The following is a 125134-nucleotide window of genomic DNA, read 5'->3' on the forward strand; positions in this document are numbered from 1 at the left end:
CCCATGGTCCAACAGAGAACGTACCCCAAGTAGGTTTCTTTGAGTGTCAGTGGCTGTGAGAATGAAATGTGGGTGGCTAGTCATCCTACTGTTTCTGATCGTTTGTTGGGGTCTGGTTAAAGAGTTAGATGAGATCTCAGAAGTGTGAGGAAAGAAATGGGGTTGGGGGGGGGGGGGGGGGGGGGGGGCAGTGATACCCATTCAAATCTAAGCAGCAGCATACAAACTCCTAAATCTTCTCCCAGTATTAAATATAATGCACCACAGTGGCCTTTCAGGAAGAGCTGAATGAAGAGATTAACTCATTAACTTTAATGTTTCTGTATTTCACTGCACTAAAATAAAAAAAAATAAGTGTTTTGCTTTGTGTGTTGAAAGTTTATATGTATATACAGTAGAAGTGTGTGTGTGGGGGGAGGGGGGTAGAAGAGCAACGAAAAGTGCAACCTATCCTGTTGCTATAGTTGATCACATAAGGCAAAAATCAGCAAAATGTTATGTTTTGTTTTGAAATATAATTTGTGTCAGCATGGAATGATCCATTATTTGTTCCTCAGCCAGTCCAGTCATGACACTTATTGGTATGAACAGCAAATTGACAGACAAATAGAGACACATAATGGCACACAATGAGATGATTGTATAAATGATTTAATTGTACGCTAGTGGTGTTCGTTGGTTAAGTTAGGATAGTATGTGCAAGATGTGCAGAGGTTGTAGTCCTTGTCTTTGGTTTGAGGTGTAGGCAATTTGCTGGCCTGCCCACTCTGTTTGTATTATGTATTTCTATAAATAAGAGCAATCAACATTGATTACATTGAGTAGTTGCTGCAGTTCTCATTTTAAGCACACAAGACACAACACACTGTCTCTATGAGGTACAAGTGTTAAAAACATTTATGAAAATATAGCAGAAGTCCAAAGAAACACTTTAAAGATTCTTTAAACATGACACCTTTCAACGATTATGAGAAAGTCTGGCTTCTTAGAAGGTAAATAAAAAAGATGTTAAAACATTTCCTTTGCCATATATTAGTGAATATTCTCGGCTGACTTTGTTTGTATTTCTGTCCATGTTTATGATTAGGCTTTACATTGACGGCCCATTTGGAAGTCCATCTGAGGAGGTCTTCAACTACGATGTCAGCCTTTGTGTTGCTGGTGGAATTGGTGTCACACCATTTGCATGTGTACTGCATGCTCTGCTGTGAGTTGTTGGGATAAATAAAATCTTATGCAAACATCAAATGTTCACAAGTGTTAATGTGTCCATCTTTCTTGCTCTGGTGGTCCACCCAGTGATGGCTGGAGGGACTTCAGGTTACAGAGGCTGTACTTTGTGTGGGTCTGCAGGGAGCTTCAGTCGTTCTACTGGTTTGCAGAGCTGCTATGTGCCCTTCATCAAAAGGTCAGGGCCATCTCTCTTTTCCTGTTTTTTTTAAATGCAGCTGGATCATAATTTAATTAATTTAACTTCAAGGGTTGTAGAAAGCAGAGGACGATCGGGATTAATATGATTAATAATAATAAAATGTTGTGGTGAGTGTGAATCCCAAGATCTTGTCACAATAAAACCACAATTAATACAACAATATTAAAGCACTGACTAATATTTCTCACACAGCATGTAATAATGAAAATGTACTAGTGAGTATTATATTTTATTCAGTGTTGTCCGTGTTTGTTTGTTAACCAGCTTTGGGAGGAGAACAGACCAGACTACTTTAATCTGAAACTGTATGTCAGTCAGGTGGACAACCTTCAGGTAAGCATGACACACTGTTGCACACTTTACTTTTAAGATAATAACATAATTTAAGAGTTGTTTTGTTGGACACTTTTATTTATTTTTCTTCTTAAAATTTGCATTTTTGAAATTTCCCACCAGAGGGCAGTGGAGCACAGAGAAACAAGTTGCAGCAAAACTCCAAACTTCTTTCACTCAAACTATGAGTTTAACTTATTTTCTCTTAATGAAATATAAATGAATTAGTCAGTTTTTTATGACTGATAAATAATCAATTTTACTCTTGCTGTTAATGTTTCGGTTTTAAAAGATCACATGTTGTGTTAAATATCCCTGTCAATGAAATTACAAATTGTTAACTAAAGCTAAATTAGCTTTTTCATCAGCTAACTTGAACAGAGTCAACATCCTTCACACGAGTAAAGTTAATGAGTCAAACTGAGGAGACTTAAAATGAATACAAAATATTCAATATAATAATAATAATAAATTACTAAAATTATTTTCAAAAATTAAACTTATATTTATATTTTCGAAGTTTTACAGTTTTGGTGGAGCTGTAAAAGAATATTGATTGTGTCCACCAGTGCTTCTCATCACGTCTCTTTTTTTCTTCCTGCCACTCGAAATTCTCCGTATATAGAAGCGGGAGAAACAGCGCCCCCGAATTGCTGCTGGTGGCCAAACAGTGCATTACATCCTGTAGGATCGGGGTTCGATTCCCCGATGGGAACACTTCAATCATTTTCTTCTTTTTCCCCACAATGGCCTGTTTCAATGGTCGAGTGAGCTTAAAAGAAACCCTAACAGTACTTATCAGATACAAATAGTTACTAAATGAAAGGTTAAGTACTGCTTAGTTTTACTGAATTATTTTCAACAAAAGCATTATTCTAGTCCTCCTGGCTTATATGTGTTGAAGCTTTGAGAAGCAACTTTATGTTTATTTTATTTTATTTTTTTCTAAGAGATGCCCGTATGAAGACAGAAAATCAGATAATACTTTTGTTTGCAACATTACACCGTGTTGACACAGAGCTCTTGACCTGTAACAGGGGGTATATGTGACCCTTCTCGAGGTCGGGTTGCAAAGGGAAGAAAAAAGGCACTGCAGTGCTGAGGACAAAGACATGTGGTCCAAAGCTTTACCTTGTGCAAATGAATTCAAGCCGAGTTACACAGCGGTGGGTTTCAGCTCCTCTAATTGGCCACAGACAATGTACATAACATACAAAGATTTAAGACATACATTGGCAAAGGTTAGGATTCATTCGTTAGTGTAATAGAAACCATCATTTTGACAGATTGGTCTTTTTAGAGCTTAACTTCAAAATGAAACTTTAAAGAATAATTTTTCAAAAAATGGTCCAGGTGTTTGTGCTTTTTAAGACTGTTTGTTCACTATAAATTATAGATTCACCAAATGTTAAAGGTTGAACGAAAATATAGATGTAACACACTTTTTGTTAGTGACCACAAGAGGGTGCTGTGACCTTTGGATAACAGTTATAAAAACTGTAATACAGTGGTGTCCAAACCAATTATGGATGCAATATTTTTTCCAAACAAAGTAGAAAAGAATAATAGGAAGTGTCACAAACGACAAAAACGGTCATATTACAGTTTTTGAACTGCAATTTGATCCTATACAAAATTGTTGGGGTTGCAAATTGGACACCCTTCTGTGATATCTTTACAATATCTTTAAAAGAATGGTACGCAAACAAAACATTTGTCGATACAATCAGGTCACAAAATGAGTTAGACCAGTTGGGGTGAAGTATATAAATCTGTAATGTGTGGACTACAAACTAAGAGCCAAAGTCTCTTACCAAAGAATTTAATCCCATTAACTGACCAGTTTCAATCTCAATGATGAAGCTTCTTAAAAGCATGATGTTGCCTTCACAATGTTTTACTGTGTGGGGAATATGCTTAAGGTTAGGAAGAGGGTGTTAGTTTTAGGCCATAAAATAAATGTTTTAAATGTAGATCATTAAGTTCTGGCCTGAGCACTGTCTTCCACATGTTTGTTCTTTGTTTTCTAAATGGATCATTTTAAACTGTAAGTTTAACTACTTGTAGCTTTCTTTCAGTAATATGAACATTTGTTAAGCACCTTGACAAGAAAAATCTGTTCTACTTGTCTTGCTTGACTTTTTTTCAGAGCATTTCTGAAGAACGATTTCGCCCGCTTTCTTCGAGGATGCTGGTTGGTCGACCCAGGTGGAAGCACCTTCTTGATGAAATTGGAAAAAGCAACAGACAGTGAGTATAGAAGCAACTTTAGCAGAAGAGTTGATTTGCTGTCCTAAAAAGTAACATAATTCAACCTTCGAGCCTTTTTCTTTGGCTTCAGCAAGCGAGTTGGGGTTTTCTGTTGTGGACCAAAAGGCATCTCCAGGACTCTCCACAGGCTCTGCAACTCAGCCCGATCACGTGGGACAACATTTGAATTCAACAAGGAGTCATTCAGTTGATGGAACATCTTGACTGGTTGGAGAGAATGAATGGATTTTCATTCAATTTTGGACTTAAGCTTTTAATCTGAACTACATTTCTCAATACCTTTGGAATCTGTTCTTGTCAGGAGTCATTTGGCATTAAGGAAACATCTAAAACACTTCCAAGATAAAGATGAGCCTGACCTCCAGCTAAACACTTCATGTCTGCCTCAGCTTCAGCATGTGATCGGTCCAATATGAAGCAAAAGCCTCATTCTAAGATTGTCCGCTTTTAATCTGGTGTTTCTCTCAGCCTGTGACACAACGCTCTGTTGGAGTTCTGGTTTTAGCTGCAGCTAAAAAGTACATTTCTTTTATAATGAGAATTTCTTTTAGTCTCTCAAAACATTTGCAATTCATGAAATATATGTAAAATATAAAATTAATTTCCACACTGATATAACTTCTATTTTCAAGAGTAATACAAAGTACGGAATGAGAATTTTTTATTTATTTATTGTAGTTTTAATAAATGTATTAGATATTTTTATGTAACTTGAGACCACAGTTTGAGAAAGTTCCTTTTGCAATAACACCTACTGATGACTGTGAATCTGTCGTCTTACATGCAAAACCAAATTAAAAGGAATTGATTATGAAACACATGTGTGTTTGTGAAACTGAGTGACATCAGTTGTAAGAAACTTTAAAAACTCTTAAGGCAGATAATTCTCCTACCAGTAAAGGACATAACAGTACTTAATGACATTACAGTCAGATTCCTACTTTTAAAAAAGTGAAAATCAGACCCTTTTTACTATTTCAAATAATCAATCATCTCTAGAAACACTTTTTAAATCAACTTTGATGCATTTTCACCACATAAAATTAGAACGATCAAGTCTAATGTTACTACCACTCATTCAGACTCATATGTTTGGGTATTAATTTAACACTTTATTTGCTTTTTGCAGAATTATTAAAGCACCATTGTGAACTCACAAAACATGGGTTAATATTTATTCATGAGATGAGTGCAGAGCTGCATGATCACATGACTCGCTGTCTCTGGAAGGCAACAATTTTGACCAGGAGTAACTTGGAGACTCTGAGACTCTTCAAGTTCACGAGTTTAACAGCAGTGAAATTTTACAGTTTTTAAACTCTGCCTAATTCGGTGAACTTAAAGTTTAACACCCTACATGTTCCATGCATTTAGATTTACTCTAAAAGTGTAGTAAAAGGTGAGATAAATAACAGTTCTGCTCAAGTTACTGGAAATCAAACAGTGCTCACATACTTCAGGTGATGTGAAAATCATGTTTTGTTCTCCTTGATGAGGCTTCACTGGTTGATCTGTAACTGCATTTATTGCCTGATTCATTGTAATTATTTGCTTTGTTTTGCTTCCCATTGGCCTTTTGGAATGAAAGTATCCTCAACATAGTTTAATATTCATCTGCAGCTGTTTCTGCACTGTCTGTTTTTGTTAAAGAGTGGTTTGGTACGACGATGATCCTTCCTCTGAGCTGCTTTGCAGTAGTGGCTGCCTCTCTCCATAACTCGATGCCCTCTTCCTTCTCTGGCTTCTCTTCCACCTCCTTCTTGCGAAGACTAGTAGAATGGCAAAAATCGAAGCAATCAAAGCCCCCAGGATCCCGGCCCCAAGCAGCCACTGCCAGATTTCTCTGGCCTGCTGCAGGTAGGGGGTCACAAACTCCTGCACAAACCTCTGGCCTGTGGAGATGTAGAGAGGACAAGATGTAAATAGAGGACAAATAGCTACAGGAAAACACATTTACTGGACATGTTTGAAATTATGTACTGACCTGGATCTAACAGATAAGCATACTCATATCCTAGCACCTTGTTGGACAGGAAGTAGTCTCCATTTCTGTAGAGTGGAAGCAAAGGTATCATATAGTATTCGTCGTTGTGTCCAATGGGGGCATTTGCTCGTGGGTAGCTGCTCCTGAGAGGCTGGTGGGTCCTGAGCCAGCGCTCAAAGATGCTGTGAAGGATGAAAAGTAAGACACTAAATACATAAAAAGTGGTGGATTGTTTAATTAGGTTATTGTGAGCAATTTAACATCTGGTTTGTATGTAAACACCATGGATTACCTGTCAATGAAAGCATGGTGCAACAGGAATATGGGGTCATTGGCTGAACCCTGGACATTGGACATGGAGCCGTTCATAAAGACATGCAGGGAGTTGTGCATGGTGCTCTGGCCTGGTACTGCTTGGCCAGTCTCTGGGCTGGCAAATCCTGCAGGAGACAAACAGATTGGTGGAACACAGAGTCAAATATAGCAAAGGTAAATAATGAGAAAATACCAAGCAGTGTAGGCAAGATAGAGCATAACGGGCCACATTAATAGTATGGAGAGAAAAATTAGAAAACAAATGAGGAGAATTTAAATTATATTTGTACAATTTAGGAAAGTAGATTAATTGATTTTGCATGAGAAAGGTATGCAAAGACACACATTATAGTGACATAGAAGGTTATTCTCTACAGCAGGCAGTTAGCCTGAATACGGAGTGGGATGTCTGAGTTGCAATGGTGGGCTGGGAAAACTTTCGCTAATAGGGTCATTTTTAGCTTAGCGCTTTAGCACTTTTGCTATTTTTGATAATGTTCAGGTATTAGTTTCACCTAAATTATTGTTTCTGGTTGTTTTATAAACTTTCAGTTGAGTAAAGTTCAACATCTGCGTTGATGCTACTGGTTTGTTTTACATGAAATCGGAAGTAGCTCTTTCACTGTATGAAGATAAATATGTTGTGGTTGAATCTTAGAAATATGGCTCTACTTTTTCATAATAAGTAATGTAGCAGGCGTTTAGAGTAGGTGTTTATCTCACAGGAGTGCACACGGAAATTTTTTTGTATGTTTACCCTCCAGGACGTTTCTAAAGCTCATGTTGGCAAAACGGTCCATGTTTCCCGTCTCGTACTCAGGTAGGCCTACAGCAAAGTCCACATCAGCTGTTGTAGGAAGTCTCGGCACGCGGTTTCTATCGTGGTTGCCAGGATTACGCAACAGTGGACCCTCTCCATTAGCATTGCACAGGACTTCTCGGTTGTTGTACTCCTCTGGCTTCGAGCAGATTACCTTCACCACAAAATATACAAACACAAATGCTTCTTAAAACAATGTTGATGAGTCTTTGAATCCAAAATCAGAGTTGTCAGGTTAAGAATTGCAGGTATCTCTTAAGCAGCAAAGTGTTTATGATTTTATTAATAACAAAGCAAGCAGAAAGCAAAATTCGTCAAGACAAGAAAAGAGTAATGCTTCGATCCAATGTCAGATGCAGCAACAAATGTTTTGAATTCATCATTTCTAGGCTTCACTGATTAATTGAGCATAAAACTCCATAAACTATCATTTTAAGAAAATCTAGTTTGTAAAAAAAATATCTGTGTGATATAAAAATGAAAAAGACTTTAAATCTGTAGTTGTTTCAATAGAAATGGAGCCAGAGAAAGACAGATTTTCCTACCTTCCATGAGGAGAAGACAGAAGCAGGGCTGATGAGGTTGGGATTGAGGGAGTTGCGTCCGCCCATGAGAGCGTCGGTGCACACTTCACAAGTCTGGGCATTTCTCCAGTCCCAGTATGGGATGGTAAAGTTAAAATCCCCTGTAATTTTCCTTATCTCATTCTCCCAGTGAAGCAGGAAGACTCTGTGCCAGGGCAGAAACGCTGCAGATTCATGGGCAAAGTCAATGTCTCTCCAGACGTTCCCTGGCCCTCCCAGGAAGGTGTCTCTGGAGACATAGTAGTGTATCCAGACAAACAGATCGTAGGTGTTAATGTCAGAGAACATGGGGTTCTCACCATTTTCTCCCATCTCTGCTCTGGTTGCTGTGGAAATAACATAGTCAGGGTTGATGGTGTTTTTAGCCAGGTTGAGGTAAGAAATGAATTTCTGCTGCTCTGCATTTGACATGGTCATGATGTTCCTGCGCACTGATTCCCTGTACTGAGCACAGTTTCCACCCCAGTACCCAAACCTGCATTCTCCACAGTTAAACCCTCCGTAGTTTCCTGCACAGCGACACGTACGGTTGAAGAAAGCCAAAGGCCAGCGCTCTCTGTCATCAATCCCAGTATGTGGGTACTGTGGCCCGTTGGGCTCATCTGAGACCAGCACCTCGGTGCAGAACCCACGGCCTGACAGAGCTCCGCAAGCCGAGCCGTCTCCTTCCCAAACTGGACAGCATTCTTTAGTTCGCAGCCCCTCGGAGTTGGCACAGGGGCGAGGAAACTGGGACGAACAAACCCCCATCAGGTGAAAAAGTACAACAGACCCAAAAAGGTTCTTCATGTTGAAAAGTTACTTTGGTCTCCAAACACTGTGGTGAAATTTCACAGAAACAGAACTTGTTACGTTCCAAACCTCTGCTGACAAACACAGAAAAGGAGAACTGTGTAGAAGATTGAGTGGCAAGAAGTCTCTTCTAAATATTGCAATCTATAAGTCAATAGAATACCTCAGCATTAAGCAGCAAGTGTACAGATGCAGAATATTTTAGAATCATTATGTTAAATTTGGATCTTGTAACCTACCATCTAAGCAGCTTCTAAACCTCCGTCGACTTTCTCTTTCACACACCCAGGCAGCTCTTCCCTGGTCTCTGCGTACTCATTCAGCCGTTTTGGGGGCCGCCCTCAGAAAAAAGTGTGCAATTTCCTGCATTCACTCACACACACAGATTAATACGAGCATCACATGCTGAGGATAATACTCTTGATTCCTTTTTTCACTTTGTCTTGAGACCAGCTGACCTCACCCTTTCCTACCTCAGGCAGAAAGGGAGGTTTTGTGGTTATGTATGCGCCATTTCAGGCCCCACCCCATCAGCCACCCTCCAAACTCCAACACTCCAAGGCAGAAGTTTACGCATGACAAAATCAGTGTCTTGCTCCGAGAGTGAGAGGAAGAACTGAGTAAAGATACAAAAGTGGAAAATTGATGTTTTATACTAATCAGAATTAGAACCCGTGCTGATTTGACCCCAACATCTGCAGGGTTTTATTGGGTTTTGGCCCAAAGTCCAGACCTAAATCCAATTAAGAATGTGTGGCAAGACTCAAAAATAATTATATTTCCAAGAACTGATGCAAATTGAATAATATTTGTAAAGGGGAAACAGCATTTCCCATTTGATCCAAATATTAACATTTTTGGGTTTTTTTTAAACAGTTTTGATTGCAGGCTTTCTGGATAAAACAGTCAAAATGTCTTTTTTATTTCATGCTTTCTCTCCCAGACTCCTCAGAAAAAAAGCTCAGTTTTCATTAATCTTCATCAAAGGCAAATAAAGCAGCAAAATAAAAATGCAAGGCTAAATTTTAGTGTCATTCAAGTCAGCCTATCATCAACGATCCCTTTCTAAATCAAATCTGTTCAAGTACGACTCCATTTTCCTCTGGATGCTTCATCTTCTGTAGTGATTCGATGAACGAGCATTTCTTGCCAAATAAATGAAACAAACAGGTACCGAGGCTTGATATTCCTCTGCACTGTGACAAGTGGTCTTATTGAAAATGACAACAGTAATTCATACAGACATGTTACAGAGTATTAATGCCACTGGTATTTTACAGTGACTGCGACAGACTGGCGACCTGTCCAGGGTGAACCCCGCCTCTCGCCCGGAACGTAGCTGGAGATGGGCACCAGCAACCCTCCCGACCCCATTAGGGACAAGGGTGAACAGAAAATGGATGGATGGATGGATGGATTTTACAGTGAGGGAAATAAAAACACAGGCTTTGACTGTGGAACAGAAAATGCACTGGAAAGACAAGAACACATTAAGTTTAATACATAAATAAATACTGTGGCTCTTCAGCATTTCACTTAAGTAAAATAAACATTTCCTGATTTAGGAAAGTAAATTATTGTTTAATGCAGCCACTAATGTTATTCACAACCGTTTTGTTATTTCCATACAATAGTAAAAGCTAAACCAACACTTGCTAAATTTAGTTGTAGTTTCTGAATACATGTACTTTGTTGCACAGAAATGCAACCTTTTTGTTGTTCTGCTCTTACAACAGTAATAAGTCCTACAAGTTGATATTAGCTGGCTATCAGCCTTGTAGCCATCCTGCTGCTAGAGGCTTACAAATATTTTATCTGTGAATTTCCAACTGAACAACTACCTTAACAACATATATATATGTGTGTGTGTGTGTGTGTGGGCGGGGGGTGGGGTGGGGGGAGGGGTAATTGTAACAGGAAATAGTTCCAACTATTGGGGAATTTACTCTCTCTATAAGCAAAGGAAACATGTTATAGCCTTGTTTCAGCCATCTGGCAGGCAGTGTGCATCATGATGGTGAGGCAAGGCATGTGAACCCTGAGGAAATTCCATACACTTTTTCTGATATTTAAATTAAACAAATTTAAACCACAGCATTTGTCTGATTTTTATTTGTTCTCTACCTTCACACCTTTTTATGTTTTAAAGACTCCACAATATGCTGCCATGGTCAGGTACAAGGACTTGTAAGGAAATGTGTAGAGAAAAACTCTGAAAAATCTGGACAACTATTGATCAAATATTGCTGTATAAAGGCAATAAGTATAGTTATTGCATTTTGTTCTTATCATGTCAGGATCTTTGGTTGTTTAAGTTGTTTTAGGATTGATTTATTTCTGTGTTCCTTAGTTTCTTATTTTCATTAGATCAGCTTTGTTTCGGTTTTTACTTTAGTTCAGTCCTTTCTTAGTGATTCCAGTTTTTGTTTATTTGTTGTGTCTAGTTATTAATTGTTGCGCTAGTTTAGTTATGTTTGTTAGGTCTAGTTATTCTTTAGTGTTAGATTTATTTTCTCACCCGCTGTACCACTTTCTCTCTCTCTCTCTTCCCCCTCACACCTGCAACCTATTTCTAATCAGCCATCTGTTTCTTGTTTAGTAATCAGCCTCCCCAGTATATATACAACTCATTCTCAGTTCTTCTGGTTGTCTCCCCGTTACTTCCCTGGAGAGTCCCAGCTGTTCTTTTATGTTGGATTCCTGTTTTTGTTTGGCTCTGGCTCCCTGTGACATTTGTAAGTGTTGGTAATTTTTTTTCTTTAAAACATTCATAACCAATCACTGCTTCAGCCGCGTCTGCAATTGGGTCCAACTTTAATCAACAAATTTTGACAAATAGAGGATTTTTTTTTTAAAGTAAAAATTTTCTCTTTAACGTATGTATTAAAATATCAGGGCAATTTTCCAGCGTTACATAAGAAACAGAGTAAGTTGTGTAATTAAAAACTCAGAGACCCTCTCTGCATCTCTTCCACCATATGGTACGTGACGAATCTACACACCATAGGTAGAAAATTCTAGGAGAGAGTCTGAGATATTTCCTCCCCACATGCTCCAACTCCTCAGGTCCCACAGCCCACTACAGACCCCAGAATTATCTGTGCAAACTCCAGTATCACAAGCCGCTCACATGCTGCTGTGGTCAGGCACGGGATGCAGCTTAACTGGCTGCAGGAACGCAGTAGAGCGCACAGGAATGACCGTCACAGGATAAACACCCGCCCTCAGGGTTCCTATGAGAGAGACGAGTACAGATACGCTGTGTATTTCTTTGAACGTGCAAGGAATTTCACCTTATGTAAGCCTGTGGAGTTTTACTGCAATCTAGACCAGCGACTCCCGAATATTCCAGACGCCAGATGATGCCAGTAAAGTTAATATTTCTATTCTTCAACCAGACACAAGAGGGCAGTATGAGCTGTTAGTATGGAGGGAATCCTGCGTGAATTATTTGCACTTCTGTGCACGTTGCACTTCTGGTGTAACGTAAGAAATGACAAAACAAACTGGACCAAACTATTGATAAAAAGAACAGCACAAGATTCCTTTTGCATATCCCCTTTACCTGCATATGTAGAGTCGACACTGACCAATGTTTGGCTGCAAGAAGAAAAATGTTGACTATTTGTTCTAGCTGGAAAGCAATAAAATCTCTGAGAAAATACTTTAAAGGGGTGGGATTATGAATTTTACAGGCCATATTATAGCACAAAAATCAAGTGTTATCTTCAGTTATGAAAATGCTGTATATGGAGAAATAACTTGCATTTTTCTTTTACTTTGCTATTTAATGCCTTGAAAATGGCATCTACAACATTATATATAAAGTACTGAACTAGTTCCTTACTGTTAACATAAAACACATTCTACAGTCAATAGTGAGGGATATGTTGCTGTTTCATCCACCTTTCATGTATGTGTCGGTTTACTTTTATCAAATGCATAGTTACATTAATGACCTAAGCACTTTGACCACTGAATGGGTTGACGCAGGTTGGGTAAGCGTTTGTGTCCATACACTCTTAAAAGGGTTTAAGGGTCATAACCTGCTCACTTTTATGTGCCTCATTTGTATTTGGAAAAACATCCAGTGGTGATTTTTAATCTTTTAAGAAACAAAATTTCAAATTAACTCCACACACCACATATTTCTTGATAAGAAATAAAACGATAGCCAATCCTGACAAAAAAAATTATTTACTTTTCCCCAGGTTATCACTTTCTTCCTGCAGGGGAGAATTAATACAAAGCTGCAGCGTCCCCAGTCTGTGTGCTGAGCGTGTTATCGGAGCGTTCAGGTAGTCAGAGACACTGTGACAGCATGTCAGCCTGTGCTGACAGTTAACACCAAGGCTGCTTTTTGTTTGGATGCACCCAGACTTCACAGCAGCCTGCAGTGATTTTGAGGACAAGCTCTTTTAAACTCTTTAAAAGTTGCCAAAAATACCAATAGTAATAACAGTCTACATGCTATTCTGAATATGTAGCCTGCAGGGAAAAACCTGTCAGTAATTTTATGATAAATTAATTTCCATAAGTTATCTTATTTTTAGCTGTGGTGTGTAAGAAGGCAATCAGATTCTTGTAAAAATGTAACGTTGGATGCGTTTGTTTGACTTCTACCTTAATCTTATCCTACTGAAAACAGGAAATCAATGTGATAGTCTTTATCACAATATCACAAACTTGTCTAGTTACCATGAAACAAATGGGCATCATTAAAACCCAATCTTCACGTGGTCTGTGAGGCAGGAAGCGTTTAAACTAGAGTGAGTCTTTTATAATTGACGTCCTCATTTCTCTGCTGGCGTTAAGCTGATGTTTTTAATTCTCTATTTGTCCCACTTAGAGGGAAAATATCACAGAAAAGTGTCAAACCTGTAGATCAGCTGTGTGTCTATGGCAACCATGGGCATCCACTGTTATTCAGAAATGCCATTGAATAATTGATTTGCTGAATGACACGGAGTCTCTTGTTCTGCGATTTGTGGAGGAGAGTGGGAATAAGAATATTTTATCCGATGGATGTTACACGTCTGCTGAGTACACTCTGATGTACACACTGATTATGATTTTACAAACATAAGGAGTGCAGGTGTTGGATTATTTCTTGTAGCGTTTATTCTGTCACTGTAATCTCATTTTCCTCCAACCAGGGGGAACTGTTGCTATTTTCTACTTTCCCACATGCCCCACAAACTCTGCCCAACAGTGTCAGTGTCAGATTACACTCATATTCTGTTATAATAGGATGATTTCCATCAGCTCTATCATTAAATCCAATCCCCACATCATTTGACATGCTACACTCTATTACATGAGATTGAATTGTCTCAGTTTGATCAATTGTAATTCAATTATTGATACTAATTTGCACTACTGAAGTCTCAAGAGTCCCTTTTTGGGTACTCTGTTTACCATTTTGTTTGTGTGTGTGTGGGCGTGTGTGTGTGTGTCTGCTTATGAGCACGAGGCAACTTGATTGCTGATTATTTTGCTTTACTAAAACAACAAATGTTTACCATGAAATGTGATCCTAAGGTCATTTGCAATATCAGTGGGATGATGTAATACGGCGGGAGAGTTCTTTAAGGTTTGCATGAACTGTGATGCAAGTGAAAAATATGCGTGAGAATGTTAGTTTTTTTTATTTTTGTTTTGTGAAGGCCTGGTCTTAAAGACCGGTATTATTTTATGGTAAAAGGCATAAAAATATACAGCGGGATTAAGTTGCATCCTAAAATTAGAGGATGGAGCCTCCAGAAGCTCACATTTTAAGTCCAAATGTGTTTTAGGAGCAGCTTAGACTGCAGCTCATATCTGGTATGCAGTGATTTATGATTTGTAGTGATCCTGTAAGCCATTACTGGCAGTCAATTCCTTTTTAAATGGTGCATTCAAGTGATCACTAACCCTGTTGTGGTCTTTTGGTCATCAATTCACCTCTTAATGCATGACATAATTTGGATCAATGGATGAAGGGGGCCGCTGCAAGATGTATCTGCTTGGAGTCAGTGTTTTCCCTTACAACAGGCTTATGATGATAAAATGATAAAAACATAAAAAAGGAAAAGCCTGCAATGGACTGGCACCCTGTTCAAGGTATACCCTGCCTCTGGAGGTAGGCATCAGCCCTAAATGTGATCCTACATAGACAAGCGGCTATAGACGATGGATGGTAACATAACAAGTAGTCTTTTGTTATTACTTAGGACTAAATCATTTAAAAATAGTTATTCAACCATTTTAAAACAAATCCTGATCAAAAGGAGCAAAGCTAAATGATTCATAAACTAAATATTTGACCAGTTATGGGTCCTTTCTTGGGTTGTGAGCCAGGAAAGGACTGGCTCACAACCCATCACTGTGCAGATGATAGAAGCAGCACAAGCACTTAAACATAAAACAGTTTGAATTACAGAAACAGATAAAAATAAATCTTATGTCTGGAGAAGACCTGGAGAAGATTAATGTGTCTCCTGAGACATTTGGTGGAGGTGCTTTAGGTTGCCAGGGAAGCTTTTAAGGTTTATCCAGTCATTATTTAACCTCATCAAGAGCTGTATTGTCATTATTTTCACAATTCTGAGATTGTCTTTTTGCCATTTCCATTTGCTTTTTGAATGGACCTTGCCAAGTGAAGTAGTGACAGTCCTACATCACTGGACTCTTACAGGGGCAGGTTAGCTTCACCGATTGAAGGAGTGATGATTGGTTTGTGTGACCAGCCAGCTGCAGGGTTTAAAAGCACAAAGAAGACTTGGAAATAATTTCTAATTATGAGAATAAGTTAGGTATCGAACTTAAATGTGTTCTTGGTTAACAAGAAACCACTGCCTTGCATGTTTTAAATGTGTCTGTTCCAGAACACCCTGATTCAAAAGAAACTATGACGTCCTCGGCATGCCATCAAATGCTGCAGAAGGCCGTTAATCACCCACTTATACAAGTCAGGTGTGTGGCAGAAGGGAAGCACCTAAAACATGCAGGTCAGGGGTCCCTGAGGACCAGAAATGAGAGAATATGCATGTAAAGGACATTCACTACTCTAAATTGTCCTTAGTTCTCAGTGATATGTACCTGGTTGTATGTCTTTGTGTTTATTTTTGACAACCTGTTCAGGTTGTGCCCAAGCTTTCACCCAATGACCGCTGGAGATGAGCACCACCCCTTTATAATCCTGCAAGGATTAAACAGGTGTGGAAATTGATGGCTGATTCTGTTGAGCAAAATCCCTTAACAGTCACTCAGTATGCTTGTATATTGCTTTTCTTCATCTGATCCAAGTTCTGGTATACATTTTACTTAAATTCCAAAAATAATCCGGACAATTTTCACTGGACCTGAACGTCGTTATAGACACTGTCACTCAAAATCATTTAGATCTGTGCTTAGATCTCTGTATCTCCATTGAGATTATGTTTAAATTCATGTATCATAGAAACCTCCTTGAATCCAAAGTTAATTTTCTGATCCTGTTAATGTCAATTTCTATTGAACTATTGATAGTTTGATGACTTTCCTGTTTTAAAACGAGACCATGATTGTAAGAAAACATAGAACAGAGATCAGGTTAAGGTTACCCCTACATCCAACCTTCATGTGTTTGCACGACAAGGCAGTGTCTAAAAATGCACAGCTGTGTATGTGTACGCATATATGTCATGCTCTTTTAATGGTTCACTAATCCCAAGTGCATTTGGCAGACAAATTAATCCAAGCCTCGTCATAGCCAAGCTCTAAACCTGCCCCCCACATGCATCCCGTAGACCCATCTCCATCTCTCTTTGGATCTCTCCCCAGGCTTTACTGTACCAGTATGCATCTCCAGATGGTATCGTGGAGGTAGGTGTGATGTGAGATAGAGAAAGAGAGACAGACAGCAAACAGAGAGATGGTGGGAGACCTGTGACGGACAAACCTTCCTCATTGGAGCAGAGAGGAAGTGAGACAGAAAGGATAGAGCCTGACAGAGAGAGTTATAGAGAGAGAGAGAGAGGAGGGGTGTTCATTTGTTGCCATAGTGAAAAAGTAGATTAACCACAGTGAGCATGATGCCGTGATGTACTAGTGAGGGATGCTGTGTTTCTGTGGGAGTATTCACCCCTGCAAGCTGAGGTATGTGACTCTTAACTTCTTTTATTTGGTACGCACAGTTGAAAACAACATTTTACACGCATTTAGGTGACCTAGTCCAAGCAACCTGTCGTGCATTTCAGAGATAAGTATTTAAAGATAACTCTCTGTTTCTTGGACATCTTTGGGAATATTCCTTTGCAAAAGAAAAACAAAAATCTAAGAAAAGAAAAAAACCAACAATTTGAAAATGTTGTTTAGAACCAATACCTGATCCATAATTTTCTGAGCTACATTAAGCTGCAGTTTGTAATTGTATTTTCAGACAAAATTGTTTCTGAAATCTTATTGCCTGCTTATTTAGCCACAGTGGAGGTCAAGCCACACTTCTGGCTTTCTTTCGCACAAAAAGCAAGAAAATATTAAAAAATATTGCAGTAACAGTCATATTTTGCATTCATAGGATCTGAAAAGAATATATTTGAAATAGTAATTTTCTTAGAGTCTTAAGAAGCTTGTTGTGTCTGGCAGGCTCTGTGTTTTCATTGCATAATGGAGACCATGGTGAGATGCTTCCATTAGATTTACATTGACTTCTTATCATTAATGATTTAATCTCTGTGGCTCTGTAGCAGGATGCCAAACAAATCCGTATAGGTTAATGGCTCTTTTACTCTGATGCGACCGCATTGAAACTTCAAATGTTAATCGATCTCCTCCTCTGCGTCATCATCTCAGCCCATGGAGCCACCTCTGGTGCCTGTCTGATCTGTGAGGAGAAAGAGATACACTCAGTCAATCTAAACCAAAACATCTGATTAAACGCACATAAACGGGCAATTACAGTATAATAAGCTGACATCCACCTTTTTATAGAAGGCATTAAAAAACTGAGAAATCAAGAAATTATAAGCAAAAGAAAAAGAAACAATGAAGACTTTGATTTTTGTTCTGCTTGCTGGCATCCTAACATTGACTGATATCTTGTATAACTAAATTTGACACAGCCTATTAAAGAAATCAAATTAGCTGCTCTGATTGGCACAATTAGGCACTTAAATGTGCCATAACTGCAACCAGTTGGCAAGCCAACAGTCTAAACTCCAGATAAATACTGTGATCCAGGTACAAAGATGAGTCCCTGTGTAATCTGCCTCTGGCCCTTGACAAATCACCAACAGAGGAGGCTCAGCCTGAGAGTTTTTGAAAACGAAGAGGAAACAGCAGAACCATAAGTGGCATAGTACAGAGTAACAAGGAGCTCTGTGCATGAAATCAGTGTCTAACATCTCACCTGTATCATTATTTTTTTTTGAACAATACAAAAATTAACTTGACGTAGTGGCCTCATGTTGGAAAACCAAATCTGTTGATATGTGCAGTGGATTCTTCAAAACAACTCGTATGTCGTCACCACATCACACCATCCAGCTCTGAAGATGACTTGCCTTTTGAAACACTCACTATTGCAATGCTGTTGACTTTGCAATGTTGTAGTACAACAATGTTGTAGTGAGCATTGACTTGGTCCTTGCCTAGCACACACATACAAACCTAGTAGATATCCCAGCTCTGAGTGTTCAGTGAAAAGGTCTTACTATTTCAATATTGTTGTTGAATATTGTTGCAAACAAAATTTTCCTCACTAGTCTCTTTTCTAACATCACAGAATCCCCTCCACTTTGTCTGATCTTGACTGCTATGAAAATATATCAGTTGTGGTTATAATGGATGGTGAAAGCTTATTCATTGTGCTATATTCATTAATAGAAAGCAGATTTTTATGCCATAGCTGTTGAAATATTATAGCCTACCAAATATTCAATTGAAGTGATCCATTGGACATATTGATAATGACATGACCATTGCAAATCAATATGTACTCAGGTGTAATTGTAACACTTGAAGAACATATTCACTTTTAAATATGCAGTAGGAAGTCTGTGACTGATTTAACATAATAAAAGCAATCTGAAGTGCTAATAAGCAGTTTATTGTTTAGGCTACTGGCAGGTGTCATATTAGATTGTGTAGTTTGGTTAGATGAGAAAGCTCCAACTGCATCAGAATATTTAGGTAAGTTCAGGTTTTTCCAAATACACCATGACTATTTCCTTACCTTACAATCAGTACCAAATAAGGTACAAAGAGATCAGTACACACTCTAAAATCTGCTTAGCTAAAAAACAACACATTTAGGATTATATTGGTAACCATACATGCTAAATATATCCAGGTGTAGGCGTATTTAATGCAACAGGACTGAGACAAATGGGACAATGTAAGGCAAAAACATAGAGCCACTCTCACCTGAAGACAGTTTGGGGTAACTAAGACATGTTTTTGGGCTGTGAAGCTATAGAATACCCAGAGATAACCCACACATTCACATGGAAAACATTTATCAGCAATTGTTTAGAAACCTTGTTACCCTGTAGACTGAAAAATTGACCCAATGTTTGATTAAAAGTGCCCAGACTGTACTCCAACTAAAAGCCTCAGGTACACCTGCACACCCAACCAAAACATTGAATACTCGCACCTCGTTGGGTCTGTATGGGACAGTTAAGTGGTGCAAGCTAAAAGCTGACTGTTTGTAGCTGAGCTGTAAAAATTGGAGAAGAATGCTTCAGACAAGTAGCTCTGCTGAATGAATATGAGCAGCAGCAGAGGGGGTCGAGGAGAGGGGTAAAGAGAAGGGGGATGTGCGGAGGATAATATGAGGGGAGATGTGCTGAAAAGAGGAGGAGCAGAGGGGTGTGTTGAAGAAGAGAGGTGTTTGGAGAAGAGGCTCAGGTGTGCGTGATTGGAAAACGGAGGAAGCTTCGGAAGCTGCACAGCGATCTACTGCTGCTGCTGCTGCTGCTGCTGCTGCCGGGCTGTTTGACATTGGGGTATCGGCAGTCTCTTTCGTCTGTGGTGCCAGCATGCATCTTACTTGTGAAGCGGGACCGTGAGGGTGATTTCAGAGAGACATGAAGGACCCTATCAGGTAAAGATCTGAGTTAAAATTTGAGAGAAATATGCCTGCAATGAAAGATAAATGTAATTTATTCACTAAGGATATACTCAGTGTTCTGTTTTCTGACTGGAAAATATTTGTCGCACTTTTCTTGCATTAACTTGCGGTAACATCTGGGTTTGCCATGGCTCACTTAGAAGGTAACCTAGTTTAAGAAAAAACATCCCGTTCCTCTGGTGTTAGTGGGGGACACACACAGTCGTATCAGTAAGACTGAGGGGGGAACTGAACCCCGCTTTTCGTCTGTGCATGCTGCAGCAGTGTTCATTTCAGGCGGTGTCTCTGTCATGTTTTTGCGTCCTTCGGTCATTATAAATCACGTTTCGTTAGATTGGGTGCAAATGTTGGGTTCTTATCGCATTTTGCTGTAGGGCTGTTGCAGCGCTGCGCCAGTCCTTCTCCTTGGAGAGCCAGGCACTTTGACCAGACGCTGCTCGTCAGTGATTAATTAAGGGCTTGCAAAATGTCAGATCAGTCTGGTAATTAAACTCAGGATATATGCATGCAAAAAAAATAAATAAAATAAAAATAAAAAATTAAAACAGGTATCTGCATAGCGGCTATCACAGGAAAGTCTAAACGGATTGCAGGAGATTCGGCAAAAGGTCAATGCTTTTTCGGTGAGTTATGCATTCTGTTCTTGCACACATTTTGTGATGTTTCAGGTAGCGGTGCTACCTTGCTATTGACACATGTTACTCATATTACTGAGGTTGTGTAACAACCATTTAAGCCTGCAAAACTGAACAGCAGCCTTACAGGTGCATGCTCTCAGCCATTAATGAATGCCTGAAAATAACTAATTTGTAACAGACATTCTCTATTTAGAAGAAAGTGCACACCTGAAAACAAACACAAAAAAGAGCCTATCTTCTGTTGGCAGTACTTTTAATCTGAGCTTTGGAAATTGCTCCTAGAATGTTACAGAGGTAATCCCAGAAATTAAGTGATAATCTTTATTGATAACCCCTTAAATAAAAAAACCCCAAACTGCTAAAATATTGCTTTCCCTGGATCTCTGGAGAAGATAGCCCCCTCACTCAGGAATAAGCACACTGAGACACTGCCAAACGCCCACTCAGCAAAAGAGCAAAAGGCTTCCTTGAATGGGGGAACAACAAAAAAAAAACCGGGTTGACCTATTTATGTTTTAGAGATTAATTCCAGAAACAACATGATTCAATGTTGGTGCTGCCTATTTTTTTTTAGGGTTCCTGTGAAATGTATGCAGCCACATAGCAGTGCACACATTTGCCCTTAGAGAATGATTCTGTGCAGCAGGAGAGGGAAGTGCTCACTCCAACAGGATGATAACAGAATGGACCTCTTTTAAATTCATGTGGGTGGACATGCATCCATTTGTGAATGGTATATTGGGTGCTTTTCCATCCTGTGTTTGTTTCCCAGTGAATAATTGCATGCAACTTATTGATGTATATTTGCCTTTTGATGATCCCCTTACCTGTGATCTGCTGATAGGAAAGAGCACAATGGGATTTGCATTGAAATTCTGCATATGATGAAAAGAACTACTCCAGTTTAGTTAAATTCTCCAGACACTGTCCACTGTTGCACTTGTTTTAATTACAAACACAACTACCTTAACCATGCAGAACAGAGAGGGAAAAAACTTCATTTCTTCATATCCTGTGGAAGGTATTATCTTTTCCTTGCTACATAAAATAAAGGTTTTCCCAACACAGAGAACAGCATATCAGGACTAATAAGATGCACTGTATTAAAGTAAGGCTGCAAAATAGAGGAAGTTTTTTTTTGCATCCCTCTTTATGTTGGTGTAGAAGTTATTTCATTTTGGTTTATTGTACACTTGTGAGTAATTTAGATAGAACTAAAGGTATAACTGCTTAAAGGTGTGCAAGAAATGTTCCTTTAGGGAATGAGTCCCCCATTAAGCCTTAACAACAAGACAGCAGCATGGAAGAGAATGATACGGGAACCCAGTAAGTGACTCAGATAAAAACGGGGATTCTTGTAGGGAGAGATTGCTATAATCCACTTCATTTCACAGCAAACCTTTAACGCTGGCATGGAGGTGATGCATTTGATTTTACCCTGAAATCTCAGAGGGAAGCCCAGTGGACAGGGGGCGCAGATCATTTCAAATAATAAAAAAAAATCCTTGCCATTATGTTTCAGTCATCCTAGTTTAAACTCGGTAAAAAATTCAGAATTTTCTGTAGCTGCTGTGAACAAAAATCTGAAGTTATAGCTGAAGAAGACTGTCAGGTTGTAATCCTGACTTGTGCTGCTGTTAAGTGCTTGGAAAGATGGTAAAGCAGAGTTGGAGTCAAAGGCCAGATTATAGAGGTTTAATGGAAAGCAAGAGGAAACTTGAAACTGAAGTCAAAGAGACGATGGAGATGAAGCGTAGTAGCAGACGAAGGTTTGGGAGCTGGCCGAGCTGGAGCTGAGGACAGAGAATTCAACAATTAGAATCACCTCAACAAGCCTGAAGTTATTCAGAGGCCAGGACCAGTACTGTCACTTAATCTGAAGATCTGGTGATGAGTGGATGTAGAAAAGAATATTTAAGGAAGGTGGTGATTGGAAACAGTTTTGCCAAAGTCCTAAGAAGAAGACCTAGCCAGTTGGCCTCATCATGACTCTGTTTGTATCTCCTTTATATTTAAAACCAAGTTTAATCTAACTGGATGGAGTTTGGAGAAAATTGTAATATGTATGAGTAAACATGATGGACTACAGTTTTATTTCTATTAGATCACAAATTTTGATTTCTGAGGGAGGCCTGTATGCCATCTTCACGGTTGAAATGCAACCAACAACCAGCATTGAAATTGAAATGGAAAAGTACTTTAAGGAAAATTAAATGTTGTAACTCATATTATTCAAGGTTCTCCAAATAGTTGTTGCAGATGGTGATGGCAGTGAGTAGGAGCCGTGTGTATAACAGTGAATTTGAAGTAGCCTCTGACTGAAGACTCTGTTTTTCTGTAACAGTTTCATGAAGAGAATGCTCAGGGTTCTCCACAGTTTTCTTGATTTTCTGAAGAATCCTTCTTTACACTATCCTCTTCAGAGGTGTCACAGTAATCCCCAGAACAGAGCTAGCCTTCTTTATGAAGTGGTTTAGCCTATTGAAGTCCCTGGTTCTGATGGTTCTGCCCCCACAGATAATGGCAGAGGAGATCAAACTCTCAACAACAGACTCATAGAGATATGCAACATCTTGCTGCAAACCTGGAAGGATCTAAGCTTCCTCAAGACTGCTTTAAACTGAAAAAATTACAAATTCTTGTATACATGAAAATATTTTCTGCTTTTCTGATATAAAGATGTGATGATGGTACATCATTACTCGTGTATTCAGATTAAAACTACGGCTCTGACATCCCACACATAATCAACAATCAACATGCCGAAACTCTAGATCTGTTATGGCTCTGGGATGGCTCGAACCGCTGCTGAGACACGAGTGACACACAGCAGGCCTGTGTGGTTTAATCTGTTGATATTAGAGCCAAAATGAAAATCTGAATGTTATGAACAAGCAACATGCTGCCACTATGAAACCACACCGAGACCTGAGGCGGCTTTTTAAACCTCAGCACTGGCTTGCTCATGTGTTTCATCAGCAGATAGGGCGAATGGGAAGCAGAGGGAGCGAGAAGCAGAGACTGACCTGCAATTGCATCATAATTAACTGGGAGTACGTGCACAGCACAGCTTAGTTTGGCTTTTTTCATTCATTATTGGAGCAGCAGTGAGCCGTCCCGCCAGCTTGACACGCCCATTTTGATTCAGACTCCACATCTGGTGATATCTATTAGTTACAGCTCATGCTTTCTTATTTCTTTTGTCTCAGTCTGACTTTTATCTACAGTTATCGGCAAACATTATCTCTGTCTGCTCATTCCGACTCATACTACCTTGGTCCGTAACTCAGCGTTTCTTTCTACCTTTCTAGTTTGGTTGATTGTATTGAAGTAAAGCATTGGTGACGTAGTGATGTCAAACCGAATGCTGGAGACATGCAGGCAGATGGCTAGTTAAAAGTTCGCTGAATGAGTGTCACTTCTGTTCCCACAATTTAACAGATTGTTATTTCCCACTCAGATTTTCAGGGCAAGTTAAAAACTTTCTATTGTATGCATGTTGCAATTCATTTATCACGAATAGGTACTACTGTAGCAAAATTGATGTAACTGTTAACTGTTATAGCAATGACCTGATTAGCCGTTCTGTCTGCGTTAACATCGATTTACTCTCCTCAGGTATTTGCTTCTTCTGATTAATTCAGATCCACTTAGGTATTGTCTGTCTATCAAAACTAAAAGAGCATGATATCTCAGCTTTTTAAAAGTGGGTTACTATGTAAAATTGACTTATTTTAGCTTTACTTCATGTTATAATGTTATTCCCTCTTCAAAAACATACCTGGAGTTCTGCTTTAATTATTTCATGGATGTTTGAGAAATCCTTTAATCTCCTTTGGAAGCCATTTGGTGGCTTGCTCTTACCAAGCACCGCCTTTTCTCCACCTCAGAGCAGCAGTCTCCAGCTGAGCCCCATCAGACTAGCGGCAGCAATTAGCAGGAGCTTCTTAAAGAGACAGAAGCCCAATTTAGATGCAAAGTCAAGTTTCTTTTAAGTCATGTTTGATATGCACAGCATTTTTTAAACAACCGATTGTGCTATGAAATGACACTATATGCCTGGAAGTTACATAATAATGCTTCTTTAAATGATACAAATCGGAGGCTGTATGACCTCTAATTTACAGTCGAAGTGCACAAGTAAGAGTCTTGGCAAAGTTTTGGCCTGAGGATTTATATTAGCTCAACATTTATTTGGAGCAAGCAGGAACAATCTAAATTCATGAGTTTAAGAAATATTTTGGTTCTTAATTTTTGTGTCTAGTCACAAAGGGGCAAAGCCTAAAGAAATTAGCGAGACAAATTAGAGGTGCAGAGTGTACATGCGTCAGACCCCGTTAATGTCATTAGAATGTTGCAGAAATTTTTTCAGAAAAGCAGCAGTTCTTCACAGCTGCTTCAGGCGTGAAATGCTGTGGTGTTTGAGATATTGATATCATGTTGACACAGTGGAGACTCTGCTCATTCACAGTGATGTAGAACTATTCCCCAGGAAGCACAGTACACGAGCTGGGCCAGTGTTTGTGAGGCATCAATACCTTAGGCATGTAGAGAGCTGGTCTACAGCCAATGCTCTAGTCATCACATTAAGCTACAAAAATAAATGGCTGCACAGGGTGCCTCTGTAACTATGTGACCATGTGCAAAATCTGAAGGTTTTACTATCACAGATTTTCTCTGAGACAAGCCCCCTTGCTTTGTGTTATTTCTATATGGTTCTAACTCCTCTTCCCATGCAAATATATCTTCACGTTGTCAAAAAAGAACTCAGACACACTGATGCTAAATATTATTTTCAAATTAGATATAATTCATGAGTGTATGATTTATAGCTGACCTATCCAGGGTGTACCACAGAACATGCTCTGATATAATATTGCTATGGATATTATAAAAAAATATCTTCGAACCTTAATCAGCAACCAACCAAGATTTGGCATACTAAGGTTTCCTGACTAAATGCTATGACTTTTCCACTCGTTTAATATGCCAAACACAGCAATCCCCAAGTGTCTCAGCTGTTCAGCAAACATCTCGCCTTTTCCTGTGCCTTAAAAGCAGGAATTACAAGAAAAATGTGCATTTACAACTTTGCTTGTCAAGTCAAAAGAGTAAACATGTCAAAAATGCATTAGAACCAAAGGTTTCTGACCTATTTCCACAGATGCTGCAACTCCAGAATCAGATATTTAATATCTTTTCACTGACACTGTTTAGAAAATCTTGGAGTAAATGTTGTGATATACCGACAGGACCTGGATTCAGCACAATTTAAATATCTGATTTAAACATTCTAGCTGATTGTAAGTCACAAGTCACTTACTGTACAGCAGTCCCAGACTGAGCTAGGCAGAACAGGGTTCAAACCAGCAACCACCGGTTACAGGATAAACTTCTACCTTCACTGCCACAGTCCACCCTATGCAAAACCAAATGAGATTCTGTTTGATTATCTCAACTTCTATTAAGTGATTCAGTATGTTTTTCTTAAAATGGTAAATTAGTTGATTATGTATTTAACAAGACTTTGTGGTTACTATATTGAATTGCTTTAAGACTAATTGAGTTTTTTCTTCCCACAGCTTTCTGGGAACATGTCGTTCATTGACCTGTTCCAGTGGAAACCGTCTCAGCCTGGTAACTGGGGGATTGTGGAGTTGTTTCAACCATCAGTAAAATCTTTGTCAGACTCTCTCCTGAATCTTCCAGGTTGCATTGAAGCAACTGTCTCAGCTGTCCCACTAATGCTGCCCCCTTGACATACAAAAATACCCTGAAAAGCAAGTTGGAAATGGATAATACTGAGATGAGTTTTATTTCAAGCCTTCCACTGTGCCATCAGCTCTTGAGATGGTCACCCAAGCTGTTCAACGAACACTAGTACCTTGTGACACTTGTGGACATACAATCTGAGAGCTGCCTGTGCTTCATTACCTCGCTGGACCATGATGATGCTGTCGCTTCTGCTGTTTTTGCCAGTTTGGGTGTGGTGTGAAGGAGCTGACTCCAGTGAACGCAGAGTCGTGGCACACATGCCTGGAGACATCATCATTGGAGCTTTGTTCTCTGTCCATCACCAGCCTCCTGCTGATAAGGTGAATTGTTGTTTTTGTGTATATCTGCAACATGGTCTCAGAGCTATAAAGTTGTAGGCCTGCAGTTTTGTCCTTGCCTGAATTTTACTACAATTCCCAAAGCAATGCAAATTTGATTTTAAAGGCCTAATTCAAGATTTTTGAAAGATTTTAGAAGGAAATGAGCAGGTAATATCTGATATGAACTAAATAACTTTCTGCATCTTCAATTAGTATAAATCTAGGTCAGTTGGTTCCAGAGGCAAAAGCTGACAGTTGATTCCAGAAGAACCAAGCCTAAAGGAAACTTATACCATTTGAAAACAACTGAAATCTTAATGACATTATTTATGCAAATGCTGAACCATTGACATCTGAAATGGATGCATTAGGTGGTGTGCCACCAATCATCTTCCTATATACATCTATATATATTTAATGTGAATAACTGTCTAAAAGTAAGTCAAAGTATAGACCAATGAAAGATATTTCACTTAAACAATTAAAAGTACATTTACTGAATTTATTTATTGAAGGGAAATGCTTTAAACGTTTCATCTTTATCCTGTCAGGTTGCTTAGTGGTGGTGCAACAACTACCAACTCCATTTTCTGTGTCAATAATCATAAGTTTAATGGTAAATTATAGCCCAGTGCAAAAGTTATGATTGTTTAGCAGTTTAGAAAAGGATCTTTGGATAAACCTCAATTGTGTTTTTGTGGTTAGCGTAGTTTTAAAACAGTGTTGGCCTCTACTTTGACCTCAGATTAGCCATTAGCATTAACCTTCAGAAACAACTAATCTAGATTTACACTAAAGGAAAACATAAGAAGGTTACCCACTGGAGAGACAATAACTACTCACAATATTTTAATAAAACCTTATTTTAAAATTTCTAGACTGTCCCTTTAATAAAGAGAAAAACATTAAATTATTGTCAGTCCATTTACCAGTTTTTTTTGTGGCCAAATATTTAGATATTACTTTAGAGAGAATCCTAACATTGCTGTCCGACTTACCGAAAAAATGAAAATGGAAACCTTTTTGTCTTCTGCAGCACTATGAGCATTTCATTTCCATTAGTTGCTTCAGTAACCAATACTCACCCATTGAAATTTTGGCTTTCTTCATCCTATTATAAATAATTGGACAAAAAGAAGAAAACAAAAATAAACCTCATAAACAACAGCCCATTAAGCAACGCAGTCAAGTTAGAGTACCTGGACCTGGATTCAGCACAACTTAAATATCTGATTTAAGTATTCTAGCTTGGTGAAGCACTAATTGTTATCTTTTCTTAATCTGGTAATTTTTTCTGATAAAAATAAAGCATAGCGCTATGATTCTGAATTTGTTTTTGTATTCTGTCTGCTCAGGTTCATGAGCGCAAGTGTGGCGCGGTTCGTGAGCAGTATGGCATCCAGAGGGTGGAGGCCATGATGCATACATTGGACCGGATCAACGCCGACCAAAACATCCTTCCCAACATCACTCTGGGCTGCGAGATCCGGGACTCGTGTTGGCACTCGGCTGTGGCTCTGGAGCAGAGCATCGAGTTCATACGAGATTCTCTTGTGGCCTCCGATGAGGCAGAGGAGTGGGGCGGTGTGACCTCGTGGGGAGGAGGAGGCGGTGGAGGAGGAGCGACAATGAAGTGTGCAGACCCATCTGCTACTCCGATGCGGGGAAAGAAACCCATTGTGGGTTTAATTGGACCAGGGTCGAGCTCTGTAGCCATCCAGGTGCAGAACCTGCTGCAGCTTTTCAACATACCGCAGATCGCCTACTCTGCCACCAGTATGGACCTCAGTGACAAGGTGAGCCAGTCTGTCTCAGAAGAAATTGGTTAATAAATTGAAATGTGGATTAGTTAATAAAATTTCACCTCAGTTAATTGCTAATTTATTCACTATTCACACATTCTTTGCTTTATTTCAGAGCCTTTATAAATATTTTATGCGAGTGGTCCCTTCAGATGCTCAGCAAGCACGAGCCATGGTGGACATTGTCAAAAGATACAACTGGAGCTATGTGTCTGCTATCCACACTGAAGGTAAAACTAAACCCTTAAAAGAATCTTAAAGTATGATAATGCTACAGTTGCATGATACCAAGGTGTTTACATAAGATGTTAAATGTTCTTTATTTAAAACAGAAAAGCAAAAATTAATCCTATGGCTTCAAAAGACATTTGTTATTGAAGTTATTTTTATCATAATATTTGTTTATTATTATTACTGTATTTCTAGAACACAAAGAAAAAAATCATATATGAAACTACAGCTGTATTTAGTGATTTCTAGACTTGTGGTTTTGTAACTGGGCCTTTTTCCACTTTGATACTACAATCCTACCCATGGCTACTATTCACATTTCTTTGCTCCAGTATATGCACAATGTCCAAGGAGTAATGTGAACTATATAATATCATATTAGAAGCTTCTTACTTAACCAAAGAGAAAAGCAAAGTAAAAAAAGCTTAAAAAATAAAATAGGGTTATTTTGCCAGCTGAAAGAAAAGGGTAAGGTAAATAGTTTGCAGCACTGCCACTGCAGCAGAGTTGTTTAAGGCTGACGTTTTCACCTTACGAAGGTGAGGATGGTAGAAATTTAATTGCATTGGCTGCGTTGAAGCCTGCCAGAAAGCTGATAAAGCAGTTGTGTCCAAAACTAGGGAAGTAGATTAGTAGGTGATGCCTGCAGGACAGTCTGAACAAAAAGGTCAGGGGAAGCAGAGCAGCAGCTATGCCAGAGTAGATAGAGTGCTTGGTGATTTTGATTGAGAAAGAATCACCATGAATAAATATCCAAAACTCTAGAGAAAGGCTTTGGAGAAACATGTAGAGACCTATGGGAAGATTTTATGCTATGAATATTTTTTTTTGAAGAAAAAAAATAATCCTTCAGTTGCCCTTCTTCATTGACATGCTGGGATGTTGAGTTACTCAGTCACCCAGTTTACTGCTGGGAAATGGTGGAGATAGTGCGGCTACTAGCTGAGGTGGAGGACAAAGCAATCCAATCTCTGCAGATGTCCACAAACAGGGTTTGCTGTTCCTGAAAAGCGATAAGCACAGATATTCACAGAGAGATACACCTTTTCACTTAGAAGACTTTGTCATCAGGCTTTTCAGATATCTGTTTTGCTGGAGTTGCCATGTGTGTGTAAGGGCGGTATGTCTCTATGAAGGCACAGTGTGTCCAATCAACATATGGTGTGGCAGCTTTATGAAAGCATTCAGATAATGGGGGGGATGGAAGCAGAGTGGATCATTTATAATATAAATGAGGAAAAATAGCTGATGCTGAACTTTATTAAATTTATTTAACAAGCATGATTGGCTTTGCATGTAAAACTGCAGCTCACACATCTAAAATACTTTGATTTATGTATGATTTACGAAGACTCTTAAATTTCAAAGATTGTTCATTTCATTCTGAGCCCTCGATACATTTTTCTGTATAAAGACAAAACTGTTTTAGTTCAGTTGTCATCCAATAGAAGTTTGTAAAAGGAAAAATAGAAATAAAAGATGTCACAAAATTTGTTGAGGACTTACAATCCTGAGTAATTGCCTGCTTGGTGTTCATGAGGAGATGAGAAGAGATAAAAGTGAAACACTCCTCAAATACTCAGCAAACTAATTAAGCAGTAGGATGTTTGGAATCAGCTAATTAAACATCTAATCCATCACAACCATTTCAAAAATAATGTGTAAAAGTATTTACTCTGTTTTTTTTCCGTTTTTTTATTTTTATTTTTGTCTTACCTAAATGTTCAGATCCTGAGACTAATTTTAACATCAGACAAAGATAACCAGAATAAGTACAAAATCTAGTTTGCAAATAGTGATTTCATTCATCAAAGGAAAAACATCTTTCCAAACCAAACCTATGTAACAACTGTCATACATATTGGTGGGATTGCTTTTTTCTCTTAATATACAGTATGTCACAATCATTTCAAAACATATTGCTGTATTCACCTTGGTTAGTTTTGTCTAAATTTCAAATTTGCTTTTTGATCTGAATCGTTTAAAGTGAAACAAAAAAAAGAAGCAAAAACTGAAAAAAATCTGTAATGGTGTGAATATTTTCCCCTTGCTATAGGTCTCTGTTTTGTTCTTGACATATTATGCAAGACGTCTTAATGGGAGGATGTCTTTGAAACAGACATATATTGTGTCCATTTAAATAGACACAATAGATGTCTATCTATTGTGCAACAAAGACTGTCTTTGTTGCACTAAGACATTCTTTAGTGTGGGGATGAAAGACTAAAGAATGTCTTACTATTGTGTCTTCTGTGCTCAATTTTGTTGTTATACTAAATTTGATTGCCACAGAGACAGAGTAACTTATTTCTTTACTAATGGCTGCTATGTTCGCAAATTTGTATGTTATCCGATGTGTGGGAGAAATACCAAATGCAGGCAGACAGAAGCTGTGTCTGAGTGACTGCTCTGATCAGGGAGGATTTTAGTGAATTCAGACTCATCCTGAACGAATCGCACCATTTCCAAGTTTCAGACTGATTAGGTGGTGATTTGAGTCTCTATTGGGAAAGAGGCCCACAAGACAAATAAAACAACTTTATTGAGCCAATTGTTTCCATGGCTTCACTCAGACTTCATGTGATTTCCAGTGACCGGAGTGTTGTCAAAAAAAGAAATATTATTTCATTTCAGGACTTACGGGAAGCAAGGTTGACCTTGTTATGCACGTCTGCTGTCATGTTAACTTTGTCCACTGAGAAAATAGTGTTTTTATATTGAAATTAGTAGAGACAAGCTGTGCAGGGATTATTAGTGCTATTACAAATGGGAAGCACTATAATATTTTAAGCGCTTTTGGGCAAAACACACATCCACACTCCTAAATTAAAAAGACCCATTTCAAAGTCACCAGTCTGCACCAACCCTACCCTAACCCTAAAACAAAAAAACTTCTGATATGGAGCTGAATTAGTCACGTGTGTTTTCATCTGAATGTGACTGAGACGTCATAAATATTGAGCTAAACAACACACTATTGTCATTCAAGTTTTACCTCAGTTTCTCATATGGATTTAGTCAAAACTTTGACTGGGCCATTTGAACACATTAATAGACTTTAATCTGAGCCATTGCAAGATGGTTTTCTGTGTCTTCCAAGAATGCCCATCCATTGTGTTTTGCATGTATATCAAAAAATGTTTAATTTCTGTCTCTTCCACATGTTTATGTTTCCCCCCACTTCTAGTTGATGTCTGTACCTTTTTTTTGCTGCTTGCTTTTAACAGTAAGGTTCTTATTGCCATTCATCAACGATAAAAGCAAACAAGGGTAGCGCTATGTGAGGTCTTCAAAGTTTGAGAGGTTGTCTCATAACCCATCCCAACTCATCAATATTTATGCACGGCTGTGCATATTCTCATAAACAGTCTTACCTGAAAACCAACTTGCATTTAAAAGATGTGGTATATTTATCCCCCTGCATAAGGAGTCAGGAATAACATTTGTCTCGTGTGTGGCGTTACCACTTTTCCTTCACTGTGACTAATCTCCATACAAACGCGTTTCTGGGAGCTTGCCTTTTAATTTTAGCAACAAGACGAGATGCATGTGGTGTTGCTGTGTGGGAATTTCAGGAGTGCTTGTTGCACTGTGTACAAATGTGTATGTTTGCCAGAAAAGTGTTGGATTTTGTACTCACACAGACAAGCTGGTATAACCTTGGTGTGACATTCAATGTCAGGCATTGCCTTTGTTTAAAAAAAAAAAGGAAAAAAATACACAAGCTATCCCAGGCACCCAAAAGAGAGAAAGGATTAGGAAGGAAAGAGAGGAGGAAAGCTTAGGCTAGGAGAGCAATCAGCATTCAGAAGATACCAAATGAGAGAAAGATTGGTATTTGCGTGTGTGTGTGCGCGCGTGTGAGAGATTCATTAATTTCTATTACCATCTGGGAGCCAAAGACAGGGGACACTGATGTACCTGAAGCTGAATAATACATGTAATATCAGCACAATGATTACACTGAAGTAATGAAACACTACTGGACAAGGATGGAATATTTGAGAGAATAACTTGGTGATCCTGAAAATTTTGTGTAGTACATGCATACAAACGTGTGAGTGCATTCTGTTTGTTTCACTTTTCCATTTAATGTCTGCAAAACAAAACAGTGTTCATGGCTGTTCTAGCAATCTCCGGAGACTCAAAACCTTTTTTTTTACTTTCACACCTTTACTAAGAAAGTTGGGTTGAGTATGATTTTGGGGTGGGGGGGTGTTATTGATGCGTCATTCGTTCAATTTGTCGCCATTTAAGATGCTTTATAAAATTTTCTGCAGCTTGTAGAAGTTGTTTTCTGATTTTCTGTTTTCTCTTTTTAATGCTTTCCCACATATCAGAAAAATTTCAGAAAAATGAATTGCAAAGCACAAGTAAAATGTAATAAAAAACAATGAAGGCCTTTTAAGTTCTACTGGATATGAAATGACTTAAAACACATTACTGCATAAATAGATTTCCACTGAGCTCTGTGGAGCATCATTAGTCAGACGAGTAGAATCGGAAAATCATATTTCTTTGCTTTCTTTCTTTAGCTGTATTTAAGGACTGAAGTCTGTTAGTTCTCCATATGTGGTCACCTGAAGTAGCGCCTCCTACTGATTTAGATTCTATTTTATTTGTAACGGTATGTGCAATGAAAGAGATGCAGAGTTTTACTATTTCAAATTTCAGTGTATTAATAGTTATTGACAACAGAATGTCAGAAACATTTGAACAAATAAGTGAAACAAATTCCCTAATTATATACATGCAATTTGCAAAAGTGTCAGTTTGGTTTTGCCACCAGAGAATTCAGAAATTAGCAACAGGGAAACTTGCTCTGTTTGTTTTTACAAGTTTTTACAACTCTGATTTCTAAATTGTGAAATGCTTAAAGTGTGATGAGCTTTAGTAAAAATATGTCTGGTTCATAGTATTTACACAAACATTCAAAACAAACATCTGTCATAGATGTTTCAAAATATAGAGTAAGGCTTTTGTTTCAAACAGATTAGTAATTTTTCTTGCAGTTGTTTTGATACACAGCAGTATTTAGATATTAACTGTGGAAAACATTTAACGTTTTGCAAAGGCACCTTATCTGTTTAACAGACTTGCTGCTTGCAGAATTACCTTTATAAGAGTGGAGAGTGTTCCTTTGGTTTCCAATAAATAAATATATTTTATTGGGCGTATGAAATTACCTTAACCTGCCTCAAATAGTTGTTAGTTTAATGATAAAGCACTAATAATTACTTGCAGTATGAGTCACAATCATCCCCTCCCACAATGAGGTCAGCATGTTGTCTTTTTTCCTTGTCTTTGCAGAGATTCAACTTTCTCTGCTCGGCTCTGTTGAGTTCTGCTCAATTGAGCTCATTGACCTGAAATTTCATGTGTCACCCACCCTCACTCTAAGCACAATTGATCAATCTCTCAATTAATCAAGATGCCAGGCTTCTCTCCACCTCTGCCTCTGTTCAAGTGTGCTCTTTTAGTCTTTTTCACTTTTTCTCATTTCTGTCTCTTGTTTCTGAATCTTTTGGTTCGGGTCCTGTTGATCCCGTCTATGCCTCTGTTCTCCTGGCTTTATCTCTTTTTCTGTTTCCATAGTCCGTGAATCATTTTTGTTTTCCTGTCACTTTACCTTGCAGCACATCATGGTCTGTAAGTGAAGGTAAAGTTGGTATGGGAGGACAGTATAGAGAAGGACATAATGCATGGAGAGGAAGAAAGCTTTCTGCCAAATAATTTGTCATGCTGGTAGTAAAACATCCTGAGATGTGAAGATTCAAAGAGGCTCGTAAGAAAGATTCAGGCAGGTTCTGAGATACCTTTCATTGATCACTGGTGACTGGAATAGAGAACCACGTGAAAATCCCTTGTTTAGAAATGATCTTTTTGTAGTTTCCAACTGTCAAGTTAGCAGTATTGCCCATGATAGTGTAGGCCATTCGATGGCTATAACAAAACAATTGTCAATTAAAAATCTATTTTGTTATTGGTTTTATTTAGTATTCAAATTTCCTGCAAAACTCTGTGTTTGTATTTTCAGTATGTAAACCATAATACTGAAATAAAAGATTAAAATGTATCACTTAGTGTCTAATGAATTTATAGAATTAATTTTTTTAATTCAGATAATGAAATTAATTACCTATTTTGTTGATTTTTTTTTTTTTAAACGCACATGTATACTGCTCAAAAAAATAAAAGGAACACTTAAACAGGTGTTTAACACTTAAAGTGTTCCCTTTATTTTTTTGAGCAGTATATATAAATAGTTTTATATACGTCTGAAGAAACTTTAATGCTTTTTCAAACACCTCGACTGATGTGATGAACCATTTGAGGAAGTCTCGGAGAAGATGGGGGAAGGAGAAAGATCAAGAAGAATGTGAAAGGGCTGGGGCCTTTAATGCAGTAAAAAAAGGGAGAAAAGAATCACTACATGTTTTTCTCAGAGTCAAGCTTTGACAAGAAGGAGAGGGGAAGCAGAAAATGAGGATGGATTTCAGGGTGGGCTGCAGGCAGCGGGGGAACTGAAGGCCTAAAAGACTGATGTCTGTATATAAGTTATATTGCTTTTATTTTTGCTTCTGTGATAATAGAAAGCACTACTTGTTTGAAGGAGATAAAAATATATACTCAGTGAGATTAATAAGGTATTTTGGTAACACTTTAGTTGACAGGTTGTGAATAAGACTGTCATGACACCGTCATAAACATGATATAACACCTGTCATGAACATGAGTAAGTCTTCATGAATATTTATGACTGTTGTCATAAAGTGTCATTTGGTAAATCATGACACTTTTAATACAAAGTTGACATTATTCAAAATGTCTTTGTTATGACAACTTGTCATTAACCAAGAAATCATGATCGTACATAAATGTGTTATAAAAGTATTACTGATTAAACTTTAAAAATTATGTAGCTTTATGTTGTTAAAGCTAAAGTTTAATCAGTAATACTTTTATAACAAATTTATGTCGGATCATAATTTCTTGGACACCTGATATGGTCTCTCTGTTTCCAGAACAAGTTTTGGGAACATGTTCTGTACAGATAGGACTGTACATTCTTTGTTTGTAATAATAATAATAATAATAATAATATGCTACTGCCCCCTTTCTACTGCCCAAAGCTGGATGCAACACTTGGCATCCAATTTGGACATCCACATCATAAAAAATGTGGATTTTGTAGAAATAATCTCACAAATGGAAGACATTTTCGATGCAGTAGTCATGGGACTGCCTGGCCCACGCTGTCTTCTTTGTGGTTCTGACCGGTTTCAGATTGATGAATGGATATCCGTGTGTGTTCAGTGTATTTGTGGGTGGTGTGCTAGCAGTATTTAGTAGTACCCAGGCATATGTATCTGAAGGACAGAAACAGAAGAATGGAGAGAGTCTGAAAAGAGAAGGTCTTCCACATAAATCCTGACTCCAGAATGAAGTAGGTTACAAGCTCTATAGATTGGGATAATTGTGCCACAGTGAAGGGGTGAGCGAGAATGTGTGTGTACGTCTCAAAGTACACATGGGAAGGATGGTCTCTGCCATCTGTCTCCCACTCCTCTCACTGAGACACTAATTACAGGACTTTACACTTCACTCCACCACCCTCATCATTGGTCTAACTACACACACTGTGAGCGGTACGGTGGTTTGGGATCAGGAGCCTTTGTCTGTTTCATTTCCCACGGTTCCCTTGTCTTTTCTCTCTGTTCTCTTTTTTCACATAATGATCCAGCTCTTCCTTTTTTCATCTATATCATTTCATATTTCTCCTTTTGTTTTTTTAAATATCAATTTATGTTGAAAACAGATCAGTAATGCCCAGTTAGAAAGTAGTTGGTGTTTGAACATATTAGAGGCTTAAAAGCAGAGATGGATTGGAGAGCTTTGATATTTCCTTCAATCAAGTGGGGAGAGTTAGAATTAGAAACCAGAGAGGGGAATCCTATCACATTTGTTGCCAGTGTGCACAACCCTTCATTAGCATAAATTTCAGGTCACCCACTTTCTCTGGCAAAGAAAGGGGAGCAACGATGGGGATATGCTTTCATTGGCATGAAGTCAAACTGCTAAGGGTGGTTCAGAAGAAATCAAGTTGCTGCTGTCAGTATACACGGCATGTGCAAAAGTATTCTTACCTCTTAAATGTTTTCACATTTTTCAAATTAAAACCACAAATTCCAAGATATGTATATTTTTTTATTTTATGTAGTTGCACAACACAAAGTATTTTTCTTATATTTTTGAAAATACAATAAGACAAATGTGGCATGCATACCCCTCAATGACCTCCTTTTAAGATGCTTGATTCAGAAGTTACGTAATTCGTAACACAGAGTCATGTGTTGCTTAATCTCAGGATAAATAGAAATGTGAAGGCCTCAGAGGTTTGTTAGAGAATAAAGAGCATCATGAAGACCAAGGAATACAGTAGACAGATCGGGGAGGAAAATATGGAAATGTTTTTAGGCAGCCTTAGGTTACAATAACGCATGAAAACATTTAAACATCTCACTGAGCACTGTCCACTACATTATCTTAAAATGGAAAGACTGTGGCACACATTAGCCTGGTCTTTACTTTCCTATGCAATTCTGCTTGATTCTCCTCTCCCATCAGTGCTCGTCTGGGATTTCTCCCAGTAAGATGGATTTCTCAGGATATATTTCATCCGGGCCATTCAGCTAATTCAAGGAGTTGTGAACAATGATGTGGATTTTATGAGAAGTTTTAGAATTGCAGTCTGCCTATGATTGTAGTTACCAATGGCAGCAGGGGAAGCGAATGAAGCTGTTCAATCTGTGTTGTCCACGCTTCCAAATATTGAGGAATTAAAGTCAGAGCAAGAGGAATGTTTAGGACATTTTATTGCTGGCAAAGATGTCGTTCGGCTCGGCACTCCGAGGGTCGAAGCACTTTGCCTCTGTGTGAAGCAAAGTGTAGAACAAGGAACTGGTTTTTACCACGTTTCTATCAAAACAATAATTATAAACATCCAGAGAGAGCAACAATGATATCATTTAGATCAGAGCATATTAGAATGATCCAGTCAAAATTCAAATCTAAATCTAAGAAGAAATATTTGGTAAGACTTGGCAAAGGAGGTTCTTAGATGCTTTTTATCCAATCTGTCTGCGCTTGAACTGTTCTGCAAAAAAGATTTCAAGAAAAAGGTTTATCTCTGGATCTGTGAAGCTGTAAATTGAAACTAAAGTTGGTTCTACAAGCAATGTTTACTCAAGATAGCTCAACTTGCATTCACACCACACTTGTTATACTCTTATTTTAAAAGAATTTGAAAAAGCAGGTATCTTTTTTCTTTTTCTTCAGAATTCTGACCTGTTGTTTTGGCATATCATATAGAATAAAAAAAATGGTTGTCATTGTATCATGAAAATGTTGAAAAGTTCCAATGATGAACTATGGATACGCTTGCAAGACACTGCATACATCTGAATAGTTGGATTTTCTCTGCTGTTGTGAAAGTAATTTTATCCCAACACTAAAGCTGCTTTGGCTGTCCTTTTCTTATTTGTCCAGGGAACTATGGTGAGAGTGGCATGGAAGCATTCAAAGACATGGCGGCCAAGGAGGGCATCTGTATAGCCCACTCAGGTAAAGATGACAGAGGTCAAAATAACCACAGATTATGTAACCAGACAGAATCTATCATTGAATATATTAACTTAATGTTTGAATTGGGATTAATTTAATCATTTTAATGTTATCTTAATTTAGTGTTTGTTCAGACACAAAAATAATGAAGGAAAATACATCTACAAGAGATTGAATTCCCACTAAGTGCTGTTTATGCATGTGGAAGAGCACTTCTGTCAGTTATTGGTTTTGTTTATTTGCTACCTCTTATGGTTAATATTGACAACACTAATAAGCTAGCACATTACTTCCTAACACCCATGGTAGACATCCAATAAAAAAGGAAGGTGCTCTGTATTTGAATCATATATAGTAAAAAAAAAACCTTATTCACTAAATATTTCCACTTTTTATTTGCGAAGGAAAGACATTTTGCCACAACAAATTCCCAGGATCTTCTTTTCAGGTGAGGGAATAAAAACAAGCACATCATAAGGGTCAGAGACTTATTGCTTTTTCACGCATTTTCCTCTAGGTAAAATCTGGAGCAACGCTGGAGAGCAGAGCTTTGATCGTCTGCTGTTGAGACTGAAGGCACACCTGCCCAAGGCCAGAGTAGTGGCATGTTTTTGTGAAGGCATGACCGTTCGCAACATTCTCATGGCGATGAAACGCAAGAAAGTGGTGGGAGAGTTTCTTCTCATTGGCAGGTCAGTTTGACTTTAAAGCGACTTTCTGTTGTGTTGATTAATGTTTGATTTCTTGTAGGTCCCCTAGGAAAAAGGCTCTCCTTCTCAACCCACACTGAGTCCATTGAAAATGAATGCATAAAACCCAGGCAAAAATAATAAAATAAAACATGTCACTGAAGCAAATACAGACATAAGAAAACTGGCCAAAAATGATATGAGAGGAATTCAAGAAGCAATGCAATTTGCTTCATATTTTGCATTCACTATATCCCTTACTTCTGCATCAGATTTACAATGAAAGTTGCACTAAACTAATGAATACATGCCTATCAGGCAATCTCACTTGCAAAGAATGGCCATTTGGAGATTTTGAATCCCAGCCCAGTACTTTCATAAAAACAATGTCATTCATCTTCTTAAAAACTCAGTAGGTGTCACAGCAAAGTAACACGATTAGCTTAATCTGTTTTATATCCAGCTCAACTCACTCCCTAAAGATGTTTTAGATTGTGCAGTATCAATTTTTCTTCACAGCAACAGATATGTCACCAAATACACATTCAGCTTTCAATAAACTCACATTTTACTCCTGTCGACGTCCCTTCTTTGAATCAGATGGCAGTGCAAGAGTAAAATTGAATTTTTTTTCTCTGTTTTGAGAAGCAATTTGCTCAGTGACTCGATCTTCTTTTGCTTTTAGCATCAGAATTTAACAGATGTGTAAACGATGGTTTGTGGGACATAGACACGTAGTTTCATCAGTATACACTCATATGCCAAAGATACATTCTTGTTGATTTTGCTAATTAATCGGACATAATGCTTTTGTGTCACTCAGAAATGTTCCCTGGTCTTAGTAAAAGGAACATTGAAAAGGACATTCATTACATGGTAATCTGTGCATTTGTATTTCTGAAAGCTCCGCTATAGCAGCCTCGGCGTTAGTTGTCATGCCAACTGTTAATTAACATAGGATGAATAATTATTTCAACACCTTTTGTTACCCAATTTGTAGTCAGCAAAACAGGTCTATGATAGAATGGAAACAGTATTTTATGATTTGCATTGAAATACCAAAAACATAATTCTTTTCAATTCTACTTCTCCCCCAGATATCAGTGCTGTGTGTTTCAATCATCGTAGCCCGCATCATTTGTGTTGTCATCGCCAGCATGATGCTCATTATCATCTCACTCATCCCACACTCATCACTCTCCTCATCTCCAGCATCCTCATCATCGTCTTTCTCTGGCAGCTGAGGTAAAGCCATTGACCGCAATGAATCTGCTGTTTGTCTAGGAGATGAAAGACAGAGACTCTAAAATAGAGATAATCGTTCTGCTCTCAAAAAGTTAAAGAAGAGGTTTATGTGCAACTTTGATAAACAAAAGCTTTTAAGTTGACTGTATTTTTTAAAAAATGCAATTAGAAAAATGATCAAATGATCTGCCAAGGCACTCGTATAGAGTTGCTTCCTAAAACTTCACTTGCAAAATGATTTACTACATAGAATAAGCATTCTGTGCAGAATAGCAACCAATTTATTTATTTATTTTTTAAAATTGCCTTTTGTGGCAAAATCAGTAATTTAAGGCTACAACAATCTCAAATAAAGCATCGCAGCATCTTGGACGGACTGAACTTTGCTCAACAGACATCTAAAACTCACCCAAACTTTGTGTTTACACTTACAAGGGGATAATGTGGTGTCAGAATCAGATTAATTTGTTGAGCAACATTTTAACCACACAGATTCCCTCTCAAAGTTTTGACACACTTGCTAAACTTTAGAACTTTAATTCAGTCTCACAGAAGCTTTTCAAAATTTGACATTTCTTCTCCTGAAAGTAAACATTAATGTTTCCTTGAAATAGAGAGTTTTTACTTCATGTCTGTTAGTCCTCTCTGTCTGGCCAGTTAGAATTGATTCAGTCAAACCTACTGAATCAGTCCAGTTAATTGAATATTAGCCTCCATTAGCATCTATATCACAAACGGACTGCACTTACAAATTAGACACGGTCATGGGTGGGTACCCCACTCATAGTGGTCTGCCAAGTGAAGTTCTGATTAAGCCGTTTGAGCAGACATTCATTTAGCATCGGATAATTACATTACCAAAAGAACATACATGAGGATGATGCAGATTATTCCTTTTCCTTGGACAGTTTGAAAATACTTGATGACGTGTTTTTTGTAAGGGTTTAAAATGTCTTAAAATTGTCTGGCCAGTCAGTTCTGTGGCCTGTCTCTTTTTCTACTATTATGAACAAAAGATATTTAATTCTGCATGTCTGGATTTTCTATTGAGTTCTAAGTTTTTCTGAAATTTTGGATTTAATATTGATCCTAATAATGCAGTAATGGAGTAGGAGGTGTGTTGTTTAGTATTTGTGATGTTATATTTTAAACAATCATCAGTTCTATTCAGCATTAAAATCTGTACTGATCGAGTGATCATGTTTTTCTTGTGGCTTTAAATGCCAAAGTAACATTTAATTTCTACATTTTTTCTTGATTTGGTGAAAGTGTAAGTTTCACAGTGTTAAATTATAACATTGTGGATTTATTTCTCCCATACAGTTGGCTAAATAAATAACAAATACTGAATTAAAGAACCCAGCTAACACATCACCAACAGACTTACAGTACATGCACTCTTAGCAGTGCAGACGCACAGGCACACCTACAGTATCTGCTCCATTCTATTGATTGTTTTAGCCCTATAATTCCTTTTGGTGCCACAGGGCTGCATCCTCATTAATGAGTGGCTGGGTTGAGATATATGACTGTTGGCATACATGACTCACAGCCTGGTCTTTACACACATTAACATGCATGGCGTTTGAGAGCACAAACTGGCATTCGATCATGTCAAGTTAAGAAATGATCTGCTATTTTCCTTTATGTGAAATGTTCTCCTCTCACTGAACAGTGAAGTCTTACCAATGCTAGGCACAGATCACTCTCAGTGTCTCTTCCACCCATATCTTTTAGCTGGTTTGCAGTTTGTTATAATATCTGTGACTTATGTGGTGACATAACAGGGACATTCTTTTCTTTTATGGTCTGGACTGTTATTACAGTGTGATATATGTGTTGCTTCCAAGCCCAGCCTGCACCCCCTGACCTGTTGGTGTATGTCATCTCCATTTCTGCAATTTATGATCTGTTGTTTTTTATGATTTGCAGCAGCTCTGCATCACATGTCCTCCTGATGTAATCTATACTGTATATAATATTAGCGTTGACAAAAAAGGAGACAAATCTCAGCACTGGTTTGTCAAAAATGATTAGAGAATGACTTAAAAATCATAGCTCACATGTTTTGCAGCATGCCCTGCAGCTTTTGCTGTGTGGGTGAATTGCCATGGCATCCAGAATGTAACCAAGGCCAAGTTTTTGCATTTAGGAACTCTACTGAAAGAACGGCTGCCTTGGTGAATGAATCGAATACAACAGTAGTTTGAATCAGAAGTCAAGCAGACTCTCTCTGGAGATCATCCCACATAAGTCTGCACCCCTTCTGTCTGCTGTTGCCATGGAAATACCCTCAACCATATTTGGATGAATCCAGCATAGCAGCAGGGAGATACTACATGCGGCGCATGCGCATGTGTTTATGTGAATGGGTTTGTGCATGCGTGGGTGATCTGTGTGTATAAGTCTGCATGACTGGATCCATAAACGTGTTTTGTTTGAAACGGTTTACTTATACTAAATAGATAAGCGACTGAAAACACATTTATTAATAATATGATTATGATTAGTTTTTTGACCTTCATGAGCAGCTTTTTTTCCTGTGTTTTCTTTTTTCTCCACTTTCTCAGGGCTTTATCGTTACGTCACCATTTCTCTGTGTCCCTCATTGAATCCATCTGCCTGGTTTCTGTCAGACTGGAATCGTGTCTAGTGCAGTATGATTGTTTACTCAAGGTCACAGCCTTCCACCTTCCCAAATGACTCAGTTTTGTCATTCTTGAGGTTTTCAGTTAGGGAAAAATTAGGAGGAGAGATTAAAGTGTCTCGAATCAGAAAGTTTGTGAAACAGATTTTGGTGTTACACACATGTTGTCCAAAAGAAAGTAAACATTTAGAGCAGGCAAACCAGTGGATAAGGAACAGTTCAGAAAGAAGAGAATGATTGCCACAGAGGGATTATTGTTTTCCTAAAAATTACACGTCTAAACATGAAAAACTGGACTGTGAAATGTGATCATCAGAGTTCTACAATACACCTACTGTGTGTACCTAGAGAGTCTGTTTCTGGTTGTGAGTGGATTTGAGTCTTTGTTATTTTTACTGGTGCTATGGTAATTTGCCCGTGTCATTTAATAGGGGAAATGATGGAAGTTAATCCTGCTCCATTTTTCATATGTTTGTGAAAAAGCATCGCTAATTAAACACTGATGAATTTGCTGTAATGAATGATGGATGCTTAAGAGGGGAGGGTGTAGTTAAAGAGAATGTTCTTATATTACAGGAGTGATTCTGTAGTCTCTTCTACAAATATTTCAAGTTCGGTTTGTTTGAGTTATGTGAAAGTGCTGCATACAGTACGTGTTTTAAAATTTAGAATTTGACATGTCTGACACCTTCTGCACTATTCTGGCTTTGATTCTCGTTCCTATTTATATTGTAGAAAGCTACCATGTTTACAGCTGGACGTTTTTGTTCCACTACTCTGTCTTCCCTTATAAATGTAGGTATTTATTATGCAGATTAGCAAAATTAAGCATAATTGAGCATAATTTTGACTGCATGATGGTTGCAAAGTGCTTCCAATTCAGTCCTTTGCATTTATGGAATATGCATTAACCTGCTTTAGGGGGATAAATACAGCATCTTGACAACATTAGGACCAGATGAGGTCAGAGACTAATTCACAGCAAAATACAAAGGGACAACTCTACACTTTCCCACAATAATCACGGATGTCTGGTGAACCTTGTTGTTCCGAGGGTCAGGTTGGAACACAGAGGAGACTAAACCTTTTTTTCCCATTTTTTTCATTGTTTTTTATGAGTTGCATAGTACTTTTCTTTATTTAAATATGCATTGTAATTAATTCTGACATGACTTGAAATACAAGTCAGCTGTTGGCAATTTCAGCATTTTGCCCTTACTTTCTTGCCAATGCCAACTTATTTTAAAGCACATCTTAAAGATGCTGTACTACTTTTGTAAAAATATGTTTTTTATATGTTGGTTAAAATTATCATTGTGTTGTGATAGTATAAGACAGATAATCTGTGAACAAAATCAAGCTCCTCTGTCTTCTCTCAGTATGCCCACAAGCTGCAGAAATACACCACTCAGTCAGAAACAACCAATCAGAGCCAGGAGGATGGTCTTAGTGCTGTCAGTCATTCTCATGCTCTTCCCCTTGCTTTCTCCTGTGCTACAGCTGGTTCACCACAACATAACCTGCCAGGAGTTCTCAGACTATTTAGCATATAGGCACCAATGACTGCAGAAAAATGCTTTTCCTGGAATGAAAAGTCATTTCTCCATCATTAGCACGTTGTACACGAGCGTGATTGACAGCACTAAGAGACTCCTCCTGGCTCTCAATGGTTGATTTTGACCAAGAGTGGTGCATTTTTGCAGACGACAGTAGTAGCATTGGAAGGAGGTGGACGGTGACTCAGGAGACAGAGGTTTGTCCTGTAATCAGTGAGTTGCCGATTTTCTATCTGTATTGGTAAATTGTTCCACAAAATGACTCCAGGCACACCTGCCTTAATAATTCAAACAATGACGTTTTAATCTTGATCATATTGAATTTCAGGTTTTAGGAAAATGGATTTCTAAAATATAATAGATCCCGTAGCGCTCAGTTGGATGATTTTGCTAGACAAAGAGCCTTCAGCTTTCATTGTCTGGTACATTGCTCTGGCATTGACTGTATTGAAATTTGTTTTATTGTTTTACATGATGCCCTTTTTTCTATGAGTTTGATAAAATAAATATTTTATGAAAGTATCTGAGATCTCTTTGATCCCTTATGTCAAATGGGTCAAAAGCATATCAAAGAACTCTCACAGGAAGTGTATGTCTTCACATTTTAAACCTCAATAAAAGTCTAGGTTGACTTCAAAAAGCTGTTGAACTGAAACTCCCCTATATATCAAAGATTTCTTTTATTCGGCTCACCAGTACTTCCCTGCTATTTCCTGTCAGTACCTGTCTTTGTCTTTTGGCCTCTGTTTCGTTTCTCTTTTTGCACACTCTTGACTTTTTGACACTTCGCTTTTCTCTCTTCATGTTTTTGCTTTATTCCACTCCCTAGTTCCTTCATACAGGGACAAAAGAGTCTGTGAATAAGGTGCAATGCTTTTGCTATTAAACAAGCATGCTGTTTGCTAGTCTTTTTAAATTTCAACATTATAAAGCATTAAACAGTTTTGTACGGGAGTCCAGTGTGCCTTGATGGCATCTGTTCTGTTGCATTCAAGTTTTGGGGAAGGGGTGGTGTCATGCAGAGCAGTTGCCTTGCTGTTGCAGTGTGCTCTGTTCATCAGCATTTTGGGCAGAGCTCCCCCTGTGGGTGGTAGATTTGTGTGTTCAGATGGAATGTTGGGGCTGTTTTGTCATGAGGCTGCTCTGAGTGGCTGGTTTGTTTGAGCACATGGACTTTTTTTGGCCCCATCACTGGATGGTGTTGGGGTTCAGGGTCTGGGCTGGGGTCATTCGGATGGCGACCAGCCCTCATCTGGCATGATGAGGCCACTGCTCCACTGCTGTGGAGGTTTGTGCTGTCTGCTTTTCTTCATGCTGGAATGAAGGGAAGCACCTCTTGCGACCCGCGATGGTTTGCTCCTCTGGGGAAATGCTGCTGGGACCTGAGAGTGTAAAGTACACACTTTACACTCTCTATGGGTTGTGTGCAGGTGTGTGCATCCAATTTTGTATGTTTGTATTGGGTTAGTAGGTAGGGGTGTCTGTGTGTGAACATGAGAGTGGGAACTTGTGATTGTGACAGTGTTTGCCTGTTTCTCTGTCGATTTGGACCTTGGGCTGCATCCTTATCTACATCATCTTGGGTCCAAAAATAAATGTGGGTCCCATTTCCTCATCACACTCCCTGTAGATGGCAGGTACCTCTGCCCACCAGTGCAGGGTGTCTGCGTGCTTGGTGACTGTTTGGCTGATCTCTGCGAAGGGTGATGAGCCTTTGGCACTCAGATCAGGTTTTGCCTACAGAAACTAAAAACTTTCTATCTCATCCAGACTGAGATTTGTTTATGTCCCTTACGATCCTTTTCTTCATACATTATGGTAAGTAAAATTTGAATCTTCATCCAACCTTGTTTTACATAGTTTCAGATGCCTTAAGCTCTTACTTGCTTTGACCGCAGACTTAGACAAAGTTAGGTGAGTAGCTCTTTTCTTGCAGACATCCCTGTGTTTTGAGATCAAGGGAAAATGGGCCTAGGCGTAACCCAGAAAAGGGCACCTCTACAGAAGACAAGTAGTACTAAGTAATACTAAAAAATATTGGAGGGTGTGTCATGGGATGTACAATATTTGTACAGTCGTGTAGCATTTTGGTTTAGTCTTTGTTTAATAAAAACTGTGAGTTGTTGTAGGGTTTTTAAACCTGAGATTAGATTTAAATAGTTGTAGGTTTCAGTGGAGCTCAGATAATTTTATTGTTCACTGATAAACTTAGAATCTCTTCAAGGTGAATTTTCATTTTAGCACGACTATGTGGGATTTCATATATTCTATCTATGAAATTATGAGTCTGTATGACACTAAAGAGACTATAGAAGTATAATATTGTAGTGTACATGAGTTGATTACAGCAGGTTGTGTAAAAAGTGTGTTTTTGAGTCTCCGGAAATAAGATTAGCCTGTGACATCTAAGGCCTGAGTTGGGTTTAAGGCTGCACATTATTGGTTTCATATAACAATTTGAGTTTTTGTGACTTTTAGCTGCACAAAAATGAGGCAATATGCTGTTTGAATTGTAATTGCATATTCATTGCATAAAGAAGTTGGAAAGAAACTGTCATCAATTAAAAATTGATCAATGTACCAGCTTATTTTCCTTTCAGTTTCAAAGGAAGACAATGCTGCAGGAATATAGTATTGCAACTTTGTTTTTTTGGTCTTATTCATGCTACCCAAACGAGTTCACCAGGCTCTTCTACTTTTGTACACTTTACCTTTATTGTGTCTTTGTACATATCTCATGCTTGCAACAACAAAAAAAAAGTCACAGAAAAATTCGGGAAAAATGAAACGCAGAGCAATGAGTCTCTTGACAGGGAATTAGTTGGTTTTTTAGTATGTAGGGCAGAGCCAGAGGCAAGTGGACCTGCTAACAAACCTCCACACAACACTTAACCCAAATAACGTAGAATTGTCAATGGTCTCTAACATGCAGAGACAGAGCTACATATTTCTACTAAAAACACTGTTGCATTCAAACTGACCAACATTTGCATCACCTGGATAAGTGCAGGCATTTGTACATACAGGCAGGCTTTGATATGGGGAGACACACAAATACACACATGATTTATCCTCTTATTGCTCTCCCAGGGAATGGTCTTATCCTCTTACAGCACTCCAATGGGAAAAGTGCTTGGAATTAGAGAGTATAGGCAGGGAACGAGATACAGACAGTGATAGTAGGGATGAGGAGCAAAGAGACGGTAGTGCCAAGTAAATATATATATTTCACTTTGAGACGTTGCATTTATTTGATTGCTTTGATCAGTTGAACAGATTGTTTGCACTGTTTTTCTGTGTTAAAATTCTTCTTTTGCACGCTGTTGCTCATTTTCCAGAGGGATTAATCTGACGGTTACATCAGTGGTTCTGCGTGCTCAAACACATTAATACATTCACACACATCCTTACACACATCATAATCCTTTTAATGGTTGTTGTCACAGTAATCCACACCATAATACATTTTCCTGTCTCATGTTTGATAGTTGAATGTTCTTGTGCACGCAAACCTTATAAGTAGAAAATAACCTTTGCATTTTGTGCTCATTGCCCCTGCTTCACTCTCATTCCATGTCAACACTTGACTTTTTTGTCTTACTACTTTATTTCATAACCTTTACAGATGCTTTGTCTCCTCTGCACAATACACTTCATCCATCACACATTTGAAAGGCTATCTGTAAGCTGCTTGGCTATCTCCTGAAGTGCCTGGACAGGAAATAAATGGCTCCTTAATTTAGCTCTGCCTTGGAGTTAATTAAAAGAAATGTGAACTTTTATTCTTTTGAGGAATGACCGCAGGACTCCATAGTCCAAGGAAAACATATGAACATTGAGAAAGTGGAACAGCAGAGTTTTATGTCTGATATCATTTTACAAGACCAGTCTATTGATTCAGTGTGAGGTGCATTAAAAGTAACTGAGGAAAATCTTCACCATATATTTTTATTAGAACTGTTTGCATTTATCTAAGACATCCACATATTGGTTTATGCAATGAGTAGGTGCATTTAGGTTTACTGTAGACAAATGGAAAGTATTAATAACCTCTTGAATCATCCTTAGTCATGTTACAACCACTAATTAATTTGAACTTTATTGGTATGTCATGTGATGAATCAACTTAAAGAAGCTGGTCATTGTGTAGCTATGGGAGAACAATAAAATTATGTTATTATCTTATCTTATCTTAGAATGAAACAATACAAAGTTTGTTCGGTTTCATAAGGCACATTTTATGTTGTTGTTGAAACTTCACATGGCATGCTGCATGTAGTTTTCAAAGTTCAAGGTTCGGCTCAGGTGTTTGCTGAACCCCCTACATCCTCTGTGGTAAATTGTAAACAGGATTTATGGCTTTCTCCAAACAATGGCTTCCACCTTAACACTCTTCTAAAAGCGCCAGAACTGGAAGCTCAGAGGTAACAGTTGTTCTGCCAACAGATTATCCCGAATGAGCTGTGGTGTGTAATTCTTTACGTTCAGGGGGGAAACAATGGCCCTTTGATTTTTTGCAGTTATGCTAAACTTTCAATTTAGTTTCATTTTTTATTTATGTGAACAAACACAATTAAAAAGTAGTATATACAAATACTGACAGTGAGAAAATAAATCCATTGCAAGTTGTTCAAAGGGAATAGGATGAAGTAAAAAATGTATATATTCCTGTCCCCTCATACAATTTAAAGTTATGCACAGTACACTAAATTTCACTATACATTTTTTATTCTATTGAATTATATCGTTTTGATTGAAACGTACATAATTTTCAACTGAATATTTTTTAAATATATTGAATGTTAAGTTTATTTTAAATTGTACTGGTTTTCCTTTCTTACCAAGGTTATTCCTTAAGTCGACTCCATACCTTGTAATGCGCATTTTGTTTCATGATTGTGACAGCACCTTGTTGTTTTATATTAAATTGTCCTCTTAAAAGGTAAGGCCTTTTTTCCCTTAACAGTTTCTGAACAATTTTGGGTAAGGAGTTTTAGTAATTTTAGTATTTAAGATTTTAAAAACAATACTGTTCTTCCCAGGGTTACCTTTAGTGATTTAACACTTGCTGTTTGACTTGGAAAGAAGGACTTGTGAAGTTCACTTCTTAACAGTGTAGCTCACTTTGTTTAGGTAGATATTACATAAGAGCTGCCAGTGTGGAATTTACAAGCATTTGGTGAAATCCTGAAAGTGTCACGTCGCATTAGTAGCTTTGAAGGCGCAGACAGACTGCAGTCGGCCAGGTGCAGCATCTACCGAAAGAGGTGTAAGACTAAAATTCACTTCGCAGTTGTTAACTATTCAATGAAATAATCTAACTTTGCATTGCTACTTAAATGTGGAGAAAATTTCTTTCCACCTGGGGATCAAGTGACATTTATTCTCTTCAAAATCCATCAAATGTATGCCAGAGACCTATTATCCATTTGTCTCCCATGCTCTCCCTGTCTTGCAGGGCATTTGGAGACATGGGTATGATGTGTGCTGCATCGCAGCCCCCGCATAGCTTGTTACCATAGCAACGACTGAGACGGCGGGCGATAAAAAATGATGGAAAGACAGAGGCAGAGTGTGTAAAAGAGAGGAAGTTTTTAAAAAAAAGGGATCGAGAGGTTTACTTGTGTGCTATAAATGTTCTTCCATCTGTGTCCTTGTGCAATAATGGGAGATCCTTCAGCCGACAGCTCTCAGGCAGAATTATGCTGCTTAAGCAGATCAGCACAAGTCAATGAAGCCCTTTCAACTTTTCTGCTGTGACCCATAAAAATGTACGGTATTCAAAATCTGACATTATTTTCAGTTGTTTTCCATTTTAAATGTACTCAAACTATAGATTTTAAAATTAATGAAATAAATGAATCCTATTAATACCAGCAGTGCAGTGAAATCTGCCTTTTCACTGGTGCCAGACAGAAAGTTTGTCCTAGACAGAGTGGTGGAAGAGGTGATGTTAAAGCAAAACCCCTCTCAGTGGTGAAAAGACATTTTTTCCTGGTAGTTATTAAAGTAATTCACTCTTTTATTAAATAATTGTAATGCTTTAACTTGGGAATTTAATTTAAACTTAAACAACTGGATAACAACTGTTTCCATGAAAGCATCAAGTTTGGTCTTTATCCAAAATGTTGACATCTTTCACTTAGCTTTTCAATTTACTGACATTTATTTATAAAATAAAACATTTTCTTGCACTTGATTCATAATCATGAAAAAGCTAGAAATTTTGATTTTGATTCACTGAATGATTTCAGTACATATACTTTGTAATCAACATTGACAATAATCTCTTTGACTGGATGATCATCATTTTATATCTTTACCGTTCCATGCTTTTGAAATTAATTTCATGTCTAACTATTTGTGGATTCAAAGAAATGTCTGAGTCACAGCCATGTTAGTCTCAAAACATCTTTAACAATCAAAGCTTTGTGATAATATTAGCTTGGGCTAAAATTAATCAAGAATAATTGTGATGACTTTAATAATCTTTATACTAGAAGTAAATGAAATCCTTTAGTTATGTTAATAGTAAAAAAAACAAACAAAAAAACACTGAGGCATGATTTGCAAATCAGAAGTGGGGAATTCATTAAAGCTCCTATTGAAACAGTTAATTTACTGCAGACATGTCTTTTCCTCAATTTCTTCTTTTTTTGATAAACACACTCCCAGATGCACACATGATTCTGTGGGCGATAAGCTGGATGCTCATTATCGGGCATTAGCTGCACTGCTCACTAATCCCTGCTGTCAAACAGACTGACTAGCAGTATGTGTGTGCGTCCTTGTGTGAAGGCCCAACCAGTATAATTATTGCAAAGCAGGAAATAGTTCTGACTCCTGTTTCTAAGCCACGGGCGTATCATTATGTTACATAAAATTGTTCACTGATGGATGTGCATTTCCATATGTCAGGAAACGTGTTCCAGGATATGATGTTTTACGTGTACCTTAGTCTAGACATTTCCATCAAATACGTTGCCACTAGCATGAAGTCCAGCAGAAAATCGCTTGGCTTAGAAGAAGTTAGATCGGTGCTTTTAACAAAATATTTTCTGGGTGTTCAGGGTAAATGATGATTTAAAATTTTTTACAATGCTCTGAAAATGTATTACACATTTCTTTTGTTTTTTTTTAATTTTATTTTTACACAAATTATAAAACAAATTATAGTATCAGTGTTTTGTTTTTAACTTTCAAGGTCTGGACTTAGGCTAGGCCACTAAAAAAACTTCATTTAGTTTCTTTTGAGAAGTTTAAGAAGTAATCTTGCTGGTATGCTTTGGGTGATTGTTCTGTTGAATAAGTAGAAAATACCCAGTCCATCGCACAACCACCACCATGTTTGACTTTAGGCATGAGTGTTCTTTTACTGAAATGCTGTGTCAGCTTTACGCCAAATTTAACAGGACACTCTCTTCCAAAAGTTTGCACTTTGTCACAATGCGTGTTGGATGCTTTGTTTCTGGTCAAACTGTCTCGGCATGTCATGTATCATTTGAAATGCCACCTAAATATCACCTAAATAGTGCAAATTTGCCATCAATGTTGTCTGGCTCCAAGCTTACTAAGGTTTATGTTTGGCACAGAGATATTCAAATAGAAATCTCAGAGTGTGATGGGAAGCAGAGAGGAAAAAGAAAATGATAGCACAGGGGTTCAAAAGGCTCAGATTGAGAAAAGGATCAGGGAAGAAAAAGACCAGAAGGCCACCATGGTGATAAAGATGAGGTCGAAATAAAAAAGACTCGGGGAGGAAGAGTAATGGTACACTGGAGGTGTATTACCCCAGCAGGTGATATTACAATGTCTGCTGTGTCGAATATGAGAGGCCACACTTTTATGTGTGAAGCAATAAAAAGTAATGAGGCTGGACCTGAAGGAAAAGATGAAATATAAAGTCTGTATTTCTTTCCAACTCTTTCATTCTAACATCAGATTTTCAACATTTGTCCCACTGTGAGTTGGGGTGTGTGTGTGTGTGCTGTGCTATGGCTCAACTCAAATCTTCTCCTCAAACATATTGGTCTTTGTTCCTCAACATTGCAAACATACTCCAAACTGTGTAAAAAGCTGAGATCCCTTTTTGATCTTCTTTTCTCTCAACCCGTAATTCGATCTCTTCCCTGGAGATGTTATCTGTGTCACTTTATACCTTCTCTGCCTTGACATATCCCAGAGAATATTTGTCCTTAACCTCTTCGCCTCCCTTAGTCTTTCATTCATAAGTCTAATTGTCTCTTCTGTGACCTGATTGCTCTTTCAGCTATTTCCTTCATCCTCCACTCTCCTCAGTTTGCCTTTCTGCGTTGACCTGTATTTTATTGCTACTCTTCAATATTGCCGTCTTGTTTTCTCTTCATCATCAGCAGACAGTAAGTTTTGCCTGGTTATCCGTGGCTTAAAATTGATGAGCAAGTAAAAAATGCTTTCTGACTCATAACTGGATGACATGAAAAGGTCTTAGGGTATACTGTAGACTTATGGAGCTATCTGAGTGTTTTTTTTTTTTTTACTCAAAGTCACACTTTCATATAGCCCATTTTTTGTGAACTAGTGTCTTCAGTTTGTGTGTAAAACTTTCACACCTGACTGCATCCAGACAAAGACCCCAGCTGGAAGGGAAATAATGTCTGTTATCTGCACTCATTCATTTGCTTCTCTTCTTACATCTATTTATTTTATTGCACCTCCTGCTTCCTTCTATTTAGTTATTTTTCTTCAGCGTGTCTTTTTGGTAGAGTGAAGATGGGTAATTCTGCTGCACTTCTAATAATAAAAAAACAATGGACACCTGTTTGCTCATTCCTATACTTTCTGAATCTAATGTATATTTAAATAAAGTTTATTTTATTAATTTTATAAAGCACAGCCATTTTATGGTAAAAAGTTATTAATATTTTGTCACATTGCAACCAAACTGCAGTCTTAAATAAGATTTTATGAAGTATAATAACTGTGCAATGGAAGGAAAAAAATGCTAATATAAATCTATAAGAAAGACCGCATATTTGTCTTTAGTCCCTTTACCTATAAACCCACCAAATAAAGTGCAGTGCAGCAGAATTTGGTCAAACCTCTAATAGTTCTTATAGTCTAAGGTTGTGTAATTTGGCAAGGTGAGCATTAGCTGTAAAGTTTCTCAGGAGGAGCCACAGAAGTCACGAGCTCATGTAGGAGAATTTGATTTCACTCAATTTTGGACATAAAGCTGTTCGTACTGATATGAGTTTAGATCATTTACTCCCATATAATCTTCTTGCTTTTCTTCACATATGCAAGAAGGCTTACTAATTGAAATGGAAGAAGAAATTTATTCCATTTCTATTAGTAAACAATGGGACAGTAGTGTCATTTTTTGCTCTTCAGTAGTGTTTTAGTTGCAACACAAGTGCCTGGGCACACTGAACCCAGGACAGTAGTGGACGGTACCTCCACCACCCAAAATCACCCCACTCTGACTTTTAACAAAAATGCTAAAAACAATTTATTTAAGTTTTAGGTCAAACAAATAAATGGGTCCCTTAATTTTACTACTCCACTAAATGTTTTTCTCTAAAACTGATTCCGGTGTTATTGCTTTAGGAATTAAAACCTAAATTATGACCTAAATGAAGAGAGAAATATAGAGAATAATGCTCTTAGTCCTTTTTTGAAGAACAAGTTTTTCTTTTCTTTAGACAAGTGGCAAAGATGGAAAATATCAGCTCAAGGTTAAAGTACAGTAGACACTGTGTTTTGACAAAAGATTTTGTGAAAATATTTTCTAATCAGTCAACTTGAATAAGGTCTAACAGACGCGTCTCTGAACGAGTAGACCACTCTTATTCATCAAAAAACTCTTCATTTAATATCAGTCTTGATAAATTCGGAGAATTGGCAGAAATTGCACTTGTTAGATTTTAAAGTGATTACTTTTATTATCTGTTTACATGAAGCATTGATCTTGGCAGAGGACACATTTTCTCAGTACAGTTCTTTTTTTCCCCCTTAGATTTGGTAAATAATTTTTTCTTTCCTGATAACTCGCATCAACTATTCATTATCAAAATTATATTTCATTATTAGGGCCTGCCATAGCAGTGCACAGGAAAGCAGTGAAATGCCTTACTAATGCCTTGAGTCTGACTGACACAAAACAGTGTCAGACTCAAAATACCTTACAGATCCTGAACCGGAAGCAGTTGTTTGGACTGCTTCTTTCAGCAAAACTGACTGGCTTAAAGAGATAGATTTCTGTCTCCCCCTGCGTGTTTCACTCACATAACAGTTGGCAGAGAGCAGAGCTGCCCTTTAGAACTACAGTGATGGCAGATTGTCAGATCTACAGACATGGTGAAACACTCAGTTCCTACAGAGGAGGGCTACACAAACATAACACTTTGGCAAGGGGAAATGTCTTGATTTGTAAACAGTAAATATGTGTGGTCTTCAAGTAAACAACAAGCATAGCGATCTGCCACTTAAAAAAAACAAAAAAACAATCTGGTTGGCAGAATTGATTCCAGGTGAAGACATGTAGAAGAAGTACTGTAGGCATCAGGCAAGCAAGTAATATGTCACAATATTTTTGGAGCTTTTTCTGGGCCTCCGGCAGAAAACATGCATTGTCCCAAGGATAGCACCAGCCTGTACCTGTGCCTGTCTGATTCTGTACCAGCAAATATTGTTCCTTGTTTAACCTAAATAGACTTGGAATTGTGTTCAATTTCAATGTAATAATGTTCACTATAAACACAGACAACCTATTTGCATTTCCTCTGTGAGAAAAAGCTGTAGCAATACGTCATTCCTACCACAAAGTGGAAACATCCACCGTTTGTTTCTCCTAACGGAAAAACCTGGGTTTTTTTAAGTGTTAAGCACAAACAAATTTACTTTAATGTATGATAATAAGCAAAGAGTTAATCACATCTTATTATAAAATAGCTAAATTTTCAAGAAATTGTTGTCATAGAAACAAACGTCCTGCTGATTAAACGCCAGCAGGAAGCACTCAGCATCGCCTTGCCACCACTTTCATGATCTTTATTTAAATCTACACACACCTTTCTTCTTTAAGATTTCTTTGAATAAAAACACAATTTGCACAAAAGTAGCTACATAATGTAGTTGTTGGTGGTTTGAAAGAAAAAAGAAGGCAATCAGCATGACTGAGACAGGTGGAGGAAATGTGGAAAGAAAAAAAAAAACCAAAAAGCAGAGAGTGGATCCAGATGTGGGAAGAAAAGACAAACAGGAAACTGAGCTGGGCTGAGAGCAGCCAGAAACAGAGCCAGAGGGTAATGAGGTGTGACATTGATAGATAGGTAAAAATGAACCTGCCGCCAAGGTAAGCAGGCTCAGGCTGTTCTACTCTCTGTGTCTGTGCATTATTGAATGATAGGCGTGTAAAGTGGTCCGATCACTCACTGAATTACACCCTTGAATACACACATACACAAGTCTTGTATCTCTGCCTCCATAGCACACACACACACACACACGCACACACACACACACACCCACACACACACACACACACCCTTACTCCACAGTGTCCGTGTGTGATGCAGTTCCGACATTTGGCTAAATGAGTTTTGCTGTTGTCACAGTGACCCCTGACCCCTGTTTGGCTGGGGTCCGTGATAGATGAGCTGTCATCGCTCAGTAGTAGTCAGTTCATCGCCACGATTACTGTTTGCAGCTAGACCTCAGATCAGTCTTGCTTCAACATCTCTTCATCAATCTGCATATCAAAAGGCTTTTTATCCTTTCTTACGTAGCTGATGTTATCTGTCCAACCATCCAATAATGAAGTTGTTACTGTCAGAAGTCAGTGTTTGCTAATATAAGTGTGATTTACTTTTTTTTTTTTTTTGCTAAGGTGAAAATTGCACTTAAAAGCAAGATTTTTTTAAAGGAGTATATTCTTATGTGTTTATAATTATTCTTATATAATTATAAAAATATCTGGAAGACCACATGTCTGGAGGCTGCAACAGACTCCAGATTGTGGCAGAGGTTCACCTTCATGCAGGAAATTACCAAACATGCAGCCAAATTTTTTTTTTATTTAACAGTTTAAAGGGCATGTGTCTGTATGCTACAAGTTTCAGTTCCATTGAAGTCAGCTACTTACAAAAACTAAGAAACCACAAAAAGTCTATTCAAGTGACAGAGTCATGGTAAAGACAAAAAAACTGAGACACAATAAGACAATGTTTTGAAAAACAAACTTAATTTTCCAGCAGGTTATAATGCAGAAAATTGTCTAAAGGCAGAAGTACATCAGAGAATCCATTACTTGATAGAAAACATTTGTGATGAGTCAATTTGAATCAGACTCAACTGAAGACACATTTTTAATCTATGTTGTAGAACAACTGCTGCTATTCATTATGAAAAAAACTCATTTTAGTTCTCTTTGCATGATAGATGAACAGCAACATCTTATATTGTTATTAGTGATGTCTCTTTTTCCTCCAAGAATTAACTACTACAAAGATAGACTGGACTGGCTTTTTCTAAGATGATTACAGATTTCTAAAAACACAACTTTGTTATAAAAACCTTTTGTGGAAGCGAGAAAAGCAGAGAAATGTGAATTCTTGTGTTTTTGTCACATTTCATCCCCCTGAATTATTATCGTGATTGAGTACACTAGCCACATGAAAGTGGTGGCAACCCATTTGTGTTATTAGTTACTAACGCCCAAAAATACAGTTTGATCGATCTTTCTTCTAACTTCCTCCTCTCTGCCCATCATCACGTCTCTTTAGTTCATGCACTGATGAACTGAAAAGGATTAGACACAACGCTGCAGCATTTATTATGGAGGAAATAAAATTTAGTGATAATGTTGGCATCTTTGTTTTATAAATTCCTAGCCTAAATGCCGTCTGACATGTAAAGTTCATTTGTTGGACGACTCACACTCATGTTTACATGTTACTTTGTGCACATAGTGTTTGCGTGTCCTTTATGTCCAGCTAATCAACAGTTTAAGGTTTTTTTTTTACTGTGCTGTTTGTAATGTGTAAACTATTGTGTGTGTCTGTGTGTGTGTGTAGTGTTTTCGGTTATAAGCAGCAGATGCTGATGTGGAATCTGTGCCAGGTTACCATGGCAGCGACGGAGCGAGTGTGTTGGGATCGAGTGGCATGTTATTATTGAACATGGGCATTAATTACTAAAGTGACCTATTGGCAGCACAGCTTCAGATCCAAGTCAAATATTTTTACAGATGATGACCTCTTTTTACTCAACTGGTGAGTTTTGCTACAGTAATTAGAGAACAATGCAAACATGTGATTTAAGGGAATTGATTAGTTTCCTTTTTCTTTAAGTGAAAATTTTCTCAACATGAGCAACCTCTTCTTCACCATAGGACTTGGATATGCAACAGAAAATTTCTCTTTCTAGTTTATGCTGTTTTGCTCTTTTGTGCTTTAAGTAAAAATCAGAAAATGCCTAAAAATTTGATAATTCCTACAGCAGAAAAAGAATAACTAGAAATGGGTCAGTTGCTGGAATAAAGATAAATCGTTATTCTAAATGTTATGGTTTCAAAAGTCAGAGAAAATTTTTAAAAAAAACGTTTCCACGGATTAAATTCTTATTGAGTTGAGAAAGTGCTGTGTAGTCTTTAGCTGTAAGGAGCATAGGTTAACTCTCTCTAAACTAAAAGCTATGTGTACTTTCAGTGACTTACTGAAGGTTTGTTACAAGAGCAGACCAGCTAATAAAAGCTTGAGCTTGGTCTACCTGTGTAACTCTAAGGCACAGAAGGTTAAAGGTTAAAAAATTAAAAACTACTAAATAATTGATGAGGGCTTAATCTGGACTTTTGCTTAAAGTCTTTGTTCTCAGTCAAAATTACAATAAATGGATGATATAGTAATATTATTAGACCTACTAATCAATGTTATATCATTGTAGCAGATGTTGGAATAATTGTTACTTTTCTGTTTTAAATTAAAGAAATTAATTTAAAACAATTGCTTTAATTGTTAATTGTGGAATTTGTGACATTTATTTTGAGTTAAGGTTACTAGATTGAAAACCTCAAACTGTTTCTCGCCCATGAGTCGCATGTTTGGTCTATTTAAGGTACATAGAAATCTATGTAACCCATTTTACATGTGGATCTTCCTCTGTAAGGATCAGTGGTGCAGTTGTCTTCTCCTTGGAGTTTGCTTGTTGTCCCTGTTCTCTTGTTACGTTTCTTTCACCGCATTGTCAAAAGTATAAAGTTTAGATTAATTTGCGTCTGTCTCTACCTCTTTAGCTTTATGGTTGTTTACCTTTTGTGTCTTATGTTGTCTTGTGATAAACTGGTGGCCTGTTGAAGGTGTTAACTGATAATTGTTATCAGTTATTATTTTTTGTTATTATTTAAATTATAAATAATTTAAAATATAAATTTGTCTGGCTGTTTGATATTGAAGACATGCACAGTTCTTTTCAGGTTGCTACAACCGTGAGCAGAATAAATCATTTTAAAGTATAAGGATCAAAGGTGTTTTATTGAATTTAGAGCAATCAAAATTGCTGTAATCTACTTATTTTTTAGCATCTACATTTAGTGAGGCAAATTCTTCTATACAAAGTAACTGTATGTAATATTGTGTAATACTGACATATAAAGTAAGAAAACCAAGGCTTTATTAAGCCTTTTTCTGGAATCCAGACAGTCAGAAACTTCGGTCTTGTGATAGACTTTATAACCAAGAAACAGCCAGCTAAAAATTAATAACCATTTGCAAATGAGTTCTAGTTTCTATTTATACCCTGAATGAACAGAAAGGAAAGGCAGGTGCCTCGGGCCCAGCTTTTTAGAATTGATTTGCTTAAGTTACGCTTAAGGTATTTTGGTGGCCTACAACACTGGAATATTGTACGGTTACTCAAATAGCATTTGTGACATTGGTGCAGGGCATCAGATGTTAATTGAATAGTGAATTGAAAAGTAAGAGTGGAAGTGTGTGTGTGACAGGGGGTGGAAAGGGGGTGTGTGGGTGTATGTATGTGCATACACTTACGATCCAGTGTGCCTCTAATGAGACACAAAGTACAGACAGCAGATTGAGCGTGGGCTGGAAAACCATGACAACGGCCTTGGGTTTCCAGACATGTGGAAGGAGACTGAAAGAGAGAAATAGACAGAATGTCATTTATAACACTTATTTTGATCCAGAATAGAAAGCGATTGATCTGTCTACTCTGATGAAATAATAGGTAAACAACTGCAGTCTTTTTTTCGTTCGCACATTCAGCTTATCCTCATATACAGTACTTCTGTAAGCGCATCCCGAAGGCCTACGTTAAAACCCTCCTCTTTTTGCATCATCACCCACACAGCTGCATATCTGAAGTGTTAATCTTTAATCTGTAAGAACCCATTTGTCTGTGTGTTTGGCTTAAAATGCACCATTGTTGATTTGTCCCATAAAAACAGGTTTTAGTTTTATATATTTTCTTCCCAGTACTTGCATCCATTTGCTAACTGTTTAGCACATCTTTCCATCCCATTTTATCCCAGGATGGTTTTATTACCATGTCAAGGGATGAAATTAAATCAATTTGCAAAACCTTTGCTCAACTAACTACTTTGGGTGTGGGGAATAGCCTCAGGTGTTTAGCATTTAGTCACAACTGTTGAAATTGACACCAATACACGGGGGCCAGCTTTGGTAAGATAATCATTGTCAATAAAGTGGATGGGCTGAGTTTTTTGTCAGAAAAGCATGAGCAGACCCTTGGGAGGCACTTTATCCCTACACCTGATTCCTCCTCATACTGAAGCACAAAACTCAGCTACTATATTCAGGGTAGTTCTGATTGGCTTCTACTAACCCAGTCTTTTAGTTTTGTCATGCTCTCACTGTACAGTACTAGTAAAGTTCAAATATTGACAAAGAAATGCTGATGGGAGAACATTTGAGATGTATGAAACATGACACTAACTTCAGTTTTCTTCCTCTAGTACCTCTACATTACCAGTCCAATGTGCATATTGCATTACTTGTAAGATTCACTACGGCTGAAAGCCAGGGCCTTATGTCTTAACATTCAAAAAACCTACCGGCATTCCGCATAGAAATACAGAAAATGGTAACTTGGTAAATGGTAATTTATTTTTTCCTTTAAAAAGCCAGCATTATGTATTTTCCATGCACATAGTGCCATTTTATAGCAAAATCAAGAAAATATGTTTCCTTTAGTTGTTTTAAATATGCTGGACACATCAAACATGATGTGTCCCTTCTTAAGCTGCTACCCACGCGACCCAACCCCCGGATAAGCGGAAGAAAATGCCTGAGAGATTCAAGGATTTCTCAAACATGCATGGGAAGAGCAACACAGGTATGTTTTGGATGGGGGAATAATCAAAAAAGTCAATTCAACACAATATTGCCCCCATTAATTGGATTAAAAGAACAAATTTTCACAGAAACTTTAAAAAAGGCTAAATGAGTTTCAGTGACAAGATTGTAGTCTCTTATTATTTGCATTGACCTTTTGCACCGTACAAATAAGAGGCTAAACATTTACTCATGTTAGATAGATTTATGGTAATTGAAAAATTATTTCACTATGATTAGTCACCACAGCTCAGTGACAGAAGGTGACAGTAACTGTGACAAAAAGAAGGGACAAATCGACAGAGGTGAACTTTGTGGTAGGCAGAGTAGGGGAAGCAGTTCACTTTCACACTGGATCTCCAACTTGACTGAGGGTGCAGGGACTGCTGTAGGAGAAAATTAGTTCTGTACTCTGGAGACAGAGAGAGAAGAGAGAGAAAAGAAACCCTGGTAGAAAAGGCTAAAATAAAAAATAATGCTGAAAGAAACTAATTTTCACTGTAAGAACTGAGGATCATTGTTTTGGTTGTGACAGGCTGGCAAGAATTGTGGAAGGAGAAGATATTTGTCATTCAATTCACTTCCCTCCCTTTATCTCTGCCTTTCACATGCAGACACATCCACGTTGCCATCTGTTCGTTGTAAAGGAGTGGCAAACCTGGGTGTCTTACTAAAGATGTAAATTACAGTGTCTAAATGTGTTGTGGAGGTGAATTGTGAGGTGCTTACATGCATATAGCTGCCGTTTTATCAGCAGCATCAGACAAACTCAGTTTGACCTAGATCATCTCAAGAGTCTGGCGGTGCATGTGTGTGGGAGTGTATGTGCCTAGTGGTTTTTACCCTTTTGTAAATGATCCGTTGAATTTTGGACATGGCCCGTCATGATGTAATCTCTTCCTCCTACATGTCTTCTGACTCTAGTGATGGCTCTATTTTTGTTTCCTTTCACTCTATGTCTGGGTATGTTTCCTAGTCTTTGTGATGCTGTTTGTTCACTACTTAGCTCTAACAAACCTCTATGATGTGCACAGAACAGGTAGATTTTGTTGAGATGAATGATTAAATCATACGTAGGTGGGCTCTCTTTACTTAAATAATCTCTGAAGACAATTGGTTTCTGCAAAGGATTTTATGTGGGGGTAATAGAATAAAGGCAGATGAATACAAATACATGCCATACTTTCAAAATTTTTATTTGTGAATAATTTGGAAATAATCAATCCTATTATTCCCTGTTCCCAAGTATGTGCTACATTGTGTTGGTCTGTATCATAACATAAAACTAAAATACATTCAAATATATAGATGTAGCATTAAAAAATATGAAGTTCAAATAACTTGAATACCTTTGTAAGGCATTGTATGTTTGTATCCTCATTGGCATACTGATTGCACTCATTTGAATGCTTAAACTTGCTAAACATTGCCACTTTTCTCTCCTTTCCTTTTGTTGCAGCGATGGATGGGCAGACAGGTACGATGTGACAGAAGGCTATGCCGAGGAAGCAGCCGGGGGTATTACCATCAAGCTGCAGTCAGCGGACGTGAAATGGTTTGATGATTACTACCTTAAGCTCCGTCCTGAAAACAACCCCAGGAATCCTTGGTTTCCGGAGTTCTGGCAGCATCGGTTTCACTGCAGACTTAAAGGTCATCCACAGGAGAGCAACAAGTACAACCGCACCTGTGAGAGTAAGTGGAGACGCAAATAAAATACCAAAACAGAAGGCACTTGAGTGTTTCAGGCCAGCAAAAAAAATTCTGATATTCAGAATATTGCTCGGTGTATAGGCCAAACTAATGCTTTAAGCCATTGATGTGATACACCAGGGTAGTTTTGACATGCTGATTGCTACCTTGTCAGATGAATTAAAGTCAGAGCCACCCCTTGATCATTGTGAAGGTCATCTATTTATTCTTTACATCTCCTCAGTGTCCACCTGTATGCCAGGTGGATCATATATTCATTTATCATCTGCTCCTACACTAGGTAAACACAAAAGATTGTAATTTTGATTCTATGTTAATAAAACATTCCAAACCACATCTTTTGCTTTGTGAAACAGTAATTGGTCCCTAAACTAAAACACTGATACTATCCTTGGCATCAGCAGCTGCCATCAAGTGCTTATGATAAGTGGCTATGAGCCTTTTATATTTCTGTGGAGATTTTTGACCCACTCTTCTCTGCAGACTAGTTTTAAATTCACTGGTGTTGGAGGTTTTTTGGAACAGCTTGTTTAAGGCTGTGCCACCATGATCTAAGTGCAGTGGAGTGTAAAGTCACCCTCTGAAGGTCAGACCTTCCCCTTTTTTTGTATAGAGCAGAATTCATTCAATAATGCTAAACCATGTAAATGTCCTTAAGTGTAATAATCACGGTTGATGCCAGATATGAAATAATTTGAGGAAATGTCAAGATATGTTTTGGCAAATGTGTGAGCATCCACTTTCATCTGGTGGAGCAGGTCCACCCCTGTTCCACAGTTTCTCCAATGGTTCATATTGATTCACTGTGGAGTCTCAAAGCCTTGGATATGGTTTTGTAACTATTTCTAGTCTATTTCTAATAGATGTCTGCTTCTCTTCAGTTTTTTGGCGAATGATGTGTGTTGCTTATTAAGATCTTTTTTCCTACTTTATGTTGTCAGAAATGTTCTATTTAAGTGATTTCTTGATTCTACAGGTTGGATAGTACTCAGGAATAGATGTGGCAAGAGAAATGAAACTTTATTAAGTACTGTTAACATGAGTCAATTTCACCCAAGGGGAACAATTACTTTCATGCAGATTGGGCTGGATAACTTTTATCCATAAAAAATGAATTGATGAAAACTCAGGTTACCTTTGTCCTGCATTTAAATTAGCTGTGAGGGGCAACTTTTTGACAGGCTGAACAAACACCTACAAACAGACCACATGGACGCACACAACCTTTAGGTTCATCTTGAGAATGAACCCTCCATTGATTTTCATATTTTGATTCAATGCCATCCCTTTCTCTGTCTGTTTCATTCACTACATTCATAGGCTAGACAGTACTTGAGAGCTGCATCAAAGGGAGTCATTTCTTATTTATTCTAATGAAATGGGACGGAAATTACAAAAGAACAGGACACAGACAGACGCAGAAATGCAATGTGGAGGTGGGGAGTGACTGATGAGGAAGAGGAGAAAGGGCCCTTTGATGTTAGAAAAAAAATATCTCGTTTTTTTCCCCAACCATACTCATCAATACGATTGTCAGTCCTTCTCCGCTTTATTTATCTATTTATCTGTCCACCTTTACAGGAAAGGATTCCCTGCAGACTCATTACGCACAGGACACCAAGATGGGATTTGTCATTAATGCTATTTACTCAATGGCATTCGGCCTGCATAACATGCAACGTTCTCTATGCCCAGGCTATCAGGTAGGTCCAGTCGAAAAAAAAATACACCAGGGACTAGGGCAGCAGTACAGAAAAAGCTGAGTGGGTAGATAATTGTGTTTCATTGTCTAAGCTCTTTCTCAAATTCCAATTTGGCTGTGTGACTACATTTAGTTCATGCAGAGAGTCCAGCAGTGTCTCCTTTGCCTCTCTACCTTGCATTGTTGCGCAACGTGGACTCATCAGTCATGACTTGTACAGACCGTGCAAAAGTCTCTCTGGAGACTACTCCTATGTTTCAGCAGACTTTACTCCCATGTTTGACTTTTATGTCATGCTGCATGTATGACAAAAAGTCAGAAAGTATCCCAATGCAATGAGGAAGAGCTTTTCAGATTGTAAACCATGTCTGTGAAGAGTGAAGTGCAACCAGATTAAGCTCCATAAGTGAGTGTTCTTCCTGCCAATTTGAGTTTGGCTTTCATTCACTGTACTAATATCATCAATCTTTTTACATACACAGGCTAAAAATCCCCAATTGCATCTAATTAAACTGGATCTTTTCTGTAATCATTCTAAAAGTGGTCTTTTCTTTGTGCACCACCAGAGTTTGGTCCACTTTCCTACTTAGGAGAAGCTTAGAAGTGATGATTGACAAAGGTTGTTTCTGTTTTCTTTTTCTTGTGATTTAGGTTAGTAGAGCTGCACTTTGTGTTTCCTGTTCTTCATTTAGTAAATTGCTGTCGACATAGGTTACTTCTTCTGCTCACCTCACTACAATAATGTTTATTAAACAGCTGAAAGTGCTACTCTCCCCTTTATGGTTACGGGAGCTGTTGTCACACTTTCTTATATCGCTACTAATTGCATTTCCTAAAAATATTGATTCCTGTAGCCTCTATAACCTGCACTTCTTATGCTCAAAATTTAATGGCAGTGTTGTTATAAAATTAAACATGTTACAGTATTAGATGTATAGAATAGCTATGGTGGAATGTTGTTTACATTAACTTAATACATCATTTAAACATAAAGCAGAAAAGCAATAGGGTAGAAGGAAACATGTTTACCAGACTCATAATGTCTTTTTATAAATAATTATTTTGCTGGGAAGATGTGCAGGCGGATTTTTAACAAGTGACCACTCTCTGGCTGTTGATTTAATTTCAACAAACCTCCAGTAAGTCACAGGAAATCTGGTTGAGTGTCACAGATAAAATGTTTATTTCCCTCAACACAAAGCCATAGCAATGCATAAGGAGAGCAGTGACAGACTTGCAAAGCAGTCTGCCACTGTCCTAAGTGGACAGTTTAACAGGTCCCCTTAGTTAAACTGTTCAACTACACACAGCATTGTCGATAATTTTACAATGCTGCCTTTATAACTTTAAACAAGTTATAATATGCTTCAATTTTATGGACAAATAGGTGAAGATGCATAATCAAACCAACTACAATGAGACATCTATCTGAATGTTGTCCTTTGAATGCTTACGAAAAAGGTCATTGATCTTGGAGATCATTGACCTCTGGCAAGATCAATGATCTCATCTCTGATTTTGTTTTTAACTAATCAGTTAATAATGCTCTATTATTTGACTTAGGTTAACATAGCATTTTTCCTTGTTTTGTAGGCATTATGTTTGTGCCAGCCTCATTGTAATTTGACCTGAAAAGTCTAAATAAAAATTGTAGGAACCTATGTTGCCATGATTTCTGTATTCCTGTCAGTTGTATTTGTAATTTTTTGCATTTGTTCTTTGCTGTGTGTAAAACAAGTTGCCTCTTGGGGACAATAAAGTTGATCTTTTTCACATTTATTAAACAGTATATTAGAATATGTTTATGTTTATTTGGAAATTGTTCCATAAAGTTGAATAATTACATACTACCATGGTTATTTTGTGCAATACTTTGAATTCATTTGAATACTTAAGACTAATGGCTAACATTTCTATAGGGCCTTTGTGATGCTATGCGACCTATAGATGGTGCTACTCTGCTGGACTTCCTGATGAAAACCAACTTCACTGGTGTGTCTGGAGAGGGTATTTTATTTGATGAAAATGGAGACTCACCTGGCAGGTAGGCAAAGTTGCTGGGTGATTTATATCCAGCATAATTTCTATGACCTACAGCATGTAGGTTATAGAAACCTACATGCCGGCATTTCCCACTAAGAGATCTTTGATCTTTGATCTCTCAGTGGGAACTTTGTGTCTTATGTTCACTGCACATTTTTATTGTTATAAATAGGTATGAAATAATGAATTTCAAGAAGATGGGGAGGGACTACTATGACTACATCAATGTTGGTAGTTGGGACAACAGCGGATTGAAGATAGCTGATGATGAAATTTGGTCCAGGAAAGATGCCATCATTAAATCGGTCTGCAGTGAACCCTGTGACAAAGGGCAAATTAAGGTAAGACGGGAGATAGGCATTGAATGCTTTTTTTTAAGATTTAAATGGGACAAAAAAATTATTGTAAATGAAGTGTTCATTTTGCATGGTGTGCAGTGGTTGCTATACCCTGGCAATATTAAAAGGCAGGCGCAAGTAATTTTCAATGTGCATCACAAAATCTTACATCTTAGGTCATAAAAGTGATTTTAAAACTGTCTCATGGAATCATGTGCAAATTTCTGTATCTATGATCAACTAAGCAAATGGTTTATAATTCTCTGCAAGCCTATGGTTTAAGTCACTTTTGCCCTAAGCCTATGCTTGCATGCTCTACCTATTCCTATGTGTGATTTTTATTCCCAGATTCCCCAATTCAAAGGAATATGATATTTTCTGCTTGACTTGACACAAGCTCATTTTTACATAAATATACTGAGGCCCCTGCATACGAGCTGCAATGTCAGCAAATACAAGCAACCTTCCTGCCAACTCAATCCCTGTATTTAAACGGGGACTTGTTCAATAGTAAAAAAAAAAAAATGCTTCTGGTCTCTGTTTCAGGTGATCCGCAAGGGTGAGGTGAGCTGCTGCTGGACGTGCACCCTGTGCAAAGAAAACGAGTTTGTGTTTGATGAATACACCTGTCAAGCCTGTAATCTTGGCTCCTGGCCTAATGATGGCCTCACAGGTCAGCATCTGTATGTTTGTGCTTCTGCATTTGCTCAGTTCTTGAAGATACTAAGATGTTGTAACACATAAGTCCTTGTTCAATGGGGGTGACTGCATGTGGGGGTGCAGAAAAGATTAAGCAATTTAAATTAGAATTACGCTGAAATGAGAGTTCTCTCATCTAGTGTGTTGTTACAGTAAATTAAAAAGTCCTGCACCAACTACACAATAGACAATCCTTCTTTTTTGACTCACCTCTGCCTCTTGCATCCGCTTTCCTTGTCACAGACATTGTCATGAGTGTTTTGATTATTTTGTATTAAGAGAGGCTTTCAATTTTTAATTCAAAAACACTACAGTCCCAGTGAATTTTACTCCACCTTTATTGCATTGGAAGCACTGGGATTGTCTTGTTGTGCTCTCAGCTGCTCATTATAATGTTCCTCACTGAGCTTGATGATTAAAACATGAATCAAGCCCTGCTGAAAATTCAAATGAAGTATCACTGTCACAAAAAGAAGCATCCTAAAACTCAAATCCTGAACCAATGCTGAGCTGAAAACTGAGAGTAGGAAAGAGAAATATGGCACTTGCCAATTTATTTTATGTCACATTTCCTCCACTCTTGTGGGGGGACGTTGACAAGGTTGGTAGGAGTTCATCCTGTAGACGATGGGTAGTCTTTTATTATTGTCCTCCCTTGACCTTTAATATTCAACATGGTAGCTGAAGCCTGTAGGATCTGAAAAGAAATATTTCAGATCCTACAGGCTATTATATGTTTTACTATGTGAGTATGGTTTCTCAATATGGAATCATTTACTTTGATAGGTTGAAAGTAGCCTTATAACCCTATACAGATTGCTAGGAGGGTTTATGGAGCTATGTGCTTCATATCACCAAAAGGCCAAAATGCCTGCTTTTACAGTTAATTGCTCTTACATCCTGGAAGCAACAAGGATGGACTTTTTCAAATAAATGGCTTGACAGTGGTGGAAATGTTATTTTTCCCATGACTGTAAACAGAGGCACTTCAATCAAACCAACACACGGTTTTCTAGTTTCGACTCCTCACATTTTGATCCTTCAGACTCAGACCAATGGAAAATAAATCTAAAAGATTCAGAAATCAAAAGGCAGAGCAAAGAGACAAGGTAGAGGATGAACCGCGTGCAAGAGAGAGAGAGGTCAGATACATTTGAAACCACAGAGAGGTGGACAATAGGTTTTGATATAACAGTTGAGGGAGAGAAATAACAATTTAGAAAGATGAAGTGAGACTTGTCCTCTCCAATCAAAGCTAAGCCTTGTAGACTGCTTTTGGTAAAATACAGCAGTTCACAATTTCCTGCAACTCAGGAAATTAAATAAGAAGGTGGCCAAAGGGGGTGTGAGGGCATGTCGTAGGACTTTCAGCCTTGGATTCAGAGCTATATATTTTTTGTCACATATAAAATGTTGTCTTCTTCTTCTACAGAACTTAGATACATTAATTTTTATTTGTGTGCTTGAGCTGTATTCTCATATGTTAAAATAAAATTGAAACTTATGCTTATTTACAGCTTTGCAGAAGACTGTTACTTGATTTTTTTTTTATCACTCCCTTGCTTGCAAAACTTCTAATATTCATTACCTGGGTCCAAATTTCCTTATTGATTTTATGAACATTGTTGACCATGTTGAAAACACTGAGCCTAAAACAAAAATTATCTGCCTCTGTAGAAATTGGGTTGTATTTCTAGAAAGAAGAAGCAAGACTAGCTTGAAAGTCAAAGAAAAGAAAATTGGTTTTCTACTCGTGGCCAAGAAGTACCCAGATAAAGTCCACCAGCATAAAGATGGAATATAATTAGAGCTGTCTCTTTAATTAATGCACCTTTATCTCATCACAAATGAAGAAGACAGCGATAGAGAGGAAAAGAATTAGGTAACAAGGTGGGATGGAAGAGGAAGTGGAGAGATAAGGGAGACATTAGGGGATATTTAAAGGCCAGAATAATTTATGGAGGAATAAGGAAATAAATGGAGGAAGAAAAATGCATGATACGTTTTCAGGAGTAAGGAGGAGATTAAGGTTCTATTACTAAGATATATTTGTATGTCACAAAGAGCAGCACCATTCAGTTATGTTGTTTACCACTCTTTTTATACTAATTCAAACTTATATAAATGTCATATTTATGACACAGTTGTAGTTGTAGAAATATTTGTTAGACTTTGGCAACATCTAACATTTTTTTTCCAGCATTGCAAAATCACCATCAGTTTAATTGTGTTCAGGGTAATGTAAAGTGGTGGTTTTGCTTCATTATATTTTTTGCATGTAAGTCAAGCAATAGTTGATCTACATGACGAGAAATATTAAGCCAAATGTTAAAACAGAAAAACCTTTGAAATTCTGTCATATTCATACAACAATTTAAAGTTTGCTTTTATATTCCATCTTCACACCCTTTCTTTCCAGGCTGCGACCCGATCCCTGTGGAGTACCTGCGATGGGGGGATCCAGAACCCATAGCTGCTGTGGTATTTGCTTGCCTCGGACTAATGGCTACCTTCTTTGTCACTGCAGTTTTTATCTAGTAAGAATTTTTTTAATGAAGAAATATTTCAAACCTAAAGTTGAAAATGTGCCCGAATTTTTTTTTTCACTTTGTTATTGTCCATCTTTGTATATTTTAATTGTTTTAGGGGTTTTTTTTAATGGCTCCATCATCATATCTAATGTTTGTTTGACTGTATCTAAGTTTTCGGGACACCCCTGTTGTGAAGTCCTCCAGCCGGGAGCTGTGCTACATTATACTAGCAGGGATTTGTCTCGGATATCTGTGCACCTTCACCCTCATTGCAAAGCCCCACGTGATCCACTGCTACCTCCAGCGACTAGGAATCGGTCTGTCACCTGCCATGAGTTACTCTGCACTTGTTACCAAGGTGAGAAATAGGACAGAGCCACCACTCCTCCCATTGAAACTGAGGCAGTTGTGTAGAAATACTGAAAGCAGATAGTTTAAAAATAGCTCCAGTACAGTAAGTGATGTATGTATTAATGATGTTTGGGATCCGACTGCAGACGAACCGCATCGCTCGGATCCTGGCAGGGAGCAAAAAGAAGATCTGTACGAAGAAACCTCGCTTCATGTCAGCCTGCGCCCAGCTCATCATTGCCTTCCTCCTCATACTGCTGCAGTTGGGCATCATTGTGGCTCTTTTCCTCATGGAGCCACCGAATGTAAGTTTTCAGGTTGCAGATGTGTGAACTAAGAGCACGGCAGCATGATTAAATAAACAGACCTAGGGATCTTACGATTTAATGAACGTGTGTATGATACAACCCAGATTTAGCTTAGTCCCGTCTCTGTCCTCTCACTATCTCCAGGTGATCAACGACTACCCTAGCATCCGCCAGGTCAACCTTATTTGCAACACCACTAACCTCGGAGTGGTGGCCCCCCTGGGATATAATGGCCTGCTGATCCTCAGCTGTACCTTTTATGCCTTTAAGGTATGTCTTTGATGTTTCCTGTCTGTTTATTTTATTAACAAAAATATCATTGGTACCTATTCTGTTGTGACTATTCATTTGAAGGTATTCAGATGCTTTATTATGTTTGTTTCAAAACATAAACACAGAGGCGAATAATAAGTTGCACGTCGGCAACACTTGTACATCAGCAGACTTTGCTCTCACAGAACTATTTGTTGACCCAAAATATTGAGAATAAAAGAATATTTTGGTCTATAGATTGAATGCATTGACAAGTTACAACAGCCAACAGTCTGAACTAGTGTTGCTAGTGGATACTATCATATGATCTCATGCTCTTGTAGAAAATAGGACACTTCTTATTGAAAGTCTGTGTTATTTGCACCAAACTGTGTTGTGAAGAAACCATATAAACAATATATAAATCACAGATGGGCACATTTTTAATTATAATTGCATTCTTTCCAGATACGTTCTCTCTTTGAGACCAGTAAGCATATGCAGTAGAATATGCAGCATGGTTCTGGAATAAATTAACTCCCATTTTGAGGCGTAAGCTGACAAAACGTTTTGAATTTTTAGTGTCACCTGAAAAACAAAATCCCTTTTAAAGGATAATTTTGTAATGTTTTTTTTTTGTCTGTCTTCTGTTTGCATTTAAGTTTACTTTGATCTTTACTCATATTTCTGAAATGTAGAAAAATTATGGAATGTGTTATCTGAATATTAATCCTACCAGATGAAAAAAACCCAAACATGAAAACTAAAACATACCCAAAAAGTTGATCATAAAGACTGATAAGTTTGAAGTTCTGTGGTACGTAACTCGACCATGTTGTTTCCTTTACAGCTTCAATAGCTTTCCTCCAAACCAGAGCATGGTGCAAATGACATATTTTTCTGCATAAGTCTGCGAATTTGAATTGGCTTTACAGTAAGACTTACGTTCACACATATTAAGTTTATCCCCTTAACTGTAATGAGAACACCAGTGTCCTCATGGACCCATTGACTTGCATGTAAGTGACAGTCCAGAGCAGCATGTAAATGGTGGGTGGCTGTCAAGGAGACTCTCCACTATTTGCCAAATCTTCAGTAAAAGACTTTAATCAAAGATTCCCTTCCCAGTCGCCTGTGTTATGATGTTATGTCAGACATAAAAAGTGAACAGAAAGTGAAGCACTCTTAAAGTTTGGTGTGTAAAACTTTATCAACAGCAGTGAATACACTTATTTTTACTATGCTGTTTATGTGGGCATAGTTTGATTTTTTTCTGTAAGAAAATAGACACGGGCAGAACAACTGAATACATTACTGTGACAAGTATTTTAGGTTTATTGCCACTTGATTAACCTCTCTCCTATAAAGAGTTTTCTAGATGTTCATTAAGTCTTAAAGCCCATTGTCTTTAGTACCAAGATATTGGGCAAACAGCTTGCATCAATATTCATTCCACCTCTAAGGCTTGTTGACAAAAGCTAAAAGTGGCTATTACACTTCTGCATTAAAGAATGCAAAAAAAACCCGATCATATACAGTTACGGTACAACATTTTTACTGATTCTTGATTTTTTTTTTTTTCTCCTTTTCAAAGACCCGCAATGTCCCAGCTAATTTCAACGAGGCCAAGTACATTGCATTTACCATGTACACCACCTGCATCATCTGGTTGGCGTTTGTTCCCATCTACTTTGGCTCCAACTATAAAATCATCACCATGTGCTTCAGTGTCAGCCTCAGTGCCACTGTGGCTCTGTGCTGCATGTTTGCACCCAAGGTAAGGTTAAAATGAAAATAACGTTTTACCATTTTAATGGATACATTTTTGGTTTAATTGTGCCACCCACAGTTACTGTTGCCACAGGTAAACATGCATATAAAAGCTTTGCAGTTGCATAATAGAGAGGGAGCTCTGTTATAAATTTCCTGCTTAATCTCTCCAAGTTGTTCAGTCATGGATTCCTCGGTAAACGGTTTTTGTGTTAACTTGACCACCATCATTTTCACGTCACAAGACCCAATTATGACCCATTTCAGTTTTCTGGAACATATTAGATATTTATTAAAAACCTTCCTGGTGTTTCAGTAACTGTACTGAAATACCAGAGTATAGTGTTGGCAGAGTAAAATCCCATACTCTGCCAACAACATCACAGGTCTAACCTCAAGTTGCTTACCAATCTGCTTATTGATGTGTAAATGTGTCTGTAGTTTTGAATGGTCACTGTGACAGGAAAGACTTAACAGGTTAGCATTACTTTAGCTAAGTATTACTAACCTTAACAAAATGAAAAGAAAATTTGTTCATTTAACCTTCTAATTTGTTTTTGCTTCTGGAAAGTAAGATTTGAGACTCTTCAATATTTACGTGAAAATGACAACAAAAAAACAGCTTCAATTCAAGAAACGGCATTAAACTGACATAGAGAGTTATGAATGCATTTTTCTGTTCCATTTTAGGTGTACATCATTCTGGCCAAGCCAGAGCGTAACGTGCGCAGTGCCTTTACCACCAGCACCGTGGTCCGGATGCATGTGGGAGATGGGAAGTCATCCTCAGCTGCTAGCCGCTCTTCCAGTCTGGTTAACCTGTTTAAGCGTAGAGGCTCTACTGGAGAGACCCTCAGGTATATCTATGTGTGAGAGTCTGTTTTCCACCCAGAGCCTTTCTGCCCAGGTTAATGCCGTGGTACTCGTGAGTTACAGTCCAAGGTGCCATCTCTATAATAGACCCACTTAAGAAAGCATTCCTGCTGTGTGAGAGATTGATTACCTGTATTCACCTGAATCTGCTTGCCTTTTCTTCTGACCCCATTGTGAACTTTGGAAAATTGCCTCATGGAGGCACGACAAAGAAGGAGAGACAGCATACTGAGAGGGAGAGGAGTGAAAAGAGAATATAAACAGTGAAAAAGATGGATGGTGAAGAAAATGAAGAGCTGAGGTGATGGGAAGAAAAAGAGGACATTATTCCTCTTACTTCGCGCTCTTCAGGCCATCCACAGTGACAGGGAACCGATCAAAGGACTCAAAAAGGAGTGACGCATAACCCCCTGTCTTAGAGAAAAGACTGGAACACGTTTTCATTTGTCAGCAGGTTGCTCCAGCTCACCCTGCTTGGCAAGCAAGATCTCAATCACACCCCTGTAAAAAAATGTCTATGTTCCTCTCTTTCCTCTTCCTCTGCACGTCTCCTTTGGTCCTATCGTCCTCTGTGGGTGGTGGTAATTGGCAGGGCTGTCTGTCTCCTCAGAAAAGGGCTGGAAACTGTTGTGTTTGAGATGCTGTCGTTGTCAGAGCAGGCAGAACAGACATAGACAGAAAATATTTTAGCAGACTGGAGGAAAAAGACATGCTTGATCAATGTTTATACCAAATGTTTGAACAGCTGAAAAAAAAACTTGCTTTACCTTCACCAGACGTTAAAGTCCAACTTTGAGCTAAACACTGCAGATGCCACAGCAAATCGACTAATGTCTAGATCAGTATGCAGCCTGTGTCTCTATAAGCCCCGTCCTGAATGTTCATTCAACGGGGATTTGAGTTCTCCCATCTCTACTCCAGTCATGATGGTTTAATCAGGAGTTTCTTTTTAGATTAATCACACTAATTAACCTGACAAAAAGACAGAGGAGCATCGAAGGACAGATCTCTTGAACTCAGGTGAAACAGGGAGGACCCATAGGGTCTGGCAAATAAACGTAAAAAGAAAATTTAGAAAGGTAGGAAATTAAAATTGATATAACTATGTGTATTATGTCTATGTATAATACATAGATACGTTTTTTATTCAAAGTTGCAAAGAAAATTATTATTTCTAAAATCCAAACAAGGTGCAAGCTATCTTCTCATTCCAATTACTCAAACGTATCAGTAAAAGTCCAAAATTAACATGAAATCCATGCCAATGAGGAGTGTGTGTATACCTTTTGACCGACATGTAAATCTCTGTAAATGAGGCGAAGCAAAGACGATTTAAAAGCAAAACAAAACATGAGATCTTGTAAATAAAAAAATGAAGGCAGAGAAAAGTAATAAAATTTATCAGCATATAGAGTGAAACTGATTTATGTGGTTGGCACAAAGCTCCCGCTGAATGTTTTATTTATTATCTGCAATTACTTTGCACAATTATTAAATAGGCTTGGAAAGCTAATGAACAGAATATTGAATTTGCTCATCTAGATCCAAGCGCTAAACACTTTTTCCTCTTCCTTTTCTTGGTTTTTGCAATTTTCCGCAGCTCAAATGGTAAATCGGTGTCTTGGGCGCAGACAGAGCGCAGCGGTTCTCGAGGCAACCACCTGTGGCAGCGGCTATCCTTCCACATCAAGAAGAAAGAGAACAATCAGACAGCGGTCATTAAGCCCTTCTCCAAAACCTCTGAGGAGCGGTACTCTGGGGGATCCGACTTGCCTCCACATGTACCTCTGCCCTCCCTCTCTTCCATGTCCTCCTTGCCCACTCATCCTGACTGCGTCACAGACAAGACTCTCTATGAGCTCTCAGAAGCAGAAGAGCACTACTCAATCACCTATCGGCCGCAGACGCCGTCGCCGATCAGTACAGTCAGCCAGAGGATAGGAGCCAGTTTGGGGGAGGAGTCCCAGGTGGCCTGCATTTCTAAGTACTCTAGCAGCGTCTGCAGTGGCGGCAGCAGCAGCAGCTGCGGGCCTCCGAGCAGCGGCTCCGTTGCGGCTGGGAGCGATGGGCGTCTGGTGGCCATTGACAACCGTCCACCGCCACGCCAGAATTCGCTGATGGATCAGATCAGCTGCGTGGTGAACCGCTTCACCGCCAACATTACTGAGCTCAACAGCATGATGCTCTACCCCTCGCCGACGCACACGCACAAACACACTCCCCCCGCCACTCATCCCCCTGATCCTTACCTGCTACCCCGGGAGATCCCGATGCCCCCGACCCTCACCACCTACGCTGACGTCCAGCCCCTTCCCCACATTGAGCCCAGTCTGGGCAACCGGGGCGGCTGTCCAGTTCACTCCATCCCTCGCTCGCCTTACCCCCTTCAGCCTCCGCCTCATCCTCACACATCCCCGTCGCTCTCCCCCATAAGAGGAAGCCTAGTCGCCTGCATCCCCGACTCCCCACTCAGGAGGGTTGAGCTGGAAGAGGAGCTCATCGCTCTTACTCCTCCTTCGCCCTTCCGTGACTCTTTGGGATCCAGCAGTGGCTCCCAGATCTCAGAGACTGGTTTGTTTGTCCCTCCTGTCCCCAACCACCCACCCCCTTCTCCTCCCTCACCTAGGTACACCAGACTGACTCTCAGAAACTACAGTCAGAGTTCCTCCTCACTGTGAGGGAGAGGTGATGATCCGGAAAAAGTAGATCAAACAGGACCGTTTGATCACCGTTTGGAGTCAAAACCCGAGGAGACGTCGTCATGGAGGGCTGGTTGGTGAAAACACCAAGCTGTGTTTGTGTTTACATGTTTACAGTGAGATGCGTGTACTAGAGACCGGCAGGATGTCGTATCTTCTCGCCGTCTTTATTGGGTGAGAATTGAAAACGGCCGCTCTGACTCGGAGGTGTTTCAGTAACAGCAGAAATTCTTCCTGGAGGTTCTCTGTCATTTAGATTGGGCTAGTGGCCTTAAGGTAACTCGGCTGACAACTAATTACAGATTCTGTGTGTGCGCTTCAGTGGGCCTGAGTGTGTTTTTGCTGTATCTTAGAGAAGGAGAGGTGACAGGAATATGGCAGCAGAGTGCCTGTAAGAACTACAAAGGGACAAGCTACAAAGGGCACATACCGAAATATATTTGCTAACACAAATCACAAAAGTGTGAGCACACGATTATAAATAAAGTGTGTGAGGAATAGCAGTGGATTTATAGGACACATAAATTTTGTCTTCAGTGATAAAATCCAATTAGTGTCTAATTAAAGTGCATTGTGTGAACAGTGTTGACATTCTAAAACAGTGTTAATCTAGAACATTTTGTTCCAAAAGCTTAGTTTATTTTGTTCAGCTTTCATCACATCAGTGTGTTTTCATATTTTCTACTCTTCCAGTAAGTCTGAATGTATATTTTCTACATTATTCCTGAGGCAGTTGGGACCAAATCTTTTGTAGCTCTACGCCTATAACTTGAGACAGGGAGAACGAAGGGGGTGTGGCGAGACCAGGCCTCGTTTTTACTGTGAACATTTCCAGTATTTAGCTCTCACTCTGGTGGATCATTGGGAAGGATCTCTCCTTAAAGCTTTTCTGCTAATATGTGGCATTCAGAAATACATTCTGAAAGGCTTAGCTGGATTCCAGTCATGACATTTTCCAGATACAATATGTCAGTAGGTGGCGGTAACCTGTTTCATCTAAAACAGTGCTTTAAATGGAATTAGAATGAAAGTCATTAACATTTACAGTGGAGTACAAATTGACAGTTGAGCTGGCGGTTTCAGTCTTATAAAAGGTAATTTGTTGAACAACCTTTTTAATTTTAAAAGACAAATTAAAGTTATGCATTTTTTCCATTTATCCATTGAAATGATATCTTTTATCACAAGTTCCATAAAAAGCAGTAAGAAATGACTGACACCTAGCATAGGCAAATGTTCACAATCAAGAGTAAAAACACTGACATGAATATCGTCTAAAATCATGATATATATTTCCTTATTTGGGGGGAGAAACTGCTATCTTGCTGAGAGTGAGGGAGAGTTAAGGCTAGGTTGGCACATACTGTAGTTGCAATTTGGAAATGTTCTGGGATTTGCTCATTGGTTAGGCTCTAACTGTTATTAATTATACTAGTTGCTAGTTTATTTGTTAACATTTTATTTGCTCTAACACAAAAAGCAGTGTTCACAGATGGGTATTTGACAACACAATGTCAGATTTTTCTTCTTTGGGAAAATGCTTTTTGTTTTTTTCCAACTGGGAACTGAAAACAAACAAACAAAAACATCTGACTACAAGTAGTTAACACGTTGTGAGTTTTCAAAGCCAATATTCTGACCCCTCCAATATGGGTAACAATTGCAACACCATGCAACCCTGGGTAAATGCTTATGTAATGCATGAGTCCATCAAAAATGTCATCAGTTGTAAAAGAAATGTATTGTTCAGTAGTTTGTATTAATCAATTGCATAACAATATGTGATATTACTGTGAAATCACTTGAATAAATCAGAACTAAAAGAATAATTAGACAACCCTAACCCTAACTTTCACATTACCACTTTAAACCATAGTTTTTTTGTTCCATCTTTTCATCATACCAGCCCATTCCTTATCATATACCAATATGAAATTTGGACGTTTTGTTTTCAGTCTTGTGACGACCCCTCCAGTCATCACATCTGTGTGTATCAGCTGCTGTTCTCTCTCTTGCTTTGTCGGGTGACCTCTTCAGATGTTGAGTGGAACATAAATTAATAGGTTGTAGTTGTAATCCCTTTGACTTACAGCTTAAATTGTGTTATTGTTGGTTGTGTCTAAAGAATGTGTGGGTTTCTTTGTGGGTTAATTGAATTTACTGACAAAGATAACGTTGGAAAAAATTGACCCAGTTTGCTTATAAAGATTTTCAAAATAAAAGTTATCTTCTTTTAGCATTTTTCAGCGGACAGTAAGTACCTCTTGAATTTCTGTCTGGTAAATACATCAGGACATTTTCAGGATGCTTCTATTGAGGGAACGTAAATCAGAGTTGTGTAATTATTATCAGCTCACTCTCAGCGAAAAAGCAAATCTCTTCTCTTACATTCAGATTTTATGTCAGTTGCTTCCTACTCAGGCCTGGTCCTGTGTCATGCATCCTGAAGATTTAACTGTCTCATAATCGGACACGTTTTTGTAGATGTCTGAGCAAACTGGCTTTGTGGAGAACTGGGGATGCCTTTAAAGCGAATGTATTTACATGTGCCAACGCTTGCTTTCTGGGTTGCAGCAGGAGAGATGTGCAGATGAATGCATTCCACACAACCCCTCCGAGAGACGAGGCCTTTGCTTGTGTCAGCGTCAACAAAAACCGCCCACAGTATTGGTTCATTGGTTCAGATGCACAATACATGCATTTTTACTTTAGTTTGGTTAACTGCAGTATGTATGACTCAATTTAAAAGAAATTTCAAAAAGTGCTTTAAAGTGTTTCCTGTGACATATTGTCCACTACCGTCTCCATGTATTTTCTGCACCATGTGCATTTGTCTGCTGTGAGGGAAGAAGCTGTCTGATGTTTGCTTAACATTTGCGCTCCACTGTAGCCGGCAAGAACAAACTCAGACAAAGTGATCTTGTAAATAACAAGGGCATGCAAAGACAGACCTGTTTTGTTTAAATTAATTGAATCAAGATGAAAGACAGTTTATTTACATATCAACCAATGTTAGAAAAAGAGAAAAAATTCTGATGTTTTTAAGCTGTTATAACATACAGTACAAATATGTGTTACGACTAGAGAAACTGTGTTCCTACGCTGAATGTGTGAGTGACAAATCCTATTCAAATGTCTCGTAATTGAACAATATTATGATACTTGCTATTAATATGATTATTGTGCCAAAGGGGTAAGAGGTGTCTAGTTTACTAGATTGTGGGTTAAAATATGTGGTTTCATATAAAAAAGAAAAAAAAATAATGTAAATTGTTTCTATTGTTTTGGATACATTTTAGATAAATATTTCATATTTTTCAGTGTAGAAGCAATATTATCTATATGTATACAAGGTCCACATCTGAGGTTTTTTAAATCATCCAAAATTGCAACTCTTATTACTAGCCCTCTCTGGATAACTCTGTAAGGTTGGTGGATTGATAGCTTGAAACTTTGCTTTGCTTTGTATTTAATCTGTATTTGTTGAAATTCATTGTTATTTTCCTACTCTTGGTTTATACTTTAATCACATTTTTACTGTTTATCCCTGGCTGTAATCATATTTAATTGATTGAATAGTATGTAAAATGATGTCATACTGTTAATTAGGACAAAGTAATGAAACTAATTGGTCCAAAGAGGGGGGGAAGGCTGATTAACACAAGGTTATATGATTTTGAACACATAAAACAAGGAATTACATCTGACCTGTTGTCAAAAACCATCATGTAGGGTTCCTAAGGATTTTTGAAAAGTATGGATATTTTAGAAAAGTATTTGTTTTTCCATTAATTTTCTCTGTTTTCTAAGAAAAAACATGTTGTTTTTTTATTTTTTGTTTAAAGCAGTGAGCACATATTCAAAGTCCATTCCACCTAAAGTGGCAGGTTGCATACTGCCTTAGGTGGAATTGCCGCAAAGTCAACTGGTACTTTTAATGGCTCCGTCTGGTTGTAAAACATAAAAACCTAAAAATACTTGTCAATGAAAAACATTTTTAAAATTAAGTTTTGTAAAGTGCAATTTAATTGCTGACTATTTCTTATCGTGACATGTTTTGCATAAAGATGACAGAGGTTAGCTTAGCCCTTATTCATAAGTTGAGTTTGATTTTAACGTAATTACAAATTCACAAAATCAATTCCTTTTTTTCTTGAAGAGGACTTTAACCTTGTAATATGTTTGTTTGTTTGTTGTGTGTGTTTTTTTTTTTTACATTTTAGATTATTTTTAAAGCATGCAGGAATAATGCAAGCATATTGCTATCCAACCAACAGCTGTAAATTTGAAGTGAAGGTTTTTACTCGGATGTGAAAAATTGTTCTTAAGAAATATGAAAATACAAGTCTGGAGAAGAATTAACCTTTCAGATAGAAATTGTGTAGGAATCCTGCACCTGTATTAATGTTGAACTGATCTGGAGAAAATGGTTTGTTTGCTACTGTCACTGACGGTGCTCAGATTGGCTTCAGAGACAAACAAAAAGCTTACTGCAGCACTTCAGCTGTGTGTAGGAGCCTCCTGGGTGAAACGCTGAAGTCTCTGCAGAAAGCTAAGATTTATCTCACTCTCTGACAACTTGGTTTAATTTATTGTCTCTTTAATACAGATCGCTTAAAATGGTAATTATCGAACAAATAGCAGAACTAAGTAGAACACAATGTATAACACAGTGGTGTTAAAAGCATATAAACATAGTTAATAATGTGTTTATGATAAAATCATAAGCACAGAATTAATGTAGCATTTCAACTAAATTACTTTGTTTGGGAAAGAAAAGCATTTATTTCTTTAGCAAAATGAGATTTGGCCACAAGTCTAAACTGTTTTTTAATTTTTGTTTTTCCTTTCAAAAGGCTGTTGGCTAACTCACTTTCATAAACACACTCTAATAAATTGAACGCATAATCCCTGTGCTTTAACACTTCTTTAATCCGGACATGCTCGTCTGTTTAGTTGGTGAAAAAATATAGATTCCGATATTTTAAATCCCTTGACTGAACGTTTAAAACCATTTCAGTGCTTATCAAAACGTCCTTCCTGTCTCGCGCTAAAAAGTCAGCTGATCCTGATGTCATGCCCTTTGCCTCCCCCCAGCATTATTTCAACAAGCTTTAGGCTTTTAGGTTTATTTGATGATATGGTGATGACAGAGGCTTTTGTTTGTCACAAAGAGAGAATCTTGTTACATCAAACATAAAACGTTTTGTAAGGTCCGACACTAATGCACTTAAAGACCATGACTTCTCTACACAGGAGAAGCATATGATAGACCAAATTTCACAAAGATCAATGATGGGATTCGTAGTTTTAAAGTGTTTTTGTTTGGCAATCTGCAAGCCATCAGTTGTTCATCATGCGTATCAAGTCTGCTTTCTTTTCTCGTTATTAATCATTTTAAAACATGACCTTTGAAAAGCCAGCAAAACATTATGGAAATAGTTGCATTGGAAGTATTGAGCTTGTATTTATACATATGTTTTCAATGTAGGAATCCAAAGTTTATGTCAAGGTTAAAGTTAGATGATTGCATTTTAAATATAGTCACGATTCTTTTGAATAAAAATATTTTCTAAAGTAAATTGTTGAAAAGAAAAAGGACTTTTTTTTTGTTTGTTTCAGCTATTGCCAGTGTCAGCTCTTACTTCAGCAGAGCCCACAGTGAATGCTTTCCTTTAGAGCACCAGCAATATTCTCAAATGTCCCTAATGCCAAAAAGCACTGAAAGCATTGAATAAAAGTTTCATACATTTCAAACTGTGCTTCGGAGACTCAATGTGAAGTGTAAAATAGTCCAGATCAGGTTTGACCCCGACACGCCGGGATTTGAGGACTCCTTCTTTAGAACAAAAATGCCCTGCTTGCTTATTATTTTTCGGAATAAACAGATTTGTATTTATTGTGCAGACACCACTTAGACATCTGATTGTGCACTTTGTCAGAACACACCTGGAGAGACTCGTTTAGGATGTTCCATTAAACACTGTCATGTAATTATGATAATGAACATTCTTATGAGGGTAATTCGGTCATTATATTGTTATTGTTTGGGTTAGACTGTTATTGTTGATTAATGCAGTACAACCCAATGATATTCTCATTTTCTCAAATTTACGTGGGTTTTGTTTATGTTCTCTACACACAAAACATAAACACACAAAAAAGTCCTGTTTTTAAAGCAATATACACTACAAATTGCACAAACATTTGGAAAAAAAGTCACAGGACTACAGGTGCATCAAATAAATTGGAATGTTATTGAAACGCTATTCAAAAAATTACACTCATGCATTAGATAGATTATTCACATACACAGTTTTAACACTTAATTGTGTTCCACATATTAATCCAAAATAACCTTTCAATAATATTCAAATTTTCCAAACCTGCAAATCAACAAATCAGATTTTAATATCACCATAAGAAAAATGCTGGTTTTAAGGCACTTTGACTCTAAACTGTGCTCATTATGAGATGCACGTAAACGTCCAGAATGTTCCTTTGTTTGTAGACTGTGGATGAAATTGCTGCATTTAGTAAGAATAAAGAAACTCAAAGTCTTGAGTAAGTAAAAAAAAAAGTATTTTTATAAATGTGTCTAATGCTGCTAATTTATTTAAGTGCTGATTTTGTTACAGCAAAGCAAACGTTTATTATGATGTGTAATGGATCCCCTAGAAAATGATAATGTGCATAAAGAAAGGAACAAGCAGTTTAGCCTGTGTGGTCTATTAGGAATAAGAAAGGAAGCTGTATTTATTAATTTATCTTCAACATATGTAAGAAAGTGAAATAAGTTATTTAATGAGCTTGTGTTGAGTTATTTTGTTAGATTATATAACAGATGGTTGCAGAATTATGTCAAAATGGTGTGTGTATGGCTTATGAAATTTACTTTTTATTTTTATTTTTTCCTTTTAAATGCAAAAGTAAACCTTTCATTGAAGAAACACCAGTTTGGCTGTTGTACATTCCTCACACACAGATGCTCTGCTGTAGATTAATGCCATGGAAAAGATATGAATGAAAAATCCTCATTAATATCCCTGATCAGAGTCTTTTAAATAGCATAGTATTAGCTAAATAAATAAAATAATGTTGCCTGTAAAAGGAATGTTTATCTTCTCACTGCTGCTTGGAGATAATCAAAACTGTCCACTTTAATTACCGATTTCAGCTACAGCGAGATTGTACACACTTATGAGCAAATGTGCTTGTTTACTGCTTTTTTTTTCAGTGCAGATGACCTGAGCAGAAAAACAAATTCCAGTCACATCAGCAGCTCATCAACATATAAATTACCACTGAATGCTGTGTTCCAATCTGTTTGCAGCTTAGATTTATCTTCAAAACCCTAATTGAACCAACGCTCGTCGGAGTGGCAGTACTCAGGCTTTAATTTGATCAAAGGAAAGTGATGAGTTATCATAAACTTATTGAGAGAGAATTGGAATGAGTTAAATTCTCTCTACTGAGTGGGCTGGATTTATTAGTCTGTGTTACTAAAGATTTTATTTGGAGGTATTCACTCCAGACAGAAAATGGTTGCTGCAGAATTTTTTTTTTACAGTAAATGTCTTTCATTTAAGGCTTTCCTCTGACTCTGCTGGTGTTCCATTAATGCAGTTTTATCATCAGTGCCTCTCTTCAGTGAACGCTTTAAAGTGCTATGTTTTTATGAGGTGGATGAACAGTAAGCAGAGAATTAATTAAACTCCAAATACATCTAAAGAGGATGGTGCGAAAATAGAAAAATCTTGTGTAAATTGCATTACAATTTCAAAATCCTTAAAGTGTTACAAGTTAGCTCATATTACTATTTTTTTCTAGGGACATGAGAGATTATTTAATAATTTATATTATCTTTCATTTTATTTTATTTTCGCCTTAAGAGCTGTGCAATATAATTTGGTCTTATACAAACTTATTTGTTAAAAAAATTTACTTACCTTTGAACATTTTCAAATCTTGTAAGTTCTTATAATTAAATGACACACAGGTATTCTCTGCTTACTAATTAAGGAACTTTTTAAGGCAGTTGGGCTGGATTTTATTCAGTGATATCAGATTATGACTCTAAATACAAATGTCTGTCACACCTTTCAGGTTGTTTTTTTTATTTTGAAAATTATGTACTTTCCCTTCGACAACACAATTATGCTGTCCTTTCTGCTGTTCTATCTCATAAGATTCTAAGAACATACATAGAATGTTTAAGACATAACAAAATGTGAAAAAATAAATAAATGGGTGTGAACACTCATGCAAGACACTAAATGTTGCTTCCTCTCTGCTCTGCTTCAGCCATCATCTAATCTGCTCTTTTCTCACTAGTAACTCCTAGCTAAAAATATAGAGTTAGAATTTATGAAGTTCAGAAGCCTGTGCAAAATTAAACTTGGTGAACCAGAAGAAGCATTAAAATGTTGTAGTGGAAGGACAAGTAAATTCAGTCTTTTGTGGGGCACTTTTTGCTCACAGTGGGCTGCCTTTGTAGTGTGGCACTAACAAAAGTCTCCACAGTTTGACTCCCCACAGTCCGACACCCCCCTGCTAGGCAGTAAAAGACAGCCAACTTGAAATAGAAGAAAGCTCAAAGAAACCTCTTTATTTTTAACAAACAACTGTGGAAGCTATGGTTATTGTTTTATTTTACCTCTTCTTGGTTGTGCGACCACCATAGAGTGATGTTTGGGAAAAGAACTGGGATGTGGCTTTTTGTGGTGGGGAGACTAAAATTAATGTCCGGCCTTTTAAATTTATTTTTGTTGCCACTGATAGTCATTGTGTAAGTGAACAACAAAGTACATTTGAATTAATATTATTATTGTTATTAAAAAAATCTATGTTTGACTCACTGTTTTGTCAGATTTTTGATTGTTTATAGTGCCGAGCGAAAGCATATATAACATTCATCTTCAACACAGATAAAAGAGGATTTTAAGATGCACTTGCAAATGTGATGAACGCATTTTAAATATCTTCAAAGTCCCACATTCAGATGACATGGATCATCACTAATGCTCTGCTCATCCGTTATTTATTAATGGTTAAAAAAGACAAAAAAATTCTCCTTTTTATTGCTAACAGTACTTGGAGAGAGTTGTCTGTCAGTTTCTGGCCAATTTGCTGGACATAGTCAGTGAAGGCTGCTTGACAGCACCTCAACACCCTCTGTGATATTTACTTCACCCTCCATTTCCTTCCATGTCATATAGAAATCATTATGACATGGTAAAAGGCCTTCAATATGAGTATATCCTGAAAACAGCCACCTCTCCCTATCCCTCAAAAACCATTGCATTCATCTATCTTCAGGTGTACAGGTCAAGACAGCAAAATTATCCTGCTACAGTTTATTCACTCTCCTCATCATCTCCTGATCTAGCCACTTCACCCTCTTTTATGCCCTTCTGTCACTCAGTTCCGCACTTACCTTTTTCCATCTCTTTGTGCCTCTTGCAAAGAAATTGCTCTGAAACCACAGAATTGTTGCAAATGAGCAAATGACTCAAGTAGATGGAAAGCCTGACATGCAACTAAGCAAACAAGAACAGAAATTGAGGCTATTTTTTACTTTTGAAGTTATCTGGGCGTGATGTGCTTTACTTGTAATATGGTAACAGGCTCATTTGCAGGATCTGTGTCAATAACAGATTATTTGAGGGACTATCCATTTTTCAATATGAGCCTTATGAATCTCTGGCAAGTTCCCTCTATATATCATGGTCTATCATGGATACAGTTTTATCTTTTCAACCTGAAAACAAAACTGAACTGAACAAGTTACCATCTATGAGTAACATGTTTAACTCAAAGATGAACATTTTGACAAAATGCTATGTTAAAACTCAGAGCAAGCCTGAGGCAAACCATGACTTAGCCACTGCTTAGGTACCTATGCTGGGTGGGGCCCCTGAAGAGCCCTTAGCTTCAAATATGGAAACAGTTATGTAATTGTTATAAGCCAACTTCTACATTTGTTCCTGTTTTTCAAAAGTGCAGTTTTAGAGAAGTTCAAATTTTTTAAGTAATGTTAACACAGTATATAAAATATTGTAAACTTCTGATTTAAATTAAAAGTGTACATGTGCAAACAAATTAAATTTTGTGTGTAGTTATATTAGAAGCATACAATAGAAAATGTTACTTTTGTAGTTCATTTATTTACTTGTGTCTGAGCTGTGGTCACATTTCATGCAAGCTGCAAATGTAAAAGAAACTTTTACAACATTTTTTTTTATTTCCTTTATCTGCTCAGCACAACCAGTTAATCGTGACTCCTTCTTTACCATATGGAGTCAATATTGAAGCTCTGGAATTACTGCAAAAGCAATTGAGTAAGTCAGAGAAACAAGCCAATATTTACACAGTTTATTTACAGCGGCCACTTTCAAAAACATACTTTCAAAAGTCTTGAATGGGATATATAAACAATTCCAGATGCCTGCCTTCATCAATGGCTCAATTATTAATATTAAAATATGTTATCTTAAACGTACAGTGTGCACCAAATGAAGCGGGGGTGTCCCGGTGGGCTGCCAGAGGGGTAGCAAGTAAAATTTTGAAATGGACCCCATTTAGCTTTAGGCTGGCCCTGGTGAAACTATTTTATTGACATTGAAAACTTGAAATTATAGATTATTTTTTTTGAGTCATAAAAGAACTTCACGGTATCCGTTTATTAATTTTGGTTGCCTCAAGTCATTCATCAAACAGCCTGTAGAAAATTGGAAGAAGTTACTTGGATTTTAAATTTAATAATCCGCTCTCTTTCAGCAAAATGTTATTCAGTTATTGTTGTTGTTGTTATTGTTATTAATTTATTAGTTATTTATTCGTAAATAAGAAATCCAGTTGAAATGTAAAACATTTTGAAGAAAAATCTTCTGTATATGCCTATAACAAAAATGTAAACCTTACATTAAATGCATCCTAGAGTGAATATGTCTGGTTTTAATTACCGACTTGAAAATAAAATCAAGAGAAGTTCAGCCTGGCATTCAATACAATCTGACCGGGTCCTTGACCCAGCCTGACAATGAATCAGCACAACTAAAAAAAAGACATATTTGTGGCTTTAAAAAAGGTTGAAGAAATTGGATTTTCTTCTTCTGTAAAGATTTATGGAGGATTGAAAATAATAGAGAGCATGTCTAAATCAGCCTTTGTCCTCATGTTACGCTGTGTAGCAGGTTTGAGATGTTTCTGCATCCTGTTTCAAACGGACAAATTACCTGCAGATTGCATTCTCATTCAGCAGAGACCTGCTCAAGAGCCATCATTTATTTTTAGGATTTATACACAATAATGTAAAAGTAAAAATTATGTGTGTTCTGAGAATCAGGTCCAGGAACCACTGATGTAAACAAAATAAGTCAAGTCGCATCTTGCATTGGGAAACTTGGATTACATTTGTACAAAAAGGGTGAAAATGTTTTCTGTCATGCTATTGAATACGGGGTCTGCAAGTTATTATTACTGGGGACTATGGGAGGATTCCCAGCTTGAGCAACATCATGACACTGGAAAGTGTATCAGTTTTCAGGCCAACATTTCTTTCATTTTCTATTTTGTGTCTTCCCTGTCGAGCTGATATATCAATTTAATGGAGGTCTATGTTACTTGCAAGGGCACAGGGTGTGCAGGTGGAGGCAAACTCCTGTAGAAGTCATTTTTGCCCATCTATAACACTCCTTCCTCGGACTGTCAGACACTTAATTACCAGTCTGACCCTTTTTGTTGACCCTGCTAGTAGTTTCAGAACCTTTTAATTAACACTTCATCTCCCTTTGTTCCTTATTTTACTCTAAAAGTGCAAAAAATGAATTTCACAAAATCGGGACTCCCATTGTAAGTTTTGTGACTGACATAATAGTGCATAGGTCCAGTTAATTTTTAATGATCCCACTATGCAGATGTATGAGTCAGGGTGATGTGATGCCATCCTTCCTTTAACATTTGCCATTGTAACAACAAATTCTCTGTAATTCGCACATTAGTGTTTTTTAGATTATTAGATCTGGTAACACAATATCAGTGATACTGAAAAGTTTTTGAACTTTAATTTGCCCATGAAACAATTCTTCTACTTTGTTGTATCCCTCTTTCTGGTTGGAAAAACCCTGTGATGCAGTGAGTAATCCTCACACAGTGTCTGACAGCCTCCATTTACTGCTGCCAGTTGTATGTAAATAGAATGAGACTGGTTTAGTGCAATCGGGTGGGGTCTATATATAAAATCTGAGTGGGCAAAGGGGTGTCATGACAGTATGTGGTTAACGGTGAGTGTCAGGCTGTGTTTTTGTTTTTCTATTCCTGTGAGGATTCTTAGGTGACTGCACACCAACTGATGGAGACCTCCCATCACCATGGTGATGAACCTAAGATCAAATAAAATCACGTATTTTCCTGTTTTTAATAAATGAGGACTTGGTTTAGTGCTAAAATAAGGCTAAGGTTAAGATTTGTTTTTGGGGTTTTTTTGTATAAAGACATTTATGCAGTATTTCCAAAGTATAAGGGAAGCATCATGTTCATGGGGCAAGAACATAAATTTTATCAAGGTGAAAACCTTTTGTTGCACTTTGCTCAGGTATGGATGTACTGCATGGATAACCAGCCATGATGTTCCACCAGATGAGTCCACTTAAGTGCAAACAATGTAAGATTAAAGTGATTAACTTGAGTTTCTCACTTTGTCATGAGAGGCTCCACATAAAACACAAACTTGTTTTTGATTATCTTCATTCTGATCAATCTGTATGGACAACAAACAATAGAGGGAGGCAGTGTTGCTGCTGAGAGATAACATCAGACACGCTTCGGACAGTTAAAAACCCTTAAGTACTAAAATGATCATAAAACTCCCATTAAGGCATGCTAAAACAACACTAAAATGAGCAGAATCAGTAGGCTGATGCCTTTCAGACATCATGTAAAAGTATAGTCAGTCAAATCTCATCAAGTATGTAACAGCGCTGATGATGACTCAACCACTTTGAACTGTTGACTGCTTCATAAATTACTTATTCTTGCATAAATGCAATAATAAATTAAATTAAATGCAGACAGGGCCAGACCCCATTTCATAAAATGAACCAAGAAGGCATCATGGCAATTTCTTCCCAACTATCATCATCACTAAAACTAAATTGAATGCACTTACTGGGCATTTAATGTTATCAACCAACACAAATTAGTACATAATTGTGAAATGGAAAGGAAATTATGCAGCAGACATTTTTTGCATATAGTGTTTGTTTGTAGAGCAAACACTATATGTTCTATAGTGTTTGTTCACTATAGAACAAACACTATAGAACACATCTAATGTGTTGAGATGTGTCTCAAATACACATTAGATGTGAGGTTGAGACACTGCCTTTCCCCTCAACCTGTATTAACATCTTAACTTAATTTAGATGAAAGCATGTTCTTGTGTTTGGTCCAGTCAAATTTCAGACAAAAATTCAATTGAGAAACTGTGTCAGGACTTGAAAACAGATGTCTATAAAAACTCTCCACCCAATCTTAATAATTCTAAATTAACTTTTCAGGAAAATAAAAATAAAAAATCTTAGTTTATGTCATAAAACCGTAAATTTGTGGTTGCAATGTATCAAAAAATCAGATATGAATGCTTTTACAAATCAGTACAAATGCATAAATAATACTACTATTTAGGTGAAAATACAATTTATTTATGAAGCATATTTTAAAACAGCATGCATGTTCACCCAGTGTTGTACAACATTAAGGTAATGGGGCAAATGGTATTGAAAAAATGTGTTTTTAAGAGACTTAAAAGCAGGAAGTGAACATGCCTGTCTAATATTCAAAGACCATGTATTCCAAAGTTTGGGAGCCACAACAGAAAAAACTTAATCTTCTCTAATTTTCTGTCTAGGTTTTGGAACAATTAAAATCAGCAGGTTGGCTGATTCAAGGACCTGTGATGGAAGATGAGGCTGAAGTAAACCAGAGAGGAATGAAGAAGCAAGACCATTTCAGCATTTATAAGTCAACATTAGCATTTTGAAATTAATTGTGTGATTCACAGGGAGATAATCAAGGAAGGACGTGACTGGTAAGATGGGCTCATATCTTAGTGAACCAGTTAAAAGACGGGGGCAGCAGCAATTTTAATAAGCTGCAGATATAAAACAGTATGCTTGACTGACACCATTATTACATGCATTGTAATAGTTGAGACAAATTAAGATAAAAGCATAAATTATTCTCTTCAAGTCATACCTTAGTTATTCCCTTTACCTTAAAAGGAATAACTTTTTTGCAAAACAAAGCTGATCTGTTTATTACATTTAAAATCTGAGTCCATAGTTTGTTGCATGCTTTTTGATGAATGACTTGAGGGAACAAAAATGAATAAGCAGGGTCTCTGATAAAATAATATCTATATTTCTTTCATTGAAGCCCAAAAGATGTAGAGTTATCCAAGCTTTGACACCATCAAGGCAGTTTATTAGGGGTTGGAAACATGGATTATTAGGTGCAAGAAGTAGGTAAATCAGGAAGTTGCAGTGGAAGGAAATGCCATGTTTGTTATAAATAGACTCCAAAGGAACCAGGTACAAATAAAGAAGAAGAGGATCAAGAATTGAGCTCTGAGGAACCCTTCAAGAAAGAAGAACCGAATGGGGCAAACATTGTTTGATATTTACACGAAGCATTTGATCACTTAAATAGGAAAGTGATCAATACAGTTCAACACCTTTAATCCCAACCCAGTATTTCAAACGAGAAAAAACAATCTGGTCCTCATTAAAATGCTGCAATAAGATCTCAAAGTACAAGAATCACAGAACTCTCAGAGTTGATTACTAAAAGGATGAAAAATCCTGAACTGTGCTGTTTTAGTACAATGTTAATCTTGCACTGAAAACCAGGATAGAAAGCATCCACAATGTGATTAATGTCCATAAAAGCATTCAGTTGAGGATGGGTAGAAATAATTTATTTAATATTCAAAAAAATATTCTTTGTGTTTGTTTAAGCTGTAAATGAAGTAACTCTTACATACATGAGGAAATAACTAACAAAGAAGAAGACTTCAGTGAACGGAAATTGAGGAATAAAAAAAGGCTTCAATGAAGAAGAAAACATGTAAAAGTGGCAGAGAGGAATCAGAGCAGGCAGAGAACAAATCTCTGGCTGCCAATAAAGCTGAACCCAGAGTTGTTAGAGTTTTAATTTCCTGCCTGTGAAAGCGAGAACTATATCAAGATTGAAACACGACTTTCAATGAGTCACTCACCGAGGCTTAGTGGGTTCAGCCTGTTAACATTCGAAACATCACCCATCTAGCTTCCCACTCTTCTCTTAGCTTTATTGCACACATGTATGTGCTCGCCTGCAGGCATAAAATCCCATAAATGCAATAACCTACACATGGTCCCAAAAGCAATGCAATCACATGCATTCGCACCTCAACACAGCGTAATGGCACTAATGAGACTGCGTGACTAATTCCTCTTCAGTCCCTTCTTCAGATGAGTGCTTATTATGGTCTGTCAAGGAGATGAGTCAGTCCATGTCATGGTTACCATGGTGATAAAAGCCTCCAGCACTTCCCTTAAGTGCCCGCCAGCTAAAATAAGCTCTTTAACCCCTTTAATAACAGAGCCATCAGCAGGCATTGACACCCACACACAAACATGACAACAGGCAGGCTGACTCTCTGACCTCTTTCAGCGGACAAGTGAGGAGGAAATTCTCCCACAGAGATTGTTAGAACACACAGTTTTGGATGTGACGGACAAAGACAGCAAACATGGTCTGAACAGCATCTCAAAATCTCAGTTGACATCTGACTTTCTCTTGCTGCGAGATCTAATGTTCATTGTCATGTTGCCTTGTATTCTGATTGCATAAGGCATTATGGTCCTTTTAACATAACAGCAGCACATAAAGCGCAGACTTGAACTTAAATTCATTTTTGAAAACATACTTTTTACAGGATTAAAAATGTCTGTATAGAAAATTAAAACCTTTAGTTGTTGACACTTGTCGTTCTGCATAACTGTGAAGTTAACACATTACAGCACAGTTAAATACAATGTAATTTATTGGTGACCTATAAGCATTTTTTGTATGCAATGCATACATGTGGACATGTTGGGGTGAAGTTATACACCCCAAAAATCAGTCGTGACAGTCAACTACTTTGTTGGAGATAATATTTGATATCCTGTGACACTTCAAGGCCTGTTTCTGATAAATAATGCTAAGATGATTAGCTGTTATCTAATATTGATATAATACGCTCAATATTACATTTCACTGCTTATTATTGCATATATGTCAGCAATAACAAGAGAGGAAATACATCAGAATTAGGCTTCCTGATATTTGAAAAGATTAAATCCAGGACCTTCAAAAACACAAGGGAATAATGCTCGCAATTATGTAATTGTGCAGCTCGATTAATTTCAGTTCAATTAGATTTAACCCTCCGATGCATAAGTGGGTCCTTTTTGACCCGGTGAGGTCATCTTTTTGCAATATCTTTGTAATGAAAAGTTTTCATCACTTCTTATTCCAGGTATTCCTCAAAAAATATGTTACTGATATCATGCAATTCAAATTTTTAATTGACCTTTTATACATTTTAAAAAATAGCATGTTTTATATTACTATCCCATTCTCCTGTGAGTGAGTCCAAAATGACCCGCATTCATTTCCTATGAAATTTAATGGGAATCTTTGTTCCTTACCAACTGTCACTGTCAGGAAACCATTTTTTGTAGCCATACACACTGAGTCCTAAGTGTCAACTCTGAGTAATAATATTTTACATAGCAAGAACTCTTACATAAGTATTATCTTTATTTTTTACCTCACAAATATGTGTGTGTATGTGTCAATCATGAATATTGTGACAGTGTTATTGTCACAAATCAACATATTAGCCTTCTTCAAAGTTAGCTAACACTACTTATCTAACCAACTAGCTAACATTACTGCCTATACTTTATTGTACGTGTGTATTATTTGTGTATGCGTGCCCCTGTGTGTCTCTGTGTGTGTCTGAATAAGAAAACCAAGAGAGAGTGTGTGTTGAATGACATGCCAAACCTGTTGATCAGTGTGTTCAAGGTTCTTTCTTTTATCATCTTAATAAATAAAATAAAAATTCATAGCTATATAAATAAATGCATAAATAAATGAGCTGGAAAATAATACAGTGCCTTCTCCGGATTGGGGGGAGGGATGTCCAGCCCCAAGTGGAGGAATTCAAGTATCTCAGGATCTTGTTCACCAATGAGGGAAAAATGGAGTGGGAGATCGACAGGCGGATTGGTGCAGCGTCTGCAGTGAAGCGGGAGCTGTACTGGTCTGTCATGGTAAAGAGAGAGCTGAGTCAAAAAGCGAAGCTCTCGATTTACCGGTCGATCTACGTTCCTACCCTCATATGGTCATGAGCTTTGGGTCATGTCCTAAAGATCGAGGTCACGGATACAAGCCGCCGAAATTAGTTTTAATTAGGGTATCTGGGCTCTCCCTTAGAGATAGGATGAGAAGCTCAGATATCCAGGAGAGACTCAGAGTAGAGCTGCTGCTCCTTCACGTCGAGAGGAGCATCTGGTTAGGATGCCTCCCAGACGCCTCTCTGGTGAGGTGGTCTGGGCACGTCCCACTAGGAGGAGACCCAGAGGAAGACCCAGGACACGCTGGAGGGACTATGTTTCTTGGCTGGCCTGGGAATGCCTTGGGATTCCCCTAGAGAAGCTGGAACAAGTTCCTGGGGAGAGGGAAATCTGGGCCCCCTTACTTAGGCTGCTGACCTCGCAACCTGACCCCAGATAAACAAAAGAAAATTGATGGTTGGATGGATGGATAAATAAATGCACACACATACATACACTTACATGCATGATTCACATATCATAATAGAATTCAGACAGTAATGTTAGCTAGCTTGGTTAGCCACCTAGTCTCAAGAAACGTGCTCTTTCACACCCCTCTCCCCCATGCCCACACACACACACACATAATGGATGTTGACATCGTTCATTATTGACATTTCATCATTTTGTTTTAAAAATGTTCTACAAATTGTCACAAATATACTACAAATTGTTCTAAAAATGATTAAAAATGTGAAAAATACAAATATTTCAAACATTAAATAATTCTTGTGTGAAATAAAACACACAAAGTATTATACAAAATATTATTTTGAATCAAAATGACAAAAGTAGCAAAAAAACAAACAAACATTGATTGTACCCGGGTCAAAAAAAAACCACTCACGGAAAACTGTATAGTCAGTCACTCACGCATCAGAGGGTTAATTCAATCAACGTATACTCTGAACAACATTCATTTGGGTGTAAGACAATCAATATTAATCTATCTAGGCAGTGTCCATATTTCCTTCCTTGCATTGGAATAAAAAATAATAGACAATAGAAAATATTAAGAAAAGTCTTTTAGAAAAGAGGCTTTTCGTTAAAATGTAGACCTTGAACAATCTAAATAATAGTGTTATATAACTGAAATGATTAAGTGCATAATTTAAAGGCTGTTGCTGAATCTCTGTTATTCTTGGCGATACAGAACAAGAGTGTGTTCAGCGCTAAATCACTGCTTGTAAATGATTGATCAATTTGTGTCTGTAATTGAGGTCACACATTGATTACCTTTGATTTTACGTCACAATACCTTTTCTGTTTAACTCCTCAATCAGCATCAGTGGTCATGTGACTACATAAAACCACACTGGACAAAGCGAAACTAAAAAGGGGAAGAAGAAACAAAGAACACACTGCAACAAGAGGATTGCCGCCGTGCACGTCAATTTTTGTAGAAAATGTGATTTATTTCGTTTTATTGCTTCTTGTTTGTCATAAGTGTGTGATGTCTTGCACTCACGAGGTTATTATTGAGTTTACACAGAGTTTACTTAGGCTCTTTATCAATGAATTATCTATAAAATACTAAATAAAAGTCATCATTTTGGGTTTCACATAGCATCTGGGATACACAGGAAGCCGTTTGCCGCGCATGCGTATTGTGACGCAAGCTGTGGCGAACCATCTTGACGGAACAAGTTAAATTGAGGGTAAACTTTGAGTTTCCGCCACTTACTGCCCGTTAAAAGGGCAGAATAGCAGGACAGGTGCCTGACAGTCAGGGTGAACGCTGTTGTCTTTACACCGGGGTGGGTTCTCCAGTGTTTGTCTGTGCAGGTAAGCTAGCAGTGAGTGAATATGAGGTTCAGCGCTGTTCTCGTGTGTGTGTTCCTGCTTTGGGTTGAGGGGTCATTGGGGGACACACCAGCTAACTGCACCTATGAAGACCTGCTGGGGACATGGGTGTTCCAGGTGTCCAAAGGGGGACACGACAAGACCGTCAACTGCTCTGTTGAAGGTAAGAAGCTAAGAAGGAAATAGCAGCTAATTCATTTTGACATCATGTGACACATTGAGGCCTTTTTCAGATAAAGAAAGCTGACAGCTTACATCATTATAAGTTTCACTCAGTGTTACATTTCTTTGCTTATAATTGTTATGTCTCAGAAATAACATAGGAAATGAAATATAAAAACTACATTAGGCGTTCTGATAGTTGAGAGGTTACATAGACTGTTATGAAGTCATGTGATTTCATGTTAGTTTTCTCTTCAGCCACAGGTGGGAGCACAGTGACTGTGACCCTGGAGAAACTGTCTGTAGCCACAGATGAGCTGGGAACCACAGGCTTCTTCACCCTCATCTACAACCAGGGCTTTGAGGTGGTGCTCGGTGGCTACAAATGGTTTGCCTTTTTCAAGGTAACAGTAAAACAAATTCAGGTTTTTTTAGCTCTAATTATACTCCAAAACACATCTAATATTGCATGTGTTGCTCTGCTGATTCACTCATAGTAAAATCTGTCATTTGACTATGAGTTAAGTGGAAATGTGGTGGGTTTGCTGTTTTTTTTTTTTTTTTAAACTGTGCTTTCACCCTTTCTCATTTCCTCTGATTGTATGTAAAGATTGGTGGACGAAGTTCAAAGCAGCAAAGTTAAAGTTAAGCCCCTGGTCATGTGCTATTTTCTTGTCACTCACATGACAACGAGCTGAGGGAAGTTTCCCAGCCATTTTATTTTCCCTCCTCTGATTTAACTTCCTCATTATCTGTTAAGATGTATGACTTGCAAGGTTTTATTGTATCATACTGTCTTCTGGAACCTGTGATTCAATAAATACCTGATTTGTTTTTTTTTTATTGAAATCGCCAAAAGTGCCAGTAACAAATATACAGTACATACATGCATTCTTGTCATAGACATGATTGTGGATTTTTAATTAATTATGAGTCATTCTTTTTGGGTTAAATGCATATGCAACAAACAACTTCAATGACTATTTAAATCCATGTTTAAATGCACAAAATTTACTGTGCAATTTATCTTATCCAGATAAGGTCACACTTTTTATACATTTTCAAACATGTACATACAATACTTTCACAAATATTTGTCACCATCATCATGGTGGATTTGGAGACACAACAGAGCTCTTTTAAATTTAGTGGGTCCAGTCATGTACTTGACTTTTAGCGTAGTCCAGAAAGTTTCTGAAGACTTGAGGTTGGTAGCTACCCTAAAGGTTTAATGTTATCCTGCTTTATGAGTTCTTAACCCAGTTTGATGTGTTTTCTTCTTATTTAGTGTTCTTATAAATTTTATGGTACACTACCGTTGGCAACTAACTGTAGCCGCAGCATGATGCTGCTTCTACCATTCCAGAGAGTTTTAATGTTCTTTGCTTTCTTATCATTGCGACCAAATAGCTTAATCTTTGGCTTTTCTGACCATAAAATCGTTTTGAATGTCGTATCTAATTTCCTTTCATCTGAGGTAAATGTTTATGACAGATGAGAAAAGCATTGAAACTGTCCTAAAGGCAGGTTGATCCCAAACACATAAACTGGTTTTGAAGTAGACAAATCAAGCTAATAAAGCTGCAAGAATTACCCTAGAAAATGAAAATATATAGATCTTGTTTAAAAGTAGGGTTTGTAGCAGCAAACCATCCAATTTAAAGTCAGACAATTATGATAAGAAGGGTGGCCAAATATTGAGACATAATGTTTGGACCTTGCTGATGTTGACAAAAATACTTTTTTTGTGAACAACTTTCAAAGGAACACTTATCTAAAGATTAGTTGGGGAGTATATATATTTGTATGCTAAGATGCATGATTTAGCGATTATACAAAATCTTTAATAAAGTCAAAGTTTTGAACCACGTTATCTATAAAATTATTTTAAGAAGTTTGCTGTGTCAAACCATCTGAAGAACTCTTCAAATGCTTCACAGAAAGCCCAACTTTTGAATATATGTGAAGTTGTTACTGGCACTGAGTTTGCGTATAAAGAACACTATTTAAAAAAGTTACTGTAAATAATTTACCTTTTAAAAGTGTTATTTTTGCAGAGAAGTACAGTGTGTGTTTGTGTGTATAAGACTAGAAGCCATAATTTGTCTGCTGACTCTTGCAGTACACCCAGGAAGGCTCCAAGGTGACCAGCTACTGTGACCAAACCCTGCCAGGATGGGTCCACGATGTGCTGGGGCGCAACTGGGCCTGTTTTGTGGGCAAGAGGGTGAAGCCTGTGCCGCCCAGAGCAGATTCCAAGCCAGTCTTCAGCAGCGGGTACCTAAATTATGACCAGTTGGGAGTATTTTGGCAAAGTAAAAATGCTAGGAATTTGAACTGGTAATCATAACTTGCGAGGGATCCAGTGGAATACAAGAAGAGCTAATGTGCAATTCTTACATTTCTGCGTCATATTAGATTTTTTTCTTCCTCAATAGTTCCCCTCATGTGTGTGAGGAAACCTTATCTAACTATCTGACTTTTGCTATGAAAGCCTGAGCATGCAGTTTCTGGTCACATGAAACTGCTTTCTGTGATAACATGATTCAAGGCAAGAGTTTTGTTTGCAGAAAGTTTAGTAAATGTCTCCACTGTTTTGTACCTCTAACTGAAATTTTTCTTTCTATCTTTTCCTCACATGCATTCTCAATTGCGCACAGAATGACGCTTGAAATTCTTTATTTCTGGTAATTTAGATGATTGTCAGCTTATAGCTAGTAAAGAAACAATATGGTAGGGATTAGAGTATTACAAGATATCAATAAAAACACTTACTACAGAAATGTGGGCTTAATGAAAATGATGTTGGATATCTGCTTGTATTTTAATATGAGAGACAAGCCTAATTGGATCCTATATGCTGTGTTTTTTTAATTTAATTGTAGATTTTATGTTAGCACTGTACACAAACCTGAAATGTCCAGTATGTCCTTAAAGTGGATGCTTTTTCTTAGTTTGTTTCCTTGGATAAAATCTGCATCAGCTCTTTCATTACTCTTTCCCCAGACTGCTCCCGAAGCCGTATAAAAACAACTGGGACTTCATTGATTTAATCAACACCGTTCAGAGCTCCTGGAAGGCTGTGGCGTATCCTGAGCATGAGATGTACACTTTGCAAGAACTGCATTACAGAGCAGGTGGCCCTGCCTCTCGTATCCCTGTGTGAGTGCTTCATTTCATCCTTTTTGCATGATAGGCAGTGTATAAATCTGATTTCCTGCTAAATAACATCAATTTATGATGATCTTTATTGATTGAATTGCCGTTTGCTTGCCACAGATGTGTGGCGCAGGTTTTCCCCTTTAAAACTGCCTCTTGATGTATTCTTCAGACGCGTTCGGCCTGCTCCTGTGGAAGCTGGTTTAGCCAAGATGGCGGCAGCCCTCCCCGAACATTGGGACTGGAGAAACGTTGATGGCGTCAGCTTTGTTAGCCCTGTGAGAAATCAAGGTGACCTTTCATTACAATCGTATAATAATTTTGACAAGGTGTTCTTTTGATCAATTCATTTCCTTTTAAAAATTTGATAAATCTTTTTAACTTTTTGAAGCTAGTCTAAGTGAGAAACTCAAGTCTTATTGTTTTAATTCAAAGGAACTGAATATTTCAAGCACTAATATTAGAATGGCCTGAAGGATCGGATGCAGGTTTACGTTTGACAGCTGCCAGTAATCATTTCCACTCGGAAACTATTTCACCACTCGCTTTGCCTCCTTTCCTCTTTGCCCTTCTGGGTCTGCTTGCTGCTCTCTTCCTGTTTTCTGCACACTGTTGTGAGTGAGTGGAGAGATTACAGTAGCGGAGTGCTTCGAGTATCTGAGAGAGCCTCTATAGGGTGGGGTTTAAGCATCTAGAGAAATCCAAAGTGCTTCAATGGAATAGCCCTTCAATGTACTGTGGAGGGCTACGGAGCTTATTTTATTTTTATTGCATGGGTCGAGTCCAGTTTTTCACAAAACGTTTGACGTATCTACGTACCAAATGTGATCTACATTTCTTGCATTTCAGTTATTTGAACAAATTACATGAAACATTTATTTCCTGCTTTGCTGTGTCTTTTAAATGAGCGGATACTTCTGCTAAGTGTTTCCAGCTGGAGAAGAGAAATTACTTGTGGCAGCAGGGTTGCTAAAAAGAGGCTTCTGCAATGTCCTCCTGAGGACTTTACACTGCCCAGTGATAACTCACTTGGTGAAAACAGTTGCTCATGCTGATCAAAGTATTGACTAAATTCTCTTTCCTTCTGTTCCCCGTATCATTTAAGTAAGATAGGGGGATTTCAGATATGAGGCATTTACATCAACATAAAAACATTGAACATTAACAGTTGGAGAAGAAGCGTTTTACCTTGTAAATGTATCTATAATGAGATGGATGAGAAATGTCCCTGCATAATCGAGCTTGAAATTTGTTGTCTCCCTGCTGTTCTGTTTTGGTAGAGCATTCTTCTTCTTCTTTTTCTTGTTGGCTATTGTGAGCTGTGCTTGAAAATCTAAGGTCTGGAAATCCCTCCCTTTACTCAACTCCTGACAGCTCTTCACCTCGGGGTTAACTTGCTTTGTAAATAATTTATCTTTACAATGATCTGGATTTGAAGGGCAACTGTTTAGAACGTTCCAGGAATTTCATCACTTGCAGAATCTCTTTGTTGTACAAAGCATCATAAAAAAACAGCCACACAGATGTCGAAGTGTGTGATCTATAGGCTGTGCCTGTGTGCATCACTGGAAGATAGCTCTCTTTGAAAATCTCCTCTGCCTGAGGAAATAAAATTCTGAATGTGACACTTGTCAAAGAGGTAAAAGAACACAGAGGAATCTGTGACCAACTCCGAATCAATCACATCAGTTTGAGCAGCAATCAGGAGGAATATAAAACAGTCTTATGATGAGCACGTCCTGCTGATAACAGATTAGAGACACATGGATGTGTTTCCTGTAATGTGACGGCTCTGGACTAAAAGACACTATTGACATATTGAAAGAACCAAACATATTTGTGATTTTTATCGAATCAAAATTTTATCATGTTCTATGAACCCTCTGTAACGCTCTGTCTTATGGGTTAAATGGATTTTATTTTGTTCTTGCTACGAGTCTTCTCATAAACTGCAGAACTTTGTGAAACTATGGATCAAAACGAAAGTCTGTTTTACCTTATTGCTACTAATAAGCTGAAGACTTTAGTCCCAAATATACTCTCCACTGTCTCACCCTGAATGATTACTGCAATTAAATAGTCCTGCACATCCCTGTGGCCTCTGCTCCTTAGCTAATTTGTTCCTTTAGATCGTTTTATTAGCAACCTAATGCCTGACTCATGTATACATCCATCCATCCATCCATTTTCTGTTCACCCTTGTCCCTAATGGGGTCGGGAGGGTTGCTGGTGCCTATCTCCAGCTACGTTCCAGGCGAGAGGCGGGGTACACCCCGGACAGGTCGCCAGTCTGTCGCAGGGCAACACAGAGACATACAGGACAAACAACCATTCACACACACACTCACACCCAGGGAGAATTTAGAGAAACCAATTGACCTGACAGTCATGTTTTTGGACTGTGGGAGGAAGCCGGAGTACCCGGAGAGAACCCACGCATGCACAGGGAGAACATGCAAACTCCATGCAGAAAGACCCCGGCCGGGAATCGAACCCAGGACCTTCTTGCTGCAAGGCAACAGTGCTACCAACTGCGCCACTGTGCAGCCCCTCATGTATACAAACTTTGTTTAATCTGTTCTCTGTGACTGCCTCATTCTATTGGTATGCATACATTGTCACGGTCAGATAAGTGTGCTGTGGCAAGAGTATTAAAAAACATTTAGCGCTGAATTTAGTCCAGAAAACACTTTATTATTGTAGCTGCCCCAACGAGACCATTCTGTTATATGGAAATATCCAGCTTAAAGTCACTTTGCACTGACCTGCTAGGCACAGGTCAGTGGCGGCTGGGGACAGAATATTATATATATTATATGTTGTTAACTTTTGCATGTAGTGGGGAGAAAGCATCTTTTAAAAAGCTGTCTTTTCACTGTGCCATGTTGTTATTTCTCATAGCAGTGTTTTCTCTCCATCTTTGTTGTGTTTTAGCATCCTGCGGCAGCTGCTACTCCTTTGCCACCATGGGAATGCTGGAAGCTCGAGTTCGGATCCTCACCAACAACAGCGATAGCCCTGTCCTCAGTCCTCAACAAGTGGTCTCCTGCTCTGAATACTCTCAAGGTAAACTAATGCTCTAAAACAGTAGTCCCCTACCTTTTTATTACCGCGGACCAGTCAAGACTTGGCAATTTTGTTGCGGGATGTGAGGGGGGACGTCAGATAATGCTTCTGCATGTTGGTGTTCCCGCTAAAGCGTTTTGTTTTTTTTCCCCCAATTTTCCCTTTACGATAATCTTGCAAAGTCCTGCAGTGTGTGGTGTGTTGAATATGCACGATCTAAAATCGCGAAGAAACTCTCCAAAGACATCTGATCTGTTTCTTACTCTTTTTGCTGCTTGTGGGCTCAATATTGGCGTGCAAGACGTAACTGAGAGAATCCGGTGAAAGGATTTTCAAAATAAAAGATTATCCAAACTCAAATACATACCAATTGGTCCACGGACCGGTACCAGTCCGCGGCCCGGGGGCCCACTGCTCTAAAAGATATTATTTCTAATACAAATTAAAGCATTTTCTGCTAAAGCCGATGTAGTTTATTTTCTGTTTGTAGAATAATATTTGCAGTCTATTGTGAGATAAACAAACATATAAATAATGTTTTATTTACGGTACTTAAAGATTTCTACTTTTTTCACCTTTGTAAGGTTGCGATGGGGGCTTCCCTTACCTGATTGGGAAATACGTACAGGATTTCGGCATTGTGGATGAGTCTTGCTTTCCGTACACTGCAAAGGATACGCCATGTGGCGTGCCTGCAAACTGCGGCAAAATGTACACCGCAGAGTATGGATATGTAGGCGGATTCTACGGTGGCTGCAGTGAGACGGCCATGATGTTGGAACTGGTCAGCAATGGACCGATGGCTGTTGCTTTGGAGGTACATTAGCTGCTTAATGTCTCTCTGATGTTCATATGCAAATCTTATCTCTGCTAAAAAATGTATTAGATGTGTCTCTGCAAGGTGGAGATCTTCTTATAAATAAACTTTTGAAAGGTCATATATGCCAAAAGTTTTATTTTAAAATATATATTACTGTGGATTGTGGTATAAATCTAAATGAAAAGATAACATTAATTTGTTCAACATACAACAAAACAAAATGGTAGAAAAAGGTGAACTATTATTAATTAGTGTTTGTCTACAGGTGTACCCTGACTTCATGGCCTATAAAGGAGGCATCTACCACCACACAGGCCTTGCAGACTCCATCAATCCCTTCGAGCTGACCAACCACGCAGTGCTGCTGGTGGGCTATGGCCGCTGCCATAAGACCGGACAGAAGTACTGGATTGTCAAGAACAGCTGGGGTGCCCAATGGGGCGAGGAAGGCTACTTCCGAATTCGCCGGGGAAGCGACGAGTGCGCTATTGAGAGCATCGCAGTCGCAGCCAAACCCATCCCCAAAATATAGATGCTTTTAAGTCAAAATCAGAACAAATGAGTGCCTTGATTACAATTCTGAATCCTTTAAATTGAATGTATTTCGTTTCAATCTTGGTTTAAAAATATGGAACTGCAATTGATCACATGGAACGCTGCTGTCTGGCTTCCTCTCGTACTAAAAAGGTTGACCCAGCACATGCATAAAGGCATGAAACTTACTGATTGAAGTTTTAATGGAAACATTTCTTTGCCACTTCCTTTTAGTGTTTTAAATATACTGAAAAGGGTTGGATTGTTCACCAGTTTTCAAAATCTGAAATGTTTACAGAAGTCTAAAATGATAAGATTGGTACCTATGAATAAGTTAAGCTGATGTTGAAACACTCCTGTATAAAAAGATGAAAAATACAACCATTGTATTTGATAACTAATTTGTATCATTTTTAAAAGTTTCTCTACACACTTATCTTTATTCTAAATTTTAATGACATAGATACAGCTGATTTGCATCTTGATGTTGAATGTGTTTTGTTTTATTTTTTATCCAGTGTTCCTCCTTTTCTCCAATTATGTTTGCTGATTTTTATGCTGTTGGTAATTAGCCACCTCCTAAATCCATGCTGTTACTGCCAACACAAACACAAACCAGAATGGATTGATCGTGCTGTAACGGGTTGTAAATTCTACATTGAACATTTAAAAGGGAAATGATTTATCAGTGTGTTTTTTGTCAAGTTGTCCGGTCCAGGGCTTTTTTCTCTGTCTCAGGGAAGCACTGCAGAGAATTGATGTCTTTAGTCCCTGCTTCCAATTTCACATTATTGCTGCCATGTTTCACGATGGATTGCTCCCTCTGGAGCAATCAAAGATAATTTCTCTCAATAAAGGGATGCATCACTTTGCAAAAAAACTAAATGTGTTTATTTTGTCATTTTTTGTATTGATGTGTTTTTTTGTTTTGTTTGTTTGGTTAAAGTAAAATGCTTGACTTTGTTTAGAAATCCTTTTAAGTGATTTGCCACTCGCTTTTTTGCAAGGGCTTTATGTTAATCAGTTTAAGCACAAATTTGGTAAAAGGAAACAAGTAAATAATATTCTGTGATCAGTGCAGTATTTTTTCCTTTTAACACCTTTTCTTTTAGTCGTGCGTGCAAGTAAAATGCAGCTTTGAAGTTCCGATGTGTGTGTTTTTATTATTATTTTTTTTTAAAGGATAAGACAAAGAAAAAAGCCCTATTGCCTATGCATTTTTCACATGCTTTAGTAATCAGTGCAGGCCTTTTCAAGAAGCTAATTTTCATTGAAATGGTGTGGGAGAGTGCTTTTAACAGCAAGATGTCAGAGTTTTACCTGCTTCATCTCATTCAAACTGGGTTGAGTTCACTAATGTTCAGGGATTTTAAGAGATTTTTTAAGAGATATTTCATCGTATATAAACCTGTGCTTGACTGATCAGTATAAACTTGACGTGTTACTTTTTTTTTTCTGTGGGGTTTGGTGATCTCTGTTTTCCTGATGGCCTTGTTTTTGATGCCCTTTCATTGCCAGAATCCTGAAGGGAACTTAATCAGGTGAAATTACAGTTTCATGCTAATGTACTGTAATTAATTAATTATATAGTATGCTTTTGGGTTTTGACTTGTAAAAGGTGATAAAGAAATGCAGTTTACTAACTCCTTGTTTATTTTTTGTTTGTTTTTACATTTTGTCACATTGCAGCCATGACGTTTTGCATAATCTGTTACAAACCAACACAGAGTGGTGCATAATTGGAAACTGGAATAAGAATGATCCTAGTTTTTTACAATTTTGTACAAATTGAAATTTTTGCATCAATGTTCAGATCAAAGCATTTTATGTGTTAGCCCCAAATGCTACAAATTCACATCACACTTTTAAGATTTATTTATTTTTTGAGTATAAAGAAATTTAAACTTTTTATCCCTTTCTTCACATATAATGCACTACCTGTGTTCATATTGGGTGAAGGGGATTCTAGACTTTTCCAAGATTGGGGAGGTCCAGACCCCCGATCCCTCCCCGGGATGTCCGCCTATGATGTATTTTCTGGAATAGATTGTACTTCTAACTAAAACCATCACTATTTTTAAATTTATGGACAAGAAATCTTAAAACCAAGGAAAATATAAAACCAGAATCCTAAAGGTCATGACATCTCAACTGTTTACTTTTGAATTCAATTACGCTCGCTATTTTAACTTGTGTAAAGGCTCTTGGTACTTTTTCCACCCTTGTTGGTGTAGAGATAATCGTTTTTATACACGTTCCTCTAGGAGGATTTGCGTAAATCCCGGTTTTGCGTGTTTCTACTGTAGTAGAAACGGTCACTCCCAGGCAGCAGCAGCAGCGGCCCGTCCTCAGTCACAAGGTCCAGACGTCTGCGCTCCACTTCTCTCCGAGGGGCCAGAGCGTTAACTACCTTACCTCCTCTTCTGATTCTCCACGTTTCTCTCTGTATTCTACCCTGAGTGTTTTATTTTTATTTTTATTTTTCCATATTCCGAGTCCTCTCCATTACGGTGGATTCATGCTGAGCTCTCGCCCTCCTCGGTCGCCATGCAAAACAACCACCATAAGGAGCACCTCTACAAGATTCTCGTTATAGGAGACCTCGGGGTCGGGAAAACCAGCATCATCAAGCGGTATGTTCATCACAACTTCAGCCCCAACTACCGTGCCACCATCGGAGTGGACTTCGCCCTCAAAGTCCTTACCTGGGACCAGGAGACGGTGCGACTGCAGCTGTGGGACATTGCAGGTACCGTGGCAACTTTTACGCACATAGTATATGGAATGGGAGAAACACACAGTGGAGGCAAACAGAAGTCAAACTTATTTTAACGTCTTCTTCGTTTGTCTTAACTTGGCTTTTAATAAACTAACTATTGAAATGTGCGGAAGTATTTAGGTCATATTTTTATCTCTGGAAAAGAAAAGTTGTTAGACAAAATTACGACTAATTACGTTTAAAGCGTGACTTTAATTTTGTCTGTATCTCCACCAGCAATTCAGTGAATCTGCTTTATGGGCACAAAATGAAAAAAAATATATGTTTGAAAATAAAAATGTTTCAGCAGTTAGTTTTAAACTAAGATTCGACTTTTGGATTGTCTTTTTCTTTGGTAAAGGCCCCACATAAAACCAAATGACTCTTAAGTCAATTTCTAAGCATTCATTTGATAAGAAACATTTCATGTCATAAAAAAATATTTTAAGTGATTTTAATGAAGGAGGCTCTTTATTTCAGGTTCATCACATGCCATGTCTTCAGGACAGTGACAGTTGTTAATATGGATGATGTGGCTCATCACCCAGGGCGGCATTCTAATGGAATTAGATACAAGCAGCCAGGAAAATAATAAAAAAAGAGAATTATCAGTCAGCTGCGTTCCAGACGAGTTTTCCATTTTTTATTCTGTTTTTATACATGCTTAGTAAGAAAATATGATATAAAAAACATAGAAAATAAATTTTAAAAAATATTTTGGGAATCGGAACAACCTTAGTTTAAAACAGACATGAAAACTGAAATGTAGAAACTGATCTGACTAAATCATTCTACCAGCAGATTCTTTAAAACGCAGAGTTGTGATTCATGAAGTCTACATATATATGTAGGCAGTGGGAAAACATGATAATTCTTCATCTAAGATCAGCTAGTGCATTGCTACATGTTCATTTATGCCAAAAAGTAAATAATTTATATATATATATAAGCCAGAGTTACATTGCTTGACCACCTTTCTATTGTCTGTGATACTGTGATGTTTTTATTCTTCACCTCTGAGAAATTGTTTCCTTCTTTTTGCCATCACATTTCATAGTTGCTTCACCGTGAAATGGATGCATGTTGATATTTAGACGGCGTTGACTGGTGATGACTGTTCTTACAGCAATGCTGTTCATACATCCTGAAAGAGTTTAGAATATCATCACAGTTTTGTTGCCCGCAGAAATGAGTAATAATTCAGCTTTTTTTTTATTTGCGATTGAACGCCAGTGGGCATGATGACAAACCTGAAGGCTACAACGGTTTCAGTGTCACATGAGTGTCGGCTGAGGTTTAGAAGAATCCTCTGACCTGCTGCTCTCTCCCCTCCTGTGTGCTCTCTCCAGTAAGCGCAAGCAGTCATGTGGCTCAGACTCGTGAGGGAGATTTGAGGCTCAAGATTTCGTGTACAGAGAGCTTTTATTATGAACTGAAAACCTTCTCCTTTAGAGGAAATAGTAAAGTAGTGTGAAGGTTTCCAGAAGTGGGAAAACCTCAATTGTTGTGCATTGTTTCTCCATTCAGTTTTACCATAAAGCATTTCATAATATGCACTGTTCATAAATCTGTTCTTAAAATCATAATTTAAAACTGAAAATTTAGTTGTCACATCAGAAGACTTTGACTTTGTGGGAAAATATTTAGTGGTTGATGATAGACTTAAGTTTCTCCAGTCAGTGGCATAATGAATCACTTGCTGTTTCTGTGTATTTTCCCAGGATAAATAACTTTGACTGTTCTATTTTGGTCGGCCATCTTTCAAAATATTGGGGCTCGCAGGATGGCAGAGCTGGTTTCTCTGGCATGTAAAATAAAATCAGATAAGTTTATGTCTTTCAAGGTGATGTAAATGCATTAAGAATTTGGAGCTTAGCTTTAAAACACAAAGTACAAGTTTTGTTTATCCCACCTAAAATATGTATTTTTTAAAAAGTGCATAAATATTCTCCAAAAATCCTCTAAAATGTTGGCCGTTTTCTTCTTTATACCCCTTTAGAAATAAACCTCCAGATTCTATGCTCAGATGATTATTTTAATTTGAATTGTCCACAAGACATGTTTTGATTTATACTTTAATTACATAATACTTACTATATGGAGCACATAGTTTTCAAAACTGCTTCAGTGAAGTACAACATTTTTAAACTTTAATGTCATTGTTAAACTGTGATTTGTATTTTTCTCATTTTGCATCTCACCTTATCCTTTTATAAATATCACAATAATAACAATTATTATAGCAACTGTATAATATATCTCCCTGAGTCAATTTTTTGTGGTTCCTAAAAAAGATCGTAAGACAATATATTCTCTCTGTATTTAGACAGACACTTGAACTCTTAAGAGAATAATAATATATTAAATTCCTTACTCATTTAAAAAGTGGTTATCACCAGAAAGTGACACCAAGGTCCCCTGTAACTTAAGGTGCAACTTTCTGCTTTGTATCAGCACTACTAAACTTAGCAGTATAGGGAAGTGGTTTGAAGACAACCTGCTTGTCCGATTTGTCCTTGAGCTAAGCTGACATGCTGCCAGCTGTTCTCTAGCTAACACTGTGCTTTTATCCACCTGTTCATGTCAGAAACACCACAGCAGGACTGATCAAAAGAACTACCAATCTTCTTCACCCATTTGAAGCAAGACACCATACTGAGTTAGAAAAGAGCTATGCATGAATTATTGCATGAATTTACCCAACTATTATATGAAAACACTTAGAAGTTTTGTTTACTCTGAAGTTAACTTTTGCCACGCATGTACTAGCCACAGGTACACAGAAGACACAAGATCCCATTTGTCTCCCAGTTATGGTGTTTTAAAACTCTGATCTCATCACTCTTCCCCCTTTTTCTGTGTCTGTGTGTGTATTTTTTCAGGTCAGGAGAGGTTTGGTAACATGACCCGTGTGTATTACCGTGAAGCTATGGGCGCCTTCATCGTCTTTGATGTGACTCGGCCGGCCTCCTTCGAGGCCGTCACCAAATGGAAGGAGGACTTGGATTCCAAGCTCACACTAGCCAATGGGAAAAATGTAGCCACTGTGCTTCTGGCTAACAAATGTGACCAGGGTCAGGAAGTACTGACCAATAATGGAATAAAGATGGACCAGTTCTGCCAGGAAAATGGCTTCGTTGGATGGTTTGAGACCTCTGCTAAGGTGAGAGAAACAGAGACATGTGTACACGCAGAAACATTAAAGGCGGTCTCAGTGGTTACAGCCCCTGTTTCAAGGCCTGTTTTATGAAAATGTCCTTAAGAGGCAGTTGACATCCTTGACTCTGTCTGACCCAGCAATCTTGTGAGGACATCACTAAAACGACACATTCAAAATGGGATGAGCTGAACTTCACAGGCTTAGTCTTCTATTTGTATTTGAATAAATCCTCAGTAATGGTGCAATGCTCCTTTTCCACAGAGACTCCCAGCACACACTACGTCTGTGTTTTTCCAGGTCAGCTGCACTTGCATCAGCTGCTTTGTCTTCCAGAAAGGGTTGTCCACGAATGCAGTTGGAATACATTAGCTCTATTCTCTAGCGGCTACACAAACTGTAAAGCAGTAGATTCACATTTTGTGAGTCAGTCATGCAGAAATTAAGTTTGATTAATGCCATACGAGTACTTTCTACTTTCTGACTGTCCAAAATTTGTCTCATGCAAATACATTTTTAATGCTAAATTATAAGTGATCAAACCTGATATGGAACCTTCGAAATATATGTAATATACTAAAAATGAAAGGCCAATAATCTGATATATAACTTGGAAAAAGGAAAATATTACCTTAGCATGGAAAATAAAGTCCAAGCAAACATTGACAGAAAGTCAGTATAAATATTACCAGTCTATGACCAGTCTGTATGTCTGCAAGTCAATGGTTCTGAAAGAAAAATCTGAACATGTACCGCTGGATCTTATCTGTTTTTATTGGACCTTGTATTCATGGACCATTAATTCATGGACCAAGAATTAATGGTCCATGAATGTAAAGTCTGTGTGAGATCAGAGATGGTCCGTCTCTGAGTGGACCACAGAGATGTTGAACATGGATTGCAGACATGCAATCAGCTGCCCATTGCTCATGATGATCCAAGCAGTGGTGTGTTCAGGGTCAAAATCATGTTCACAGTTCAACGGTCAAATTTTTCTAAGAGAATTCTTACTAATATTCCCATCTCTGGTTTGAATTTTTGCCAACTTCGGACTTTAGTATTTTCATTACAAAAGTATTTACTATGTTTTAAAGGAGCTTGAAATCTAAGCCACTCATTACAGTAACAATGTTTAATTATTACATCGCCATGACAGCACATTTAAATTTGATGATGTGTTCAAGATTACTGTGTTCAAGTCACATTTGCTGTTAGCTACAAGAAGGAGGATCATGGTGGCTCTGGAGGAGCAGCAGAGAACCACAGCTCAGGTGAAATAATCTGCGGTCAACAATATGTGCTAGTTGTGAACTTTATAGGAACATGGCAACAATAGAGTGGCTGTGTTAGCAGAGTCGTGTGGGGGCATAGCAAATATCTGTTAAAGTGCTCTTGTCAGATAAGAGCAAAAGGTTGTGGGGAATGTATGTTCGGACTGAACTGGAGCTATTTTGCAATTGCACAGGCAGTTTTATATATTATACTTGTAAACCTTTTAAAATTATGAATAGTTTTCCATCACAATTAACAATTGTTCAGCATTTGTGCTGATGTATCACATAAAACCCCATTAAATATATTGAGATGTTGGGTTGTCACATAAAAAATTGGCCAAAAAAGTGAATTGATTTATGTCAAATTGTACAACCAGTACAAATAAAAACATTAAAACTTCTTATCAAACAAATTCGTCTTTAACCTAAATCGGGATAACACTACAGTTAGGAGTAATAGCAAGGAGTAGGAGTTCAGTCAAGAGTTTTTTAGCTTCCTTGTTTATTTTGGAAACATTTGTAGCTGAAAGACATAGGCACAATATGATTCAAATTAAAGGCGAGCAGTTGCTGACTGTAAGGTGATATACACATTAACACTCTGTTCACACTCTCACTACGACAGTCTGGAATGTCACAACTGGATGGGAGAGATCAGACTCTCCCTCGTTCCCCCCCCCCCCCCCCCCACACACACACACACAGAGTCAAACACCTGCACTGCTATTCAAGAAGCCTCAGCTCTCCTTATATCAGGGCAAGTTCTGCTCCGAGTCAACACTATCTCTATTTACCTCAAACAATTACTTTTTTTGACGAACTGCATGAAGCACAGCAGATAAAAACATGAGTAAACTTTATGTGAATAAAGTGTGGTGTGTAAGCAGGAAGCTTGATGCCTCACAAGACTTGCAACAGACCAAAATGCTGCAAACCTCTGACTCTTTCCCAGAACAAATCTTGGCTTTGTTTTTGTTGCAAAAAGAAGAATGACTGTGATGTTGTTGGTTTTTCCCCCCCAAATTTAAACTCTGACATGTTGCAACCTGATATATTGTATGTACAGCTGTTACTTAAGTAATAACAGGCCATGGATATTTGACATTTGATAAAGAACACAATCTCCCATAATGCCTTGCTTTATCTGAATGATTATAATAGCTTACACCTGCTTAATTCACTGCTTCAATTACCTTCAAATTTATTAATCAAACATTTTATATTGAAGTGCTCAAATCAATCATTCGGATGGTTTTAAAATAGGTAATATTACATATTAATTACAGTAAATATTTCAGTAATGTAGCACACAAGCATGCAGGAGAGCAAATAAACTAAATTTGGCCGTTTACTTCACTTGTTCTACTTCAGTGGTATTGTTGGGATATTTTAGAGTACAGTGCTGTACACCATGTCCCAAATTATTATGTAAGTGATATTTTCTCAGATTTTCTTAAATGGTCAATGCAAATGATGGTCAGTATAATTTTCAAGTCATGAACTATTACAGTATAAATCTAATTTTACTGAACACAGCTCTGGTTAGGGGGGGCCGAATAGTAGGTTCATGCACCGCAAGCCTCTGGAGGATCCTCCACCTTGAGGTTCCAGAGGCACCAGCAGCTTCAAATATCTGTTTGCTGCTTTGTAAGGGCATTTTAACAGCTGCTCTCTTAATCCAATGAATTTATCTAACAGAAACCTTCCTCATTTTGCCTTTATCTGTACAAACCCATCTTTGTTCTGAATCAGCCACAAATCTCTTCACAGTACGATAACGCTTCAGTTTTTGTTAAATATCAAATGTTTTCATACCTTGTCATACGGCACTACACTGTCTGATGATTTTCTTCAGCAGAGATCCTTTCTCTTTTCCATATTGCTTAAAACCTGTGGCCTGCTTAATAATGTGGAACATCCTTCTGAAGTAGATTTCCTTTAATTGAGCTCACCAGACAAACTAATCAACCCAGCTCTCTGAAATTAATTATAGTGATTCAAAGAGCCCTGACACACAATACCATCTATGAATTTAGTAGCACAACAAAAACTGTAATCTTTATGACACTTAAATCTAATTTGCATAATAATTTGGAACACGGTGTATGGAGTAGGGTAGCATTATCTAACATTGTGTAGGAAATCTCTCTGTATAATGTAGCAGTGTGTTGTACAGCATAGGATAATATAGCATAGCACAGAACAAATGAGTGCATTCCAATATGACAAAAGAGGGGCAAATAATTTTTCAGGGTAATGTAACCTTAAGGAAGCCAGTGTAAACGCACAATTCGGGAAACGTAAAATAACCTTTTCCTTCACATACCTGTTACATCTTATTATTATTATTTTTGCTTCACTTGTTTATTTTTACGGTCACGTGTAAATGGATGAGTTTGCAAACAGATCACTTGCAGCGTATGTGAATGAAAAGGTCAGACACAGATTGTATGTGTATTATTGCTGCTAACTGGCTCTCTGTCAGCCCTCTCATTTAGTCCTGGTCCATTTCATTAGCTCACTTTCTGTAAAGATTCACAATCTGTGAATTGTTCATAGCCTCACGATAACAATTTGTTGTCTCTCTGTAGCCATCACTTTGTAAATCAAGTTGTTGTTTTCCCTTACATCGCTGTCTCTTTTCCACGTTGTTTTCAGGAGAATATCAACATCGATGAGGCAGCAAACTGCTTGGTGAAACACATCATCGCAAATGAAAATGACATGCTGCAATCAGAAGTTCCCGACACAATCACCCCTCAGTTAGAGAAGGATAAAGGCGGGACTTGCTCCTCCTGCTTTCGATCTCAGTAATAATAACGTCCAGCTGTGGGATGTCCCTGTTTTCAGAGTAGTTTCACACAAAGCTATATGCATGTGGACTGTCTTTGCAGGTGGAGGATACTGGTGCCAAATCTTTTCTTGTCTGGATTCCTGTGGGAGTGTGGCGTGGTGACAGTGCCAGTTCTCTCATGAACTGGATCGACTGAAAAAGACAGATAGCTGCAGCTGTGTCCACTTGTCAGAGGCAGGGTCACCCCCTGAGTGTCTTCAAGCGTTGGCACGAACTCTTTGGTTATCATAGTGACACATTTAACAAGCAGATGCCCAGTGAGGTTTCAGCAAATCACAGGATATTTGTTCTAAAGATCTGTGGAGCCAATCATTTCATACAGACCGTGGTGACTCTCTTCTGTTCTCCCTCCCTCCACCCACGTTTTCTCTTCATCTATTTTCCCTATCCATTAAAATGGGGGACAATAATACAATTTTCACCATCTAGCAAAAGCGAAAATACTTCAAAGTACACAAAAGCCAGCGTCCTTACACAGTAATCTTTTCATTTAGTTTATATCTTTTTTTATGTTCCAGCAGAAATGGTGGCACCAGGAATGCCTTGTATAGCATATTAAATGAATGTAACTAAAATGTATTTTCTAACACATCTATTTAATGTTTTCAACAGATAGTCTGCACTTTATTTATAAGTGCACTGATGTTGCACTTTTGTTTGTTTTTCTCACTGAGATATACTTTCAAGCATTATTATAAGGAAATATGTAAAGTTCTGTGTAGTAAAGAGATCTGTGGTACATCAAAAACTATTATCTGTATTTAATTTGATGGTTTTACATAAAATGCCTTTCCCATTGTGAAATGGTTGTAACTTTCTGATGTAAATACTTATGTATATAGTATATACAACAAGCTAAGACAGATGGTAGAATTGAAGATGTATTTGTAGTTGTCAAACTGTTCACACGAAATAAAAGCTTTGCTGGATTTAACTTTTTAATTTGTAATTTCTAATTTATCTCCCAACAGAAACAGAAATCATGCAAATATCATTTGATTCATCACAAAACAATGTTGATATAATAATGTTGCCTACATTTTATTTTAGCTTAACTGTTGTGAAAACCTCTGTAAAGAAAACAAAGCCTTTTAAAAATTGCTATAAGCAGAAATCCAAAAGAAGTTTGTATTCAACCCCTTTACTGTTTGCTCTCAATAAAGTTTTTTGTTTAGTAACGTGTGGCACTAGAAAAGAGAACAAGGCATGAAAATAGCAGTCCCCCTTAGCCCCCCATTTTATTTTTTATGTTAAAGGTTACTTCCAGCGAGAAACTAGTTAGACTCTATTACAATGTGTGAATTTCGCCATCAGAGGGCGCTCAGCACCATATGCAACAGCTGTTGACACTGGCAACCTGAAGAAGTCCGCCATTGCTGAGAAAACAGCTTACAGCAGATATTAGGAGCAGCTACTATAATCGCTGTGCTTTCTGTTCACAGGTAAGCTGAGCCATAAATAATATATATTGATTGTAACGCTAGTAGCCTCTCGTAAGTACCGTCTGGCAGAAAAAAGGTGCTTCAATAGAACCGACCTGCCGAGCAGAGTGTGACGCCGGAGTTAGCAGAAGGCTAAAGTAATGATTCCAGTGGTTAGCGCTGGTGTGGGCTCGGTTTGTCAGCTGTAATAGGGCCGCAAAATATTTTCTACATATGTATTTGAGTTCAGTTAATGAAAGTTATGTTGGAGTAGATTTACAGTGACGTCAGTAGTGAGTACTGTATATCTGTTTATTGTTGTGCCGCTCTTTGCTTATTGTGTTTAGCGGTTGACGCTCTGGCAGGCTGAAGAAGTCCGCCATTGCTGAGAAAACAGCTTACCGCAGATATTAGGAGCAGCTACTATAGCCACTGTGCTTTCTGTTCACAGTTCATACTAAGCAAATATGCTACACCAGAAGTGACCCGGCCCATCATTTCCTGCTGTGTAACAAATGCATTGACAGTCTTTATGCACGTCACTTTTAAAAGCTTATCCCTGGCAAAACCATGGAAGCCCGTTTCTGCCACTCTGTTAAAAAAAAAAATCTCATTATAATGAGATAGTATCTCAAAAATAATGAGATTTTTTTTTTTTTTTTTAAACAGAGTGCCGGAAACTGGCTTCCATAAAAAGCTGTGGTACGTCTCTCAGCTGCTCCTCTGTGAGGGCAGCCAGCAAATGCAGGAAACCGCTTTAGTGTTGCCAAACAAGTCGTCCAGTAGCTTTGCAGAAGAATCCTCGGCTATTTTGAGAGAACGCTACGTGTCTAAAACTTTTACCGTGATGTTTACAAACCGAAAACTATAGCAGGCTGTGTTAATGTTAAATATTATCATTTCTTATCACTAATTTCTGTATGTGACAAGACTGAAGTGGAAGCTTAGAAGTTGTGCTTAGCATAGCATTGGAACAATTTACACGACAAAAACACAAAAATATCACTTCCTTCTTCAGAATATCTGACTCGTTTAAAATGAAAATCTATCGCAGATGTTTGCATTAATCCTTTTATGTGAACTTTATATTCAAGAAAGAATTTGATGTAAATTGTATGTTTTGTGATTCATATCCTTAAACTGTTGTCCACTTGTTTTGACACTGTCCCTTTGTTGATGCTTTTTGGCAGAATCGGTGTGACTTTATCCACAACAACATAGAAGCACAATTTATGCTGTTATGGGAAGATGTCTTACTTGGCCCCACTAAAAGCTCAACAGTTCAGAGTTTCTCATAAATCCTTTATTGTCACTAGCTAAATATCATATTCATTGTTCCAGGTAGGGGAAGCCATGCCTTGCTGCATTTTACAATAAAGTTAAGTTTTATATCCCAACTATCAAAGACAGAAAATAGCTATTAAAACAATTGAAGGCTGTACTGCACTGCAAATGAACAGTTGGGAACTGAAGCCCCTTAGCTTTTTCTTTATCTCGAATATATATATCTGCATTTGTTTTTTCTTGAGGCAGAACAAATGTTTCACTCTGTCGTTATACCATGTGTCTGTGAATAAAGTAAAAAAAAAAAAAAAACGTCTCCCCCACATCCAACAGATTTCTTGTGGCTTGGATGTCAAACAGTGATGTTACTCATCCTGTCTATGATATCATTGGTGACTGTCTTTGTATTCACAGATTCCACAGAGAAATTAATTTGCAGTTTAAAGTTTGAACCAGAGCGTAAAGATGGCAGAAAAGGATTTCTTGTGGACCAAAATTGACGTTTTGCAGAAGAACCATCGGAAGCTGCAAAAAGAGAACGAGCAGCTTCAAAAGACCGTGGAAAGCCTCAAGATAAAACTTGAGCGCCTTAACAGAACTGACAACGCAGAGAGCTATCAAGTGGAGAATAACATCCTTGTAAATTCAAATGAGTACTACACTTAATTTGGAACTGGATGAAACAAGATCAACAATACAGCAACTTAAATGCGATTATGGTGCCATGGTAAGGCTAAATGTGACACTGGAACAGAAACGGGTAACATTGAGAAAAAATGTAGTGGACTCTTTGAGAGAAAAGACAAAAGAACTGGACTGGCTTGAAAGGGAAAATGAAGAGCTCAATAAAGAAATTGTTGCTATGAAGTTAAAGCATGAAAGGATAAAATCACGGGTGGCACAAAAAAACCAATGATGTCCCACAAAGAGAAGAAACCGTTGAGGAAAATTAAGAAAACGTCCCGGAAGAGAAGCCAAAGCCAACGATGATTCGGAGAGTCGGGCGTATTTTTGTTAATATGTGTCAGTCGGGAACGCTAAGGTATTGGGTGCCACCCTGGATTTTTTTATTACAGAACAGGATCTTTGGGGGTTCCTGGCAACAGGATGCTTGGGGGATAGCGACAGCAGAGGGGGAACTTTGGGGGTTGCTGGCAACAGGATGCCTGGGGGATAGCAGCAGCAGAAGGAAACCTATCATTGTTTTTTCAAGCAATGCTTTGCAAATGTCATGTCAGATTTTTAAGACATGCATATTAAATGTGCAGCTATTCATATAAAGCATTTAAAATAAGTGAGATAGTACTGTATCTCATAATGAGATATCTCATAATAATGAGATAGTATAATGAGATACTATCTCATTATTTTGAGATAGTATCTTATTATAATGAGATAGTATCTCGTTATTTTGAGATAGTATCTTATCTCATTATTTTGAGATACTATCATTATAATGAGATTATTTATTTATTTTTTTAACTGAGTGGCGGAAACGGGCTACCATACAAAACTCATAGCTGATTACCACATAATATTGTGGTTATTCAGCCTTTGGTCTGAGTGTGCCACCAAAGATTATTTGTAGCTCCCATTCATTTGCCCCTGAATTCAAACCATGTCTTTGTAATATTCTGAAGAAATGTTAAAAAAAAAATCGAAACAAAACTGATGACTCCTTTTCTTTATTGACCTTCCCTTAGCTTAGGACATGACTGCATTCAGGAAAACACACTTACTTAAATCTGACTCTTCTTTCATTTTATCCCTGCCAAAAACTTTAAGTAAACTTTATTAACACTGATGGCTAATTAGAAAAGCGCTATCAGGCTTCAAGATTGAAATAGCCACTAACACTACCAGATCTCCCTCCGCATTTTGTGCTTGATTTAACTTTGTGGTTTGATTCTCTTCTTGTTAGGTAAAAGATTCTGTTCCGAGGCAGCGTGTCAAGTAGACATGGCTGTACAGTTTGCCATGCCGGTTGATTATTAGTCATTAGTAATGACTGGATGAGACTTTTTGACATTGATGTCCCCATTTTTGATCAATCACAGTGTGAATGTAATTGGACAGCATGGTTAGGCAAAGGCTAGAGTTGTGTGGGGATTTTCCTCTGCTGTCATCTGAGCCAAAACCCTCTTCTGAACACCCACACAGACAAAAAGAAAAAGAACATACACTTATCATCAGAGCAGTTTACAGATTCATATCTCACTCTCTTTTGGTCTCTAAGGCAACCCACTACCAGCAGAGAGACAGTTACTCTTTGTACATACTCTGTCCTTTTTCCTTGATTTTTTTTTTGTTGACATGTAAAAGGGAAAAAATGAGTGATGGAGCAACAGCAACAAGGGACTATGATCACAAGACTTCTCAGTAACAGAATAAGAAGTGAATATACTGCATGCGATTTCAGGATGACATTTTTACCCCGTTTCTTTACCTCTTCCAGCACTAAGTAATGAGATATAAACATTCTTTTACATTCACCCAGTTTTTATTTCCACTGCTAATAAAATGGGGATGTATATAGGTTCAGATTTTTTTTTTTATTATTCATAAAGGGTGAAAATAAAAAAAAAAAGCATGAATACTTTCCTCAACAGTTTCACCCTTGAGATAAAAATCAACTATAGTTAAATGCATGCATCTGAATAATAACATATGACCATTTCAATAAACCAGCTGCAGTAAAAATCCAGAGTCTGAGGCTGGAACGAGACTTACTACACAGTCGATAAATTTGGAGAGAAGTGTTGAAAGGGGAGGCAGTGGCAGGTTTTCTCTCCCTCTGAAATGAATACACAGTAAAAGAGAATCAATAGCAAGAGCCTGGAGACACTTAGGAGGATGAATGAAAATAGCGTCTGCGTCTTGAGCTTTGATCGATAAATGTGTGTGTATAAATGCTGCAGTGTGCCCACTTGTTTTTCTTTGTATCTCTTGGAAAATACAGAAAGCGTAAGTGCGAACACTTGCAGTGCCAAGATTTGCCATTAGAGGAATATTAAGAATAAGTTTAACGTAGCCCTCAGGCTGAGACTGTGGTTAAACATTTATGGTGCATTTAGCCTTCAAGGGACTACAGAATCCTTAATGTCGATACAGAATCATCAAATATGCAGTGCATGTGTTTCATACGGAGCCCCTTAGGGGACATGGGAATTTTTTTTCTTTTGCGTTCCCTCGCGAAACTGTACTTATCAGTTATGCAGCATAATTGAATACTGTAAGCCTTTCTTACGGTGGTCACCGTACTTTCTGCTTTAATATAAGGTTATGTGAGGTTTTTCCATGAATGTTAATATCTTATTGTGAAATATCTGAAGTTTTATATCTTTCTTTAGGATAGAAAGGCACCACAAACCTATGATATAAACAGAAACCTTCCGTAAGTAGGAAAGAAATAAAAATGCATCCAAACTATATTTCTGAGTAGGCCTGTCACGATAACAAATTTTGCTGAGCGATTAATTGTCTCAAAAATTATTGCGATAAACAATAATATTGTTTGAAGACCTTTTTACACTGATTTAATGGAAATGACATAATAATGCATGCGATTTCCTGCCAAAGATAGATACACATTAACACTTAGACCACTTAACACTGGAACTGATAAACAAAATAAACAAAACAACCAAAAACAAAAATAAAATGGATTCCCAGTCTCCATTAACAAAAAATGTACTATAATGAAAACTAAACACCATAAAGCCGAAGTCCAGCGGACATTGGAGATGATACGTTGGAAACAACATTAATGTTTATTCAACATTTAGTGCAAAGAATATAGAAATGACAAGGGGAGGAGTTGGAGCGAAATTGCTACCGCAGTTGATAAACCTGGTAACTTGTCGCTGTTAACTGACATAAATAGGTTCTAATGATTTTCATTCAGTCAGGACTGATACTAGCCACATGGATTGCAAGTTGATTGTAGTAAAGCATTGATTAATGCCTGGTTTTAAAATTAGTTAACTGAACTTGTAGCCATTACTTTGTGCCCATTGTTGGACACCACATGGCAGGAACGAACCCAATCGAACTGTTATATCTAGGATAATATAATTTGTTCTCTTAACTCTACTATAAAAAGTGAAGGATTTTTCTTCAAAACTGATAGGGCAAGAGAAATTGATCCTTAATGTAGGGGTCAAAGTCTCAGGTGTTGTGCCATTTTCTACTTTTCTCTAATCACTGCACCTGTAAGTACGGCCAAAATACCTTGCATGCTTCTCCCTCTGCATTTACTGCTTGGAGGCTGTGTACCATTGCTCAGTCTGTTTTAAAACTGATTGCAGAGTGCTCATTCCTACATACTTTATAATCTGTAACCCTCATTAAGCCTAATGAGACTACAACACTAGTGAATATTTTCATCTACAAAGTTTGCTGGGCAAACTTGCCTGTTTTTCAGGAACTGTCTTAGCACCTTCAAACACTTCCGATGAATTGCAGTTCTTAGTTAGACTTCTCTTTAAAATTGTTTATGAAACAGTCTTCAGAGTACATGAAGACCTAGTGTCTTTGTCTCAGGGAGCGTTTTAAAGCTCTTTTGAAGACTTCTGTAACTGAAGAGGGTTACTGTTGTTCTTAAACTGGACCTTTTGCCTGTATTTTGTTCAATATCACTTATGTTTTCCTTGTTCTTTAAAGTTAATGTTATACTTCTAAGTTGGCACCAGCCCTGCAATCGGCTATAGAATTGGGCATAGAAGTGGATATTCTACCTGTTAATTTGAGAAACATAAATTGTTCATGTATCTTCATTCTACATGTCCTGTCTTGCTGAGATAAACATTATAAATAGGTCTGGTTGCCTTTGTAATTTCAGGGTATATTTGTTATACCTGTTATCTCCTATTATATTTGTATATAACAGGAGAGTAGAGGAAAGTTTCCCCTGTTGCATAACTGACTGCTCATTTTAGGAAATGACAAACTACACTTGGTTGGGGCAGCAAAGTGAGGAGATTGTCACAGTCATGAAGAGAAAAAATGAGACGCACATACAAAATAAAAATGAAAAAATGACCCTGAAGCTTTTCCATATTGAAAACCATAAACTGAATTTTGAGTTGGTTCGTGATTAAGGATAGACTCATCATCAGTTATTCTCCCTCATACATACACACACAAACCAACGTCTACACACACACCTGACACGACACTGATGACACTTTAAGATTTGTTTTTAGATGAGCTCCCTCTGAATTGCGTCTGGGCTCGTCTTTGAGGACAGGATCAGCATGTCAGACCTTTGAGAGAGTCCCAGAGGAGAGCTGTGGAGTCCTCCACATTAAAAGGGAGCCTGTTCAAATGGATTAGGCATCTGCTATCTTCTTGATGACACCCAGATGATCAGGTTTGGATTTGTCCCTGTGACACTTGCTGGAGAGTATTTACTTCTCACATGGCTTAGAATATTTGTGTCTGGCTGAAAAAGCAAGGGGTTGGTTGGGAGAGGACGGTCTGAGTTTTGCAGATCGGACAGTTGTGACAGCAATCCGATTACAGGAAGTTGTAAATTTCTGTTTGTTGCGTTGTTAATGATGATGATGATAAATGATTATGGATGTGATGAACTTTCAAATTTTAGTAGGATGCAATTATTGGAGCATTTTTTTCAAACAACGACTATCACAGTGTGTTGTGAACACAATTATTTGTGTAGTGGTTGGTGTCAAGTTTGATCTGTTTTCAGTAAATAAATTATTTTTTAAAAAGTAAGAGGAAGAGACTTGCATAAGCCTGCGTGTGTGAGTTTTTAGTGTGTTGTTCCTTTTGCTCGATGGATTTGCAGTGTCACTCACCTACTTGTGAAACTCAGGAGTAGTCCACATCAGTATGTAAAGACAAAATTGCTGATCTTTTAATCGAAGGAAAAACTTATTTTCAACTTATCTTTTCTCTGACATCAGTAAAAAGTCATAGAAAGTAACTTAAGTAAAATGACATTCTATATTCTGTTCTCAATAGGATGTTTTTGTTAATGAAATAAAGTAAGGTTATTGAAGATGCATGAGCCATGGTGAACTAGTAGGGTTATACACGCACCAGTTACTTTCTACCTGTTTTTGTGGAAAGATCTAAGTTCTTGCCTCTAAGAAAAGACTACTGGATCCCTGTCACAAACAAACTGACCCTTTTACATTCATATTTATGCGACTTTTGAATTACTTCAAATTTTGTTATATATGAATCAGTATATCTGTCTCATGAAAGATCTACAGTAGTTCTTTCAAGAGAAAGAACTAAATCGTTCTTACTTAAACAACTGATAGTTGCTTAAAACAACAATAGTCGCTGCTCTTATTAGCTGGTCTTGGTTAACTTTGTCTAAATTGTGGAGAAGGTAAAAACAAAGCGGTAAATAGTGTGATTTGAGTAATCAAATATAGCATTACCCTTCCTTGTGACTCTTGATATGAAGAGCTGGGGAAACTCTATAAGATTGTGCTTCAAAAGCTCTGCAGGTTTCTTATATTACTGATGATATTGGGCTGCATATTACGAAAATGACCAGTGCAAAAGGCAGTCATTACCACTGAACTAAAGATTTCAACACTTTTCTTTGTGCATCAATTAAAACCATGTCTTCTGATGGTCAAGTCAATTTTTTAGATGATGGTGGAGGCTGCCAGGCAGAGAGCCAGAGGTGATTAAACCTTTCTTCAGGACAAACTTATTGATTTAATGACACAGCAAGCAAACAATTCAAATTTTAATATTTATCATGGAAAAAAATCTACATATCAAGTCTTGATCCTGCTAGGCTGATCTTTAATCTTGATTCATAAAGAATATTGACTTCAAAGAATCTTAGCTGTCAGACTAACCAGATGAGATTGAAAAAAGCTGGATTGTATGTTATCTCCTCAACAGAGTGATAGCAAGACTTTTTCTTTAGTTGATCTGAAAAGAGTGCCATTAATTAAAATAATGTTGTCCAAAGTCAGAATTTTTAACTGGTACATAAACCAGTTAAAAAAAAGTGTAAATCCTCGGAGCGTCACGTTCATATTTTTCCAAGAAGGTCTACATTTTCTGATAATTTTCCAATAACTTTTCAATTTACAAACACTGTAAATTCAGTCATTCAATATCAACATTGCAAAGTTAGAGGGGACAAGAACCTTGGGTTTATGCTGATTCCCAAGGCTTCCTCACAACCCTTCCCTTGCTCTACTTTCACCTAAGGCTCTTCCAAGATCAAAGTCAGGTAGAAACGATGCTTATGTTGTCCCACAGATTTGTGTGCACATGTTACCACTGAGGATTACTGACATCTTAGGGCTATCTCTGGCTTTCTCACAGTACTTGCTGGGAAAACATTGACCTTGCAACCTGCAAGCACTAGAGCTAGAAAGGAAAACATTCAAGGACATTGGTGAGTGAATTTAGAAGATATGCATAATGGATCTTATCCTGTCATCCAAATACCTGCTGTGCATTATTCTCTGGAGGACAAAAGACACCTAGTACGAATTCATCCTCAAACTGAGGGCAGTGCGGAGTCAAATACATTTTAAGATAGGCTCATATCTTGCTTATGCAGTTTTGTTTTTTCTTCTTTCGATTACACAACTCACATTGAAATTCACACCTCTGTTGTCTGCCACCATCTTCTGCTGGTTGCTTGGCCTTTTTCGATGAAGTGATTTTATTCTGTATGTTTGATGCTGCACTGCCATCTGTAGAAACCACCGGGATGTTTTCCTGTCACATCATCACACAATTACACCTTATGTGTACATTCAATCCTCTTTCCATTCCAGAAAACCGAGGGAGGACTTGTTGGAGTAATTCAGTAAAAATCTAATTGCTCTGTCTTTATGTCAAGTGTCTCTCTGCTTGGAAAGTTAATTGCCTCTTCAGTGTGTTTGTCCCTGGGACAGATCTTATCGTAAAAGCAACAGCATGTGTCATTGTGAGTTTGTGGGAGTGTGTTTGCTGGCACACTTTGCCTTGGCAGGGAAAAGGCAACACGGGATATTGGTCAGCGGTGCACTCAGCCTCCTGCAGATGTATAGAAAACCTAGTCCACACAGGATCTCTGCAGTGATGTGACCTTGTTCTATGTGTCTGTGTATTTCTGCATGTGTGTATCAATACTGTATCGTCCCAGGCATTTGCAGCAACATTTAGCTGGTCATCTTTTCTGTTATTCACTTGAAATGCAAAGTGTGAATTTGTACTTTTGGAATAAGTGACTGCGGACTAGGCTGAGCAGCTGTGACTGTGCCTAGCAGCACTATCTGGTAATACATATCTGGCGCTGCAGACACTGCATACCAACAAGTCCCTTCTTGTTTCTCACTGCACCTCCCGTCACATTAAAAAATAAAGAAACAACTGCGACAATATGTCTTTGTGTTAACACATAAAATGGGAAAACCTCGGAGTATCATGTGACAAGCATAACTTTTGACTGGAACCACAAGGACGCACAGGGCTGATGTGTTGGAGGCAGACTCCATGGATGGACGGCTGCAGAGCGAGAGTGGGAAGATGAGGAGGCGGGCGGTGGGCGGATGGGTAAGTTTCCAGCCAGTGTGGGAGTTTTGGGGCATGTTTACGGGTTGTGCTGATGAGTGAAGGCTTGTGTGTGTGTTTGTGTGATTCTCCTCTATGTGGGCGAACAAGCATGGGACCGAGTGATGGCTCACAAGGAGGCAGTTGTCATGGCAACAGAGGATGTCGTCTCATTCCACCGGTTCTTAGCTGTCCCACAATCCTACAGACCTTTCTCTTCCCTACTGTCTCTATTTATCTCTTGCTGGGATTCTTTTTCATAAAAATAAAACATGTGCTCACTTGTTTTTACTCCTCCTTTTTTCTCTCTTTCATTCAGTCATTTATTCTTTCACTCATCCTTTACATCTTGCTCTTCAGTTTTGCTCACATTCTCCCACTTCCTTTCATGTGTTGCACATCTGGGGGAAATAAATTGGAATCAAGCTGCCAGGATGTATATTTCTGTCTGTGTATGTGCGCTTAGATGTTTCTGCTTTAATGGATTTTACTTTCCAAGGCAACAATACATGGGGAAGCTTTAAAACCCCATCTTTAATGTTACACACACACGACCCATTAATTCCTAGTTCAACTGCTGAAAATATTGCAGAAAGTTAATTCGGTCTAAGCATTCCTCGTATCCCACTGACAGTAAAAGCTGGATGAAGGCAAACCAGAGGAGGTGATAGGATCCTGAAAGATTGGGGGATTTGCTTCAGTCTGAAAATAGTTCACTAACAGCAGTAATACTATGTAGGAAGTTGGATTTTATTAACATGGGAAAGGTTTTACCCATTTTCTGTTTAGTTCTTATGCTGTTTAAGTGTTACATTTCTCTGATTTCCAGTTCCTTCTTTCCTCAGTAATAAAAAGCATACAAAACAAAACTTGGAAAAAAAAAATCCTATTTTAAGTATCATATTTTTTGGACTATAAGGCGCACATAAAATCCCTATATTTGCGGTGCGTCTTATATATGAAAATAGATCCGTTCACTGATACTGCGGTTTATAATCCGGTGCGCCTTAATAGTCCAAAAATACGGTAATTTTTTTAAGCCTTGATTGAATTATTAAACCCTTAGAATCCACATATTGTTTCATAATTTG

The 125134-nt window shown here is 37.8% G+C and overlaps 5 protein-coding genes across 10 annotated transcripts in view; 4 read left to right on the forward strand and 1 right to left on the reverse strand.

The window, feature by feature from the left end:
• Positions 1–4980, forward strand: part of nox4 (NADPH oxidase 4) — a 20175-nt gene extending 15195 nt beyond the window's left edge. Inside the window, exons 13-18 of the mRNA XM_028045438.1 lie at positions 1–29; positions 1088–1207; positions 1300–1408; positions 1697–1765; positions 3915–4015; positions 4107–4980. The exon at positions 1–29 is cut by the window's left edge and continues 53 nt beyond it. Of these exons, the coding sequence (XP_027901239.1) occupies positions 1–29; positions 1088–1207; positions 1300–1408; positions 1697–1765; positions 3915–4015; positions 4107–4227 (549 nt within the window). The 3' untranslated portion in view covers positions 4228–4980. The remainder of the gene's footprint in view (positions 30–1087; positions 1208–1299; positions 1409–1696; positions 1766–3914; positions 4016–4106) is intronic.
• Positions 4981–5125: 145 nt separating this feature from the next.
• Positions 5126–8924, reverse strand: tyr (tyrosinase). Of its 4 annotated transcripts, none has more exons than XM_028045443.1 (6): positions 8771–8924; positions 7701–8556; positions 7093–7309; positions 6313–6460; positions 6021–6202; positions 5126–5928 (listed from the first exon to the last, which is right to left on the reverse strand). In XM_028045443.1, exons 2-6 carry the CDS (start codon positions 8526–8528, stop codon positions 5681–5683), a joined length of 1623 nt encoding a protein of 540 aa, XP_027901244.1. In that variant the 5' UTR covers positions 8529–8556; positions 8771–8924; the 3' UTR covers positions 5126–5680. The 4 variants fall into 4 exon arrangements, with proteins under 4 accessions (XP_027901244.1, XP_027901243.1, XP_027901241.1 ...); XM_028045442.1 differs by having other exon boundaries at positions 7701–8605; XM_028045440.1 differs by having other exon boundaries at positions 7701–8602; positions 8771–8923.
• A 7556-nt stretch (positions 8925–16480) lies between these two features.
• On the forward strand, positions 16481–84639 carry grm5b (glutamate receptor, metabotropic 5b). 3 transcript variants are annotated; one of them, XM_028045434.1, is made up of 18 exons: positions 16481–16649; positions 25847–26359; positions 27715–28155; positions 28277–28391; positions 37942–38016; positions 38534–38708; positions 61962–62197; positions 63797–63918; positions 65837–65961; positions 66133–66301; positions 66845–66971; positions 69417–69534; positions 69700–69886; positions 70026–70184; positions 70332–70457; positions 72034–72216; positions 72900–73066; positions 74683–84639. In XM_028045434.1, the coding sequence occupies exons 2-18, from the start codon at positions 26210–26212 to the stop codon at positions 75758–75760; spliced, it is 3753 nt and encodes a 1250-aa protein (XP_027901235.1). In that variant the 5' UTR covers positions 16481–16649; positions 25847–26209; the 3' UTR covers positions 75761–84639. The 3 variants fall into 3 exon arrangements, with proteins under 3 accessions (XP_027901235.1, XP_027901234.1, XP_027901236.1); XM_028045433.1 differs by lacking the exon at positions 16481–16649 and adding an exon at positions 19328–19599; XM_028045435.1 differs by lacking the exon at positions 16481–16649 and adding an exon at positions 19809–20249.
• A 10185-nt stretch (positions 84640–94824) lies between these two features.
• ctsc (cathepsin C) lies at positions 94825–103639 on the forward strand. The gene is made up of 8 exons (XM_027998963.1): positions 94825–95176; positions 95434–95579; positions 97298–97452; positions 98182–98337; positions 98507–98625; positions 101269–101400; positions 101985–102217; positions 102486–103639. Exons 1-8 carry the CDS (start codon positions 95017–95019, stop codon positions 102750–102752), a joined length of 1368 nt encoding a protein of 455 aa, XP_027854764.1. The 5' UTR covers positions 94825–95016; the 3' UTR covers positions 102753–103639.
• A 1211-nt stretch (positions 103640–104850) lies between these two features.
• rab38a (RAB38a, member RAS oncogene family) lies at positions 104851–113739 on the forward strand. The gene is made up of 3 exons (XM_027999718.1): positions 104851–105503; positions 108395–108675; positions 112602–113739. The coding sequence occupies exons 1-3, from the start codon at positions 105302–105304 to the stop codon at positions 112755–112757; spliced, it is 639 nt and encodes a 212-aa protein (XP_027855519.1). The 5' UTR covers positions 104851–105301; the 3' UTR covers positions 112758–113739.
• The last annotated feature ends 11395 nt before the right edge of the window (positions 113740–125134 follow it).

The sequence above is a fragment of the Xiphophorus couchianus genome, chromosome 18 (assembly GCF_001444195.1).
Source record: "Xiphophorus couchianus chromosome 18, X_couchianus-1.0, whole genome shotgun sequence".
In the NCBI taxonomy this organism is placed as follows: domain Eukaryota; kingdom Metazoa; phylum Chordata; class Actinopteri; order Cyprinodontiformes; family Poeciliidae; genus Xiphophorus; species Xiphophorus couchianus.

Excerpts from the sequence above, each read along its gene's own strand:
- tyr (XM_028045443.1), bottom strand. The coding sequence starts at position 8,528 with ATGAAGAACCTTTTTGGGTCTGTTGTACTTTTTCACCTGATGGGGGTT. Across the intron at positions 7,310-7,700 it reads CTGTCTTCTCCTCATGGAAG|GTAATCTGCTCGAAGCCAGA; the intron begins GTAGGAAAATCT and ends TTTGTGGTGAAG. Across the intron at positions 6,203-6,312 it reads CACCATGCTTTCATTGACAG|CATCTTTGAGCGCTGGCTCA; the intron begins GTAATCCATGGT and ends CATCCTTCACAG.
- rab38a (XM_027999718.1), top strand. The coding sequence starts at position 105,302 with ATGCAAAACAACCACCATAAGGAGCACCTCTACAAGATTCTCGTTATA. Across the intron at positions 105,504-108,394 it reads GCAGCTGTGGGACATTGCAG|GTCAGGAGAGGTTTGGTAAC; the intron begins GTACCGTGGCAA and ends GTATTTTTTCAG. Across the intron at positions 108,676-112,601 it reads GGTTTGAGACCTCTGCTAAG|GAGAATATCAACATCGATGA; the intron begins GTGAGAGAAACA and ends CGTTGTTTTCAG.
- ctsc (XM_027998963.1), top strand. The coding sequence starts at position 95,017 with ATGAGGTTCAGCGCTGTTCTCGTGTGTGTGTTCCTGCTTTGGGTTGAG. Across the intron at positions 97,453-98,181 it reads AAGCCAGTCTTCAGCAGCGG|ACTGCTCCCGAAGCCGTATA; the intron begins GTACCTAAATTA and ends CTCTTTCCCCAG. Across the intron at positions 101,401-101,984 it reads CTGCTCTGAATACTCTCAAG|GTTGCGATGGGGGCTTCCCT; the intron begins GTAAACTAATGC and ends CACCTTTGTAAG.
- grm5b (XM_028045434.1), top strand. The coding sequence starts at position 26,210 with ATGATGATGCTGTCGCTTCTGCTGTTTTTGCCAGTTTGGGTGTGGTGT. Across the intron at positions 28,156-28,276 it reads GTATGGACCTCAGTGACAAG|AGCCTTTATAAATATTTTAT; the intron begins GTGAGCCAGTCT and ends GCTTTATTTCAG. Across the intron at positions 65,962-66,132 it reads AATGGAGACTCACCTGGCAG|GTATGAAATAATGAATTTCA; the intron begins GTAGGCAAAGTT and ends TGTTATAAATAG.